Consider the following 144,179-nt stretch of genomic DNA (forward strand, 5'->3'; position numbering starts at 1 on the left):
ACCACTAATGACGGATGTTCATGACAAGATAGAGATCAGGTAAGTAATAATCATTATAGGAGAGTAGTGACCGCACACAATCACCTACGTAAGTCTGGAAATATCAATAACACTGCGGCGATTTCAGGGCTCCTAATTACTTGGGATATAATTCGGTTAATGCATCACTTCTTATGGTTGATGGATTGCCTAAGGGAGTATTAGATAATGCGATGTAAATATTAGTAATCACGAGTGTTCAGATGTATTTGCATAATGTTCAGCTGATATAAAATAACTTGAGTTTAGAAAATATTATAACTAATGTAGAAAAAATGTACCCTTTATATGTTGTTAAAGACTATTCATTGCCCGATAATAATCGTCCCGGCAGGGTAACGCTCTTACAAGTAACTAAAAACATTTTTGGGCCGTATTGAAAGTAACACATAATGCATATAAGAAAATATTTATTATTTTACCACACATTCAACACAATGCTGAATGCTAACACGTGAGTTCAAACATTGTTGAAATGAGACATATTTCGCCTCTTTCTGTGAGAGATATTCAGTCAATATCATAAGCTTATTTTTTACCAGGTACCTGGTTAAAGATTATTCTAAAATGTATTGTAAAATGATGTAGAATAAAATTTGCAGTTCATCATAATATTGTTTCAGAAATAATTAAAACTCTTATACAATGATAAATCCGTGCGTAGTTTCACTTAAAGAAGGAGGTGTCATATTATTAGGAGTAATATGATTGATGGCTTGAAGCCGTAGTCAATGTGTGATACCGAAGGAAAATCACAAGTTAATACATACTACAAAAAGTATAAAATACGTTCAATGCTGAGTATAAAATGGGAAGGAAAATCATTCCAATTACTGAGCCAATGTCATTATTTGACGTTGGCGTGTATTACTCGAAACAGTGATTAGTCAACAGTTCGTAAAGTTCGTTCATATTTTAGCCCAGCGGGATTGCGTTAACGTGCAGTTCAACAGATACTTGTAGTTAGACTAATTCATTGTGAATCAAGCAAGTGAGATTGCCAAAATAATAATGGGCCGTCACTCACTACGTTGGTGGGATTTTGACAAGAAGACGGTGATGATATTCCTTGCTTCAAATTGGACGGTTTGTGATTGAGCTGATATCTTTAAAAAGATTTGTTAAATAGTTATTTTCTTCATCCAAATGACAAATGTTAACGTTGATAGTGAAACTTATGTTGTTGGAGAATAGTGTAGTGATTTGATGGTTTAATTTGGACTGTTAAATTAAGCTGCGATTCTTGTTAGTGGTTCTGAAACGGAGAAATCCAGTAATTAATTTATTTTAATCAGAGTGAAAAAACTAAAGAAGGTTTTGCCTAAGTATTTTTAGTGAAAAGAATGTTGGCACTTACCTTTGGCGTTGTTGGACTGTTGACTTCGGCATATTGTGCGAAAAGTTACTGGGACTAGTGGTCGCTAACGTTTTTAATGCTCGTGTTGCACGTATGTCGTCTATTTGGAGGGGGATGGGCTTGAGGGGGCGGGGTTGTGGGCTTGTGATTGGCGCAAGGGAAGGAGTTGTGTATGGGGGCAGAGGAGGAGGGCGTGATGCGTTATTGGCTTACGGTTGGCGCATAGAGAGAATCGCGTTTGTTGGGAAGGGAATGGGATGTGATGTATTCGCTGACTTGGAATCAGTACTTTTTTTATATTGTTTCAAAAATTTGAAATATTTTTTTGTCTTGAAGCTTTACATTATTGAATAATATTATTATTTGGTCGTATAAAGGGCTTCTATTACCTATTGGATCATTAAATTTTTATTTTCATTATATTTTTGGTCCAAAAATATATATATTCTCGAATTCAGTCATGAGTCTACATTTTTACTCTTTCTAAAATTTGGAGATCCTGTTCGATTGTGGTAAAGCTGTGCCTTGTATCTTTCATGTGATTGCTGAGTGTTTGTTGTGCATACGAAGCTCCTTGTTGTTTGGCCTGTACTCGGCGCATCTTAGTCTACAAATACCGGAACCTTGAGCATATATTTTTGTCTGTATTTATTGTATTGTGGTTGAAGAACATTGTTTGGATTGAATTTCGGGTTTTAAAAGCCAGTTTAATTACTTGCTTTTGTAAAGGTATTGGTTATTTGGTGGATGATCGGAGTGGTGTAGGTAAAGCTTGCATGCTTTGATTTGTTATTATTTTTTGGAGAGAGATTTGTTCTTAGTTTTAATTTTGTTTTATTAACTAGTTTGTTTATGATTGAGGGATTGAAGATGACTATTTATTGTATTCGTTCCTTTTCTAAATTGGCAGTTGAAATGGGAATTTTTAGAGCTGAGTCGTGGTCCTCGTCCTCTTTAGTGAATTTAATGCTATTGTCGAGGTTGTTCAAATAAGTTGGTATGTTTTCACTATTGTTGAGACTTTTGTCAATTATTACTAGCCTGTCGTCAACAGAGACTTAATCCTTTGTTTTTATTATTTTGCTGTTTTCAAGGTTGACCATATATATTTCGGCAAGTATTCCAGAGATGGCCAGGCCTTCCTGTTTATATATCTTAATTGTTGAAAGTGAAATAGTTATTTTGTAAGGCAAAATTTAATAATTTTTGGAATTCTTCTATTTCTGATAAGCTTAAAGTGCTGTGTTCGGAAATATTTTTATTATTTTTATATTTCTTATCCGTGATATTTGAATTTATGTTGATGACATCGAAGGAGCACATTGTTGATTAGGTTGTATATTAAATTTTAAAGGGTTTCTCACAACTCTAGAATGTTTTTTGAGGAATTTTTGGAGGAATTGTGAAGTTTTGTATATCGGGCTATTTCGGCTGTTTATGATATGTCCAATGGGAATGTCTTTGTTTATTTACCTTCGGCAGTGCTCTGGCGGTGGGTAGTTTGGCGTTCGTGTTAATGACTTCGTGGTATTCGTATTCGTTATATAAAAACGAAGAGTTTTTAGAAGTGTTTTTAAGTTGCATTGAATTTTTATAGGGGATCCTTTGAGACTATTCAGTCTATTGTGTAAGTTTTTTTTAGAAAGGAACTCCTCTGTTTTTTGGATGTAATCCTGTTTGTTCATTAAGACTATGGTATTGCCTTTGTCGGATTTGCTTACTATGATGTCATTGGTGTCCACTTTTTCTTAAATCTTGGATCTGTTTTACTGAGTTAGAGTTATTTTTGTTAGAAACGTATTTTATAAGGGCAGGTAAAATGTTGTTAATATCGTATTTTACATTGTTCTGTTTGTCTGATGGGATTTGATTATGTTTGCTTTGGCTTCAGCTATTGTGGTAATTATATATTCTGTTTTATGTGGACTAGGCCAATTATATTTTTGGCCTTGGTTGAAAAAATGCGTTTCTTTACCAGAAAATTTGGGATAAGATTAATCGTAGTTGGAATTTCTCAAGAGACCCTACACATTCAATAGAACTTTGCGAAACCCTTAATACATTTAATTTAAAACCTAATCATGTAATGTGCACCTTCGACGTCACCAACGTGTATTCAATTATCCCCGCTAAAAACTATATAAATAATAAAATTTAATCATAAGCTTTAAGCTTAATAGAAATAGAAGAATTTCTGAAATGATTAAATTTTATCTGACAAAATAACTAATTCACTTTCAACAATAAGATATATAAACAGGAAGGCCTGGCCATGGGAGACCCCATCTCTGAAATACTTGCCGAAATTTATATGGACAACCTTGAAAACAGCAAAATAATAAAAAAAGAAAGGATTAAGTCTCTGGCTACGCTATGTTGACGACAGGCTAGTAATAATTGACAAGTCTCAACAATAGTGAAAACATACCAACTTATTTGAACAACCTCGACAATAACATTAAATTCACTAAAGAGGACGAGGACCACGACTCAATAGGGAACATGCATGATCCGGGGTTTTAATTAAAAATATGCTAATCTGATTCAAAATTTCATGCAGAATTCAAAAATGTGATCAGAATGTACAAATAATAACTCCAAACGTGATAAAAATCTACGAAAATGTCACGTCACGCAAGCACGCGATCTCATTGGTCTGACGTCATCGTACAGGTTGACTGAATTAGCAGACGAAGTAACACATAGTGTGCTGTGAGAAGCAGGATACACTTCGCGTATTTCTACTTTACGTTAGTGTCTAGTATGGTTAAACTCGAGGTCTATACATTGGGTAATAATCTGAGTGGTATATTTTAGACTTAAAATGAATCCTGCGCAGACAGTGAGGCAGAAAACTTATAAATGGTGTAGAGTTCCGATGTGCAATAGCACATCGCATACCGTACCAAACAAATTGTTTATAAATGTTCCAAAGACGCTAAAACGAGGGAGAAATGGATTTTGGCGAGCCGGAGAAATGCTGGTGATATATCGGAAAAATCTACAGTTTATTTTATTTATTTATTTTTGAAGATTTTAACGTAAGATGAATTTGTTTGAATTTTCAAATCACTTTTCCATGTCAGCTGTTCTAGTGGTAAAACTTTAAATTTTAATGTATGATGCTTTATTTAAATGCCTCAATTACATCTTGGAATATGAAAGTAAAAAACAGTGCATTAAATAATGCTGATTATTAAAGTATTCTCCAAACCTAACCTATGTTTTGGGTGATCCATGTCAAGATAATAAATCAAAGGGGTTATGGACCATTTTGACAGCTCTAATTCTACCAATATATCTTGGCATGGGACAGTTATGTATGTCTTTATTGAAGAGCTTAATTGGTAAAGAAATTTAGGCTATATCTAAATACTCTATAATGCAACAAAGAATAGGCGTGTACATCATGAAAGGAAACAACGTGAATTTAACAAATGTATAACTCTACACAAAACCAACGCTTGTCTGTTGGGGTCTTATAAGTTAACAATGCTCAATTATAATAATTATCATAATATTAATGAAATAAATAACATAATTGCACACAGGTGAAAATAGTGATGTAGGTGTTTAAAATATTATCCAACTTAGCCTAAGTTTTAGGTTATACAAGCCAAGTCAATAAACCGAAGGGTAAAAATACCGCGCGAGTTGGCCGTGCGGTTAGGAGCGCGCAGCTATGAGCTCGCATCCGGGAGATAGTGGGTTTTTAACCCCACTGCCGGCAGCCCTGAAGATGGTTTTCCGTGGTTTCCCATTTTCACACCAGGCAAGTGCTGAGGCTGTACCTAAGGCCACGGCCGCTTTGTACCCATTCCTAGGCCTTTCCTGTCCCATCGTCGCCATAAGACCTATATGTGACGGTGTGACGTAAAGCAAAAAAAAAAAAAAAAGTAAAAGTCACAGCACCCAAAGACATTCCTGTATTGAACGACTAAAATGTCACCGGGACACTTTTCTTTCCTGATATGCTCAGCTTGTTAAAAGCCAAATGTAATTAACGTTATTGGCTTCACGCCCCGCTAACTACTTCTGCGATTTTCGGAGACGCCGATGTGCAGGAATTTAGTCCTGCAGGAGTTCTTTTACGTGCCAGTAAATCTACCGACACGAGGTTGACGTATTTGAGCACCTTCAACTACCACCGGACTGAACCAGGATCGAACCTGCCAAGTTGGGGTCAGAAGGCCAGCACCTCAACAGTCTGAACCACTCAGCCCGACTTGTGAAAACTAGATGAAGTCATATTTATCTTTATCATGTTTAACTTTTTCCCTCCACAAAGATATTTAATTCTCTTTCATGGGCCCTGGAAGTGGGTAGGCCAGTTGTCCCAACCATAAATATATATTTTTTTGGGAATGATAGATTATAGCCCTATAGTACTATGATCTTTCTTTCCTTCTTTCTTTCTTTCTTTCTTTCTTTCTTTCTTTCTTTCTTTCTTTCTTTCTTAATCAGTGTATCCTTCAGGGTTGGTTTTCTCTCGGACTCAGCGAGGGATTTCACCTCTACCACTTCAAGGGCAGTGTCCTGGAACGTGAGACTTTGGGTATGGTGATGAAACTGGTGAGGAGGGCCATTACCTCGCCCAGCGGCCTCACCTGTTATTCTCAACAGGGGCCTTGTTGGAGGATGGGAGGATCGGAAGGGATAGACAAGGAAGAGGGAAGGAAACGGCCGTGGCCTTAGGTGCCTGGAGAAGTAGGAAAATATGAAAAACCACTTCGAGGATGGCTGAGGTGGGATTCGAAACCCTTCTACTCAGTTGACCTCCCGAGGCTGAGTAGACCCCGTTCCAGTCCTCGTACTATTTGTTTTCAACTTTCATGGCAGAGCCGGGAATCGAAAGCGGGCCTCCGGGAGTGGCACACATTAACCACTACATCACAGAAGCGGACTAGTACTATAATGCTACCTATATGTTTATGTTAGTGCTGAAATCCGATTTCTTACTTTACTAATGCTGAAAGCCCGAAAATGTAATGTTATTCTTTAATAGGGGAATCAGTCTAGAAGGAAATGTTGAAAGTGATATGATATCTATCCAGGTTCGTTGTTATCCTAATACTATGGGTTACAGTACATTGCACGTATATAAAAGACGCCACTTACAAACTTGCTTGTTATCCGCGAATTTCTGCGGCCACAAAAGTCACATTTTTCAAGAATGATGACATCTACACATGGTAGATTGTCTGACTGTGCTGTTTCGAACCTTTCTTCTGTCATTTCGAAGTTATTCGCAATCGTGAATAATAAACAATCGGCTTTTAGCAACGGCTGATGCACAACGGCTGGTAGAGCTCCATGCGGTACTGGATCGTGACGTCACAGCGCGCCGCTTACGTCAGAGGCCGTTTCACTCGCCTTGCGGAAAGGCACTATTAAATATTTTTTTAATGGTAGAAAACAAGGCAACATACCACAATGTAATACGTTTACGTACTATTTCATTGGTGTACTTTTCAAAAAAAATATTTTTGAAAATGATGCATGTTCCCAATTAACATCCTCGACATCATAATAACAAGAACTTCTACAAGTTTGATTTCCAAATTTATACAGAACCCTCATTCACCCCCACAACCATTAAAACAAAATTCCCTACATCCACAATCACAAAAACAAGCTTCTTTTTACAGTTTGGCATACAGAATTCTAAAAATTCTGCTTTCAACCGCCAATGTAAAAACGAAATAGCCATCTTCAATGGATATAATCCCTCAATCATAAACAAACTAGTTAATAAAATAAATTAAAATTAACCACAAACCTCTCCCCAATAAAAAATAATATATCAAGGCATGCAAACCCTTACCTACACCAATCCAATCATACACCAAATGACCAATACCCTAAAAGACAAGAAATTAAAATAGCTCTTAAAACCCAAAATTCAAACCAATAAATGTTCTTCTACTACAATACAATAAATTCAGACAAAAATGCTTACTCAAGTTCCGGTATTTATAGATTAAATGCGCCGAGTGCCTCAGCTCATACACAGGCCAAACAGGAAGGAGCTTCATAACCATGTATGCAGAACATTTCAATGCTCAGATGCACAACAAACACTCAGCAATCACATGAAATATACAGGGCACAGCTTTACCACAATCGAATATGATCTCCAAATTTTAAAAAGAGTAAAGAATGTAGACTCACAACTGAATTCGAGAATTTATACGTTTTTAGGACCAAAAATACAATGCAAATACAATTTTAAATGATCGAATAGAAAATAGAAGCACTACATCCGAGCAAATAGTAATATTATTCAATAAGATAAAGTTTCAAGACAAAAAATTCTTTAATATTTTTGAAACAATATCAAAATGTACTCCTTCCAAGTGAACAAATATATCACACCCACTTCCCTCCCAACAAACGCGACTCCTCTCCATGCGCCAATAAACGCATCATGCCCCTACCCTCCTCCATCATACACAACTCCCTCTCTTGCGCCAATCACAAGACACAACCCCGCCCTCTATACACAGATGACATACGCTCAACATGGGGAGTAAAAACTTTAGCGACCATCTGTCCCAATAACTTTTCGGACAATAGGCCGAGGTCAACAGTCCAACAACACTAAACGTAAGCACCAACATTCTTTTCACAAACAACACATAGGCAAAACCTTTAATTTTTTCACTCTCATAAAAATAAAGTGATTACAGTTTTTCTCCGTTTCAGAACCACTAAAAAAAATCGCAAGTTAATTTTAACAACTCCGATTCAACCATCAAATCACTACAATATTGTTCCACAACATTAGTTTCCCTATCAATATTAAAATTCGTCATTTGGATGAAGAAAATAACAATTTTACAATATTTATTACGATATAAACTCAATTCACAAAACGTCCAATTTGATCCAACGAATAACATCACCCTCTTCGCGTCAAATTCACACCAACGTAGGGTGTGACCGCCCATAATAATTTCGCCAAACTCACATGCTTTACTCAGAATAAATAAGTCCAACTACAGGTATCTGTTGAACTGCAAGTCAACACAATCTTGCCAGGCGAAATTATAAACAAACTTTATGAACTGTTGTCTAATCAGTGTTTCGAGTAATACACGCCAACGTCAAATAACATTGGCTCAGTAATTGGAATGCTTTTTCTTCCCATTTTATACTCAACATTGAACTTATATTATACTTTTTCTAGTATGTATTAACTTGTCATTTTCCTTCTACATCAAACATTAACTACGGCTTCAAGCCATCAATCATGTAACTTCTAATCAAATAGGCCTCCTTCTTTAAGAAAAGCAATGCACATATTTATCATTTTATTAGAGTTTTAATTATTTTAGAAACATTTCTATGATGAACTGTAAATTTTATTCTACATACATCATTTTACAATATGCTTTAGAATAACCTTCAACTACATACTTGATCAAAATAAGGATTTTATATTGACTGAAGATGCAATACATGTCTCGTTATATTTCAACAGTGTTCTTACTCACATGTTAATATTCTCCATTGCATTGAATATGATAATTCAATAATAATAATAATAATAATTCTATAATAATACAATAATATTTCAAATTCTCATTTACTGCAGTACGAAGGATTTTACTCCTCTTATCTCCTTTCCTGAAATAAAAATTTAAATGAAAATTACCTGCTTGTGTTCCTGAGCTACACCTCATGACATTATCAATCACACTTACAAACAATACAAGAGACTACACATTCAATAGATTTCAGACAAATTCACAATTTGTACCTTATAACATGCAGCACTGCTATAGATCAAATACATGTTCATACTTATATTTTGGAGTGTCACTGAGCTCGAAGGGTGGGACTGTAGGTTTTTCAATGGCAAAAAAATATTTTATTCAAATACAAGAAAGTAAAGATCTACTTCCACTGTTGTCTTCATACAGTTACATTTTAAAGATATTTCCACAAATCGGACATATAATCAGCCATACTTCACGGTATGTGGATAGAAGGGCATTGAGAGGAACGTATTGGGCAAACAAACTTTCCAGCACAGGAAAACCCTACGACACTTCTCCAGATAAGATACAATTGTTATTTAATGGTAACAATAATGTTACTGAGCCACTCAGCCTGACTGTTGTTTAAGGAAGGACCAGTTCAGAAAATCGTGTCACTGTATACATGGGCAATGTGCGGCCTGACACGTTAGTTAGCGGACTGGTAACACCGATGATTGTACCACTGAGGACATTTACTATTTTATGCATCACTTTGCATCACAATAGGGTGAAAGTCATAACAAGGACGGTCGAGCTAGATCTGGTAGACCCAACGTATACACAATTATGTAAAACATTGTAGCAATTAATTTTATACTAAAATATTTTAAAATAAAGCATCAGCATAACGTCAATACCCTGAAGCACTTTAGAATAGAAAACTCAATAAAAACGTCCACTGCAAAATCAGCATAATATTTTGGGTTCAAAACGCACATGGATATGAAAATCTGTGTAAACGATATGTGCTTAAAAGATCTATCTGTAAACAATATTTTCCAAAATCGGACACAATGATTCTCAATATGTCAGGCAAAATGTAACATGTAAATCACAATTATAGAAGTTCCAATTGGGTCACATTCATTAGTTTGTTCTGCCCTTATCAACAAAATAACACCAGCACTTGAATCCTTTGCAATTACCGTAACACTGCAATTAGCTATAGTTGCACCTCTGATTTCTTCTCCTTCAATAAATAAGCTGTCGGATTCAAGATTACTGGTTATCGCAATATCTAGGTCAGAACTTGAATCGTCAAATTCATCACCAAAGAATATAAATGCTATTGTTTATCGAAGATATAAATGTTTTAAGAGCTTGGAACATAAATGACAGGAAATAATCTTGTCACCGCGTTGGACGTCAACAGTCGGGATGGGACTGAGAGATCCCCTGGTACCTTGCACATGTCCGAGAAAAAAACTAACAGATAAAGCTAGTGGACAATAACTGCATCGCATTCTTATCACCATTACAGGAAGGTATACATACGACCGGCCCCCTGAATGCTGAGACCTTGGTGTGATTGCAAAATGTCATTCATACGGCTGGGCCTTAGGGGCCAAGCCCGACAATTCCAGTGTTAACACTCGTCAAACGAGACGAGTCTCGATATAAACATGTCTGTACGTTGAATAGAAGGGTGTAGCCCGTTTATCAAATCCCTTTTAAGATTAAGAATTCCTCAAAATAACATTGAAATAAACCTTATAACAACAGGCATAAAAGATAGTGTCTAAACCTGTTCCTTCAGAGTACACTTACAACAAAGAATAAATGACCAATGATACCCAACATCGGTGTAGATGTTCGCTAAGGTGAGCTACCAGGTCCGTCCAAAATTGGGACTTGTTGGAAAACATTTTTAATTCATTAAAACGGTCTGGTCGCTCTGCAGTGTTAGCAAGTGTGGTCTTCTGAAGACAAGGCTTCTAAGAAAGCCTAATACCGCACTTATTAGAGGGAAGCGGCTATTCACGAGAATGAGTTACAAGGTGTTTAACCCATATATGCCCACCGCCCCATTTTTGGGGCAGCTAGAATTTTATTTTTATATATCAAGGAATTTCTTCTTGAGGTAAGTTTGATATTATATTTCAAGAGGGTTGGCATTGGTGGATAAGACCTGGGTCCCTGCCAACACACAGCTGCTTCAACAGAACAGTTATTCGTTGTTGACTACAGCTCATTGTGAACATGCAACATGATCTCTGAGAACAAGTAAGTATTCTAATTATTATGTTTGTGTGATTCCTTATGGTATATAACTTGCATAATGTTGCGGTAATAGAATATAGGTGGTTATTTGTAATTTGAGTACTGTTTCCAGTCATTTCTTTCAATGCCCCAAAAATGGGGCAGTGGGCATGGGCGGGTACACCATATTTTATGATACAATCTTTACGGCAGCTTACGTTCTACTGACTAAAATACTTTGTGGTATGATATTCAGATATACACGAGTTACAGATTCCCTATCCTGCGCCTTAACTGGTTATAAAACACAATATGCGTCGAGTAATCCAGCAAAAATGTTGTAAAAATAACAGAACAAATGATTGTAGGCTTCCGTCTGCATTATATCAGTACTGTTACCTACTGTAGATATATCGTTAAAATATTTTCACGTGTTTCTTATAATATTTTAGGTCGACCATCAATGAAATCTTGGCGATTCTTGAGAGTGACGACCAACAATTTGCAAGTGCTACAATATACGCTTGTCCCCCGTAAAATCATCTTCATAGTGATGAAGAAAGTGGTGACGAAGATGGAAACATCAATCATCTATCTGGGAACCAACCTCGGGCTGAGGGAGAGCTCCGGGCTACTGTCGTTACTGAGAATGGATTTGAAGAAGAGGTGTTGGGAGTACCTGAGATTCGGGAAGATACAACTAGCTGTGCTGGACAAAGTAGCATCATCAGGTAGTCACAATGAACAGACTGCATCTTCAGCTATTTCTAGTGATAACTACATGTTATCACCTCCCCAAAAGAAGAAAACATTGCCACCAACACGTAAGTGGGAACATGTTGATATACCCACTAAACCTGAACGTGAATGGACAAGGCCAGAATTTTTAAACACAAACAATACAAATACAACAAGAGCTTTTTGAATGATTCTGGGATGACCAAATAATAAATGCCATTGTTAATGAGTCAAAACGATATGCCATGTTCAAAGGTAACCATAAATTTGATGTTGAAGTTAATGACATCAGGTTACTTATTGCCATATTACTTTTGAGTGGACATTGTATTGTTGCTAGGCATCGTCTCTACTGGGCTTCAGGTGCTGATACCTACCATCCCGGGGTCGCAGGTGCTATTTCAAGGAATAGATTTGAATAATTACTTTGCTACATACACATTTCTGATAATAACACTCTAAATCCCAATGATAAATTTGCAAAAGTGCACCCACTTTGGGATCATATGAACTGAAAAATGGTTAAAATTCTTTCCTAAAGATGCATACTTGAGCACTGATGAATCCATGGTCCCATACTTTGGAAAAGATGGGACCAATAAGCACACCCAAATTCGGCTTCAAAGTGTGGTCTATGTGTTCGCGATTAGGGTACCTTGTTCAAGCTCAGCCTTATCAAGGTGCCCCTCCAGGTAACACAAACCCTGACCTGGGTGTAGGAGGATTAGTAGTTGTAGACATGGTGAATAAACTGACTCAAGTTTCGGCATATAGTATATTTACTGATAACTACTTTACATCCCTGCCTCTCTTATCAAAACTAGGAAGAAGTGGTCACGACTGCACTGGCACGATTCATAATAATCGTATTGAAACGGCCCCTCTCCAGGACCCTGCTGTAATAATAAAGCTTCCACAAGGTAGTTATGACCAAGTCACAGATGTAAACTCAGTAACAACTCTCGTAAGTTTCAACGACAATAATATTGTAACTCTGGCATCCAACAGAACGGTGTTTCGCCGATGGGCATATGGAGTTGTTGGAGTTCCAAGGAAAGAAAGAGGATATCCATAAGACAGGTAGAGCTTGCTGCTCAATATTATCTATATATGGGAGGAGTGGGCCAGCTGATCGGCCTGGTATAAGGATGAAAAAATGGTACTGGCAGCTTATTCTGTTCCCGTTGAGCTGCAGTATCAATAATGCATACTAGCTGTATAAAATGACTCCTGCAGGAATGGATAAATGCGCTTGTGATTTTTTGGGCTTCATATGTAATAGTGTCCAATGTTACCTAGGAAAATGCACCAATCGTCCTGCAATTGGTACTCCTCTGAAACCTGTGAAACGGCGCGTGCAGGATGAAGTGCGGTTGGATGGTGTTGGGGGTATAATAATATCAAACCCAACCGAGATTCGATGTGCAGAATGCCATAAGAACACTACCAAGAAATGTGGAAAATGTGATGTGGGCTGCCATGCTAATTGCTTTCAGAAGGTCCATTGTAAAGTGACATAAAGCAAGTGATATCTATCAAACGTTCTTAAGTGTTTACGTGTATAATGGTGACAAATAGAAATAATTTAACAATCTCTTTCACTTGGAACACTATTCTTTGTTTATTTGATAAGTTTTATATTTTGTATTTGTATTTCTTGTAATATAATTGAATGTGTGAACGTAGTAAACTTCTAGTCAAAAGGGAAAGTAATTTGCTTTACATGTACCCTCCCATGCCCATCACCCCATTTATGGGGCGGCACTTTCCTCACGACTGGATTAGGGAACAAATTATTTTTCATTTTTTACAACATCATTGCATCCATTTGACCATTTTGTGTGAAGGTGGAAGATATTCAAAACGAAAAAAAAGTTGGGCATATATGGGTTAATCAAATTTGCCTTTGTAATGAACCTATATACAATACTTTTTACCAAATTCGTTAGAACAGTGTGAGAAATTTTCACCTAATAATTTAGCAGAACGTCCCCGTTCGAAAACACAATTAAGTGTGTGTAGTTTAATTACACATTTGAGAAAATTTACCATCACACTGGTATCAACAGACTGACCGTAGCTTCGGGTGGTTCACCGTATGTTTACCAAAACTAGCCTATTCACTCGTAAGAACAGTGTCACCATTCACTGACATAAGGGACGAGGTGCACCCGAAGGTTAGATTTCGTGAATACTTTACTAAATCATTCTTAACAAATTTGTAGGCGCTAAAAAGTTATGAGTTAGCAGATCTGTTTGAAGATGATATATAGGGAAAAAAGTTCACAAGAATATGAAGGCTCTAAAATAACTTTAAGCAGTGGCTCACTGACCATGATCTTTTCACAAAACCTCTTACAACATTAGTCACGAGAGTCTGGGCGATTTTCAGTAGGAAAAACAGGTGTTTCCGAAAATATATTAACTTCAAACATAATACTACATCGAATTAAGGAGTGTTGCCACTCTACAGTGCGTCTGTACATAAGAAGTTGTATATTCAATTTGCTCCTTTCACGAAACCTCTTATAACAATGTGAACGCTCCCTAAAATGTGTTCTGGATGGTTAGATTTGGTTCAAGTACTATTTCCATACTAAAAATATTCATAAAGACGCTCGCCACTACGTATAAGTGACCAATAAGCGCGGTCTTCTTTTATGCAACCTTTGGTACCCACGATCCGCAAGGTAAGTATGAACAAGTAAACTCACTCTTTCACGAGAGCTTTTACAACATCGTAATCTGCAGTATGTCTTAGCAGGCGTTGTCGAAAGGAATAGATACCAGAAAATTAATCACCGCGTTCCAAACATAAGGATAGACGCAGACCAGTATATGTAAGCAATTGTCGAAGTGTACTTGTCAGAAATCTTAAAACAAATCAAGTGAATGCACACACCCTTCAGTATGTACAAGCATGTGTGCGAGGGTATACTATTCAGGATATCTATCCCCTCGTTGATCACAAGAAAGTCGATGCCTATCTCTATGTGTAAACATGTGTCGTCGAAGAGAAGACTTGTTGGAAAACTTACTACCACATTGTTCACAACCATATGGACGCTCATCGGTATGTGTAAACATGTGTTGTCGAAGGTGTGAAGTCTGTGAAAACCTATCACCACACCGACCGCAAGAATGCGGACGCTGTCCAGTATGTATAAGCAAATGTCGTCGAAGAGCATAATCTGCAGAAAACTTATTGCCACATTGATCGCATGAAAGAGCACGCTCACCACCATGTATAACCATGTGTCGCCGAAGAGAAGACTTGTTAGAAAACTTACTACCACATTGTTCACAGGAAAGTGAACGCTCTCCAGTATGTATAAACATGTGTTGTCGAAGGTGTGAGTTCTGCGAAAACTTATAACAACAAATATTACAGGAATATGGACGTTCTCCTGTATGTATAAGCATATGTTGTCTAAGAGAAAACTTCATAGAAAACTTAGTACCACACTGCTCACAGGAATATGGGCGCTCACCCGAATGTGTAAGCATATGCTGCTTAAGATGAGCTTTCTGAAAAAACTTACACCGACACTGATTGCATCCATGCAGGCGCTCTCCGGTATGGCTACGCATGTGTCGCCGGAGGTGCGACTTCAGTAGAAACTGACAACCGCATTGAACACATAAGTGTGGACGCTCTTGAGGATGCGTAGGCAAGTGGTTTCTACCGACTGGATTTCCGCTCAATACCGAGACATTCTCAACTCTAGAAAACAGATATCACAAAATTATTATGTTCTCTGAGTAAGATAACTGAATCCATTACAGTACATAGAAGCCAAAGCAATATATATATATATACCAATTTGTTTTTCTTCTGATATGGCACTCCAAATTCCCATAAATTTAGATAAATTCTTAATTGCCAAAGCGATTGGATGATACGTATGTACTTAACCTCTGTAGATCATTGTAGAGGGTTTACCTGACAAAATTCTTAAATCTCAGCTATAGAAGGCCAAGATAGTTTCAGTTTACGCAGTCTGCAGTCTATTGGGCCTAGAGGAAAATGGGACGTCGAAATTGACTAGTAGACAGCCAGATGGCATCAAATAGAAATGACTGCACATGGTACTTAACCACAGCACATCCAAAAAATTCAAGGCGGTCCAATATGGTATCGAGGATAGTGAAAATACTTCTCGGTGATTTCCTTACATGCTATCTTCAATCTTATTTGTAAATGAATCTCGCTTATTTAGGATTCCTAACGATACCTAATGTTTTAATAGCTTAATACTTAGTTAGGTTTCATGTTGAGAGGATTTCCCTGTTATCTACAGGGACATTAGCAAGGGCTTCTCGACTATCTGGTATGCTTTTTGAGATACACTATAAAACATGGAAGGAATTTCTGATTGACGCTCATTAGCTTCTACGCCCAGTACCGGTTAACATAAAATTCAGAGGATGCAGTGCAGTGAGATTCTCTGTGTTCATCAGCAAAGTGAACTAGAAATCTCATAGCAAGAATGGGAGGAACTTGTAACAGTAGGAAGATGATAGTCCTTGATCATTTCATCAGAGGATTCATGTCACACAATTTTCTGTAGACTGCTGTGTTCAGCATGTATTACCACACATCTGTACATCTTAGCAATAACAGCTGAGAGAGCAACAAGGTAAGTTTGGAACCTAAAAATAGTATATAGGAATTCAGGCTGAATTTTAGTGCCAACCATTAAAAAAGTGTTCAATGTTGTCCCATTTAAGGAATCACAACTTCAGTCAAACTGAATTCCTGGCTTGGTTGTTATGCCAGAATCCTTGAGCAAACAATGATGGGGTATGTAAAAGCTTAATGAGTTACATGTCTCAAGGGATGCCATTTCCACAGGTAACATCTCACAGTATTTATGCATGAAAAATATTTACTGCTGTTTCAAGCTTGGAAATCTAGCAAACTTATTCTCAGTGTAGTTCAGCCAATTACCTACAATATGCTTAGACTCAGCTATATGCTACACTTCATTATGAATAGTAAATTTACCAACAGGCCAGAATCATACCTTTGATAATTATTCAAAAAAAAAATCCCCACAAACAAATTTTTCAGGAGTAAGGAATGGTTGTGGGCTTGCTCACACTTCCAAATCCGTTGCACGTTTGGTTCAAGGGAATCAAGTTCCACAAGGCTGGCATGCCAAACCTTGGCGTTCTTAATGCACAACTCAGGAATAATGCCTGGCAATACCCAACCATGTAGTGTCATCTAACAAGGTGGGATAACCTTACCTATACAAGGTAATAGGAGATACAGTTTCAGAGTGGACATCAGCTCCTGGCAAGATATCAATAGTAGGAGGCAGATTAAAAATAATAACACTTAAAATGACCTTGACCAATCTAAAAATAGGAACAACCAACTTGTTGTGCAGGAAGTTGGCTTGTGGTTCCATTCACAACTGCATAGTTAAATTCAATGTATAATGTGACACATTAAGTGAACAAAACAAGGTTGCATGTGGAACTTCCAGGCAATACATCAGTGTTGCCTATACCAACTATAGGTAGCTGACAAGTCTTAGTATAAATGCGAAGCTTCATGACAAAACTACAGGACACTAAGCATACATTAATCCCCCAATCCCAATTATGCTTAAACTAGTACAATCTCTCCTGAAATGTTTTTCACTGATACACAAGGCCTGCTTAGCAAAACATTTGAGTGAGAGAAACTATTGCAGAACTTCTAACATTTATATCAATATTGGGATTTGTTTGTTCTTTACAGACTATAAGTTGTGGATTCCATTATACTGGAGGCATATGTGCCGCTCACATGGTTTAGAAACACGAGAAGCAGAAAAACATAGATAACAACAGTTATTTTCCCCTTAAAAACAAGTGGCGATAATCAATGTTTCGTTGTTTGAACTTTCTACAATAAGATTCCGTATGATTATCAAGTTTGCAAAACCTACAATTTAAGGAAGTGCTCTTGTTGGTAATGTGAAGTAAAATCTAAAAGGAATGATGATTATAAAATGACCGTGAATCCAAAACCATCAGTGGATCCTACTAACAATGTCTTATTTCCAGAAATGATGCTTCTTGATCAAAGGGTATAAAAATCCATATCACTGCCCCTTATAATAGTATATATCACTGATAAAGCAGAAAACTGGCCTTCCAACTATAGTGGTAATAATCACAAGTAAGGAACACACATGGCATGTCACATAGAATGACACCACTCACAGGTAACAAAGACCAAATGTGTTCCACACGTAAGGGTACTATTCACCAGCAATGCAGACTGATAGTGCGACTAAACATGGTTCATGATCAATGTTGATGATTATATTTCTTATCTACCAGCTAGGTAATTGGTATGAGGTGCAACAAAATGAATCAAAACTGTATTTACTGACAGGAATCTAAAATGAATGATGATGAAAAATGACCGCATGAATCCTAAACAATCTGTGGATGAAATTGACAGTGCCTTAATGACTTCACTATTCACGGTAAGATTAGTATGATTTTTAGGATAAATCATAGAACTTAGCGTGGAGGCTCGATGCAGCATCAGCCTGTTAACATACCGGAGCGAGTTAGCTACGTGGCTTTTAGGTCCTATAGCTGAGAAGTGGTATAATATTTTCACGCCAAGCTGGTCAACGTAACATCACTGTAGTGTGAAGCTCCTCCTCCTCAAAGACTTAGTAGCATTTGACCTCCTCCTTATGGACAGATTAATGAATGACCTCTTCTTACACAGTACTCATTTCTGGTACAAAGTTGAGTACACCTCAGATATATATCTTCGACCTCCTAACAGACAATCAAACACCTTTTCTCAATAGACATAACAGAATTACTCTTAAAATTTTTACTCCATCCATTCAGATTAAAATAAATGCTTTGCTTGCCAGCAATGTTGAGAAACAAATCCTGACTCTGAATTCTGAGAAGGAGATTTGAACCCCTGAAACCAAAATTCCTTAACAGATAAATTTGATAACACTCATATTCGCTTAACAATCTGGTTTTCATATTATCTTTTGACAGAGAATCGGTTCATCATGAGATTTGACTATTGAGTAGTATGGTGAGGCAACTATGAGCAGTGACACAATAACTTCAACAGAAAACCACCAGAGAGCACCAGCATTAAGAAAACTACCACCTGCGGGAGAACTTCTTCCATGGCATCCGGAAATTCTAAACCACCACCACCAAAACCACCACAGGGTCAAAAAATTGCAATGGAGGAATACGCACAGTAAAGCAGGCTAGGAGCCTGAATGACAGTGATTCTCAAAGCTCAAACATTTGCAAGTACTTCCTATTGCTCCAGAGGAATAAATCCCACTTGCATTGACTAGCAGTACATATACACCACTGTCAGCCAATCAGGTGGCATATCACCTCTCAACATCAGAGAAGGTGATATTCTAGCCCAGTTCCATTTATCAGCTGCAAAGAACTTGTTGGGACTTATGCCATTAAATATTAGAAAATAAGCACAGGCAGGAAAAAACACTGCACTGCCACACAAAGTACAACAATGCAGCGGCACAGCAACAAACAATGGTCTTCCTGCCCCATTGTACATAGTGAAGTTGACAAATATGAACCTGGATATGAATGACAAATATGAACCACCCGATCACAATCACCAATATAATTACCTAGCTTCTGCCCAACGTCACATGTGATTAACACCTAAAACTTCAGTGCAGCAAAGATGTCCACACCACCAAAACTTCTAGAACTTTTTACACAGTCCTAGTCAATATTGACTAGAAAATATTGAATTCCTCTGGACACTGTAGTTGAACAAACACGAATTACTCCCACGGCTTGTCAAGAATGGAGATGCCTACAATTTTGTGATTGAACGGTTTGAGTCCTTTGCATTTAGCTGCATATATCGGTGATATAAAAGCGTGCAAATACAATATTTCAATGGAAGCAGACGTGAATCTCTTAAAACATCACTATACTCCACTTCATCTTGCTGCTTGGGGTCGATGACCTAGATAATAGGCCCTTTAAACAAGCAAAATCATCTTGCCGCGTTTGGAAACTCGTACAAAGTAACGCCACTTCTGCTCAAGAACGGTGGCATAATTAAACATGCAGATAAATGGGACGCTCCTATTCATTCACCGTAGAGGCCAATGCTGTTGAATGTTTATATGTGGTTACAAATGTTGCTCAGGATATAAACAGCACTGAACCTACGGGGATGTAACCTCTACACATTGCAACAGAAATAGGACAGCTTCAGTGTCTGAAAATCTTGTTGACTTGTGAGGTAACAGAGGTCAATATTAAAACCAAAGTGAGGGAATCCGCCCCATTACATTTAGCATCAGAGAACGGTTATAATGAGTGTGTAACCATTTTGTTGGTGAAAAGTGCCCAAACAGACAAGAGAAACCAGTCTGACCACACAGCCTTGCACTTAGCTTCTATGGCTCAGTATGTCGAATGTGTGGGTCTTAACTGGGTTCCAGAGGTTGTGATATGAATGCTAGGAACAAGGTCAACCGTACTCCCCAACAGGCTGCAGTTGGCACGGATTCTCATGCTGTCGACGTTTTTGCTGCCCATCTTCAGCAATATAGACATCAAATATTCCGGGCCATTTGGATCCGGAATATCAATGGACACACCTTGTTCATGCGTAACCTGTCCAAAAATACGGCAACAATGAACCAGCTGCTGAGGGATGGTGTGCTGATCTACGTGAAGTGACATCATGTGGAGGCCTCTAGGTCATCTCGACCACAGTGCAGACAATGCGATCACTGTCAATTCCATAATCATCCTAGCATTGCTTTCTTGAAAACAGATGTGCAATTTGTGATGGTCAGTGTACCTGAAGTGCTTGCATGAAAAAGGGATCACTGAATTGTAACACTTCCTGTGAAGCTCATCCAACTTTCAGATATTACACAAAATCTCATCCAGCCCTTGACTCCCAAAATTCCCTGAATGCTACTAATATGGTGCAAGATATAAAAGAGGTACTACACACTAAAAAGAACACTACCCCTGGACTAGATCAAATTACTTATCGACACACAAGAGAAGTTATATATAATTAATCTCATAATGGAACCATACTGAAGTTGATGTATTAAAATTACAAAATTTTATATATTCACTACATTAAGATGTACTCATTATAGTATAATCATGATGTATCTTAAATAATGGGACATGTTTCGTTCAGCATAGTGAACGTTATCAGCCATTAATACACAAAGACTAAGTCAGGGCCCTCAATTTACAAATGATCAAAATAGTATCCTCATATCAAAAGAGTAACTGTGTCATAATATAAGAGTGATCTTCAATGATCAACACTATAAAAGCAATAGACTTGAGATTGTGACAAAATATGTTCAAAAACAAGTATTTATCATGGAATGTTCTAACAATAAACAATGTGTAAAAGATCATGGGGTTGTTAAAGTATGACAATAGGCCTTGTGGAATTAAAATGTACATCAATGCATGAAGTGTTGATTAGTTAAAATTGTGAGGTTGGAATTTGTTCAAATTGATTAAAAATAGAAGTTAAAATAGGGTTTGTTAAATCATCGTGTGTCCAAGTTGACCAAGTCCGAAGGTTGTTAAATCATCGTGTGTCCAAGATGACCAAGTCCGAAGGAACATAACAGCAATACAGTGTCGTATCCTAGGAATATGGCAGGCTGGGGACTGAAAGGAGTTCTCAATTCACTTAAAGCTTTATAATAACAACACAAGTTAAAGGTGGCTTATCGCTGAATCAACTATATTGAAAAGGTATTGAATTCACTGTACATAAATGTACAATTAAATACAACTTTATACAACTGATGGGTTTTGCCTTGTTTCTATGGAACTTCCTAATCTGTACAATTTAGAACTAGCTACGAAGTCTTTGGTTCCCTATCTGTACTTTCGTTAATACTAGTTGATACTTATCTTCCATGAGAATGATGCCTTCCACGACGTCTTCTCTCCTCAAGTTACACATTCACTCACGCACACTAACACTCACTGGTTTCACTGATTTCTTGCCCTGTTACCCAAGAGGATGCAGTTCTGTTACTTCTACTTCCGATCTGTGTGACTCCCTTAACGCTGGCCTCAATGGATGTACTGATCTATTGCCTCCGTGGTTACCACTTCCCAACTAACTAGTCAATACTCGTACACTTCTTCTCCCTGCTTGAGTCTATGGCAGGGATACTCTTCGCTTCTAAAGCAATGATTTCCCTTGCACTACTTCTGTATTGAGTAGCAAATATCAAGTGGGCTCCTCCAGAGACCTTCACTTGTCGATAAATGAACAGCCAAAAGTCTTTTACAGCTACTTCCTTTAAGTAATGTCTTTAATTGCCGTTAGATGAATATGAGTCTCGGCTCCTTGCCTAATTACTTATCCAGTTCCCTGGTCGCTTGTTGCTACTTGAAGACTTTCCCTATGTGCTCGTGGCTTTACTAGTCTGCTTAAGTGTTTCCTCTACCTAATACTCCATCGTCTAAGTGCAGATGATTTCCCAGCACACTGCCCACGTTATTACCAGTCTCTGGCAGTTCTGACTTCGAGCTCCTACTTGAATACTGTTTGCGTCCTGACCGGCTTACTGTCCCACTGGACTTCCTTACTCCCGACTTCTGTTTCCGACCTGCTGACTACCAGAAACTGACTAATCTTTTCTGTCCCTCCTAAAGTCATCTCGGTGTTCTCGAAACCACCGTGCCCCGATGACTTCAAGCTCCTCGTGATTCTGATTTGTTGTTTTCCTATTGGTCAGTAATATCCCTTCCCTGAGGAAGTTGTATTCATCTCAATTGTTCTAGACGCTTGAAGAGCTGTAATTTTCCTTTCTACGTAAGTTTTCCAAGCTTTGCGCTGTCGCCCTTTTGACCGTGTACACATCGTAAAAAGAGAGTCACAAACATCCTGTGTTCATTGAAATATTTCACCATTGCCTGGTTGCTTTCAACTTTTCAGATCTGCATCATCTTAATATTCCCAATGTGTGTCTTAAATTCATTTCCTTGTACAATTATTTTACCTTGACACATTGGGATTGTAATCCCTTTTCTTGACTCTATAATTCTTATTTCTACCTCACTCCCTGTATGGTGAGGTATCGGTTTGATTTTAGATCTGACGGTTCGCTCACTGAGTACTGATTGCGGGCGGTGCCGTATCAGCGACTCGACAGCTGACTAAGTTTTACGTATGACCTGAACACCAATGTTTATGGATTCCATAGGAGAGACACAATCTTGATACCACAAGAGTTCAAGTTGAGCTAGTCAATATGCACATGCTAGCAATAGGACTAGGAAACTGTATGTGACATTGAACACCAAAATGTGGACTCCTTATAAATTAACGACAATCTTGAACATAGGGGGAGTTCTAGAAATCCTCAGGTTAAAGAGAACAGATTATGGTGCTCATTGGAGTTTGGGATCTGAAAAAGAAAAAGGGGAATGAAAGTTGAGTTGATAGCAAAAGATGAAAAGGAAAAATTGAAAAGGAAGCTTACCCCTGGAGCTGGTATGAGGTGTCCGCTAGCGTTTTCTGCATGAAGCAAACTGGCGAGTAGCCTTATTACTGCTTCTAATATTGTACGTACGTATATGTAGAGGTAGGGATGTTAGGAGGGGGATGCAGCCGATGCCTTCTAAAGATAATCCGCCAAGGAGTCCATTTGTTGGACTGATGGCCTGCTCCTCTATTAGGGAGAAAGGAATAACTATGACATTAAAAATGTCAGTTAATCTCTCTTTGCCTCTCTCTGTCATTAGGAAAATATCTACCATGAAACAACCTACTGTGCGTTATACAGAAAGTGTGGCAGAACTTTCATCCGGGGTACACCTAGTGACATCATGAGGTGTTGTGTTGTACAACTTTTCGGTGCAAACACTGTCGAAGTCTATTCTAGAACCCTCCCAGGAGCAAACTTGTAGTGCAGCTTCACCGAGAAAGAAGTTTAAAGAGCTTAAATATATTCCATCAGATAATAATTTATTTGTGAATAGTACACTTTTCAAAAATTACACACTCTATTTCATTGTCCAGATTTATAATAAGTTCTGTTCCTATGCTCACATTTCAAGAGGAAGAGAAGAAGGATAAACAAGTTCACAGCAGCAGGAGAAGGTACAAAATAAAGACGGCGATGAAAAAGAAGATGACTGAGAAATTCTCAATGCCTTTTTACCAGCAATGCAGGTTAAATACAGTTTTCTACACATCAACTGCCTACATGTAGTCTGAAATGTTATCAACAATATTCTGTTGCCGCATTAGATGTAAGATACTGTAAAGATCCCAAACTATTTACAGAACGCTTGTAACAGCTAAAAGCCATTCTAAGTTGTCGTTACACAAAGTATGAAGCAGAGATTCTAGCAAAAGGGCAAGAATTACATTGTGTGGGTATTATTGAGTAATAGCTCTCAAAGTGAAGATCTGACCATCAATACATTCAGTAGAGTACCTTAATGCATTCATACTCCCATACCTATGTTTTCTTTCTGTAGTATATTGTACAACATAATGTTGCAGACACTTAAATAACCTCCATATCAACAACACCTCTAGCTGTACAGCAGGTCTCAACCCTGGATAAAGCAAGACAGACACCCTAAATAGTAGGCAAGCTGAAATGGTAGTTTAGGGAAAAAAATAAAATTTAATTCTTGTGTGACAGCATTAGTAGCCATTCCATCAAAAATACTACAAAACTAAACATGTAAAAACTAACATTTCTAGCCATTTTTGTCCAAACATGAGTTTTTGTAAGGTTATAATAACACAGAAGTATAAATTGAAAGTTTTAGTGAGTACTAAAAACACCTGCATCGAGTGTAAAAAAACCTGCAATGCATATCACATTAATCCATGCTTATTAGTCGCTGCTCATTAACCTGCACTCATTAGTAATTGCTTATAAAACCTGCTCAATTGCCCCTATATTTTTGCAATTGCTTATTAGACCCTGCTCATTATGTCATGCTTAATTGCCCCTTGCTCATTAGCGACAGTTGATTGCAGATGATCAGGCAATTTTCAAGAGGCTTACCCCTAACCTAGGCAGTCATTCAAACTTAGAAAATGAATGGGTTTTTTGTACCATATTTAGAATTAAATGACATTTTCTCAGCCTAAGTTAGTCTATATAAATTTGATATGCTGCTAAGTTTTATGTTCCCTCCTGACTGTCATTCTTAGATCTGTCTTTTAGGCTGATGGCCATGCAGTTTTTCAGAAATAAAAGAGCCAGTGCTGTGACACCTGAGCTACACAGCATTAAGTCAGTCTACAAAGGCGTTAAACGCTGTTATGTTTCAACACTTTTTTTAGTTCTGAACCTGAAGCTTCAATCTGTAAGTCATATAAACATTATGGTATTCAATTAGAAGTCTTTAAAGTTCAAAACCATAAGCTCAAAAAGTTAAAAATCAACAAGCAAGTGACTCCATGATCGCTCACATCTGAGACTGACCTCCGCTTCATCCAGATAAGCAATTCAAACATGTTAGGACTTACACCAGCTCTCTCTTCTTTACAAGTTGCTTTACGCCGCACCGACACAAATAGGTCTTATAGCGACGATGGGACAGGAAGAGGCTAGAACTGGGAAGGAAGCGGCCATGGCCTGAATTAAGGTAGCATTTGCCTGGTATGAAAATGGGAAACCATGGGAAACCATCTTCAGGGCTGCCGACAGTGCGAATCAAACCCACTATCTCCCGAATACTGGATAATGGCTGCACTTGAGCGACTGCAGCTATCGAGCTCGGTCACACACACCAGCTCTCTAGTCCCATACTAACTATGTATATTCACCATCATCTACAGAACTACAAGTTCAGGTCCGAGTCCCTCAGGTTGCCTTCAATTATGCCCCTAACAGTATGAAACCTTACATCATCTCCCTAGTCACATTAATACAATATATAGCCACCATATTGTCCCGAGGTCAATTCCAAGGTCATCTCCATGGAAGCTAATCATTCTGTACATTGCACTAAAATAATTGGAAGTATGTTGTCTGGGTTGGAAGCAGCAAGTGGTTGAGTATTTTGAAGACTGTTAATTACATTGAACTCTGTGAATTAAAAGTTGGGGAGGGGGAATTGTAAAGACTGAGCTGTGTTTGGGTACATATTTGTAATCTTCCCTGGCTCAACATAGTTCCCTTTAAATTTAAAACTGAATGTTGAGGCAACGTCCTCAGGGGAGGCAACAGTTGTGCAGCTAGAGTAGAATGCACTCGGTCTTAATTTGCTGTGTTTACTATTAAGGTGTTAAGACACTTATTTGCTTTTGTTACTTATGTTGTTTATGGATATTTTGTATGGTTCGTGGATGTTTTTCTTGGTCATATTCCTCACATATTTATATTTGTCCCACATAATATTGCATGTATCCTGTTTCCTGTAAAGCATGTTCCATTTATGTATCATTTTGACTATTTAGTTTGTGATCCATGGAGGTAGACGGCTTCTTAGAAGTTATGATAGCAGTTCATACCCAGCTTCCTTGTAGTTATAGATTTTTCTATTATATTTTTTACTGGTGGATTGTTTTATTTTAGGTTACCTGTAACTGCTAGGCATTCAGAGAAACAGAGGGTTAATCCTGTCTTCAATACTGAGGATGATAGGTTGGTAAGGACAAGAGTTTTGATTATACAGGCTGGTTCAGTAATGAATTGGTCAAGGAACAGGTCATAAAATGCTACAACGAAAGTTGCTGCCCATGGACTGATGGGAATAGGCAGGATGTGATGGCAATCGTGCTGTCTGAACATTTCCAAGATAAAATCACCAGTCTTGTAGATACCTTTGAAGCATCATTATACCTGCAGTCCAAGATCCTGAGTTCCTAACATTACTATTTACAATGCTTGATGTCATGTTCAAAAATGATTCTGAGATTGAGGAAAACTACATTTCCAACATGACATTGTCTCTACCCCCAAATTAATTTTGTACAGTGGACACGTATTAATCTTTGACCATATTATTTCAACATGTGAGTGACCAACTGTATATGTCATGAACAGCTGATTCAAATGACCTTTAGAATTACACACGTTACATTTGAAGGTCCTACGTTCAATTCTGCATCTCCACTAAGACCAACTGAACACATCACAATTTAGAGTAATAATACAGGTGGTTTGGCCACTTTGCTCCCTCCAAAACCCCTCCCCCCACCCAGATGCCCTTTTCCCATTCCTGTGGTGGACTGTAGACCTTCACTTCCACACCTCGCCCGAGAATTAATCTCTCATTTAGAAACTGCTGACAAACACTTATTAATTTCTAAATCTGTATACAATTATCTGTTTGACAAGGAGTACATTGATAAAAATTTTGCAGATGTTATTACACATTTTACCACTGAAAACACTACACAGACTCAGAGAGCTCATATCACCATGGAGCTGCTTGCTGCCATCTTGAACTATTTTCTGTTTAAGATTTCAGCAAAACCAAATATTAGAATCCTTCACTTTCATCCAACACCAGACAAAAGGCACTTCTATCCCAAAATATACTTTCCAGCTGCCTCAACACCGAGGATGCTGAAGCCAATCTGTCACTCTGAATCAACTCCCACTTTCATTTTTCTTTTACTCGCTTAATTTAACCCTATCAGGATTTATTTCCCAAACAGGTTGCTTATCTGTTAATTATGACCATATTTCAGTGTTACGGTTCTCGGAATTTTGTGATGATGAATGAGTGGCATTTTGCAATTCTACCATACATTTTCATGGTCACCAGGCAGAAGAATGCAGAGATGTACAGAGAAATGAAAGGAGACAGAATAGAGTGCCTAATTCACTGGACTGGTCATGTTACAAGAGTGGCCAACAGCAAGGACATGGTCAACCAGACAGCCCAGGAACACCTATTACAATACGGAGAACAGAACTGGGATGGTAATAATAATTACCATTGTACTGGCTCAGATAACAAGTGGTGCCATCTAGGTGGCCTGCTGATCACTAGACAATAAGGGCTGAGTAATTTTAATTTTGTGGAATATTCACAGGAGCAATAATCCAACCAACAAGTTCAGACCATGAGTGAAGTACAGGTGACAGAATTCGAGAATGATCTGAATGGACCTGTGCTCAAGTTGAACTCATGATATTGGGATATTGAGGTGCTCAATTCAACACTTGTCTTCAGAGGGAGCTAGTGAACACATAAATAGCAAATTCCATATTACCAAGTAGCCTACACAGTGGCCTCCATGGTATGCACTAGCCATGCGTCTTGGTGGCTGTGCTGTGTACCAACTGATGAGTCAACTTAGCACATGGGGCAAAATGCTGGCAACAAGTACTGAGTTAGCTGGAAAATGTATAATGTCCAATAACAGACCATGTATACTGGTATTATAAATTTACTCATTTGGGACAAATAGTTCAGGTTTCCTATGGGAATCAACAACATCTATATCAAATTCCATACTGTCGATGGTTAGGGGTGCAAAATCTAATAAAGCTAAACTGTACTTACTTGCCTTCTTCTTTGAAACACGTGACAAGCTGACCAACTGTGTGTTCATCCACACATATTTCATCCTTAATATTGGTAGAAGGCTGTAAGGAACAAAATAATATGCAAAGGAGAGTAAGAAATGTTGAGTAAACAGATAACTAGAGTTAAAGTCTATAAATAGACATAGCTGACAAAATAAATTTCATAGTTGCACAATAAAAACATCATACAGTAAAAAGGAAACAAACAAACAAGTGACAAGACATAAGAATACCGGCAACAACAAAAGGAACTCATAATAGGATAAAGAGGACAACACTGAAAGAGAGAGCAAAAGAAGAAGCAAAACTTGAAAGACAAGAATAATCTCCACATTTCTTGACTTCTCCTCCTACAAAATCCTGCCATCATCTTCTCCCTATTATGTGTTCCTAAATGACTGGTCATTGGTTAGTTTCTTGCATTCTCACAGATCACTCTGATTGTCAGACATACATTGCACCTTAACCTGAGGAAGGTCAAACTCTTACCTACCATGACGAAGTTCAGTCAACAAATAGTCAGTTCTTGGACTTTTCATTGACTCTAGACAATCTGAAGGCTTTATCAATACAGACATCCAACATTTACATTCAGATTTTAAAGGACAATGCTTGCCCTGTTTCCTGGAGTAACGAGTACACCACATTCTCACATGCACCAGAATTGATTCTCGGACATGTCAGGGATTATTACCAGACTCTGACAGCTAGCTGCTGGTCCAGTCAGCCTACATGAGAACAATGAAGGTGTTAATTGATAGAGAGGTAGAGTCCTTAGTCTAAAAAGCCAAGAAAATTGGATGTGCTCACCACATGTTGACTTATAAGCTGCAAGCCACCAGGTTGACCAGAGGTCACTTGGCAGGGTAATGCTCATTAGAGCTGTAATGCCATGGATTTTGGTTAGGCCCTTAAAGGAATCTGTTCAGAGTGTTTAAAACTACCTAATATGTTTCCTAGACATACCCTAACATGTTTTAAAAATTATCATTCAACTGACATTGTCTACACTTGACTTTGTATGCAAGGATAGATTAATGTTATCTCACAGATTTTTTTAAAGAGAGAAACCTTACATTTTGCTTCCTCAGAAGTGACCTTTGAACTGGTCTAACAAAGGTGAAAAGATTCAATGCAGTTAACTGCCATTGAGTATCTCACCAACAAAGCAATGGTCAAGTGAATTCTATAGTCTAAACCTTAGGAATGAAAGATGAAGAAGAATAACTAATGTATATTTTGAAGCATACAACCAGCAAAAGGGAATAAAATCCCAATGTCTTGTGTAGCAAATGATGAAAAAAGAAACCAACGATCCAAAGTACAAGGATAAATCTGTCCTAGAATCTCTGAAGGCTTAATTCTTGTCAGATGATTCTCTTCAGGATCAGTTGTATCTACAGATACACTGCGTAGCTCATGTAGCATTATATTATATTGCATTATACTGATTTTAGTGAAAAATGTAATGCTGGTAGGGTGACCCCATTTGTTCACAACAACAGCTAAAAACAACAATCTATATTAACTTCAAGAGAAAACACATGCTTGAAACGGGAAATTCTCCAGATATATAGATAAAATATTTTCAGTGAACTGTGCGTATGATGATTAAGTAGACCTCATGAGGAAGAAAACTGATATGATGTTTAATTAGCTCTAGAAAATGAAGGCAATGGAAGTATGTGAAGATAGGCTTGTACCTTTGAAGGTGGAGAGGAATGGTGAAGATCCACTATATTATGACAGAGAAAAAAGGGGACTAAGAAGAAGGTGCAGGCTGGAAAGAAATAGTTAGAAGTGGCTCTGGATGTAAAGAGAAATTCAAGGTACTTACTCGGAAAGTGAATCTGGCAAAGAAGTCAGCCAAGGATAACATGATGGCAAGCATAATTGGTGGTCATACAAATTTTAGTGAAAAATGGAAGAGTATGTACAGGTACTTTAAGGCAGAAACAGGTTCCAGGAAGGACATTCCAGGAATCATTAATGGACAAGGAGAGTGTATATGCAAGGATCGTCAAAAGGCTGAAGTATTCAGTCAGCAGTATGTAAAGATTGTTTGTTACAAGGATAATGTCCAGATAGAGGAGGTGACTAATACTAAAGAAGTATTAAAATTTACCTATGACAACAATGACTTTTACAGTAAGATACAAAAGCTGAAAACAAGAAAAGCAGCTGGAATTGATAGGATACACAGTTCATTCATTTAAATTTTATTTCCACAATGTAATTCTGTCCTAGGACTTCGTCAAATCCATAAGTGTATCTTAATTAGGCTGATGATGACCCATACAGGGTTGAAACTAGTCCTTTGATAACATATTTTAAGTATTCATTGACACTGCAATTATTGTAGAGTAGTGAGTAGGTGGAATAAACTTTGTAAATTAAGTGTAATCTTAATTCAATATGGAACCAATAATGAAATTTATAACCTTAAATGAAGGACAGTGGCACAGTGAGTAAAAGCCTTCAACGAGGGACGCTTATATGTGGCAGACGTCCATCAGCCAGGTCATCCCAGTGTCTAGTGAAGGAGAAGTTCATGTTAATAGACACTGGTCCACATTATACGATATGTGAGCTGGCCCAAGACTCCAGATTACCAAAAATGACTGGAGGAACACCTGGGCATGAGAAAAGGTTCATCACAATGTGTTCTGCACAATTCAACATAACTGCAGACATGATTACGATACAATGCTGCTCGTAACTTTCTGGAGTACTATAAGTTTGAAGAACAGGATTTCTTATGCCATATCATTACGCTGGATGAGACATGGGCTAAACTGTATGAGCCACAACTGAAATGCCTATCGGACCAATGGCATCATTACAGGAAACCACAAAGATTGAGAGTTCATGAGAACCCCAGCCATGTGAATGTTATTTTTATTCTTATTTATGACTGTGAGCGGTTTATCCTAACGCACTATGTTCCTCCACAACACACTGTCAATGCGTATTACCCATCATTTTCCACGACAAGTCTCGGCTGCATCCAGCACAAACTGTCGCTGATTTGTTCAGTCAATGGGGTTGAGAATTGCTGTACAATCCACTATTATCCACAGATTTAAGTCATTTTGATATTAAATTGATTCAAAAGACAAAGGAACCACTTCGGGGCCTTTGCTCCAGAACTGTTTCAGTGATTTGTCAATCAGTAAAACACTCAATTCGAACAACAGGTGCTGCAATAGATATCCTATGACTTCCGCATCACTTATAACCAGATGTAGACAATGCTGGTGACTACTCTGAACGACAGTAAATCTAGGTATAACATTCACCTCATTTGTATGAGATGTAATTAAATAATTGCTACTATTATAGTTCCAAGCATCATATACATCCAATAACTTTCTATTTACAACATGCCTCATGGCGCAATGCCACAGATAGCTTTTATGGCAACAGTAGGATCCAAAACTTATAGGAGCAGGAGCAAGCAGCCTTGGCATTAATTAAGGTATAGTTCCAGCATTTACCTAGTTTTAAATTGAGAAACTATGGAAAAATGTCTTTGGAAGAATGGCCAAAAGATAAGTTCAAGGATGTTCAAGGCATTATTGTCCTGGGAAATAAAGAAACTACATACAGGAAAATCAAGGAAGCCTTGGGGGAAGGGAAAACTAGGTAAGAAAGAGAAGTGATGGGTGGTACGATATTGCCGATGGATTGGATATGGAGGAACCTAGTCAACAGCTTGCTGATAATCTTATAAAATTGCAGTTCAAGGATGGAGCTCATTTCATTTGTGCATCCTTCCCACTATATCCAAGGAAATCCCCTCAACAAGAGCTCAGATGGAAAACAACTTGTAGGGAGAGAAGACAAAGCAAAAAGATGACAGGAACATATCCAACATTAGTATCAAGGTAAAGAAGCAGATGATAGGGTTCTGAAACAACAAGAGACTGCTAATGCTGATGAAATGGGAGACCCAATTTTGAGGTCAGAATTCGACAAAGTTTTGAGAGACCTAAGTATGAACAAGGCACCACGAATTGATGACATACCCTCAGAATTACTGAATGCTGTAAGAGAAACCAGCATGGTAAAGTTATTCCGTTTAGAACACAAGGTGGGAATAGGTAAAACATCATTCTTCCAAAAACTGGATGGCACTTCTCCTGTCCTTGTCACCTTCCACTATATCACTATTCCTGTCCTGCACATAAATACGTGTTCTCCACAATTTGCATAAGCTGTTCGCAAGGATTGCGACTTTGTCCTCAACGGAACAAAAGCAATGTATGAAAGAATCCTACACTGCCTCAAATCTTACTGGTGTACAACATACAGGCAGAAAGGTAAAAGAAATGGTATGCATAGGGAGTAACATAGGACCATTCAGTTTAAATCCAATGCATGACAGTGAAAGCAGAGACCATCTTCATTAGCATGTGGAAACTCCCATCCTGAAATGATCTCAGTATAGAGCACAAAAAGAGAATAACAAAGGGTTATGTCCTCTCCATCGTACTAAATACTATAGAGTCCTATACATTTCATTACCCACAGAAAAGAGAATATAACGGCAAATGGTATAAATACTGTGGCTTATTTTTACATCACACAAACAGAGGTAGGTGTTAAGGCGATGACAGAAGGGAAAGAGCTAGGAGTGGAAAGGAAGCAGCCATGGCCTTAATTAAGATACAGCCCCAGCATATTACTTATATGAAAATGGCTAGCCACAAAAACCATATTCATGGCTACCGACAGTGGGATCCAAACTCACTGATATTTTGGTTGTTGCATGATAAAAATAGTGAAGTATCCACACAATAAGCTGTTGACATCAGCTCATCAAGACAATTAAACTCAAGAGGCTCAAATACATGTATCAGATTATGAGGACTCCTAAAAAGAACAGACTGTTACAAGTAATATTTTGAGGAAAAGCTTTAGGCAAAAGAGAACTTAGAAAGATGGACGTCTTGGCTCAATATTTTGAAGAAATGGGTGGAGCTCTTTGACACATGACACATGCTCATAGCCTAAATCCAGTTAGAATAAAGTAGCAGTAACAGTGATGAAACAAGCCACCACATGCCATGCAGTGCTACATATTACCTAGCATATAATTTTGAACTACAAGAAAAATATATGAATATCTTTTCAAAATAATGGAAATCTCATTACAAATCATTCTGTGGACCTTCAAAATGTCTGCTTTTAAATGAAGAGTTGCTCAATGAAATATATTCAGCAGATTGTTACAATTTCCCTTATCAGAAATATGCCATGAAAATATTGGATTACTTCAAATGCATTCACCTGTATTTCTCTTGGATCTGCCAACTCTGATTTGGTTTCTTCTTTCAAATGCATCTCCCCTGATTTAATTCTATAATTGTCCTGTGGAAAAATTAATATATTAAGTAAATTTTTCGGACACATCTGGAAATTTATTTATATATGTGTGGGCTGAACAAATCACAATGTTCTAGTACTTGAGTCAGTTTCAGTTTCAAATCTCCATGTCAAGTATCCTTAAAAACATGACAACTATGAGACCTTCAGGTGTGGAGATATGCCCTGTTTGAATGCTCAGAGATATTTCTGAAGAGTAGAATAATGATGTATTAAACCTTCTAAAATAACACTGAACAATCAAGAAAACGTACAGACATACGTACAAATAATCTTCTCATCATAAACAAACCAATTATGAAATATTAAGAAATTCACAATTTATCACCATTATCTTCCACATCCTATACCGGAAAATACAGCTGGGCATGAAATACAGATCTTCCATTTCTCCTGCTTTCTGTGGCGAGCTCAGCCTGAAGGTACGGAGGACCATCAGCTGCCATAGAGAGCTGGGTGTCACTGAGGAGGCCAACTAAGGAAATGCTGATGCTTGTTGTTTTAAGGGGCCTAACATCAGAGGTCATCGGCCCCTACTAAGGAAATGAAGAGTGATGTAGTTTTCCACTGCTTTCTTCTCCTAGGCAGACAGTGTTGTTACATACCAGTCCCTCATGTTCACAGAAACGTTCACATACGAATGTCAATTTCACACCCTTTCCTACAGGAAGTTGCTGTATTAGGAATGGTGTTACCAGCACCGCTCATATCTCAGTCACTTATATATTGCGAGAGTCAAGGATGCGACTGAGATGCATGGTATAAGGGACAAACATTTTCTGAGTCAATCCAGAAGACATCAGGCATAGAGCACAAAGTATCTCACCAGAGGTGGAATAGGGCAGGCCACGTCATATGAAATTTGGAAAGGAAGTCATCAAGGACATAAGCGTGAAACCTCACGAACCATACAAACAATTATTCCTATATTCTAGAGGTGAAGCTTCCACAGTGTGCAGAATTATTTAGTTCATTTTCCGGGTTGAACCATGTTTTTTTGTATGCACATTACATATAGTTTGCTGACGATTCGAATATATTGCTGTATTCTTTGTCATGGAGACTGAAATACCCCTACTTGATCCGAGGTTATCAGTTTCCCAGGCAGCATGCCTGACCTTAGCCAGAAAGGCTAGGATATAAAAGGCCAAGGTCAGGAACCAGCCTTTTAGTGTGATTGCTGCCTGGGAGGCTGACAACCTCGGATCGAGTACGGGTATTTCACTCTCCTTGACAAAGAATACTGCAATGTATTTGAAACGTCGGAAAACTGTATGTGATGTACAGAAAATAACACAGTTCAACCCGTAAAATAAACTAAGTAATTATTTCTATAGGTCATCTGAACCACAAAGAGTTACTATGTTATAGAGGGGCTGCATGCCTGACGATGGAAAAGGAAAGGGCTAGGAGTAGAAAGGAAATGGCTGTGCCTGGCATGAAAATGGGAACCATGGAAAAACATCTTCATGGCTGCCGACAGTGGGGTTCGAACCCACTATACCCGGAATACAAGCACACAGCTGAGCGACCCTAACCACAGGGCCACTTGCTCAATACAACGATGTTGTACGTGACTGGACTTCATATGTATTCAGAAGCAGAAGGTCAGACTATTGCCTCAAGGATGCCAGCCCCATGTTCAGCACATGACTGCACTAATCAGTGTAACTAATCGAAGGATACATTTTGTTTTAACTAAGTGAATTATAACTGGCAATGCTTTTGTAATTCCTGTTTGTACTTAAACCCATTTTTAATGTTTACACAGAGAAAGTAATGTGAGGCACAGTAATTATTTATTTGACAATGTATCTGATTTCCTTTTTAAATATCCAACCATGGGTTGTGAGGATGAAAGGAAACAAATTTTATCCCACCCAATAGAGTTACATATGCTCTGCGCACTTCAAAGATAAGTATATGTATCAAATGACCAGCGGCGATTACTGCCAAATGCAGTTCTAACCACATTTTACTTTCCCTCATATTTTGAAATAAAGAAAATAGGGTGTTTACTGCGAATAAAACATAACCAAGGAAACCCACCATAGGCAACTGATGAGGAACACCCTGCAAAAAAATTAAAGTATATAAAGTGGGGACTATTAAATAATTTATTCCTACTCCTATTTATATTACAATACGAGAATGTAATGATCTGGATGACATTGTTAAAAAACAATTTTATTTTTAAATCACCAAACCAACAACCAACTATACATTTTGCCCTAGCTCTAAGAAATGAAGGCATGAACTGGTCCGGGCTACCAGGTAGAAAAGCAGCTGAACTCAGGGCAAATCAAACAAAGAGGAAGAGGGGGAAGTATTCCATCAGCACTAAATCATTGATGGTCTTCACAAGAATCTTAATGATTCAGGCCTCAATGTTTAGGGTAGCTATTTCTAAGAGCTGAACTGTGACTTTGTCAGGCTTCAGGTCGAATCATCCGTGCGTCAATATACCCAGCATCCCTATTGTTACCTCACTAAATTTTTTATATCTCCAAGATCTTAGTCACTGGGCAATATCTAATGATGAATGTCCAGGTTTTACATAGGAAGTTTTTCAAAAGAATGAAACAAGTTAGGGCTATTTTACAACCAACCCTCGGAACTTAGATGTTTGGTGAAATGGCTGCTAAGAAGGACTTGGTGTGAGACGATAAACAGTTTTGTGTATATGTGACTTAGGTCAGGGATATTTATATACTGGCGAGTATAAAGTGGCCAAGGAAGCATTAGATTTGATGGCAGCAGCACTGAATAGAATCTCGAAAATACCAGTGGCCCAAAGAAGTGAAGTAAAATTTAGTGAGTGTATTTGAGAAAACTGCGAGAGACAAGTACGAAAAGTTATACAGTCAACAGTTGTGAAGGGATTGCGACTAATAGACTTAGGAAGTTTGTTGTACTGAACTCCCTGTGTTGTTTCCCTAATCCAGCAGAGTCTCAGCAAAAAGTGTTAGCTTTCCTTGATGCTGCTCACGATATAAATCTTGCAACAAATCTGCTAGCCGAAAAGCAGGTTCTCGTACATGGTGGTGCTCAAGACCAAGAAAATAGTACTGATGTGAAATAAATGGAAAAACGTGGTACTATTACAGGAACTGAAAGGCCTGCCCACTGGTTATATATTAAGGAGAAAGAATTTAGAGTGGGTGAGAAGAAGATAAACATTTTGTTACGTGCATTAACCTTCAGTAATTCTGTGGCCAATAAACTTAAATTTTGCAGAGATCTGCGTCTTGAAGTGTTAACTGACTGTGAAAGTAAAATTCAGTTTCCAATGTTCCTAAATCTTGCATTTGATTTAATTAATTCGTGCCATCCTACGGGTAAGCGAACCAAGCCTGCAAACAGATATTCCAAAAAGGCTAAAATCTGTACTGATATTGAAAAATGCATTAATAATATAATAATTAATAATATTAATTATTAATATTAATATTAATATATTATATATTATATATTTATATTTATATTTATTTATATTTATATTATATTATATTAATATTAATATTAATTAATATTAATATTAATATTAATAATATTAATAATATTAGGCTAATTGATGGTTTGTCCCTCTGTAACTCTAAGAAAGTAACTGCAATGTTTAATATCATTTTGTGAGTTACCGACAATCGAACACAAGGATGACGAAAGAAATGACAGCACAACACTACAAACACAGTTTCGAATGCCAGTACTACTACAAGAGAGAGTAGAGGACATCCCAGCGCGAAATCACGCCAAAAGCTTAGGGTAGGCCTCGGTCAAACACAAGACACAGAACAGCTTTCGCTAAACCTAGCTTGTCCTTACTCGAGCATGAAATTTCAGCAGATGGTGTCTCAGTAGACAGTTTAGGCCATCAGAGATTTCTAAACCCCTAGGGATATTAAAGGTGTTTCCCCTTTCATTGGTATGGTGAACTTTTTTAGGAAATTCATCCCCAACTCTTCCAAATTGCTGCCCCGTTGAATTGTCTTAGGTGAAAAAATGTAAAGTTCACTTGGGATAGTGCCCAACAGGTAGCCTTCGATTCATTGAAAGTTGCTTTTACCAATGCCTCGGTGTTGGCGATCCCAGATTTCAATGAACGCTTCATCGTACAAACCGATGCCTTAGACAAAGCTATTGATGGTGTCATCTTGCAAGAATATGAAGATGGGCATAGACCAGTAGCCTATATATCTAGGATTCTTACCAATCTTGAAAGCAAATACTCTACTTATGACTGGAATACCTTGTATTGTTTGCCCTTGCGAAGTTTCGGCCCTTTATTGAACACGTAAATTTTGACTTCGAAACTGAAAATCAAGATCTTTCCTGGGTGCTAAGTCTGCCCAAAGGATCCTGTAGAATCTTCATCCTTTAGTTTCAATGTTCGACATATTAGAGGTTCTGAAAATGCCATTGCCGATAGCTTGAGTAAGATGTTTGAAGGAAATGATGGTACGGATGTGAATCCTGACGTCGAAAAACTTGAAGTTAATGCTGTTGTGTTAGTGTCACCCTTTCGGACCTTCCTTTATTCTACTACGAATTTGGGGATCATTAAAAATCTGACCCAGAATTCAAAGGGATCATCGACAAAATTAATGATGGGACTGAAGTAAAACCTTACTCTTTATCTAAGGGTGTTCTTTGTTTTCAGGACCATAATCTCAAAATTGTTGTCCCTAAGGTTCTTGCACCAGTCATATTAAATTATTACCACTGTTTTCTCATTGACGGTTATTTGGGTATTTTCAAAACCAGGCAGAAAATCAGACAGATCTTCATCTGGAAGAAGATGGGCAGTGACATTAGATCTATGATTAAATCTTGTAAACCTTGTGCCATTAGTAAGCCTAACTTGAATAACCGTGTTGGATTATTGTCATCGTCATAAGACTCTCGTCCTAAGGGAATACTATTCATCAACTACGTGGGCCCTCTCTAGGAAACACTCATATCTTTGTGTGTATAGATGCATACTCTCGGTTTTGTTGGATCCTTCCACCAGATCCACTAATGCCCGTACGTCCATCAACTGCTTAAAATTCTATTTTTGCATCCTTCGGTCCTCCCCAATTTCTAGTTTCTGACAACACCAGTTCCTTCACTAGTAGTTCATTAAAAAGGTATCTGTTCAAGTTGTGTATTTCCCTTGTTACTACCACTCTGTACTCTCCGAACCCTTCATATGCTGAGGGTATGAACCAAAATCTAAGGTCTGCACTGATTGCGTACCATCATGACAATCAATCCAAATGGGATTCTTGCATACACTGGTTGGCCCATGCATTCAACTCCGCTACTCACGAAGCACATTAAAACACCTATGGTTCTCATGTTCAGTTATATCCCATATTCTCCTGTGTCGAATGTGCTGTGTACCGAAGATTTCTACCTGAATTGTCTAAGACTAATGACGTTCAAAAAATTTGGAATGAAGCCAAGAAGAATTTGTCTCTGTCGTATGAGAAGGTCAAGAACAAGTACGATTCAGGTAGAAAGTCATCTAAATTGAAAGTTAGTGATCATGTGTTTGTTAAATTAAATGTTACCCCACCATTTTGCGTAATTATTCTGACTGATAACTTGTAACCTAAGAATTTAGTATAACATTATCAGTCTGGGTGTAATTGTATTATTCCTTTAAATTATTACCATTGTTTATTTCAACCTTGTGCTTGAGTGGTGTGCCACTAAATTAACATTTTAGTATTTACCCCTGTCAATATTTTTAATTGTGCTTTTGGATTGATTTTCCACCTGCTCGTTGTTGTGACTTCCATTAATGGAATGACGTCTTTCCTGTTTCTGCATGGAATATTTAGTGCTGGATCCATATATGATGACGTGACTTGATCATTGCTGAGCTACAGTGTGTTTGTGCTATGGTGTGCAAGACGCTTGGTAGTGATTCAAGCTGCGTTCTGTGTCATTTATTTATTGGGCGATTATGAGTTATGGTGTCGGGCGGTTGGTCAGTGTCGGAGATGGTAGCCTGTTTGGCTAGTGCATGGATTCTACATCTTATTAATGCTTAATTTTCTGTCTACTGATGCCTTGTACTTATCTATTGCTAAATGCTATTGTGCTCTCTTCCTGGTTATCTCTGTCAACTGGCTCTGGTGCTTTATTCTATGTCTGAACTACCTCTTACCTAACTTACCTTGTAAATATTATGACTTGATATTTATTAACCTAACCTATTTGGCTGGCAGTGGTCTCAGAATTCTGTTACTAATTTCTTCCTTGAATGGGAGTTTAGTTTGGGCACTACTGTGAGCATTGTGGTTGAATTTTTGGTCTTGAGCCTTGGTAATATATTAGTCTTTGGATTTCATCCTTTGAGTTATGGACTGTAGGTGGACTAGCATTGTTGGGTTCTACAAAAAGTGAATCTTAACCTGAGGGGTGTACCTCCTTTGAACCTAGATGGTATGGTTTGGTCGAGGATTTATGCTTTATTTCTGTGATGATTTCATTTAGTGTTGGTTTGAGATGGTATTATGACTGGAAGACATGTTATCGAGGATGGTCATCTTTTAATCTCTTGTGAGTTGACTCATGTATTTTGCTACTCTTTCCTGTTATGGCATTATTGTGTTAGGTAGTTATGGCACTTTGGTAAGGCTGTGTATTGCCTTTAATTTACAGCTGTGTTACTGTAGATTTGGCCATTTGTTAGTTTGGGTCTACAACTCCGGTTTAATAACCTTCTTAGTTGGAAAGATTTCTTGATTCTTAGTGGGTCTGGTTTCTTCATCCAATGTTTTCCTGCTTTATCTTTGGACCGATGTCATCATTATATATCTTGTAGTCCAGTAACGTTCATCTAAAGAATCCTACCAGCCTATGGCATTATCCTCAGTGGATGCTGTTACATCTGTTGATATAATGTACTGGTCATCTTACCATTCGGTGGTCCTGTTTATCATGTGCTTCCAGCACACCCCGAACTTAAAGCTGACGTTTGTATAATAATAATAATAATAATAATAATAATAATAATAATAATAATAATAATAATAATAACCTGAACATGAGGATAATCAAGCCCTTCCTATGTTAATTTTAACTGGGCTCTATTTTAAATGTTTATAACTCAATGTGACAACACACTCATGTAAAACCAAATGTTTTAAAAATAATTTCTACACTGATGATGGATCTTAGAGTTAAAAAACTGGTTTTGAAATAAAATTTAGTGTGCTGATACTGCTGTATATGATTAATTATAGCAATTAGTTTAGATGGGCAGTCTGTAAACATGGCAGGGGAGTCAGCCCATTAAAAAGGTCTTAGGAAGAGCACTGTAGTTGAACTTATATTTACTATAATGGTTTTATCATACTAACTTTATGGCCTGCCCTACCACTCCAAAACTCTAAACTTGCCCCCAAACTAAATTGCTGAAATTCTGCAGGACACTCTTTCTAAAAAGATAACAATAATAATGTTATTATAACACTCCTTCAGTTGTTGCAGATTTCATAGAATACCTACAGAATAGAGTACCTACAGTCACACAATCAGATCAGGTGATACCAGTGTTGTAATATCATGGTGGAGCAAGAAGTCAACAATTTTGCAATTAACTGGTTTTTAAATGCAGTATAAGGTGACTCTCCATTTTAACAGAATACTTAACCATCTAACTATCTACATGAACCCTGTAAATTCCTCACCCTAACAGTGTATAAGAACAGTACTCCACAATATTTATCTATCTGTGCAATCTCAAAAGCAAAGGTGCAGGAAGCCTTAGGAGTATTGTGGGAGTTATGCCATAACTTGAAGCATTGCAGTTGTAGTTATTATAATTCTGGTAATCTCAAACTTCGAACAAGTTGTGACTCCATCTCACCGCTGAACAGAAGTTGTATTGCTACCTGGATGAGTAACACTCAGGCCTCTGTATTGGACTCAGTACTGAAAACAACCTGGTGGTGTTTACATATCCTTCTATGTTGCATCACCGTTCACGTTGTGGGGTCATATGTATGGCATTCTTTAAATACCACTACTGAGTATGTACAATTGCAAGGACACTTATTTCACAAACTTTCCCAACTTCTCCATCCAGGAATGCCGTTAGCATTGCCAACAAGCCGTGACCATCCTGAGCAAGCCACAGATTCTTCAAGTATAGGAGTATAAATAATCATCATCCCCCTCCCAAAGCTCTCCCTTAACTTTGTTTTGCAGTAGCTTCCCTGACTGTTGGAAGTTCAGGTTGTATTTCATGCATATAATTCACAAAAACTCAACAGAATAGTTCATTGTAGCTCTGACCTTAGAGACGGCTGTACAGGAAGTAAACAAATTCATAGATAAGTTATTGATACAAATAAAAAAGGAAAATTTAAATTAAGTGGAAGCAGAGGGAACACAGCAAGAGAAATTGTACAAAAACAACAAAAAAAGCTTGAAAAAATCACAACAAAAATTTCCCTCCATTACTCACAGGCCCGCTATATAATGAATTAGAAAATCCAATTATCAAAGTTGATGATCAATGTTATAAAATCTATTCAATCATGAGAAAAGATGAGTAAAAAATCAATAATTAGCAAACTCCCCATACACATCAATATTAATCTGTTGGTGCCAAAGGGGATAATATAGAATTATCCATACCAGCATTTGTAATACTGAACTGGATCCTCTCATGGTTTTAGGTGAAAAGCACCTGACCGTTCATTATCAGTTATTTTGTCATGAATAGTAACCTAAATGTCACTATAGTAGTATTACCAAATGAAGAAAAAGTCCACAGCACTGATAGGATCCCAAATCAGATCTAATTTTCAGGTACTGACATCTCAAACTCACTGGGAATCTTACTGGTGCCCTGTAGGTAAGATGAAGGTGCTTATTCTCTAAAGAATACGGGCTGCTCAGTTAATTTACACTGAAAATAATTAGCATTATGAAACCCATCATTCAGCTATCCATGGTGGAAAATAATGAGTAAAAGGTTCTAATGTCAACAATTTTCCACTATTTCCAATAACAAGGAATGACATCACCACTCAGCTACAACATAACAACACACATATCAGATATGTGATGCTATGAAAGAAGAACACAATGAAACATCTGACAAAATACTTGTAATGCACCAAACATTATTCCAGATGAAATAGTTTTAGCACATGGCTCTTAAGAAGTTCTGAATAGCAATTGCATTTCGATGACCATAATGTAGTCAGGAAAGATATATATGAAGGATGTACTTGCCATGCCTTCAAGCCATACAGGTTCCTCCTTGATTACTATTTCCTGGTCCATCTCACACAGCAAGAGATGACTTTACATGAAAACGAGCCAAAATTTTTGTTACTGAAAATAAAAGATACTTGATATATACATTATTATTATTATCATCATCATTAGGGTCATAGTTTATTGATCAATGAGGTAAGCAGGCAGGCATTTAGCCCTCCATTATTTTCAATGTCTTTACCACTGACACGAGTCTTTCACGGAAATGAAATCAGAGGGAAAAGGCCCTTATTTTTTTTAAACCACATGCACTACATAGGACTGACCGTTAATTTTTGAAAATGGAGTATTCACCAAGCAGTTTGTCTGTCACTGCTAAGCAGAGCCTTCAAGGGGCATGCCAATCCAACTTATGAGTCCAAGTGGCATGTCTTGGAGAAACCCTGCAAACGCACACACTTAACCACACACAACCTGGTTCTATCTCCAAGATTTTACTATCTGCAGCCATGAAGGCCATTTTTGGAAATTCATCTCCATGGTGAGTACATATTTTTGAAATTGGAGAATTCACTTCTCCTTTAGCAGGTTAGCAATCTCTATTTGCTAACATGGTGGGACCGTGCAGTTGGTCTGCCACTGCTAAGCAGAGTCTCGAGGGTCGTGCCAATCAAACTGATGATCCCAAATGGCACATCTGAGTGAAACTCTGCAAACGAACATGGCCTAACCATCATAAAGCTGGTTCTATTCCTGATATTTTAAATTCTCTTCATCTTGACTGGGACTGGCATCACAAACAGGGACCTGTCTTTATATAGAAAGCTCCCCATCTCTATTGTTAATGGCAGCTGGCAAGTGAGTTCGCCGTTATGGTAGAATCTCCCAAAATCTATTTGAATGGTGGTAGAAATGTGACCTACCATTATCACCAAAACTCTGCAATGCACAGATTACTTTGGAAACAGTGGATTGTCTCCTCCGTGTTTGGTATCTTGGATAGCACTAAGAGATATACAATTATATATAACCTTACTCAGTGATTTACGTAGAAATCCATAACAAAGTAGAATATTGTAGTGAAGCACGGGTATATTAGCTAGTTTGTAATATTTCTTCAAGGAATTATGGGGTTATGAAAGCTACATATTTCCATTTCTGGTCATTATTGTCATGGCTTCCTTCCTTTGCCTTATTTTTTTAATGTTTAATGGGTACCTTATTATCAAGACAATCCTTTATTAACCTGGCACCAGTGGGTGGTGAGGGAATCCCTTAATCCTTGAATTTGTCACACTGCACAATTATTTGCACTCATTTCCCTCCTTTTGGGTATTCAAAGTTTATTGTCTTCTGCATCAGTCAGAGACTCTTCCATGTTGGTGAAGGTTTGCTACTTTCGTTTGCAGTGCGTTATGTCATCCTTTCAGTTCAGTGAAATTTTCCCTCACATTACATTAGTATGTCTGGCATTTTAGAATACTGTAAATATATTTACTATATTTGAAAATATTGAAGTATGGATGTCAAGAATGCATGAGAACTGTTACAATGGATAGATCAAGTGGAAAATGTGATGAACAGGAAGAAGAAGGGAACAATTTATATTATATAACTGACAGTTGCTATTATAGTGTTGAACAGATTAAACAAAGTTTTCTGGAATTGAAACGGAACCTGTTCTTACAAATTCTGACCAGGTGATACAAAACAGACCCTATACACAAGGAATGATGGAGGAACCACATGGGAAGCACACTGCAGAAACACGATACATAATATTATGCATAGTGATCTTGAGAAACATCCACCTACTGCCAGGGGAAAAGCCTGAAATTTAAATTCTGCAATGGAAGCATGGCATTTATTTTTCTCTGCAGACACTATAAAGCTAATTGTGCATTATACAAATCTCCAATTGGCAGAAATGCGTAAGAGTCACCCATGAAAGAGATGTTTGTGATACTGATTAAACAATGTAAAATACCCTACATTTGTAACTAAAATAGTGTAAACTATAATAATGATTATGAAAATAAATACAGAAAGTTTTAATTAAACAATCAGATTTAAAACTGTAATACAGTATAAAAATTACTACTCCACTCATATCATGTGTGAGGAAAGTTCTTACCATGTGCCCACTTCTGTCGCTAGTAACCTGTGCCAGGTTAAGTATAGAAATTATATATTAAGTTAATAAACTCCATGTTAGCCCTTTTAGTCATTCTGAATCTCCAAAAAACATTACATTCTTATGATTTTCTTTGCATTCAGCTAATGCTTCTCTTTAGCATGTCTGCCCTACTTCTTTTGGGGGCTGTGTTTAATATGTATCTATCTTTCCACTGTTATTGTCTCCTATCTTCTTGAGTTTAAGTGTGTGGATTGCCTTTTGTTTATTGGAAATAGATTGTTAATTGGGATTAATGTGCCTATGATGGTGGGCATCAATTAATTTCCTTAATTGTGAGAAATGTTGGAAGTTTTCCTGGATTTAGTTTTGTGAGCTTCTCTTGGTGACATCATTATTCAATTATAAATATTTTTCTCCTAAATAACACTATTTATTTATTTATTTATTTATTTATTTATTTACTTATTCATTCATTCATTCATTTATTTATTTATTTATTTATTTATTTATTTATTTATTTATTTATTTATTTATTTATTTATTTATTTATTTATTTATTTATTCATGCCTTATTCTTTGTTTCAATGTCTTGGGACATTATTAAAGATTCTCCACTTTAATATTCATCAGATTCCAAACATGAGTTGTGGATTATGTTTAAATTCAATTGTCTTAAAAGTATTTTTATTAAGAGATACCTAACCATTATTTTAATTTAAAAGAAATTCATTACCTTCATCCTACTTATGAACTTATCATGAATCATGTCATGTTTTACAATTTCAAATGTACTATTCAAGTTAATACAATTTATAAAATATATTGTTAAAAGTAGTAGGTGTTCTCATATCTTCCATCCAGGCAAAGGTACAGAACTGATTGCAATTCATGTTGTGTTCTTGCTCACAATCTCTTTATTGTTCTCCAGGGAATGAGCCTGTTTTCACCATCACTTCATTTGGGTATTTCTGGAGTTCAAAAGGTAGGTATGTTCCTTGACTTGTGATTTTTCTTGCTTTTTACATTTATCTTGTGATGATGAATACTTATGTTTTCATTGGCTCTGTTTTGCCTGTCCTGCCTTACACTGCCTTTAAATATGGTGTTCACATACAGAAGCAGTAAGGGGTAACATAGCCTGTAGTGGTGGAGTGGTGCAAAATAATGGTTCAGTATAAGGGATGACACTGTGAGGAAGAACATGCTAAATCAATTGTAACTTTTACGTTGCTCAACGTCCGTAGGTTTAACCTTAAAGTACCCTACACATGCCCTCTGGATCGTGCTAATACAGCAATAACAGCAATAAGATGCCACCGTACTGCCTTACAGGGCCTCATGGTTATGACAATCGAGAAATCAACTCAAATCAACATATGCTAAATAAATAAATAATAACTGTGAAATAGAAAAATTAAGTATGCTTGTTTCCTTCCTTTACTACCAAGAAAATGTTTTGGTCCTAGATGGTTGCCAGAGATAAATATCTTCAGTGAACAGGTCAATGGATCAAAATGAAAAATGAAAAGATGTAGTAAATCTACCAACATGAGGCTGACACCTTCAAGTACCACTAGACTGAGCCAGAATTAAAAGTGAGTCAATCAGCCTGGCATGAAAAACAATAGTTCACAAGAAAAGTGAAACTGAACTAGAGCTACACAGGTGGAAACAGTTTCACAAAACGTAATAATGTTATTTGCTTTACGTCCCACTAACTACTTTTTAAGGTCTTCGGAGACGCCGAGGTGCCGGAATTTAGTCCCGCAGGAGTTCTTTTACGTGCCAGTAAATCTACCGACACAGGGCTGTCGTATTTGAGCACCTTCAAATACCACCGGACTGAGCCAGGATCGAACCTGCCAAGTTGGGGTCAGAAGGCCAGCGCCTTAACCGTCTGAGCCACTCAGCCCGGCTCACAAAACGTGAGGTGGAGAAAGTAATAAAGGCACTATACAAGTCTGCACCAGGTGGTACTGATACACAACTTCTGGATGACCCTCTTCAACAAATGCTTACTTCTTGAATGCTTTCCTGTATTCCTTATCTTTAGCCTACTATATTTTATCTTTATCTTATGTTTTTTTCCCTTTCCTTGTATTTATCTGTCTTTCTTCTTATCCTGCATTAAGAGTACAGAACTGTGAAGGTGGTCCCTCTATGAATGCTGACACCCGCCTCCCTGATGAAGCTTAAGAAACACAAATCAGCTTGTTGGAGCCTGAAAAGAGAGGGATGTAGAATTGGGATTGGCGAGGAAAAAGCTCTGGGAAGTGTATGAAGATGTAGAGAGTGTCGTCCTTTTGCGTTTTCATATTCATCCTCATCTCCAATTTCTGTGGCTCCCTCTTCCCACATTGAACTACAATTACATTTGTCCTCTTATGTGTTCATTTTCTTGTGACAACTGCTGGTTCTTCTCCAATTATTATTGCACCTTTTGCATTTGTCCATGTTCCTAAGCTTTTTACCTCCTGTATTTTATCATTATTATAATTATATATATTTCTTCCTTAAGACTGAAGATCTGTCAAGATGGGCCCTGAATTAGTGTTAATGCCCAGCTTCGAAATGAACTGTTCAGGGACTGAAAAGGGGTGGATATTGAAGAACTGAGATTGATAAACACTCCTATCATGTGTTCCTCTGCCTTTGTCTTTCTCTGTATGAGCTGATTTTCTTCCTTTCCAATGCTTATTCCTGCATCTTTTGATGTCCATATATCAGAATCAGGACAAACCATCAAGTGACCACTCCTGCTATCCCTGTAGACGCCCAAGCAGCCTTAACTGTCATCTCAAGCAGACACAGAATGCATCTGCTTGCTCTTGCAATCAGAAATAAAACCATTTATGTAAATAACCTCAATAACCATCAATCGCTCAAAGGGCAAAAGGGACTTTGAGGGAATGAAAGAGATACAGCAAAGCTAAAACTGCACCCAGCTATCTACACATCCTTTCCTATAGTTCAATACCAATGACACGATGCAGGAATTTACTGAAACAATGAAATTCCATAGCCTGTTACCGGTCATTCAACCAGGTCACGAATGAAATGAATGAAGTTGCCGTCTAGCGGTGAGGATAGGAACTGTGCCAGCTGCCAAAGACTGTTGCCCTCCTCTGGGGCAATTACTAATGACTGACAGATGAAATGATATTGGAGAGAAAGATCACACAGAATACTGAGAGAAAAGCTAGTCTAGCCTCTACTTCGTCCAGTAAAAATCTTACGTAGATTGAGCGGTATTTGAACCACAGAACCCAGTGGTGAGAGGCCAGCATGCTGCTACTTGAGCCACGGAAGCTTTAACTGAAAAAATATTAACCCAATCACTGCCAAACCCGTATATGTACGTTTTTGAATGCGGTGCCACATCCACCAAACCCGTATATATACGTTTTGGTGCAGTGTGTACTTCACAGATCTCACAAATGAACGCGATATAGTGTCATGCTTTGATATTCCATGGAAATGCTCAAAGAACTTCTGTACTGCAGATATACCACTTTATTTCATGTGTTTTGAAAGCAATCTAGTGTTATTTCATCTTCGTTGGAATGGAACATCTTTCCCGCTTACGTGCAGCAATCATGGCGTCTTGAAGTATACATTCATCTCTTGTTGACAAAGAAATTGAATGTTTCCTCATAAATCGTGTTTCTGGAGAGCTATATTTTGATAATGAAGATGGAGAATATCTAAGTGGCGACAATAAAATACAAGAAAGTGCGAGACAAAGTAGTAATGACGAGTCTCATGCGGAATTGTCACCCCTTCTTCAGATAAATTATTTTTTCCCCAAATGTAAATGATTTTGATATTACCAGTCCTTGGATCAAGAATTTTGTATTGTTTTTCAGTAATAGTATCACTGAGAGGAGTGGCTGCGTGTATTAACCTGCTACGGCTATGGAGTCAAGCTCTCCACTCGGCAGACGAGTGGGTTCGAACCTCTCCGTCAGCTGTCCTGAGAATTTGTTTCCTTTTCTTTGTGGTTTCCCTTTTGTACCCCCAAGCAAATGCCGGGAAAGTTCCTATTCATAGGCCACAGCCGATTTCTTCCACTTCTGTACCCAGTTTCATTCACCATCATTTGTTTCATATTCATTACCTCCTCAACTGAGGTTTGCTTCGGGAAGGGCATCCGGTCATGAAATATGGTGTAAAATATAATCTCACTTCACCCCCGACATCGTATTGGGCTGCAGGACTAAGGGGACGATATGCATTCCATTATTAGTAACAGTAAATATGTATCTGTCAAAGTGCTTCTTCCTTTAAAAAAAAAGAAAAAAAAAACGGCCCACAGGGCTCAGCAGGTCATCAAAACTCGGCAGTGAAAAGGTTAATGCAAAATCTGGATTGAAACATATATCAGCTCACAGAATGCTTTTCAAACTAAACTATTCATTCCGAGTATTTCCCATAGAAGTTCTGTATATTACCTGTCTAATTACTTCCACATGCAATCCAAGGCTGGTTTAGATCACCCCTCCACAGAATGAGCGTAATTACTTCACCATTGTGTGACAGCCCAAAGAAAAAAAAAATAGCTTACTACATCATGAAGGAATATCCTACTGTAACATAGTCTCTTTGACTACCTCAAGAGCAAACATCACATCAAAACTCCCAGCATTTCAAGATTCACCATACCAATCTTCTGTAAGATTAAAAAATAACATGACTGCACTGTAGGGCACAACTCTGTAAATACCACTGGTATATCAACACATCGTATCCTTTTCATCTGATAAATTAAATAGTAAAAATAGACCCAAGTGGATTTCTGGAAAAAATCTCTGCCCTTTGATAGTGATCAATTGTCAATACGGACCATAATGAAATTCACAACATATAATTGTTATCACAGTTGATTCTATGTCATGCCAACTAGCTTTATGGATTTTGAAACAGTAAGATAACGGAAATTGTTCCCACAAGAGGCTGATGTATTTGAGCACCTTTAATAGTGTAAGGTGATACAAGGATTTGACAAGCCAACTTAAAACCCGAAGACAAGCCCTCCAAAACCTGAGCTACTCAGACTGTTTTGTAGCTCTTGTTAGGAAAAATGGCAATGAGAGAAGAAGAGAAACACCCTTCTTCTCGAAAACCTAATGAATGAATTTAACTGCCAGACATGCTATGCAAACTGAAAGTGCATACTCCTAAATTCTGCATTTATGTAATCATAAAAAGTTATTTAGTCAATTTGAGGTCAGTATACAAATATATATATATGTGCCTTAACAATAGACAGCAAGATACTCATATTTTTCCCGAACAACAGATAAAAGTAGAGTTCACCTACGTAACCAGTCAAGGGTTTTATTGTAATCACTATAAAGCTTTCTGGAATGATACTTACAAATGACATATTTGATGTTTCCTCAAAGTAGATTGGTTCCTCTTTGATCTTTACTTCCGAGTCCATTTTAAATAGCGTGTGAAGGTACAGACAGTTTTGGGATGTAGATTACTTCCACAGACCTTGCACTGAAACATGAGCAACCAGCACTATTATTGCTGTTTTGTAGTCGAGGGTGTACTTTTATGTGACTGATGATATTGTGCTCATAGCAACATGACCTCCAGTTTTACCTGGAAACTGAACCTCACAGATAAATAATTTCACTGAAAGAACATCCTACACCAGAGTTTGGGATTATGCAACTTACATATCGTCCACTACACTGGGAGTCTAATGACAGGTTTGATGTCCCTCCCCATACAACCTTATCCTATGCTACACTGTAGATGTACTCTAATCTGTTCATTGCCAGACTGAGTGGCTCAGACTGTTGACACACGGGCTCTCTGACCCCACCTTAGCAGGTCAATCCTGGCTCAGTCCGGTCGTATTTGAAGGTGCTTGTGTACGTCAGCCTTGTGTTGGTAGATTTATTGGCATGTTAAATCATTCCTGTGGGACAAAATTCTGGCACCTTGGCATCTCCAAAAACTGTAAAAGTAGTTAGTGGGACGTAAAACAAATAACATTTTTATTATTATTAATCCGTTCATTACAACAACTGATCATTTTTTACAATTTCTTTCACATCACACCAACACAGACAGGACTTCTGGCATCATGGCCGAGAGTACGAAGGAAGTGACCGTGGCCTTGAGTGAGGTACAGTCCCAGCATTTGCCTGGTGTGAGAATGGGAAAGCACAGAAAACTGTCTTTAGGGCTGCCACGGCCACTTTCCTCCCACTCTTAGCCCTTTCCTATCCCACTGTTACCATAAGTCGTATATGTGTCCCTGCTAAATTCTACAACCAAACCTTCAAAACTATTCATTTTTTGCTCAACATGCTGGGCAAATGATCTGCTTTTAACCACGCCGCCCTGTCCCTCTGTTACCTCTGACTTTACACTAGAGTCAGCAGTGATTCAGTTACAATATAAACTATTGTCAATGTTCTGATACAGTTCATTCATATTGGTTTTCAATCAACAAACATTCAGACAGTACCTATGTCTTATTCATCACACTTACAAATTATGTAAATCATCCTGGATGTTACTGGCAATAGTGTGTAAGCCCTGTGCCTTATGTATTTTAATAAGCCAGTTTTCTTACACAGATATAGGCATAGTTCTTCTCTCAATGCGCAGTCCTCACCTGGGCCAGCAGACCTTCAAGAGCTACCATACAATATGTTGAATTCAATAGCAGTTTATCCAGATTCCTCGTTGGTCAAACAAATTAACTGGCACAGGATAACCAGAAACTCATTGTCAACTTTATGCAAAACGTTAAAACCATTAATGATCATGTTACAATGTATATTGTATGACTGTTACAACAAAAAGTTCTGAACTGGCTATGAACACCTTCAAAATTATCTTCGTGAGCATACACGAATCAGAATGCTTCCAGAACAGATTGTTAATAATGGTTTGTTGGAATTAGTAAATGGCAGTTGTGAACTGTATCAACGCCATCTACGAATTGTTACAAAACATTCAATGATGGATGATGGAAGATCTCACTATTCCAATAAGAAGTACTATGTTATTTGCTTTACGTCCCATTAACTACTTTTACTGTTTTCGGAGACGCGGAGGTGCCGAAATTTGGCGCCAGAGGAGTTCTTTTACGAGCCAGTAAATTTACAGAAAACAGGGCTGACGTATCTGAGCACCTTTAAGTACCTTCGGACTGAGCCAGTAGGTGTGCTAGGTACCAACTGATGAGCCCGGCCTAGCACACGTGGGCGAAACGCTGGCAACCGGGAATGAGTTAGCTGGAAAATTTATAATGTCCAATAATGGACCATTTATATTGGTATTAGTACTGTACATAGTCGCACCAGTTACTGGTCAAATTAAATGTGGCATGTTTAGACTGCACAGTCCCAGGTACTGAATAAGCACTGCTGGCATTGGCTCCGAAATGGTTCTGAATGTAGTTAGAAAAGCATGAATTGAGACCTCACAGTTTTGAATCCCTGCTGGAACAGCGTGTATACTACTGTGCATGAGCAGGCTATTCAGAATCAATTTGGTACCACGTTAGAAAATACTTGCATGTCTTATCACTAAGAATTGTAGCTGGGTAATATTTAATGTAGGCAACCTACAATCGGCTGAAAAACAGAATTATCTGTCGCTGTATTTTGTGTTTGGGGCTGCCTGGCCGAGGCGGTAAAGGCGTGCTCGGTTCGTCCGGAAGGACGTGGGTTCGAATCCCCGTCAGGAAATCGTAAAATTTAAGAAACGAGATTTCCTTTTCCGGAGGTGCATATGGCCCTGAGGTTCACTCAGCCTACACCAAAAATGAGTACCAGGTTAATTCCTGGGAGCAAAGGCGGCCGGGCGTAGAGCTAACAACTATACCCAATCACGTGCCGAGGTTAACAATGGTGGAAGCCTTTACCTTCCACACCTCCAAGGGCCTTCATGGCCTGTACGGAGGTAACTGCTTTTTTTTTTTTTGTTTTTTTGTTTTTTGTGTTTAAATACAAACTGATCAATAAACCTTACCTCAGTTCCTATCACGTACCGTTTGATATTCCGTTCCGTTCCTTATGGAGATGTAGAAGACATTCTTAGCAATATGTTCAAAGCTTTGGACAGAGCCCAAAATTGCAATTACTTGCTGAAGAAAATCTTACGAGAAACATCAAAATCCACAGAACAAACCTGCAGAAGCTGCCGCTGTTATTATGTCCGAGAAGCAGAATACGAACATTGACCAACAACAAGCTAACCACTTCGAAAGTAAACACGAGATCACAAACTTATAACAAGTGCGTTGTTCCTCGACACACCCGGTATAATTCGCTAGTCTCCAGCATGAATAGAAGTTATCTGGGACACTTGGACCACATGGCGTGCGTAGCCTACCTAGCGAGAGACGGGAAGCGTACACCGCCGCTCATAAGCTGCCTTATTGTTGTAAATCTTGTGTTTGCAGCTTCGATATGCAGATATTATGATTGCTTGTCTTTGAACGACGTACTGTAATTCTTTGAAAGTAGGAAAGATCACAATATGAAAATAAAGTTGGAATTCAAGAGGACAAATTGGGGCAAATATTATTTTATAGGAAGGGGAGTTAGGGATTGGAATAACTTACCAAGGGAAATGTTCAATAATTTTCCAATGTCTTTGCGATCATTTAAGAAAAGGCTACGAAAACAGGTAGGGAATCTGCCACCTGGGCGACTGCCCTAAATGCAGATCAGTAGGATTGATTGATTGATTGAGTGAATGAACCGTATCTTTTTTTTCATCTACGTAGTTGCAAATATCGGCAGCCTATGTGTTACACTTCTCAATTCGTGTCCTTTGTTTCGCCCAGAGATGTGATGGCATCATTCATCTTTCACTTCACGAAAGCAGTACACCTCGAAATTACTCTGTCTCGAATACTGTTTCGTCCGTCTCTGTGGTGTAATTAGCTGCCACACCTCGAGGCCCGGCTCTTCCACGAAATGTGAAAACTGGAACGAGATCAACTCAGGCTCGGAAAGTCTTTTGAGTAAAGAGGGAGAGGAGTCGATTCCCATCTCAACCATCATCGCACTCGTCTGAAGACCACGGCCGCTTCCAGTAGCATCTAGGGATGTGCCACTCGATCGCCTGTTCGAGCAGGCTCGAGTGCTGACGTCACGAACTGGTGTGTCGAGCTTGGTCGAGCCAGATCAAGCAGCACAGAATTCCCTCATAACGTAGGCCTGCATGTGCTCTAAGCAGAGCGTGTGTGTTGTGACTCGAGACACACTTCCGTCTTCAATCACTCTCTTCGTTCTTCACATTAAGGTACTACATTGTAGCAGAGTACCTAATTAGCGATCATTGTACAGACGTACCATACGTCGTGGTGGACGCATCAGTTTAATAAACCCATATATGCCCAGAATAACTTGTTATAAAACTGAACTGACTGCTCGACATGAAGATGAGCTCTCCATAGTGATAATATTTCTGTGGTTTTCCTGTCGTTACTTGGTCGCTACTTCCATTTCTGGTCCTTCTGATCATTGGATGTATCATTTTAATAACATAGATATTCTTTTCAGTTTTATTATAGTACTATGATACTATATCTCCTACACGAAAACGCGTTTATATACAATACACCATTGGTATGACGTAGGGTGATCAGATGTCCTACTTTTCGCAGGATCCTCCTTTTTTTTAACACCCTATCCTGCGGTCCGCGAAGAGGCTCGAAAATTGTATAAATATCCTGCGAAATATTTTTGCATTATAAAGGTTTCGTTTCTTTTGCAGAACATGGTATATCTAATTATTATTTAAACGATTGAAAGGGGACGGAAAATAACGAATATTTAATTTAAGATAGCTACAGCTTCAAATATAAACACTCCTGTTTCGGTTAGCGTTGCGGTTGTTACTTTCACGACGGGAAGAGCAGTTTGGAGCAGTGTAGTTGTGTACTGAGGAGCTGCTGACTGGTACTGGCGTTGTGACAACTCTTTCACGGCTTTGAGTATAACGTAGGCAACGGTACTGGTGATTATCCAGATGAACAGGTAGTGTGGTTTAAGCTAGCCGTGGTAATCGTGCTGAAAGTTCAAAAGTCTTGGGAAGGTATCCTTTGGAAGGACTGATTGTCGTAAACCTTCTGATGTCTCTTTCCAATTTGTTAATAGTCTCCTCCATGCTACCTTACTAGGATGGAAGAAGACCACATCAAGAGGTTGTGTCATATGCGTGCTGGGAAGTAGGCACACAAAATAAATATTCTCTTCAAGGCATCGTTGCAAAACACTGAGAGAAATATGAGGGTTTAAGTTGCCTCCGATAAGCACTTTTTTGCCACTATGTTGCTTTAGTTAAGGTAGCACTAAAGAAAAGAACCAATCCTCAAATGTAGCTGAATCAAACCATCCTGAGTTGGTATGATTGTAACGACAGTCTTTCGGACCGTTTTCTGTCCATGTTGACCACATATGTTGAGACCTATAGACCACATACGGCGGAATGAGTTCTCCAGCAGAATTACCACACATCATGATGGAAGTAGAACTCTTTGAAGAGTTACAGATATTCTCAGGATACTTTGCCCCACGATGCACAATTACTTCCTTCTTACCCGGATCATTCGTTAAGTTTGTTTATCATAATTGTACACATTTTCTGGTTTCTAATCCTCAAAATAATTAACAATTGTATCTCTATCCAATGCTGCTCTTTTTCTTTTAATATCAGCTGCAAATCTAAGATTTAACTACGGGTTTCTCTTCAAAAAACCGTTTATCCAGTCGTTCTCTGGCATTTTCCCTTTGAACTTTTTTCACCTTCCTTCCAGTACGCTCAAGGTAGGTCTGGATAATAAATCTCAAGTCAGTTACAGTCAACGGGAAATCGAAAGCACTCGTAGACTCCACATAGGCTGAAAATGAGTCTTCTTCCGTTTTTGTAAATATCGGTGGAGGCCCAGGTGACTGAGAGTGAACATTTTAAAGTTTATTTATTCTAGTCCTGCGTGCGATTCCGTAATGTAATGAAGCCTTTCTTTGTGACATGGTTTCATTTCTTATTGCTGTCAGACATTCTTGTAGTGTTTCAGCCGAATAGTCAGCATATCCTCTTGCCCCCAACTTCCTTCGGTACACTCGAGGCATCTTTAAAAAAAGAAAAAAGTTGTTACATTCATTGAAGGTCTTGAAGTACCGCTGGGGATACTTTGCTCCACTTCTGTTGTGGTGCGAAGTAAACCCTCATGGCGGCAAAATATACATGTCGTGATAAAAATTAGGTTATGATGGATCGTATGTTCGTAAATATAATTATAAAAACATTTACGGCATTAGAAAAGCTTTCTGTATTATTTATGACAGTACTTACCACAGTATTCCTATTGGGAATGTCCCTATAAACAGATTTTTCACACGGATATTTCGTTCACAACCGAACTCCCGCAGAAACGACAACAGACAGGTTAGCCAACCTTAAAATATGATGATAATTTACTGTCCTGTGAACGCTGCTGATGTACTCTATTGACTGAGAGTGCAACTATCATGCTGTGATCCATTCCATTCCAACAGATGGCATCGGAACATTTTCCCGAAATGGTGCAAAGTTAACCCCAGTTGACGGTACCAGATAAATCGAAAAGCGATGTTCGCTGCCCCAAATGTTCAGCTTTATTTTCAATAGCAAACGGCGGGAAAAGCGAGCTTGTCCGACATTTGGATACTGAGAAGCACAAACTCGGTGTCAATGCTGCTGCATCCAGCTCATTTCTCACTACTTTCTTTCGAGAAGCTGAACTGGGGTCAGCTGAGCAGAAATTTGCAGCTTCTGAAGGCAGTTTTGCATTCCATACTGTTAAACATAACCAAACATTTCGCTCAGCAGACTGCACGTCTAAACTGCTTCAGAAGTGTTTCGAACCAAAATATTCGTGTGCTAAGACAAAGTATGAAGCTATTGTCACTAATGTGATTAGTCCATTTGCGATATCAGAAGTGAAAAAGGACTTGGAAAATGTGAATTATGTCTCGGTCTGCACAGACTCTTCAAAACATAAATCCACCAGACTTTACCCCTTCTTGTTCGCTATTTTAATTACAACAAGGGGGTAGAGGTAAAATTGTTAGATTTTGAAGAACAGGTAGGGGAAACTGCTGATATTATTTCGTCATTCGTCCTGAAAACGCTAAATGATTTTCACCTTGAAGGTAAAGTAGTTGGACTTTGTGCAGACAACACTAATACTAACTTCGGTGGCTCATCTCGGAAAGGTTCTAAAAATGTTTATTCCATCGTGCAGAAGTCTCTTGAGAAATCGATTGTTGGTGTTGGTTGCAGTGCTCACATAGTCAACAATGCAGTACAAACTGCTGTAGATTGTCTTCCAGTTTGTGTTCAAAGTGTAGTGCAAAAGTCCACTCATATTTTCACATTTACACTGTACGTGAGGCCTCCTTGATTGAGTTTTGTGATTTTGTTGAAATAGAGTATTCCAAAGTTCTTGGTTTCAGTAGAACAAGGTGGCTTTCCTTGTTACCTTCCATTGAACGAGTACTGAAGTTGTATCCGGCCCTGAAATCATATTTTGAATCACAAAGCAGGTGTCCAACTGTGATCAAACAGTTCTTTGACGATCCCTTGTCTGAGGTGTGGTTGAATTTTATGCATACTCAAGCAGCAATTTTTCACAGTTTTATTCACTTATTAGAGGGGCAACATGTTGTTATGTTGGATGCTTGTAAAATACTTGAGGATCTCAGGAAAAAGCTCTCAAATAGGCTAGACAGTGTGTTTGTACCCTCAGTTGTTCAATCTAAACTAAAGAACCTTGAAAATAATGGCTTAGTTAAAGTTTCACATTTCAAGAAAAATGTTGAAATATTTTACTCCTTGGAATACTTAGACCAGTGGACTTTTCATTTTTCTGAATTCAGTGTGTTAATTTGGGCAGATCCTAATTCTCTGTTCGAATGGAGTGATGTGCATAGGTCATTAAATTTTATACTTAAGTACACTGGGAAAGACATATGTGATACAATGATTTTGATGAGATTATTAATGTCAGGGAATATGTCACAGTCACTAAAGTAAAGGAATGGAATTCGTCTCGTACACCAACTCATTTGAGGTAGGTGGAAATATTCACTAATTTTGAAAACAGGAATATTGGCTTCAGGAATATAGGTGATATTGCAGAATTTGTGTTATGCTTGCCTGCAACAAATGCTCCTACAGAACGGGTATTTTCATTAATGAACAATCTTTGGACAGATGAAAAATCCAGGCTAAAGCCTGAAAATTTAAAACACATGGTAATCACTAGGTGCAACATGGATTATAACTGCGTAGATTTTTATGACATACTGCGTGGAAACTTAAACGTGAAAAGTATAAGAGCCTGTCACACTGACTTCACACTGCAACGTGTTAATATAACACTGAACACTGTGTGTTGTAATGTAAATAAATATAATAGCATAATAGGTTAGTAGGTTAATAAAATTTCGTAATTTTTTTATTGGAACATATTACTTGCTTTTTATAGCATCTAAAAATCACATTAAAAAAAACAGTTTTATCATGCTGTAGTGAGTAATAATGTACGATTCGTTGGATGCTTTTTACGCTTGGTATAGTTTAACAGGAACGAGAAAAATGGCGATCAAGTTCGCTGCTAGATCATATTTACGATCAGGTCCTGCTTTTTGTCTCTGGATATCTGGTCACCCTAGTATGACGGGACCTTCGATATTTAATTTGTATCCATTCAATTTATAATTATTTTGCTGCCGTATATGCTAATTAGGAAAAGGGAAAGGAGGGAGAATAGTAATAATAAGAAGAAAACTTGAACAGAACTGAAGTCCCGAGTCCGATAGGACCCATAGATATTGCATGTTGCAAAAATGCATCACTGGACACACAGGGCTGGTATTATGTTCTTGTATTAGTCATTAATAATTCAACACATTTCGATATAAACTTATTCTATTAGCACAAACATGCGATATTTGACATTGCCACGCAACTGATTTAGTATAAGGATGTCACTCATAGCAGGGTTATAGGGAGATACGTTCAGGGAAACAGGGTGGCCTAGGGAGCGGTGTTAAGGGAACAGGGAACTGGAAATCAAGTAGGGATAACATAAAACTGTTAGTGCTCAACTGTCGAAGTACTCTAAAGAAAGGAATAGAATTAAGTAATTTAATAGATATATACTTACCAGATAGTGTAATAGGAGTTGAATCATGGCTGAGAAATGATATAATGGATACAGAAATGTTCTCACGGAACTGGAGGGTGTATCGCAGAGATAGGATAAGAATGGAAGGAGAGGGGGCATTCATTCTGCTGAAAAAAATATTTGTAAGCTACGAAAAAGTTAAAGATGGCAAACATGAAATTCTAGGGGTAAGGCTCATCTCTAACGATAATAGGCAACTTGATGTCTTTGGACTGTTCAGACCAGAATTATTTGATAAGATAATCAGCTATGTGGGAAACGATAAGGAAAGGAATGTGATAGTAGCAGGTGATCTCAATTTACCAAATGTCAATTGGGAAGGTAATGCGAACGACAGGAAGCATGATCAACCAAAGGCGAATAAGTCAATATGGGAAGGGCACCTGATTCAGAAAGTGATGGAACCAACTAGAGGGAAGAATATTCTGCATGTGGTGCTGTTAAAACCAGATGAGCTCTATAGGGAAACCGAAGTAATAGACGCTATTATTGATCATGAAGCTGTTTTTGTGGTAATAAAAAATATAAGTGAAAGAAAGGAAGATATTAAAATTAGGAGTATTAGGCAGTACCATATGGCTGATAAAACAGGCATGAGGGAGCTTTTAGTAAGTAACACTGATCGGTGGAAAACGGTAAATAAAAATGAAACACTCTGGGATCGTTTTAAAGCAATTGCTGAGGAAAGTGAAAATAGGTTTGTACCTTTAAAAGTGGTAAGGAATGGTAAAGACCCACTATATAATAACAGAGAAGTAAAGAGACTAAGGAGGTGCAGATTGGAAAGAAATAGAGTTAGAAATGGCTGTGGAAATAAGGAGAAATTGAAGGACCTTACCAGAAAATTGAATCTAGCAAAGAAGTCAGCTAAGGATAACAGGATGGTAAGAATAATTGGTGGCAACACAATTATTAGTGAAAAATTGAATACCTAGTATATATAGGTACTTTAAGGCAGAAATAGTTTCCAAGAAGGACATTCCAGGAATCATTAACTAATCCAGGAATCATTAACCCCTTAAGCGGGGAGCTCGATTCACTCTAGCTCACTCCCAGGTGGGGAGCGATTTCCCTGATTGAAGAAAATACTTAATTACTTGATTAAAACAATCCTAGACTAAAATGAACTATTGAAGGGCCAAAAGAGAAATGTTTACTTGAATATAATGTATTTAATTGTTGAAAAATTCGGTTATTTTAATTTTTCAATACTCTGTGCAAAAACGTACTAAGTGCTTTCACACTGTGATATCGAGATTGCTTCTTCCTAACAGCAAAGCTCTGGTTTTTGTTTATACAGTAACTTTCACCTGAATATTTTAGGCAGTTAACTATCAATCTCTGCCTGTAAATAAATGTTTATGTAAATGTAAATTGTAGATTTACAAAGTTTACATGTACTTAAAAGATTTACAATGGAATAAATTATAATACTCACGAAATTTTCTGATATGTTGATTAGCGCTTTCGAGGGACCAAGTTTATATAGCCTCCCTACAATTCATAAGTGACATACACGGACTACATTACACTACAATACAGGTACAACTTACAGTGTTACGTCTCTCACAGCTGTTCATTATGATACACACGGAAGCAGGTCATGTTATATAACCTGTCTCGCCTTCGCATAATTTATATAATTCCATTCCGAAACGCAATGTTTTCTTGTTATGTAAACTTTCCACCCCAGCCACCCTTTCCATAGCAAGAGGTTGTCATCAATTGACATTTTGCCATCAGGGGTATAAGCTTCCGCAAATGTTGTTAACAGGTGGTCAAATATTGGATTCATCTCGTATATTTTGGGAGGAAGTTGTGCATTATTCACCTCATTGTCAGAGATATGTAAAAAGCTGTGGAGGAAAATCTAATAATAATAATAATAATAATAATAATAATAATAATAATAATAATAATAATAATAATAATAATAATCGCTTCACGTCCCACTAACTACTTTTACGGTTTTCGGAGACACTGAGGTGTCGGAATTTAGTCCCGCAGTTCTTTTGCATGCCAGGAAATCTACTGACAAGAGGCCGACGTATTTGTGCATCTTCAAATACCACCGGTCTGAACCAGAATCGAACCTGCTAAGTTGGGGTCAGGAGGCCGGCCAGGCCACTCAATCTGGCGAGGAAAACATTTCTTCTGTGTCATCAGCTCATAGAAAGTAGGCGTAGTGAACAAGCGATTGAGAGAAATAGCGTCCTAATTTAGGATTCTCTACAATCCCCTGAGCAACAGTAGGGCCATAAGAAGCTTTATTTCGTCCTTATTTGTCCGGACACCCCTCTGTGGGTGGGGGTGGTAGAATAACACCCTCGGTATCCCCTGCCTGTCGTAAGAGGCGACTAAAAGTGGCCTCAGGGGCTCTGAACTTTGGAGCGTGGGTTGGCGACCACTGGGCCTCAGCTGAGTCCTGGCATTGCTTCCACACTTGTGCCAGGCTCCTCACTTTCATCTCTCCTATCCGACCTCTCTTGGTCAACTCTTGTTCTTTTCCGACCCCGACCCTATTAGGTTTGCGAGGGCTAGGGAGTCTTTCATTTTCACGCCCTTCGTGGCCCTTGTCTTCCTTTGGCCGATATCTTCATTTTTCGAAGTGTCGGATCCTTTCCATTTTTCCTTCTGATTAGTGTTATGTAAAGTATGGTTGCCTAGTTGTACTTCCTCTTAAAACAATAATCACCACCACCATTTGTCCGGACACGGTCTTGATCTCGATTCCTTCCTTTTGTCTTACTAAACTAGGATTTATTTGTCTGTTAACTATGTTCTTGCATATCTCGTCATAAGAAAGTAATTAAAATATATCGCTCAGTTTTGTTTTCCCTAAAAACACTCTTTTTACATCACGATGGAAATTTGGATCAAAGCGGGAATTTCTTTGTCCGTTTACAGTATAAGTTGACGAAGAACTTGCACTGGTTGGATTGTAATCAGTATTATCGTCACAACTGTCACTGTCATGATCGCTACTTGAACTGGAATCGAACACGTGTTGTCTCTTTTGCGACTACTGAACATTCGCATCAGCTACGCCCAAACCCTGTATATTCGAGCTTGCAGTACTTTTTCCATGTAAATTCCTGTCACTTACGAATTCCCCTTCGGCAGAACTTACTTCATAATATCACAATTCTCCGCACTAAATTCCAACATTTCGTTTATCATGACACGTAAATCGTCTTCCTCTAACAGTGGGGGCCGGTAATTCGTTATAGATATGTAAGAATAAGGATCGAATAGAACCCTGGTCTCAGCAGTTTGGACGGAAATCATGAAATAGGACTGTGTTACGGACGCGTACGATAATAAATGTTGTGTAACTCACGATAAACACACGCTCCAGTCGTGCAGGTCACAGTTCTAAAATATCATCAGAGAGGTCTGTTCAGTGTCATAATCTCTATAAATCCCTTCTACAGCGATATTATTACATCCAAGGGACGATTAGGCGATGAGCTAAAGCTTCAGCGCGGAGCTATTAGGCCTTAGGTCGTTCTTGCTCGGACTCAGCTGCGTTCTTTATGTTGAAACTCGTGGACGACACATTGGTATTGGGAGAACATAGTTGAAAAAATTCACATTAGAGGTCAGACTCATCCAGAATACGCTGCTAAAAACGAAATAAACCTCTGCAGGCAGGCAACTGAGAAAAAATTTAATTCGAATCGGCGGATATATCCGCGTTCCCCACCGAGCAAGAGACTTGTAGCCGTGGATCTCGCCGCATCGCCCACCGAAGGGGTTAATGAACAAGGGGAGTGTGTATGCGAGAATCTTCAAACGACAGAAGTATTCAGTCAGCAGTATGTAAAGATTGTTGGTTACAAGGATAATGTTCAGATAGGGGAGGTGACTAATACTAAAGAAGTATTAAAATTTACATATGACAGCAGTGACATTATATTGGGTTTTTTGTTCTGCTTGCTTCGCTCTCATTTTGTTTTATTGTAGCTAAACCTTTTACGATAATCACTGTGAAGTGATTTACAAATATTATTTTCACTACTCCCAGGTGTTTACTAAATGTCGACGCGATGATGTCGTTTTAAGGGTTTATGACTCCAAGCGTGTTTACCTGGCATATATATCTCCGCCCGAGGTGATGTTGGTGTTAATTTATTTTTACCAGTGATTCCTTAATGGATATTCTACCGACAGTTTCGTGATACGTACCTTAGCCAGTTTCTTCATACTTTTCTTTGCTCTTCTGTCTTGTACCAAATCACCATATCGTAAATTAATTACGATTGTTCACGGTTTCTAACATATCCTCAATTAACTCTTGCTTTAATGAAGGGCCCAGAGAGGTCTGTCACGTTCGCCACAGTAGAGCACCACCAAGTTATAAACGAAAAGCGTCACCAGGCATTTTGAATAATTTTAACGTACAGAAAGCAAGCTTAATAGAACTGAAAGCTTATAAGTAAGCATTACCTATGGTGACCTAGAAACCGGAATTCATGACAAACTAACAATGAATAAACAACAGTCACCAGGGTCCATCACTACACAAAAGACGGTCATAATTAAATCCGACAGTTCTTTTACTAAAGCTCCATGGCTGCCAACAGAGAGTGGGGAGTAAAGTAAATGACCAAGCACAAGAAATCTCAACCAATTAACCACATTTGTTATGGTGTGCTCTATATTCTTATTTTGTAGAGTTTTTTTAAAGGGAAGAGCAATGAGTATGTGCAGAAATATACAAAACGGGAAGAAAATGGATAGAACAGTGTAAAGCACATAAGTTTCTCTGAGTGTTTTATATGTATATATATTATTTATTTGTTATCCATGAAAAAGCTCTACTTTGTCTAGCATGTTAGGGCTATAAGTTATAACTAGTTACCTTAAATAGCACAAACGTATAATACAAAATTTTTGAAGTGAGTGATTACACACATAAATTAACTAATTTTTTCTAAATAAACTGCATAGACTTAAAAATTACTTCAAACAATAGATCTTGTGAAATATCCTAAAAGTAGGTTTTACTAACATTACTGTACAACAAATTACGTGTTGTTTTATATATTGTTCATTGTCATAAACATAAATGCATAATAAATGTTACCTTTTGAAAGCGGAAACTAATCCTTAGCAATTTTAGAAGCTTATTCGACAATGGCAGACTTAAGAGAAAACTTTGGCACCAGATCAAAATTTAGCTTTACATCAGTGGAGTTACGTCTACCTTGAATTATATTAATCAATGGGAAGAGCAATGATTTGCACCAGAAACAAGTCAAGAGGATCAGATTACCTAGCATTATTGAAATAATTACTATGACATATAGCATCTTTCAAAGGTAAACAAAAAATCCATTATTAAAAGCTAAAAGCTGCTGTCAAGGAAATGGAGATTGAGACAGCTAACTTTACATTAGCACCGGCTGGTGGTCATACACTTAGCCACGAAAATTACAGGACAATGCAAATATAAATGAAATACGCTAATCCAAGATAACTAGGCTAAACAACAGATTTAGAGAACGTGTAATTAGAAAAGAAAGTGAAGCTCAACAAATAAAATAATTCAGTGCATAAAAGCAAAAGGAGAAAAATCGTAAGAAACAACTAGTGAACTACAAACTGAAAAATATAACCAATGTGTGAAGACAGCACAACCGATATTAAAGTAACGGAGAAAGCAAGTATAGGAATAAACATAAATGTTCAAGAGCTGAAAGCTAAATATTATGTAACGTATATTTACACTGTAATGATAAAAATAATAACCCATTATTAATTATAAGAAAAGATAATGGCTTTTAGTTGTACAGTAAAAACGTTGTTACTAGCCTGCATATCGCCATCATACAGCACCAATCACATGATATATTCAGCAGGTAATCTCTGCACGCAGTCCTAAATTTTGATATATTGTCCTAAGAGTTCCGACAACAGCTGGGAGCCCTGCTACAACGAAGTATATGATATACATTGAAGAGTGGTGCACGGGAATAGCGAGGGAAATCACAGCTCTATTGTTACAATTATGGTATGCGGATAATAAATAGAATTTTGAACAATGTGTATTTGGGTAGATTTTCTTTCAGGGTTCGACGTATCAACGTAAGTATATGAAATTTCCGTCGCCTGTCGGGTTTTAGCCAGGAATGATATATGTAGGTGGGGTTTATATGAGCATCATAACTCACGTTTCCGTTCAAGGGTCGCATCAACGGGGCAATCTCGCAATATTCAAATACTGATAATACCAGAGTTTGGAGAAGGTTTATTATTACGTCATGTGGCAAAATGTCCCTGCGTCGTTTCAGAGGGTGTAGAGTCACGTACATCTTCCTACATGTTGCCTACTTCTTACGTGTGCAGACCAGTAGAGAGTTTTGTTTTGTTTATGAATTTGCTTTACGTCGCATCGACACAGAGAGGTCTCATGGCGACGATGGGAGAGGGAAGGAATCAGCTATGGCCTTATATAAGTTGCAGCCCCTGCATTCGCATGGTATGAGAATGGGAAAACACGCAAAACCATCTTCAGGGCTGCCGACAGTGGGGTTTTAATCCACTATCTCTCGGATGCAAGCTGACAGCTGCATACTCTACCTAGGTTCTCCACTTCCTTACTGAACTATATTACGGTCCTCTTACTCACGATATGATTGCTGTACTACGATGCGACAGGCACTGTACTTAATGCTATTTGCACAGTGATCAAGAGGAATGAAAATAAGAGAAGGGTTTCCTGCCACAGCCAAAGGATATGTAAATAACGGTTTCTCTCTTGCGTGTTTTATTATCTACATAGTACATTGCAGTAGGCCTACTCTGTACTGTACTACTTCAGAATGTGCACAATTCGTACAGCAAAGTTACTGTAACGAAATTCTCTTATTTTCATCCCTCTTGATAGCAGTGCAAATAACATTAAGTATAGCGCCTGTCGCATCGTAGTACGGCAATCATATCGCGAGTAAGAGAACTGTGAAGTTCGCGCTGCAATCTCGGGATGTGCAACTGCTGCGCGTTTCATTTATCTCAAGCGTCAACTTCATGTTGCAACATCTCAGGATGTAACTGACCTATTGCGATGAAACAAACGCCATTACTTATGTGATTTTTCATGTTAATGATTGCTTACGAAATAATGTCCATTTAAAAAACGTAACTTGATGTTGAAAATACTATTTTCCTACGTTTTTGAGTAGCTCATAGTATTTACTTTAATTAGCTCCTTCCCTGCCTCCATTCCCGTGAAAGTCATTTTTCAGTATCTCTTGTTCCAGATATATCTGCGGTGAAACGTTTAAGTGGGCCACCCTGTATATGTTAAGGTAACAGTACTTAAAGATCATACATATTATACGTTTTAGAGGAGATATCGTTAATATAATGGACAAAAAGGAGCGGGCCAAAGACAGAACATTGTGGAGTTCTTGCCTTCCTGACCCGCCTCTGTTAAGTAATATCGCGAGCTATGACACGTTCATTATATATAAGGTAAGAGCGGACAAATCGTAAGCTTCAGTACCGAAAAATGATTCCAGTTTTCTTAAAAATGTCTGTGCATTTAGCATGTCAAAGGCGCTGCTGAAGTAGAGGAGTGTAAGTATAATCACTTGCATTTTGTCCACTTCTTATATGAAGTCCACAGTCAGAGACACTTGCTGTTGATGAAACTGTTGAAGTTTTAATTAATTTTGAATATCAGTACAATGTTTTAATAGCCTGTCTTCAATTCAAATTTCGGTGAATATATTTCAAGATGTTATTCTCAACAAATCCACAATTTAGGATCAAATACAATGTCTGAAGTATTATTTACGCTTAGTATGTATTCTTTTTGTGCCCAATCTGCGGACTGGGAAGATCAATATAGTTAGGGCATACATACATATTTTAGAGTAGGGGTTGGCAACACGCGGCCTTGAGTGATATACTGAACTTTACACTGAATAAAGCTTGTTCTACACTTCAGATGACATGCGATGTTAGAGAATCAAAGAATAGGTCTCAACCTCCACCAAAGTGAGATAAATAACCTGGATGGTGTCTGTATCCACACACGGTGTAGCAACAGAGAATTTCACCCGCAATTTTATAATTTATCTAGGTAGAAGTAATAGATTAGCAATGAGAAAGGAAACTGCCGAATACTCTGGTGTTTATTTCCTTCTTGCTCCTAAGGGCATGCATGACAGTTCTCAAAACTGTGGAATGGGTGCCAATGTCGCAGTCATTTGACTGCAGCAAATCAATTTCCACATATTTCCTGTAGTAAGACCCGAGAGGAACAGCCAATAGCTTCAGGTTGTATGATAGTAGGAAGTAATACGATGCCATTCCTGATACGAGTAAGTAATCTTCCCTGGGAGCCGTGATCCTTAAGGCATCAAGCCTGTACGAGAGGTGGTGTGAGCCTATCCTTAAGGCATCAAGCCTGTACGAGAGGTGGTGTGAGCCTAAACACTGAATTCCGTTCCCATGGAGTGAGGGCATACGACGCTGTTGATGGCAGGTGAGGAACACTGCTCTGTCGTCAGACATGGGAACGGCAAGGAGACACATGGTTGAGAGTTGCTTATTTCACATCATGGCTTGGGAACGCTGATCATGCAATGCTCACTAACAAGCCAGTCTGAATAATCGCTGTCTGTGCAGCTGTTGATCTTGCAACTCCCTCTCTGTTGTGACTCGTACTGGCCGTGTCCTTCGATATATATCTCTGTGGTTGTGGCAACCATTCGTTTCAAGTTCTGAAAATTACTTATGTCTTTATGCAAGTTACAATTGGTCCTTTCGTTTATCTTAAGAGGAATATATCTGGTAAAGCCTTACAAGAAGACGAGGGTAGGGACTTAACAAAGATTAAAATAGAGTGGACGCCGCGTATTATAATCACTCTCGGACGAAGACGATTTGATAACAGTAGCCGAAAAATAAAAACTGATACGTAGCCTACTGTATTTATTCATAACCTATATGCATTACAACGAAACAGATACCACTACACAGCAATGCAATACAGTCTCTAATTGTTGTTTCCTTCTGGTTGTCTCTCAAAAGTCTATTAATGAATCTTTCATATCCATAATGCTTTTGGAAGTCCACTGACCTACGATGAACAAGAAGTCTAGCGACTGTCGCATTTCAGCATTCGTTGGTTTTCGGCAACATCAACATCTTCTGCTCCGTGCTCGAAACCTCTCACATCTAATTCTGCGGAAGTAACTGCTCCACATATTTCGTCTTCTGCCTGTTTCGCATCAGTAATGATGCCCGCATCAATGTTCATCCATTCCTGAAATTCATCTTCCGTTAAGCCTATTGGACAACGTTCAACATTCTCCTCTCCTTCTTGTGTGCACTCTACTCGCATACTTGAGAACCAAACCCTAGAAAGGAACTGTGATAACATAAATCGAATTCATGATCACAACAAACGGAGGATTTTCAATGTTTCGGTATTTCTCGGTACGGGACTTAATAAAAGTGATTATATAATACGGCTGATAACATTATCCGTGATTACAATAAACGGCGTCTACTGAACATTTTATAGCACACAGGGACAAGCCGATTGTGCCAGCTTTTGAAGAATACAATTTTAAGAGACATAACAAGTATTGTCCTGTTAGAGGCGAAGCTCGTACCACTAAAACAAATCTGACGTCACAAGAAAACACTTTTAAAAGTAAGCAAATCAAAATGTTGCTGCTCTGTAAGCCACAGAAGATGTGCCCAGAAAAGTTGGCAACAGGTAAAACTATCTTCCTGGATGTCGACAGTGGGTTTGAGACCACTATCTCCCGAAATCAAGATGATAGCTCTGTAACGAAAGCTCCGCGGTCACCTGGTCGACAGAAATCTTATTCTGTCTGTCAAAACAGTGATGCGAAGTATACAAGATGTAGGTGAGGGAAGCACTAAAATGTATGCTTACAGAAAGTGCTTATACGATCACATTCTTTCCACTTGCTACGGATGAGGCTAATGCTGTTTGAGATACTGCGCAGTTTATCATCTTTATAAGAGGTAGGGCCACGGAAAGTATGTTCGTGATAAATTTCAGAATAAGTATGTGTCCGTTACAGCGCAATCAAGACCAATGGAAGTAGGTAGACATCTGGGTGACAACCAACAAAACAGTAGCCTTAAAAATGTTGCAAAATTTGGTCTGGGAGTCTTGGGAGAAAGGAAACAAGCTGCTCGACTAAGTGGTCTGTTCCGAGCTGTCAGTGGAGAGATGGCGTGGAATGACATCAGTAGACGACTAAGTCCGAGTGGTGTCTTTATAAGGAGGAAAGATCACAATATGACAGTAAAGCTGGAATTTAAGAGGGAAAATCGGGTCATATATTCGTGTATAGGAAGGGGGATAGGGATTGGAATAACTTACCACGAGAGATGTTCAATAAATTTCAATTTAATTGATATCATTTAAGAAAAGGCTAGGAAACAACAGATAGGGAATTTGTCGGATGGGCAACTAAATGCTGATCAGTAATGACTGATCCGTTCAGAACAGAGGGATCTCGTGGAAAAATTGAAAATTTTTGTCTGCAATAGGGAAATTCATTATACTTATTGAAATTTTCACAAATATACCTCTCATTACATTGTAGATTACAACGTCGTTATAACTGGAGAGTTGGCAGCCCTACGGACTTTGAAAATGTGTGTGAAACTGTCAAGGAACCAAAACTGGACTAAAGGAAAAGCTGGTGGAATTTGAAGTATGGTAGGAATCAATTGGTCTTGTTACTAAAATATCTGAACTGTTCTTCAGGTCCTCCAAAGTCCATCCACTCCATTAACCACCAACCATCGCTCTGTAGCACAATGTTTCAGAGGGATCATAGGATGAGTTTAGCTGTAAAATCTTTAAACATTATGAAGAAGTCATGGAATTTTCAAGAGGTTTGGCAGAGCTAGACAGCTAGTATTGAGTTATTACTTATCATGTGCGCTGGCTCAGACATGGCACTGTCCTTGAAAGATTTACAACATGCGTTTGGAAATTAAATATCCTTTACTGAAAAATGTAAGACTTTGGAAGATCTCTTGGACTTTATGCGACTTTGATCCTTTCAGCCATTTTGACTAGTCACTTCTTTTTCAGCATTATCAGTCCCGCATGGTCAATGATGCGGATCCGTCCCCTCTATTCATTTCGACTGTATACTACATCCTGCTCCAACTCCGCGGTGACAGTCCTTCCACCTCCTATTCTCCTGTTCTTCACTTCCTCGCCTGAATTGTGTCCTTAACGCCGGTCACATTCATTATACTTCCTTGACAAGCCGCAAGCTCATCGAAACATTTTCATTCCTGCCACCTCCAGCTTTTTCACGAAGGCCTTTGTCACTGATACTGTTTTAAACCATGAAGTCCCACACCCATATCAACAACACCTTTGCCATCTGGTAGTATCCCTTCGTCACGCAGGATTTTCGTAGTTTTCACAATTTATACCAGCCAGAATTGACTCTTCTGCTGATCTCAAATCCTATTTGACTACCTTTCTAAAAGTCTGAACCCATTCCGTCAATGACAGAGACTTTCATTGGAGATGAAACAAGCCAGTAACTCCTACTCATCTCATGGCCTTGCTCTCGACTGCAGACCTCAATTTTTCCAAAGAAATATCCGTGACTTGTCGCTTTACAGAACTAAATTTAAAAAACATGGAAATCGTGAATGATACAATGAATGAATCGTTTAAGGATAACAGCATTTTTACGTTTTATGCCAGGCTTTTAGATGGCTTTCCGGTAATAAGAAAGTTTGTGGCTGGCGTGACTGTACTTTGGATCACCTAAAATTGTGATAAAAGGTCTCTTCACAGGAGGAGGATTAAATCTGCACCATGATCGAGATTTTCGTCACTCATAGGAAGGTGCATAATATTGATACTGCGAAATTCGCGTCTAGAATGCAAGCAGAAGTATCGCACTAACTACCCTTTTCAAATTGAACTGTTCTCATTTGTTTATCTGTAAGCATACCTGATCTGTTTTGCTTCACAAATGTAGCCGTGAATTCAATGTGTCTACGTGCGTGGTTTTCGTTTTCCTTTAAATAAAGTAATACATAACTGTAAATTAGTATGATTTATTTGGCTTAGTTATAAACGTCTATCTACTGGGTATCTGTAAACAACATGAACTGGATATATCGCCGTTAGAGGCTTGGTCACGCAGGTAAATAATTGGAAAATATAATTTTGCGCGGTTGTCAATTTATGAGCCGCTGAATGTAGAAGATCGGATCGCTTTCTCAGCTACTTCAGGTGGGCTTTGCGAGGCGGCATTGCTAAATCTGCACATAGCGTATGACAGGCTATGGAGCGCCAATAGAAGAAATAAACTTCTCCAGGTAAGGGATTTGAAGAAGGACCTCCCATAGCAAGCACGCCACGGCGGCACTGGCTGCAACCCACGGTACTTTGGGGTTTGGTGATCGATTCTCGTTATTGTTCTCAAGTCCGACCAAGCCACGTGCAGATTTTAAAAAACCACCTCGTAAAGCCCATTTGAATTCACCTGCGAGGCGATCTGATTGGCTAAATTCAACAGCTGATAACATGACAACGGCTGAAGTTATCGACGTCAAATTACGTAAAATTATGACCAACGCTCCAACGATGCATAAACACTTATCTTGCTTCAGGTATAATAATTAAAAAAGAACGTCTGACGCTTTTCTAGCAGTATGCGGAATGATATAATAAACATATTGAACTGTAATTACAATTTAACTAAAGATCTCCAAGACCCCGAGGTATTGAAGGTTATCTATGTGGAAAACGAGTGTGAATATGTTCCTGAACTCTGCTTTAGAGTGAGGATTACATATCAGATATTATCAGAATACGGAGCCAAGAATTATCCGTGATACGTACTAAAATTATGTGAAAATAATTCGCTGAAACGAAATGAAGCAAATGCATCTTCCTTTCAGTTTCAATAATTTTCGAGTAAAAAAGAGAATTATGCAAATTGTATTGCGGTACTCCTGCAAACACGAGCTGTTATGTAACTGAGAGCATCGTCGTCTTCCAATTCATGGTACTCTGAGAGCGACGTTCTGAATGAAAATGATCTTGGAAATCTTACCGCAGGTATTAAATAAAAAAAGAGTGTAAGTTCCACAGGCACTAAATCACATATTCATAAATGACTACATGTCTCATCTGTAAATCCATTCTTCACACTGCGCAGGTAAAACATTTCTCTGCTACACCCGATAAGGAGTCCTTGTGAAAGCTGCATTTTATTGTAAAAGTTATCAAGATAATGAGTCAGCTTGTGGCTTTTCAGCCCTACTCTTCACAAAACGTATTGTTGTATATTTATTATGGACGGTGACTTTACTTAAGAGTGGGTTAACGTATGGCTTCGCAGACGATCCGGCCGGGTGAAAGTCATATTGCACTGCTTACATTGGTACGGCCTTTCTCCAGTATGTGTTAGCATGTGAAACCGAAGTGACGTTCGCTGAGTAAATGTACTATTGCACTCCTTACAGGAGTACGGCCTTTCTCCAGTGTGAATAATCATGTGGGCTTTGAGATTACTCCGTTGAGGAAAGGACAGGTTACATTCTTTACACTGGAAGGGCCTTTCTCCGGTGTGAGTTACCAAGTGGCCTTTGAGATTCCAACGATGGCGGAACGTAAGATTGCAATGTTGACAGGCAAATGGCCTTTCTTTACTGTGAGTTGCCTTGTGGTGGCGAAGTGACGCTCGCTGAGCAAACGCACTACTGCATTCGTTACAACGGTAGGGCCGTTCCTTGGTATGAGTTAAGACGTGCGATCTTAAATGCTCCCTGCGTGAAAACGAAGCATTACATTCCTTACAACTGAAGAGCCTTACTTTACTATGAGTAATCATGTGGGAGTTAAGATTGCTGATCTGAGTAAACGTAAGACCACATTCTTCGCAACAGTAAGGCTTTTCTCCAGTATGTATCAGCATGTGTGTTTTTAGGTATTCACGCCTGGAGAAGGTTTTATTACATTCTTGACAACGGGGCGGACTTCTTCCAGGGCGACTTATGTCGTCTCGAAACGAACTATTCTCAGGAAAAATATTACTGCCTCCAGTAAAGTGGTGCGACTCCTCACCTGGGTTATTGCCAATGTGGTTCGTGAGGTTGGATATTTGTGGGGACATTATACCGCACACTGTAAAAAGATGTGCCTTTAATCCATTGTGTATGGTTGATGCGCGAACATTCTCCACACTGAAACAAAAACAAAACTATCAACAATTTCAGAGGAACTTTACACATTAACAATTCTGGAAGGATGATTCATATACATCAAAATGCTTATCAGATACTTGAATGCAAGTGCATTTAACGCCATCCACTAAAATCAATTACTGTTGTTTTTGACTGAGAATTTAAAAATGTAGGTATTTGTCCAACAATGCAGATTATCTTGCCATGTGACAAAAGGTTAGCCATAGTGAACAAGCTTTCCATGCTTATTACACAGGATGTTTTCGCTAGTGTTATGAAGTGTGCTTATTTTAGAAACTTTAAAAATGACCTCCATTTTTTCCATTTTATAGGATTTTGTAAGACTGATATTGATATGTTTACTAAAATCCAGAGTAAAAATAGGCCATTGAGTTTAAGAATTTTACATCAAATTATGGTCCATTTTCTAGAAGAAAATCGCCAATATACTACTATAATTTGTTTTTATATAGGTGACTTACATAAAATATAACTGTTGTTGAGCGCAAACGTGAAAACTAGATAACAATGGAGCTCACTTCGTACTACACCTCCTTAAGTTACTACTGTGCTCATGATGTCTATCAGTTTTTCCACGATGTTTCATTGGCTTATGACCTTTGTGTTGCAGAATTTGCCACTACACATTAGTTAACCTGCTGAGTCCTTGCAACATGTGGTATGTTTCTTTGTTGTACACCGTGTTTAATTATATTTACTTCATACTAGTTGAAGGCAAAGTTTGTAAGCTGCGTACAATGAGCTGATTATGTTTATTCACAAGCCAATGGGAGATGTTACCGATGTGTGTTAAAACCACATGGTAATAAAATATTACTGATGAATTCTCACACGTTTCTGTAATGATAAGTTTGTGCAGGACATGCGAAATTCTGTAGTAATATTACATGTAATCCTTCCATGATCATCAAAAGATGTTATAGACTGGTCAGAGTAAGAACGTACATTCGGTGTTAGTCCTTGTAACAAAAATCCGAGGAACTATCCAATAGAATCAAGCTGATTTAAAGTCAATTCGTTGGCAAAAGTTCTAAGCTTGTAGCCCATGTAGCAAGAAACTGAGCATTAACAGCTCTGCCTTAAGAAAAGCATAGGAACTATTTCGGCACCTAGGAATGAAACATATTACTGGAAAAGCATAAAAGTGAATAAGGTGGATCTGAAACATACCATTTGAATCTGTTAGCATAAGAAATAAGCTTGTAGCACATGCAGAGATGAAGAAGCAGTGTTAGTTCTGCCACAAGAAATGCATAGGCTAGATTTTAGGCTCCTAGCAACAAAAAGCTTATTGGACAAACATCAAAGTAAATAAACTGAATCAAAAACATACCATTTGATTCTGTTGGTATAAATAAACAAGCTTACAGCTCATGCATGAAAGAAACAAAAGCAGTGTCAATTCTGCCATAAAAATACATACGCTGCTTTTAAGCCCTAGCAACAATACAAACTGCCAGCTATTTAAGATTATCTTCAAACTTATAGTTAAAAAAATAGCCTAGGAGAAGACAAGCAATATGTGGGATATCACCCTTCTGCCTCAAGGCATTAGAGGAGATTGGGTGTGGCCACCACCTTGCGCATATGCCCTGCATCAGCCTCGACCATTTTACCCTTCTGACCTAGTGTTACAACTCCTATCTTGTTCCGTTACAACTATGCATAGTCACTGTAGAACACTGTTTCCCTCCAGAATTCGATGTATCATCACCGGGCCATCGGGATGCGGCAAGGCAAATCTTTTACTCACACACATTACCTCTTTAAATGGAGTAGGCTTTCACAATATTCACATTTTAGCAACGTCACTCTATCAACCACTGTACACTATTCTAGAACTTATCGTGCAAGACCTAGTTATAGTTGACTTGAGATATTTACAATTGAATGCGCATGAGCAAGTACTGTCTCCAGATGATGTGCTTCCCAATTCTCTCATTATATCTAAGGATGTTGCTAAAGAACAACAAGGCATTACTCGTGCATATTTTAGGATAGTACATAATAAATAAGTAGATTATTTTCATTTAATTGAGACCTAAGCAGGCAATAAGCAAAAATGAAAACATTATTGTGCTGTGAAGTAAAGATCAATGACTTTAAACATCTGAATGCTGCAAGTTGGTTATCACAACGTTACAGCTTCTTAGTTATTGGTAAAGAAAGCGATGTTCATTGAGGACGGTATCGCATGGGTTTTGATCACTTTATAAGCCTCAACACAACAGTTACAGACTGCATTTTATCTGTAACTGACATCACTTCAGCATCAAGCGAAGATGTTATGCCAAGCATCAACCGTGCAGGAACAATATTCGACGTAAATTTACAGACCTTAAACATGTTCAAGCAGATAATTACTTAAATGTAAATGTAAAAGTATTTAAAAGAGATTTTTAACGGTACATCATCGCATAAGCATACTACAACAACATCTCAAAATAAGAATGATGAAGAGAAGCAGGATGATGAGGACGAAGAAGAGAAGCTCAACACCTCTTTACCATGAATGCAAATTAGGTTTTAACTACAGATGTCATCACTACTACTTCAAAACAAGATTTACCAACCTCGTCTGAGGATAGGATCACACCAGAGTATTATAATCGATTAAGGCAATTTATTAAAAAAAATGTTCACTCTTTGCCTGTTACAAGAAAAACTCTTTACAGGACAAACCGCAAGAACCTACAATACAGGCTATGAAGACAACTGTTTTTGTATAGGTAATGCTGGTGTTATGGTTAATGCCAACAGTCCTAACATAAAATGTGTGACCTATGAACCTACCAAAGGTACCTTAGAACTGGGTATCTGAGAAGATAATACTTTCCTAAGAAGATACAAATCGATTAATTTAGCTACTTGTGCTACTGAACGAAATTACAAGAGGACAGAAGCTGTAAATGCTAAGAAATGCCGTAAGTTTCAAGGTTACTGTCTGCACGTGGTCTCAATGTCATCTACAAGCTACTTACCCTATGTAGACGTATGGTAGTGGAATGATCCAACCAATACCTACAACATTTGCAATTCCTTGGAGAATTTCAAAATGCTGGTCACACAGGACATGTATATGAGATAGAGAAGGAATCACATCATGCTGGTATTATTGAGTTAATGCTCCACAAATCAAGAGATCATATATAAAGATAAGAATTGCACATTAACCAGCTCGTTGCACCTACCACCGCAGACTTGTCCACATACGCGGTAAGTATTATCTACGGCAGGCTGGTTCTTTATGCTTCTGGCAATGAGGGATGTAAGTATGTATTCACTGTCATCGATGTGTACTCTAGGTTCGCTTTTGCAGGACCCGTGTATTCAACGACAGACGCTCAAGCCGAAGAGGCTTTCGAAAGAATTGTTCAAAAATCAAACACTGTCAATGTCTTCTTCAAACCGATCAAGATAACATTTCATCAACGGTTTTTCTTTTTCCTGAAGTCACTCGGCATTAATCATTATTCTACGTTAAGCAATTTCAAAACAAGTGTTGCAGAATGCTTGAAGTGCATGTTCAAAACAATAACGTGGCGAGAAATTACAGCTGTTATCACTGGAATGAACTCCTACCTAGACTTATGTCTACTTCATCAGCTGATCCAGGTGTTTCGTATCAGCAAAGACAAGTTTCTATTCGCAAAATGATACACCCCTATCTGATGCATACATTGTTTTCAAATCAACAGAACTGAGCTTCACATTCTTGCCCAACAACTTTTCGAAGGAAGATTCTACATCGAAGAGTTGCAGAAACCAAAATAGTCTTATCACTACTTAATTAAACGTGTTTTCCATTGTCGTGGTGATAACCTGTAAGACAAATTACTTGGTTTCTATATCACCTTCATTCATGGATTAAAATAGAGTATGTACTTCAATATATTCAGTGCATTTTATTCTTACAGAGAAATAAGAAACTCTAACTTTCATCTCTACTACTGCCTACACTTTTCAGTATATATAATCACTACTAGTAGGAATAATGTAGCAACTGCAATACGTCACACAAATTAAACTTGTATACATTCATGAGAATCGAATCTGTTCTTGTACATAGCTATTTTGCTGTCTCCCTTCTCAATACCTCAATCTACCAACAATGCACTTTTCATTGTACCAACAACGACAAGTGCAGCCACCTTCTCTGCAACTGTATATTTAGATGACGTCACGCACTGTATAGCCTTACATACATCAGTTCAGGTTTGTTTTCACAATGATCAACGTCATGCTCTTTGCATCCACCATCCAACATATTAATACCATGCGCCATCTGAATGTCAAGATGAGTTCCAGTCCACAGAATAGATAACCAGGACGATTAAGCTCAAAAGAGAGGATCAATCACTTGATAAATGATACCATGCCGAGCATGCTTCCTCATCTATTTCCTAGCACGTCTCTGCATCCTTCTCTGCGCCTGCTTATTCACTTTCTTTGCAGCCATGGTAAGAGTTTACGATTGAATACAACTTGCTATTATTAGATCGATTATACTATTTAATGACTTGGTATGTAGAACACAGTTTCTTAGCTCGTAGGGTCTCTTAGCTAAACTCAGTTGTTGATGATATAGACTACACGTTTGAAGCTCTGACAGAACAGGATCTTGCGTACACTCAAAAGACACCTCCCACATCTTCTTTACTGCATTCGTGGCTACATTCAATTCAAATGCCTTTGTTAGTGTGTACAACACTTCTTCAGTGACGAGGTAAGTGGCTGAGATGGTTAAGGGGATGTCCTTCAGACCCCAACTTGGCAGGTTCGATCCTGGCTCAGTCTAGTGTTATTTGAAGGTGCTCAAATATGCCAGCCTCGTGTCGATAGAATTACTGGCGCGTAAAAGAACTCCTGCGAGACAAAATTCCGGCACCTTGGTGTCTCCAAAGACTATCAACAGTAATTACTAGGGAGTAAACATAATAGCATTATAATTTCTTCAGTAAAATGTTTAGTCTCTTTTTTGAAAACCTAATATCGCCTTTCCAACAGCGTTACACTTAATACCACACAGAAATGATACGATGTCCATACTCTACGAATGTTTCATTCTCACTGACGGAAACGAGATTTGATCACTATAACTACAAAGTCTCTCCCCTCCCAGCATGCACTGATACACAATCAAAGAGCGTACACACATGGCACAGAGCTTTGTAATCATTTCTAAATTATGCTCTCTAAAAAGATTATGTAATGATGGACATCCTAACTTATGTAGATCAATAATGTCACATACTGATATTGGATATTCACATGGCCATTTCTCCTTTTCACAATCCAAGTTTCAAATGTTTTATGAACACTGGGGACTCCCGGGTCATGTAAAACCTACTGTAGTTTCAGGTTTCAAATGTGTTCTGAACACAAGCCATCGGTCCCCAGAGCATGTAGAAACTACAGAAGGCTACTAGAAAGTGTGTGGAGATGAAATATGTAAGCTTAAAAGATAAGATCCGAAACTTGAGTATTGCAATTACTAAAAAAATACTGAAATGTGTAAAGATCAGCTCGGAATCTAGATGAAGCCTACAAGACTAGCTACGTGGTCTTAGCGAGAGTTCGACAAACTGTATCTCACCATCTTGAGTAACATGTGCAGTCTAACCTAGTCAGCGATAGGGGACAGACGTGCTGAGTCGAGGTGCCGGTAGAGCCGGTGTGGAGTGTGACCGGTGAGTGGAAAAGTAAGATGGGAGGGAAGAAGAAGTTGATTGGTGTGGATCAATATCGGGTAGCTATTGGAAGATGGTAGGGGAGATGAAAGAAGGAAACAGCCAGGAATGAAGGAGATAAAGTGGAAACAAGAATGATGGGCGAGATGATACTGGTGGCAGCGCTGATTATGGTACCGCTAGCTATAGGGGGTGTGGAAGTAAACTCCGGACCGACTTCCAGTGGCAACATGAACTGGGAAGACGTGGGGGTCATAAGAAGAGTGGTTAAAGAAGTTGTGGAAGAAGTATGTCCGTTTGAGCAAATTAAGAATATGATGAAGGAACAAGTGAAAGAATTTGAACATATGAGGCGTTGGATACAGGGAAAAAGAGACGAGACAATGAACAAAGTGGAAATCAACGAGAGAGAAATTATATCACTCAAGGTAAGAATAAGGGAAATGGAGGAAAAGGTGGTAAAACTGAAGGCAGAAATAGAAGACAGTAGCCAAGAACGCAGGAAGAAATGCTTATTTATACATGGAGTGCCGGAGGAAGAAGTGAGGACAAAGTGCTGACAACCTACAAAGTTGTGGAAGTCATCCAGAAAATGATGAAAATTAACTTCAGTGAAGTAGACATTGATGATGTGGAAAGGATAGGTAAAAAATGGGGTAATAGGCCGATAAAAGTGAAGCTGTTTTCCACCCTGATGGTGGAAGTAGTGATGACAGGCGCAGACAATATACAGAACACAAACATTTGGATTAAAAGAGATATGGGAAGAGAAGGGGTAAAGAATATAAACACTCTGAAGAAACATTTGGTCAGGGCTAAAATGCAAGGGTTAAGAGCCTAAATTAAGGGTCAACAAGTAGTGGTAACCAATCGACAATGGACTAGGTTTTTGGACAGTGATGAAATTAGGAGAAATGGAAGGGAATTTGAAAAACGAAGTGGTTATGGGGAAGAGAGTGGAAAAAAAGGCAAGTTAGAGACAGTAAAGGTAGTGAAGACCGGCATGGGGACAAAGAAGAAACCAAAGGAAATAAGGCATTGGAACAGAGCTTGCAGCAAAAATAAATTAGCAGGACAGAGGAAGGAGTGAATGCTATTTTGAAATCCATCGTAGAAGGAGCTAGGGAAGCAGCAACTGAGATGAGGAGGGAGATAATGGAGGAGACCAGGGCATTAGTTAAGGAGCTGATGAAGGAGGCCAGTGTGAGAGAAGAAAGGAAGATACAGGGAGTGAATGTGGGGGCGGAAACACAAGATGTGACAAGTGCTCATAAACGAAGTGAAAATATGGCTAGGAGGCAGGAAGAAGAAGCAAGAGGTGCCTTGGCGAAAGGGAGCAGCTTGAGCCTAAGAGATATATGGGGTAAGAAGAACAAATTGGACAAATGCATAATGACAAGAAGCAAAAAAATTAATCAGTAGTAGGAAGTAAATTGTGCAACACATGAGTATAGTGGAGTGTGTGTGTTATTTGTAACTGTGATAAGAGTGATTAAGTAGTTAAATAGTAGGCGGTAAAGTGTGTATATTAAGTTCTGGCACTATATGGTATTGGAAGGCTGTAATCAGGATGAGGCGGGTATTTGGGTAGTGAATAAGGAAGAGAGTGATTGATTGTAAATTGGAAAGGTGATAAGAGTAAAGGACCAAATATTCAAAATAATTTTTAATATAGTGATAAACATTAAATACTACTTTGGCAGAGAAGTGTATAATTGTGAGGTTGCATGATAAAGTTAATATGTGGAGGTGGATGGTATATGAGCTGATGGTCTAAGTTAACTGTGTGTGAATATGGTTTCATTTAATGTGGAGAGTTGTCGGGAATTATAAAAGATAATAAGTGTAGCGAGATAATAGAGTTTAACAGTGGTCAATAGCAATGAAACGTAAGGAGAAAAATTGCACACTGGCACTACAGTGGATGTAACACAAAGTCAGGTTTGCAACTCAAGTAGAGAAACAGGGAGGCCAGTGTGCAGGAAAGATTGTGCTGAGTTGCGAACCCCGCCGGAAGTGATATACACTTTGTTTAAAGTGCAGATGCCATCTGCCTATACTATTGCACTCTACACAGTAAGATGTTATTATTTTAGTTTCTTATTATTATACTGCCATAATGCCTTATGCCATGGCCAACAGACCACCAATAAGGGTTGATCTTGTGCCAAGCGACAGTGTTTATCCTGCCGCATTGCCATTTTATTGTTAATATTATTATTTATATAGTTACTGCCAACGGCCGTAGCCATGTTGAAACACCGGATCCCATGAGATCTCCGAAGTTAAGCAACATTGGGCGTGGTCAAGATTTGGATGGGTTGCCAGGCGCTGTTGGTGGGGGTAAGGAAATGGAGGAGTGGAAAGGAACTGGCCACCTTACCATACGTAAACTCCGGCTCAGGCACACCCCTGCGGAGGTTCGGACCTGCCTTCGGGCAGAATACAACCTTACCCTACCTGATATAATTATTATCTTTTTCCCTTGTTTTCATTTATTGCTGTAGTATCATGGCTATCGGCTCTCCATGAGGGAGATGTCCGTGCGCCCATTATGTCAGCTCTATTGATTTTACGAGAATCATTCCATGTGTATGTCAACTTAAGCTGCCTAGGTTGGGCATTATTATTTTTCCCCTTTAATAGATCAATAAGGTATCAATACTGTAGACCTGGAGGAAAATATGAGTAACATGTGCTTGCCATGTGCTTTGTCAACACTCAATAACACACAATCCTATTTTAACACATAAATCAACAACTGACATAGGGAAATGCGGCAGGCTACAAAACCTTGACTTCACCCATGAATGCAAGCAGAAAAAAGAATCCAGTTGTAAAAACTAAAACTTCATCTATGAATTCAAACAGGAAAAATAATTCAGACTTAGAACTACATCACTTCCAAAACAGAGAAGAGCATCCCACTGTAAAACTAGACATTTAAGTCATGAAATCCAACAGAAAAGGCCACGTCTGTAAAAACCCCAACTCAGATACAGAAAGGCAGCTGCCTTAAAATAGGTCTGTCATCTAGAATGGGAAACCTACATCACATCCACAGCCTAGTACACACAGTCGTGAAGCTCCTTGGTGATGAAATGTCATGCTGCTGACGGGCGGAAAGACGCCAGCGCTCGCAGTGGCCAGTAAACAACAAGTGTCAGGAACAGTTCTCTACCCTACAGCTGATTGCACCTTTCCACGTAAATTATAAATTGTAACCACCTCCACAACTATATTAATCGTAAATTTTAAGAAAACACATTGATGCACTAGACTACAGCGTGGTAACAATACGAAGGAAAACAACAACAGTTTATTTTCACCACACCGCTCTAGTTAAATCCTATTAATATACTGAATTTGTTTATTTCACATAAATAACAAAAAGAGTAATGAAATAAACAAACCAAAGATCTCAGCAAACTAAAAGACTGAATTTTAAGCATTTTGAATTTCGTTTCTTGAATGGCACTCAATACATTCATTGCAAAATTTCACAATGTAATCTAATTTTAGCTTCACTTAGTACCTTCACAGCATTAATGTGGAGAATCAGGTATTTACAGTATACCACATCCAAACTCAAAAGCATTATCCTTAAGCATACGCGAAATTCCTAACAACAGTCCCTGTTCTCTCAATTTTCTCGACTTCCTTCAAGATAATTCCTGATCCTCTGACAACCGAGCAAGTGGCCACATGATTTAGGTCATGTAGCAATCCGGTTACATTCAGGAGATAGTGATTTCGAACCCCGCCGTCGGCAGACCTGTAGATGGTTTTCTGTGGTTACCCATTGTCACACCAGGCTGAAATTTAAGGCCATGGTCGTTTCCTACACACTCGAATTCCTCTGCAATCCCACCATTACAAAAGACTTATCTGTGTCATTGCAATGCATACTTGACACAGGCTGATCATCTCTTATCAAAAACTTTTGTCTGAAGAAATCTGGAGAGGTTTATTTGGAATGGAACTAAATTCCATACCAATTTCTTATCTGTCGACATAAACTGGCTGTCTTCAAAATTATTTGAAGGTAGCCTTTATGTTATTGTATAAATAGTATAAATAGTTCCTACCATTTAAATGCAATTTTCCTTTCTTTATTTCATTCTTTATCTGCTTGATCTCCAGGGTCCGTTTTTCCTTTGGACTCAGTGAGGGTTCCCACCTCCACCGCATTAGGGACAGTGTCATGGAGAGTGACACTTTGGGTCCTAGGATACAACTAGGGAGGGGGACGAGTACCTCACCCTCGCAGCCTCACCTGCTATGCTGAACAGGGGCTAGTCAGAGGATTGGAAGGGACAGATAAGGCAGAGGGAAGGTAGCAGCCATGGCCTTAAGTTAGGTACCATCCTGGTATTTGCCTGGATAAGTGGGTGCCATGGAAAACCACTTCCAGGATAGCTGAATTGTGAATCAAACCCCTCCTCTACTAAGTTGATCTCAAAATGCTTATAATTAAAACCGGGCCTCTGGGAGTAGCAGCTAACCACACAAACCACTACACCACAGAGGCAGACCAAAAAATTCTACACATTCAAAATTAAAACACTGCTACATGTAAAAGGATACGATTGCGTTGAAACGTTATTTTATTTCATAATTGGATGGATTGTCTTTTGAGTTCCATTCCTGGATCATTGATAAACAGAATACGTACTTATGTAATATTACATTTCTGAATCTTCATGATACTGTTCTATTATCCAAATATGTAAACAGTATTTAAGCTTTACTGTACAGGATTCTTACATAAACCTACTGAATGATAGCTCTGGTGTAGTCTTGTAATTGAGCAGTTTATTGTGCCACACAATCTCCTTTTTAAATACCTTGTTAATGTAATGGAAAACCAATCATCTATTATGGAATTAGCACACACTTATCTCGCAAAACGTACACCAACTTACACATCCCAGTAGACCAGCACCTTGCTGGCGAGACGGAGCATTGCAGTCACATGGATGAAAAAATGAGCCATGTCTTGTGACTTTGTATATTAGACTGTGTTCACACCCATGAACAGAAACAGAGAAGGGAATGTAGTCATAAATCTTGGAACTTTATCTATGATTTCAAACAGAAAAAGGCAGCCGACTGTAAAACTGTACCTCCTTTATAAAACCCTCAAAACAAAAGGGCAATCAATCAATAAAGTAACAAAATATACACAGTAAATAAATAGAGAAGGGCAGCTGACTGTAAAACTTAATCTCATTCTACAACTCAAGTTAGGAAGCGCAGTTGACGTTAAAACCTAGTCTTACCTATGAACACAAGCAGAGAAGAATATGAAGCCATAAAACTGAGAAATACATCTATGATTCCAAACAGAGAAAGATAGCCAGCCATGAAACCAAATCTTCTTTACTAAACCTTAAAAGGGAAGTAAATCCTACGTCAAATCTCGTGGATTAATTAATGGAATCTTGAAGAAAACAGCATGATCCACAACTCTAGACCTTATATTGAACCATTAGGGAGGTCACTGCAAGTGCCGCTTTATTGTTTGGGGAGTGGGCTTGCCTCACCCCTCTAAACTACTTCCAATTGCCCACCAAGGAGCATTCGATGGTTTTCTCGGGCAGTTCCTGTTTTCTCTACACACATGGGAGTGGAACCATTATAAAGCCCAGCAATTGACAGTATGCAACTGTGAATTGTTGACAGTGTGCAGAAGCTTAAATGTGGTAGCAGAGAGCTAATAGCACCGTCTTCAAATCTCCCTTCTATGCACAGGGTGGCAGTGCCCAGAACTGACTACATATGGCTGCTGCCATCAGTCACCAAACTAATTAACTCTATCCCCCTCCCACCACCTTCTCATGTTGAAGTGCCATCTACAACACCTCCATTCCACCATCCTCTCAACACACTGTCCATGAATGTCCGGCTGTCATTTCTCCAGGTGCAGCCAAAGGGGACTCCAGTGGTCGACTGCGCCTCGGGCTACAACGAGCATGCGAGGTGAGGTTATGATGTCAAGCTGACTCAGCATATGACAAACACCAAACTTGTAATTTAGCACTCGGCCACACTTGCTGCTTTACACATGATGTAAACAAGCAACTCAGTTCCCAAGCAGTATCAAACAAACATCATTGGTCAGAGTTCTAGAATACAGCTTGAACCTAACTTACGTTGTTTACTACACTAACTTCTTGCTAAAATTAGTCTGAGTTGAATATTAAATATGCAAGGATAAATGACAATTCCTGTCTTATTAGCCACAACTTGACTATGGAACAAAGTACACAGGGATATTTAAATAATGGAGAATGATATTCTTGCTATATCAAACACCTTCAGCCAAAGGAGAAGGGTCAACAGTTACAACTAACAAATGCCTTAGCTGCATAACTCAACACTGAGAAAGCCTAGGTCTGATCTATGAGCGCTACCAAACTGTCATAGCAGCCCCAAACGTATTGCTGTGAAGGATTTCCAGTTTTCAAACAGATTTCTTATTTGTTATTAATGTCTTGTTAGTTTGGTGGTTCCTGAGAAATGAAGGAGTGAGTAATAGTTTTTTTTTTTAATCAAAGATTGTGAAAGAACTGGAGAAGACAAACTTATCCATTAGAGAGCTGTGAATACTTGACATCCAGACAACTCCATATAAAGTAACTGAAATGCACCTTCGAAGATGAGGAAGAATTAACACAATACAAATGGAGGACTATATAAATAACTAAAAGTGATACGGGGGCACAACTGCCACCATGGACAAAAACGAATACTTAAACAAAACTCAACAACTTTTTTGGAGAGCACATTCCAAATTATCCCCATAAGATCAAACCATCAAAGTTCAAAAATCCTTAAAACAATGCTGAAAAACATTAATGTTTTTTTCAATGAACAGGAAACGTCTAACTTAATCACAATAAATCCTTGACTCCCAACAGCTGAAGCATATCCCGTCATTCACAAGGGGGACATTCCCATGAGACTCAGTCTCACTTACAAAATCTCAGAGTTCATTCAAACATTAAAGAAAACCACTATGCATTGCTTTCCAAAAGAACAGAAAAGACTACCATAGAATTTGGTAATATCAATAAGGACTAAATCATTCAACCTTACCATTTATTAATTTCATACAAAATTATGAATAGGTATTCAAGCATTCCATATGAAAAACTGTAACTCTAATAGAAATTAATATGAAGCAACACAGCAAACTGAGTGTCGTAGAGACTGAGGAATTTCTAAATATATTATAATATGCCCTTAATTACAAGTACTTTTGCTCAACTACAGTATTTACCAACAAAATGGGCTTTCTGCTGGATTGCGGGACTCAGGGATCTTTAGACCATTTAGTAACCTCCAAAATGGGTGAAATCAATAATTTTTGGTCCAGATTTGTAAATGATGTCTTTGCCACAGTACACGAAAGTTTCACCAATGGCAATTCCGTCTTAGGACAACTGAATAGTTTATATCAACAAGTTAATTATGATAGAAACAGGATGTAACTGCATATTAAATTACCTTGACATAAGAGTCACCAGATATAATGATCATTTACCATAAAACATCTACACGAAACCTCTTATATTTAAGATATTATAAAATGAGATTCCACTCATGCCAATGCAAAAAAAGCCACATAACAGAGCATGGTTTATAGAGCTTTTAACATTCCATTAACTCCTGAAAACCTCAACAAAGAAATAAATGTCATTTCTCACAACAGCCAGGAATAACGGTAACAACAAGGAATTTGTAAACAAAATTATTTCCAAAGTAAAATAAAACCCAAGTCCTGCCTAGTTAATAAGGATAAATCCAGACTTGAATACACTTCTTTTAATTTTAATAATATCGGTATCCATCCCATTACCAACTTATTCAAAAAGCATAATGTCAAAATAGCATTTAGAACATCTATTACCTTTTTCATAATTCTAAATCAGTTAATATGTCCAATAAATACCATTCAGGTATTTATAGATTGAAGTGCATTGACTGTGAAGCTAGTTATGCAAGCTATAGAGGCAGAAGTTTAACACCATCTATCCTAAACAAATGAATACTATAAAACACAAACATATATCTGCAATAGGTCAGCACATGGCTAATTTTAAACACAAGTTCTGTAACATTGAACACGATCTAAAAATTGTAAAAATTACCCCAAAAGGTATCATCAGTATCATCAAAGAATGTTTCAAATATTTGGATCAATATACCAATCCTAACTGCAACCTAAATAAAATAACAGAAAACACACAATTTTCAAGGAAAATCACTTTTTTTGTTTCTTCACAATAATTGGCTATCGGCTTCTACACACTTCGCCCATCTTTCAGGTAAGTTGCCAGAAAACTGCTTGTCTTTTGCAGCAAATCATTTGTGGAGCCAATTTCCTACTTCCTTGAAATTGCTGAAGTGCTGCTCTGCGAGCGTGCCCCAATGATGCAAAGAAGTGATAGTCAGATAGCGCCAGGTCGAGGCAGTACGGCGGGTTGGGAATGATGTCCCATCCAAGCAATTTTAAGGTGTCTTTCACTGGTTTTGCTGTATGCGATGGCACATTGTTGTGTAACAAAATCACTTTACCATGTCTTCTGGCCCATTCTGGTCATCTTTCGATCAATGCATGATTGAAATGAGTAATTTCTTGGCAATAGCGTTGTGCATTAACGGTGATATCAACTATTTTCTCCACTTCAGGTTTTCAAAATAAATCAATTTTTTTGTCACACATCACAATTCGGTACACAAATGATTTTCTTTTGTGGTGTTGAGGACCATTTCACAAGTGACTTTGTGATATTTCTTTTGCCATTCATTCAAATGAGTAACTTTGTGATATATTTTTTCTTTTACCATTCATTTAAATTATGTGGGACCCATTTACCGAGTTTACTGATCTTCCCCATTGCTCATGTAAGTTCACTGGTTGTGTGCTGTGACACATTCAGTGCTGTCGAGTTTGAGTTGGGTCATCATCCAGTAACACCTGCAACTACTCGTCGGTGCACTTTTATGGTCTACTGGAGCACGCACTATCTCTCACATTGAAATCATCACTTCAAATTGTTGAAACCATGTCTCACATGTTCTCATCGATGGAGTGTGCTCACCATATGTTTTTACCAGCAAAGGATGACTTTCCACAGTTTTTTCTTTTGATTAAATATGTATCGAATTGGCAGATACTATTAATTATTTCCTTCGTAAAGTAAATAAGAAAAGCAATGCGTGTTCTTTCTCAGACACAAATGTCGACATGATCCCTAACGATACAACATGGACACTAGTGTTTGGCAACTTAACTTGTGTGTGTTGGTAGGTTAATGTCAAACGAACAAAGTGACGTATGTGTCAAATTCATACGCTGCGTACTGTTCACTGGCACCACCAGACAGTGAAACCAGAAAAGACTTATGCATTCACAGGGTATAAAATACCGCCATACCTTTAATTGGCAATTTTAATTAAAATAAGTTTCTTAATGAACACCACACACATGCTTTAAAGTCTCTTCAGCCCACAGCCTCTCCTCCTTTCCCCAACTCTCCCCACCACCTCCCGCACTCCAAGCAATAGCTCGTCCCAAACGACAAAGAGCACTCGGTGTTCATCTAATCAAACTGCTGTAATAAGGCCCACAAGGAATCAAAAGAGTAAGTTTAAAACATAACATTCACAATATTTCAATTTACATTCGACCTGGCATTCAATCATTTCTTTTTACAGACATCCACGCCTTCAACTGAAACCAAATTCGCAATAGATACAGTTTTGGCAACCCTCTAATATATAATTCCACTAATCTCATCACCAGCCACCACAAGGACCAAGAATGCTCCCTCATAATCAAACTTTATAACACTATAGTAATACCCAGGGAGTGGGTTTATCAAACATAATGTTATCGAAGATAACATGCTTATAATTTATATGTAAATAATTTGTGCACAGCAAGCCTTATAAAGCCAATTTTTACCATGAAGAAATAATTTGAAAACAATGATAGTGAGATTCACAAACAAGTGACCTGTGACTTGAAATATAACTGTATATTTTTTATATATATAGTATACTGATTAGGTATCCGAATTGGAAGACCCAAAGACAATTTAAGTTTAAATTGCCTAGGTTTTGCCGATGACCTTGCTCTTTTGTTCAACAATATTCAGGAAACCAGACAACAAGTCATATCACTACAGGAAATAGCACAGAAAATTGGTCTTGGAATATCTTTTGAAAAGACAGTAATCATATTTACTGACCTACCACTCATAAACAAAATTGCCATAGGAAACCAAGAAATCTAAATTGTAGATAAATTTAAATATCTGGAAGAAATCATAACATATAACCTCAATGAAAAGCCAGCATGGCATAACATGATAAATAAACTGACAAGAGCACAATATGTCACCAAGAATCCCTACAACAAAAAGGGCCTGTCAATAGCAACAAAATTAAAACATTACAAAACAGTCACTCAACCAGAAATAACATACGCAAGCGAAACCATCTTCAAAACAACTAACACTGCACAAATAGACAAAATACTCAAGATAGAGAGAACGTGCATCAACAAATCATACCAAAAAGATGGACACTGGAGAGTAGCTTCTAATGAAACAGTCTACAAGGAAATAGAACCAGTAATGAGCTCAATCAGGAAGAAACATATTTCATTTTTTGGACATCTAATCAGGACACCAGAGAACAGGATCATCAGGAGAATAACAGAAAAATTATGGAATAGTAAGTGCAACATTAAGTGGGTTACATAAATCAAGGAAGATATTGATGAACTACAAATTACAGTGGAAGACCTAAGAAACAAAACTGACAAAATCAAGAAACTCACAGACAAACAAACCAGATTGCAAATCAGAATCAACAAACAGACAATAGGAAGGGTGATTTCTGATTATGAAAGAAGGATAAGATCAGAGAGAATGAAGAAGTACTGGGCTGACAGGAAACTGAAAAATTATTTGTATAAAGTTGGCTAGAGTGTTCCAATGAAGGCAATAAAATGTAAATAATAATAGTACTGATTAGGTGGAAACATCCCCTTCTTACATTTTATGAATTGAGGATTCATCAATATGGGAGAAAATGAAACTAATATCATATGTGATATCATGACTCTCTCGGGATGATTACCTCAAGTGTCTTACTAGTCACCAATGATATTTGACTAATTCACTCAAGCACTGAATTCAAATATTTGACCAAAAGGTATTCAAATGTTCTTATTATCATAAGAGGAGCTCGGACAATGCATAGCTCTATCTCAAAGTTCGTGATATGACCCTCTCTGTTCTGATTTGGAGTAGTGGGTTATACAACCTGTCCAAGTGTCATGACCTGGATTGGGGTGGGAGAATTATGCTCTGTTGATAGACCTTGGGGGATAAGACAAAAAAATATCTTCGGACAGCCTACTCTTTATTGTGTGAGTAATATATGATCACAGAGTTTCTGACAATTAACTGGTATACAATAGTGTAATCCAACTCCCATCCAGTTCACTGAGCTATCTATTTTTCAAGTGCCTCAGTGGGAAATTCTCATTCAGATAATGATCAGCATACTCAAGCTAGAAGTAATGACAGTTTAGTATGAATTAATCCTTATAAATTATACTCTTATGATTAATTGGTTTTACCACGATGGTACGCCTCTGTTCATTAACACATTCCGGAGTTTACTAGTGCTTGGCTGGCCGAGCATTCTGGAAGACGAGTTTACTCGTACTTGGCTGGCGAGCATTATGTAAGACGAGTTTACTCGTGCTTGGCTGGCCGAGCATTCTGGAAGACGAGTTTACTCGTGCTTGGCTGGCCGAGCATTCTGGAAAACAAGTTTACTCGTGCTTGGCTGGCCGAGCATTCTGGAAGACGAGTATTTTGATGCATTAATATGTTCACTGTATCTTATGTTAAAATTGTGGCCTGTCTGTCCAATATATCTGGCGGAATACTGCTAGCGCTTTAATTTGTAAACTATGGTTTCTGAAATTTGCTATTGCAGTTAATGATAGTGTACTGATTATAGAAGAGATGGGCATTATTATTGGTCATCTGGAAAGAAATTTTCATATTAAGTTCCTTGAAAATATACGTAATTTCATACATTTTACTGTGTCTGTAGGTGAAAAGGGTGTAACTCTCTTCTTTCTTTTGAGTATTGTTGGTTAATGTGGACAATGCTTTCTTCTCAATTTTGCTAATAATTTTATCCACAAATTGCCTGTTGAACCCATTGCTTTTAGCTATAAAATAAATAGTATCCAACTCATTTTTACGATTTACTTCAGACATGGGTATATTATAAGCTCTGTAAATCATACTATAAAAGAAGGCCCTCTTATGGGCAGGTGGGTGTATGGAATTTTGTCTAATTACATTCACCATTTAAATAGGTTTCCTGAATATTTTATACATAAGTTTATTAAATTGTAATGTCAGAAAAAAGTAATGCTTTATTATTTTCACTTTTGAAAGATGATTTAACCTGTGAATCCATATTGTTTAATTGTTCTAATACCTCCCGTCCATTAGTAATGCTGTGATCAATTATTGTAAATGTATCATCTACGTATCTCAACCTCACCTTATTTCCAATGTTTGTACATGTGAGTGAAGAGGATGAAACATGTATCACAGGGATAGTCTAATGTAGTCTTTTCAATAAAGACAATTACAGTATTGTAAAGATGAAATTATAATTCAAATTTTCACTAGTTGATTCCAAAGAGCTAAAATGATCTTCCTCCTTCTCATCACTGCTGTCCTTGAAATTAACTATACCTTTTTTCATGCTCCATTCTAATACATATAAGTCTCACACAGACAAAATTTCTTCATTCCACCACCTGGAAATACTACCTATTGAATGTTCATTGCACATCAGACATTTCCACTTCACTTCACGACTTCTAAACTGTAGTCTATAAGATGAGCACACATCCCATGAAGAAAGCAAGCACTTTCACTTCATTCAACTCAACTGATATTCTTATTGACATGTTTCTTACAAACCCCATATTTTGTCATAGTCACTTTAATGTGATGAGTAGAACTTGACTGTGATGTACTCTTTGACAGCAAGAAGTTGCGAAGGTAAAAAGCAATTGGTAGGTGTAGTACTTTTCCATTCATATTGCCATGATTGCCATTAAGTGCTTAATATCAGTACTGCCAAGAAACAAAACACACCTTATATAACTGAACTGATTTGATTCCATCCAAAATAATTTGTTATCACCACATTACACAAATTTTATGGATTATGAAGAGAATCAATCTTACTCTTCAGCCAGGTAAACACCAAATATGTCAGGAGATATATTTTGTATGCCGACATCACATGACATTAAATCTGGGTCAGATATTTTCTTTGTACCCCACAAAAAACCAACTACCACTGCTATGCTAAAAAACCAAGAGGATGACACACTACTACTGGTCCATAGAGGGAGCTAATGAACAGGTAAACAACACATTCCATGTTATACAGCATTAACAGTGCACGTACCTGTTTTCTTCTTTGAAGCATGGGAGCTGTTCATTAATTGTATGTCCTTCTACGATAATTTCATCCTTAAAGTCTGCAACTGACTATAAATAAGGAACACAGAAAGTAATTTTAAGATAAACAGGGTCAGGGCACGGCAAGAAAAAATACATTGACAAGAAACAGCTGAATATTAACTTAAAAGAAGGTATGTGATGATTCAACCATTCAATATTATTAAAATATGAAATGTAAGTTTACATTCCCATTTAATTTAAATTGGTACCGGTTTTGACCAGTATTCATGGTCTTCATCAGCCAATTACAAATAAGTTTAAAACCACGCATAGACAAATAAATTGCAAAGTTAAAATAACTCTGTTTGGTTTCTGTTAGTGAAGCACTAACATCTTTTAAGAGCACTGTGCATTGAAATGTAGCCAAAAAACACAAATAAGACGCACAGGTACAAATGAAGTTTAGATGATGCTGTCAGATGCAGTTTTGGAGAACTATAACACATAAGAGAGCACTGTGTGTTGAGATTTCAAAGTAATGTAGAAGTCTAAAGTCAAAAACATATTATTAGTTGTAGTTTATGAGGCAATGTGTAATTTTAGGTATCAGTAATGCGTGTGCATCAAGAAATTGGTACGAGCCACTCCAGGTAGAGCAACAGAGGATAGATGAGGGACAGGGAACTGTTGCTCGGATGCGTGGAAGTAGAAAGAAGGGAAAAGGCAAGAAAGGGAAATGTAGAGTAGGGGAGAGGAAAAGACAGGTGGAACAGGATCATGGGAAGGACAAAAGGGAGGAGGAAGTAGCTTCTGCAGCTATCGGGAAAGATAGGGCTGACCAGGAGGGGAGGGGATCAAATGAGGTGGGTAGGGTTGAGGCTCTGGTCATGGGGAATTCCACCGTTAGACATTTGTGAAAAGTGTGCGGAGGAAAGGGAACCAGGATAGAATGTTATACAGGAATTAGGTTGAGGCAGATGTTGAGGAAAGTAGAAGAGAGGGAGGAGGGGAAGGGGAAGGTGGTAGTGATTCACATTGGTACCAACAACGTAAGGCAAGCAAGTATAAGTACCAACATAGTTGGCGATGTGTGGGATCTGGTAAATGCAGCACTGGTGAGTCTTTAAGGAAGCGGAGATTGTTATCAGTGGAATACTGTGTAGGAGGGATACTGACTGGAAGGTGATTAGGGATTTAAAGGACTATGGAGTGGGTTTGTGGGAAACTGGGAGTGAAATTTTTAGATAATAATAGGCAGGTAGGAGATAGGGATCTGCGTTCAGATGGCCTTCACTTAAACTGCAGTGGTACGTATAAATTAGGAAATTTGTTTGGAAGGGTAATACGGAGGTACATTCGAGGAAACGGGGTTGTCTAGGGAGCAGTGATAAGGGTACAGAGATTTGGAAGTCAAGTAGGGATGACATAAAAATGTTAGTGTTGAACTGTAGAAGTATTGTAAAGAAAGGAATAGATATATATTTACCAGATACTGTAATAGGAGAAATGGCTGAGAAATGATATCATGGATGCAGAAATTTTCTCATGGAACTGGAGAGTGTATCGTAGAGGTAGGATAGGAATGGTGGGAGGGGGAGTATATATTCTGGTGAAAGAAGAATTTGTAAGCTAAGGAAAAGTTGAAGATGAGAAACATGAAATTCTAGGTGAAAGGCTCATTTCTAAAGATAATAGGCAACTTGATGTCTTAGGAGTGTGCAGACCAGGAAAGGGTAGCGCTGACATGGATTCAGAATTATTTGATAACATAATCAGCTATGTGGGAAACGTCATGGAAAGGAATGTGATTGTAGCGGGAGATCTGAATTTAACAAATGTCAATTGGGAAGGAAATGCGAACGACAGGAAGCATGACCAACAAATGGCAAATAAGCTAATATGGGAAGAACAGCTGATTCAGAAAGTGATGGAATCAACTGGAGGGAAAAATATCCTGGATGTGGTGATGATAAAAAGCAGATGAGTTCTGTAGGGAAACTGAAGTAATAGATGGTATTAGTGACCATGAAGCTGTTTTTGTCGTAGTTAAAAATAAATGTGTTAGAAAGGAAGGTCTTAACAGCAGGACTTATAGGCAGTACCATATGGCTGATAAAGCAGACATGAGGCAGTCTTTAAAAAGTAACTATGATCGGTGGAAAACGGTAAATAAAAATGTAAACAGACACTGGGATGGGTTAAAAGCAATTGTTGAGGAATGTGAAAATAGGTTTGTACATTTAAGGGTGGTAAGAAATGGTAAAGCTTATTATAATAGAGAAATGAAGAGACTAAGAAGGAGGTGCAGACTGGAAAGAAATACATTTAAAAATGGCTGTGGAGGTAAGGAGAAATTGAGGGAACTTTTAGGAAATAGAATCTAGCAAAGACGGCAGCTAAGGATAACATGATGGCAGTCATACAAATTTTAGTGATAAATGGAACGGTATGTATAGGTATTTTAAGGCAGAAACAGGTTCCAGCAAGGACATTCCAGGAATAATTAATGAACAAGCGGAGTGTCTATATGAGGATCTTCAAAAGGCAGAAGTATTCAGTCAGCAGTATGTAAAGATTGTTGGTTACGAGGATAATCTCTAGATAGAGGAGGAGACTAATGCTAAAGAAGTATTAAAATTTACGTATGATAAAAATGACATTTACAGTAACTTATAAACGGAAACTACAAAAGCGGCTTGAATTGATAAGATTTCTGTGGATATACTAAAGACTATGGGTTGGGATATTGTACCATATCTGAAGTACTTATTTGATTATTCTTTGCTTGAAGGAGCTATCCCAAATGAATGGCAATTTGCTATAGTAGCCCCTGTATATAAAGGAAAGGGTGATAGACATTAAGCTGAAAATTACAGGCCAGTAAGTTTGACATCATTGCATGTAAGCTTTGAGAAGGCATACTTTCTGATTATATTAGACATGTTTGTGAAATTAATAACTGATTCAATAGTAGGCAGTTCGGTTTTAGGATAGGTTACTCCACTGAAGCTTAAATTGTAGGAATAGGTGGAATAAATAAATGTTAATATTTATTTGACTTCATTGTACATTTCAATACAGACCAAAACATGAGAATTATAACATGTAACATACCACTTAGTTGAGCAGCTCGTCTCCTTTCTCCCAATTCTTCCCAGCACAAACTTTGCAACATTTTTGTAATGCTAGTCATTTGTTGGAAATCACCCAGAACAAATCGAGCTGCTTTTCTTTGGATTTTTTCCAGTTCTTGAATCAGAGTAAGTGAAGCTTTATCTGACCCTGCAATAATTAAGAGGGGAATTCCTCAAGGCAGTATTATCGGATCTTTTTGTTTTCTTATATTTATATAAATGATATGAGTAACGTACTGGAATCAGAGGTAAGGTTTTTTGCAGATGATGTTATTCTGTACAGAGTAATAAATATGTTACAAGATTGTGAATAGGTGGAATAAATTAATTTTAATATTTATTTGACTTCATTAAGTGGTATGTTCCGAGCTGTCAGCGGAGAGATGGCATGGAATGACATTAGTGGATGAATAAGTTTTAGTGGCGTCTTTAAAAGTAGGAAAGATAAGAATATGAAGATATAGTTGGAATTCAAGAGGACAAATTGGGGCAAATATTCATTTACAGGAAGGGGATTTAGGGATTGGAATAACTTACCAAGGCAGATGTTCAATAAATTTCCAATTTCTTTGAAATGATTTAAGAAAAGGCTGGGAAAACAACAGATAGGGAATCTGCCAACTGGGTGACTGCCCTAAATGCAGATCAGTATTGATTGATTGAGTGATTTGAAGTCATAGATCAAATACGTTATTAAGAAGAAGAATCAAATACGCACTTAAATGTAAAAGTACTTGGGTCTATTGATACACAGTGCTAAGCTCTAAAATTATACAGTGCCTCATGAACTGCAACTGAACACTTCATGTACTTACTCCATATTACATTCTTTTTTCAGCTCTTCCTGGGAAAGAGATGTACTGAATGCTCTGTGTACCATACAGAAAATAACAGCCTGACCAGCAATTTCAAACGTAGAAAATCTGACCTTATCAAGGCAGAGATGCGTGTCCTTTCTTGAAGACAAGGATACAATAATAAGGAAAAGCATGAGGACATTCAAACTGTTTCTTAAAATTAGGGGTCTCTCACTGATATCTGTAACGTAGTTTTCTCACAATTACCACCATCAGACAAAGGCATATGAGATAAATAGATTAATTCAAATGTGTTTACCTGTGACGGTCCTGGCTCTGTCAACTCTGGACTGGTTTCTCCTTTCAAATGTGTCTTTGACGACTCAAGGTCAAAACTTTCCTGCAGAAAGGTTAAGCACAATGTTCAGACACAACTGGCAGGGAAGTGTTCCATCTGGACATAATGGCTCAAAAAAATATTCTAGGCTTCTGAGTATGGTCAGACATTATCGATCCAAACACAGACAACAGTACATATAGGTTGATACAGAAGAGAGGATGCTCTAAGAGCCCTGCTTTCATGACTTACGAACTGGTAAGTTATTGGTATGTAGCATGTTGCAATCACAACAATCACAAATTTCTATGTTAATACTTTCAAACGGTTTCAACTTTGTATGAATATTCTGCAGGATATGTTGACTGCAATTTTGATGCATGCCATCCAAATTGTACAAAATCATCCGTATAACTTAAAGTAATTGCCAATGAAATAAACAGAATAAATCAGGGGGCAGCTGCCCGAAAATACTGAATACTGTAATCACAATTTTCTTAATTCCAATGAAAAATAAATAAATTAATGTATTTCCAAAATAAGAAGTCCACTACATGTACTATAAATGCATCTTAGTAGGTGTGCCAGTTACCCACTGATGATACCTAATTGGCCAATGCATGACCACAGTTTATAGAAGAGACATCTATGGAGAAAAGTCCAAACTTCTTGATGTACATCAGAACAAAACAAAATAAACTCAATCAATTTAGGAAACTTAGACTTGACGAACTTCTCAATTATTCAGTAGTGACATCTTTTGATTAATGTCCCAACTACATGAAAAAGCAGTTTCATGTTTTGTTGGATAGATAGAGTTCATTAAGGCGCTTCCTTTGAATGCACGGAGTTAAGGTGTACCTCCCGGTACAATTATTATTATTATTATTATTATTATTATTATTATTATACATACATACATTATCATTATAGACTGTTATGCCTTTCAGCATTCAGTCTGCAAGCCTCTGTGAATTTACTAAACGTCGCCACAATCCTCGATTTGCAACTAGTGTTGTGGCCTCATTTAGTTGTACACCTCTTATCTTTAAATCGTTAGAAACCAAGTCTAATCATCGTCGTCTTGGTCTACCTCTACTTCTCTTACCCTCCATAGCAGAGTCCATTATTCTCCTAGGTAACCTATCCTCCTCCATTCGCCTCACATGAACCCACCACCGAAGACGGTTTATGCATACAGCTTCATCCATCGAGTTCATTCCTAAATTAGCCTTTATCTCCTCATTCTGAGTACCCTCCTGCCATTGTTCCCACCTGTTTGTACCAGCAGTCATTCTTGCTACTTTCATGTCTGTTAATTCTAACTAATGAATAAAATGTCCTGAGTCCACAAAGCTTTCGCTCCCGTAAAGCAAAGTTGGTCTGAAAACAGACCGATGTAAAGATAGTTTCGTCTGGGAGCTGACTTCCTTCTTACAGAATACTGTTGATCGCAGCTGCGAGCTCACTGCATTAGCTTTACGACACCTTGATTCAATCTCACTTACTATATTACCATCCTGGGAGAACACACAATCTAAATACTTGAAATTATCGACCTGTTCTAGCTTTGTATCACCAATCTGACATTCAATTCTGTTGAATTTCTTACCTACTGACATCAATTTAGTCTTCACGAGGCTAATTTTCATACCATACTCATTGCACCTATTTTCAAGTTCCAAGAAATTAGACTGTAAGCTTTCGGCACAATCTGCCATTAAGACCAAGTCGTCAGCATAGGCCAGACTGCTTACTACATTTCCACCTAACTGAATCCCTCCCTACCATTTTATACCTTTCAGCAGATGATCCATGTAAACTACAAACAGCAAAGGTGAAAGATTACAGCCTTGTCTAACCCCTGTAAGTACCCTGAACCGAGAACTCATTCTACCATCAATTCTCACTGAAGCCCAATTGTCAACATAAATGCCTTTGATTGCTTTTAATAATCTGCCTTTAATTCCATAGTCCCCTAGTATGGCGAACATCTTTTCTCTCGGTACCCTGTCATATGCTTTCTCTAGATCTACGAAACATAAACACAACGGCCTATTCCTCTCGAAGCATTTTTCAGTTACCTGGTGCATACTGAAAATCTGATCCTGGCAGCCTCTCTGTGGTCTGAAACCACACTGGTTTTCATCCAACTTCCTCTCAACGACTGATTGCACCCTCCCTTCCAAGATGCCAGTGAATACTTTGCCTGGTATACTAATCAATGAGATACTTCGATAGTTGTTGCAATCCTTCCTGTTCCCATGCAATTACTGCTTTTGCCCAATCTGAAGGTACATTACCAACACTCCATGCTAATTTTACTACTCTATGAAACCATTTCATCCCTGCCTTCCCACTATACTCCACCATTTCAGATCTAATTTCATCTATTCCTGCTGCCTTATGACAATGGAGTTTATTTACCATCCTTTCCACTTCCTCAAGCATAATTTCACCATCATTATTTTCCTCCTCCCCATGAGCTTGGCTGTTCACAACACCACCAGGATGATTTCCTTTTACATTGAGAAGATGTTCAAAATATTCCCTCCACCTCTCCAGTGATTCCCTGGGATCTGTTATGAGTTCACCTCAATTACTCAAAACACTGTTCATTTCCTTCTTCCCTCCCTTCCTAAGATTCTTTATTACTGTCCAGAAAGGTTTCCCTGCTGCTTGACCTAGCCTTTCAAGGTTGTTACCAAAATCTTCCCATGACTTCTTTTTGGATTCAACAACTACTTGCTTCGCTCTGTTTCCTTCATCTACATACAACTCCCTGTCTGCCTCGGCCCTTGTTTGGAGCCATTTCTGATAAGCCCTCTTTTTACGTTTACAAGCTGCTCTCACTTCATCATTCCACCAAGATGTTCGCCTTTTCCCATCTTTACACACAGCTGTTCCTAGGCATTCCCTTGCTGTTTCTACTACAGCATCCCTGTATGCCACCCATTCACTTTCTATATTCTGAACCTCCTTACTGTCTACTGTTCGAATCTTCTCACTAATTATATCCATGTACTTCCGCCTAATTTCCTCGTCCTGGAGATTTTCTACCCTTATTTGATTGCAGACAGACTTTACTTTCTTCCCCCCTAGGCCTAGAGATACTTAGTTCACTACAGATCAGATAGTGGTCTGTATCATCGAAAAATCCCCAGAAAACTCGTACCATCCTAACAGATTTCCTGAATTCAAAGTCTGTTAAGATATAGTCTATTATGGATCTGGTACCCCTAGCCTCCCATGTGTAGCAGTGAATAGCCTTATGCTTGAAGAATGAATTCGTAACAGCTAAACACATACTAGCACAGAAGTCCAGCAAACGCTTCTCATTCCCATTAGCTTCCTTATCTCCCCAACATTTACCAATCACCCTTTCGTATCCTCCAGTTCTATTCCCAACTCTCGCATTGAAATCGCCCATTAGCACTATTCTATCCTTGCTGTTTACCCTGACCACGATGTCACTCAATGCTTCATAAAACTTGTCAACTTCATTCTCATCTGCACCCTCACATGGTGAATACACGGACACAATTCTTGTCCTAATTCCTCCCACTGACAAATCCACCCACATCATTCCCTCATTTACATGCCTAACAGAAACTATGTTGCGTGCAATGGTATTTCTGATAAAGAGCCCTACTCCAGACTCTGCCCTTCCCTTTCTAACACCCGTCAAGTACACTTTATAATCTCCTATCTCTTCCTCGTTATCTCCCCTTGCCCAAATGTCACTTACTCCTAGCACATCCAGATGCATCCTCTTTGCTGACTCAGCCAGTTCTACTTTCTTTCTTGCATAAGCCCCATTAACATTGATAGCTCCCCATCGAATTCCATTTCGTTCGCCAAGTTGTTTCCAAGGAGTCCCTCGCCTGTCAAATGGGAGTGGGACTCCGTTACTCCCATAGGTCCAAGGCTTGCTTAAAATGTTCTGAGCTCGGTCGATTCATGAAGCAGGATGTTACCCTACTTGCACATTGTCCACGTGAGGATCTCTCCTTTAACGGGTTATGGACCACCGGTGAATTGTATAGCCCTAGCCGCCTGAGCACAAGGAGGGCCGGGACTCAGAATATGTCCGAGATGCCCACTCCCATTCCATAGCAACTGGTATCCCGACTCTCAGGACCACTTACTAGGCCACTCAGCCGTTGCCCATGGTTCACGAACTAGGACGTGACTACAGTAACCCATAAACATGAACCATTTATTATTATTATTATTATTATTATTATTATTATTATTATTATTATTATTATTATTATTAAAGAAATTTTCTTAAGGTAAATGGGTACGATATTTCAGTAACTTTCAGAATTTTAGACATGATCTTTGTCTATGTGGTAATTTCTCAGTTTCTAGTTTTGCAGTATTACAAAGTTGGCCAGTTTATTTAAGGTTTTACTTTACAAGCACGAGTGTTCTAGTATGTGACCAGCGTGGTATTGTGCTTTATTTTCTTACGTGAGAAAGTAAGACCGTGTCATCTATATTTATATCAGTTTTGGCAGCTTTAGGACATGTGGTATTTTTGTGTGATGATGAGAAAGGGGATGCATTCCTCACTCTAAAAGGCCTGCATTTTCATGATTGAGTAACTTGCCTCGGGTAGACTTGTGAGCAGCGTGTCTTAAGGTTTGGACCCAGGATGTTTTTGGTATTTGCTGCAAAGTTTGGGAGACTGAATCTCCGTGTGGTAGGAAAGGATGATGTGTGTTTCTACCGAGGAGTGTTGTATTTTAGTGGCCTATTTGTGTTGATCTTATTGGTGTTTGTCCATGTCTCTACAGTGGACACTGTAGACGAGACTTTTATACTGCAATGCTTAGTTCTGACTTCCCTTTTATGATATGACCACAATGAGGATTATTTGTGTCATGCAATCTTTTTCAGAGACAAATGTTGACTTATGTGTTGAAGGTAAAAGCTTATTGTGGTTATTTTGTTAAATTTTGTGTCACATAATTTATTTCAGGAAACCTTGTCGATTTATGTGTGACTTTGTAAGGTCCACCAGATGACTGGTTTTGTGTCATGAAATCTATTTCAGGTACCTATGTTGAATAGGAAGTGATTGTTCAAAGTGTAAAATTTATCTCATTAATATTTTCCATCGAGACTGTGTGAGAGATTTGCATAAATGCAGCATGCTTTTTCTCGGTGGTGCCTGGAAAATAGGACATGATTGTGTTCTTTGATATCTGTATATTGTGCCATTAATGTGATTTCATTGTTGTGTGGTTCCGATCCACAGTTTTTCTTTTTGTGTTCATGATTATACCCATTACTGAGGTGTATATATTGGTAGGGTGTTTTACCACCCAGTGTTGTTTTATTGTGTACAGTTATATTAGATATTTTCACCCCAACTGGATAAAACACACCTTTTCCTTTAAGGTTATGGACTTCCCACTGCAATGTATAATCTGTAGAAATGGGGAAATACTCATCTAAAGTGGAAGGAATTAACAAACGAGCCAGAAGTGTGCACGCCACAGTGTTAAAGTGCTTAAGATTCAGAATTTTTCTTACTAAATATTAAGTATGTGTGTCGGCATACACTTCTTAAAATGTAATATTATTTGATCCACAAGATGAACTATATAAGCATTGTGAAAGTTCTGATTTTTTGTCACATTTGATGATTTTGCTAAATTGTTTATATTTTCTTCCTTATTGTAATAAATATGTTTCCCTCTAAACTGACATCATGCATTACCTTGTATCATTTATAGCTATTAGTTGACCTCGTCTTGTCCATATTAGATATATACGTTCCCCATCATATCCAGGGTATAAGTTTTAAGTTATTTTTCATAGTTCGAACTGAGCAAGCCTGGGAGCGCCTGACTAGTCTGGGGCAAATTACCTTCATGATAGAAACCGGGAACATCAGTTCACTGTACAAGTGATCACTCAGTCCAACTGTCCTTTGACTTCATACAATCTGAGGTCTTGTTCAATATCGACTTAAGAAATTCACAATATTTATACTCCTATTCAAAGGTACTCTGTTTGAGTAATTTGGTATAGAATCACTGTAAGACATTGACAGAATTGCCAACAAACTTTATAATGTTAATTCAACACACAATGGCTTTGAAAAAAATATGAACTACAGAAAAAAAATTCCCCTTCTCAGAACTAAATCATGACTGAGATAATTGGACAGGTCTGAATGTAATTAACTGTCACTAACAGATCAGTGTTCAGCTGAATTCATCAATTCGAAACTCATTAAGGAAAGTTACAAGATCAAAACCTATCTTGTGTATCTTGAAGCTAATACTCAGGAAAAGGTACGGAAAGAAGAATGGCTTTAGTAGTAAATAATGAAAGAATAGTTTCTAAGGTACATGGGCCAAAATGGCAATTCTCCTGATCTATCCCTAGTAACAACAACATACACACTATGCAGTGGAGGGCTATAGATAGCACATAATACCTAGCAGAAAAACTTCAAGAAAATTTGAAAACTGAGTAGGAAAAGTAGCAAATTACTATTTCTCCAAAGGACCTTCAAACTATGTCTTCCAATGTGGGGCCATACACCAATAACTGTAAAGTAATTGCCACTATTGAGCAATGGCATATCAGATAAATAGACTAACTCAAATTTGTTTACCTGTGTTGGTCCTGGCTCTGTCAACTCTGGATAGGTTTCTTCTTTCAAGAGTGTCATTGATGACTCAAGTTGAAAATTTTCCTGCAGAAAATTCAATATGTTAAATGCAATCTTCAGACACAATTGGCAGCCTTTCACAAATGAGGTTGTGATCCATCTGGATACAATGGCTCAAGAAGGTTCTCTCGTGTGGATGAGAAATTTGAGGCTGCCGTTACAAAATAACAATAAAGGGGCCTAATATCTAGGTCATCAGCCCCTAATAGTACATCAAGAAGGGCAATGATATGGTTATCAAAATTCTAAAATCCATCCATTAGGTAGAATTCAAAACGATGAGGGCAAATAATAATGGTCAACTTAAAACAATCAATGGATCTGAACTGCAACGCCACACCTCCCCACTAAATAACTTAAAATAATGGTATAACCTGAACAAGGGACTGCTTCCACAGCAAAATCATATTTCAATGCTTATTGTCCAAAGTGGTCCACTCCAAGTCACCAGCCCCTTATAACGGTACTACTAATCCCTGGTACAGTGGAGTCATGTTGTTCCTCCTGTAGAGGTACTAATCACAGGTAATGTAGACTTATGGTTTGTCACAAATAATGGTACTCCTCAAAAGTAACACAGACCCATGGTGTTCCTCACACAGTGGTACTACTCACAAGCAATGCAGACCTATGATATTCCTCACATAGTGGTATTAGTCATAGGTAATGCAGACCCGTTCTGAATACAGGGGAACCAACAAAATTTATTGCAGCGCACGGCATGTTCTCCCACATGGACATAAGTCTGTGCAGCCGCACACCTGCTCCCCCACCTTGGTGGGATGCACATGACGGTACTCATCGCAGACAATGCCCAGACCAATGGTGTTCCTCACATAATAATATTAATTGCAAGTAATATCCACCCATGGTGTTCCCTACGCAATGACATTAATTACAAATAATATGGTTCCAATTCCATCATCCCTCAGTTGCCCCTTTTAGTTGCCTCTTACAGCAGGCAGGGGATACCATGGATGTATTTTTTATCTGCATCACCCACCCACAGGGCCCTAACAATACATATTGCAGGCCTCCCTGTATAGGTAGCCTTCTTTACACAATAAAAAGATCATATAACAAGACTAAAACCAGTTTTACAGCCATAAAACTGCAACTAATGAAAAAAAAATGACAGTGATTACCTTTATAACAACCCTGTGATGCACACTGTCACTTTACATTCGAAGGACTTAAAGGTGGCCATTATATTTATTGTATTGTATTGCATTTTATTTCATCCAACTGATCATACAGTGATATGGGACATGTCAGTAATCATATTTACAGTAACAAAGAATGAAACAGTAATATACATGCCATGAGAAATAAAGAGGAATATACAATGTGGTAAAGAGACACAGATTTTAAAAAAAAGGTGATACATAAGTTAACTTTCAAGAGCTAAGTGTTCTTCAATAGAATAAAAACAATGGTTAGAAACAAATTGGAATAATTCTTTCTTAAATTTTGAACATGGTTCTATATGCTTAATGTAGCTTGGCAAGTTTTTAAATAAATGTACTGCTGCATAACTCGAACTTGAGTCATAAAGCTTAGTTTTGTGTGGTGCTATGTGCAGACTGCCTATTTTTAGTATTATACCTATGTACATCGGAGTTTATGGTGAAACTGGTTACTTTCTCCTTCGTATATACAAGTGTATGGAAGATATAAAAGCTATTCAATGGTAAAATAATATAAAGTTTAAAGTATTTCTTGCAGCTTGTCCTCCTGCCGACACCGGCCATTCCTCTAATTATTTTATTTTTTAACTTAAAGATGACTTTGCTATATCGTGAATTCCCCCAGTAAATGATTCCATAGGTCAGTATGGGATGGACATATGCAAAATACATTATTCGGCAAGCCTCTAAATTAAAGCTATTTTTCAAAGATATTATCATGAAATGAATTCTACTGAGACTTTTCCCTATAAACTCTGTATGTTCTCCCAGGTTAATGATTCATCCATCCACAAGCCAAGAAACTTTGTTGATGATGAGTACTCAACTATGGTGTCTAAAAGCAAGTTGCAGTCAATTATATCAAAAGGTTTTATTTCAGTAGTGATTGATATAATACCTAAACATGCACACTTCCATCTAGTTCATATATCCATTCAATAAAGTTAATGAATGCTGTGGTAGTTGATCTATTTTAATGAAAGCAATTTTGGCAACCAGCTAATATATTATGCCTCTCTAAGAATGATAACAGTCTATTGTACATAATTCTTTCCAGTATCTCTCATATTTCTATATTACTAATATTCGACTAAAATTGGACTATAATTCTACACTGATGAACAACCTAGCTAGTTGTAACAACGCCGTTCACCTTGATGGCAACAAAGTGGCATGAGAGGGACTCTACAATATACTGGGAGCTAGGGAAGTCATACTGTTCCATGTCCACTGCACACCACCTTGATGCAGATGGATTGATTGGAGCAGGGACTACAGCACGCAGAAGTGCTCAGTATGACTGAGGCTAGGTGACGTTAGGAACCAGACAAGCATCCTCATATCCGCGGAGTGTTCATCAAACCAATCGACCACAATCATGAAGCAACTGGTTGGTCCAATGTCGTACAGGTCTCCTGTAGTTTACTGGAGGGGAACAAATGAGTGCACATGGTCTGGAAGCAGGGTTCTGTATCATTCCTAAGTGATGGACATTGTCAGACCTATGACAGATCTCATTTCATCCCATGTGACCAGTCACCATACGCTGATACCACCATCTGTGGCCTGAACTGTATCCCACTGACAACATTCCCTCCAGTGGTTAGTGATGTACTTGTACCCTACCATGGGGTGTGTGTTAATTTACGACTAATTTGTCCAGGTGTTCTTTCTCTATGCTTTGAGAGCTCAATAGCAGTGTTTCTGAGACCATGTTATTCTTTGTGCCTCGTCATATGCGAAAAACAGTGGTACCAAAGAGAGACACTGGCTTCAGAACGTCATTAAAAGAAGATTGTCTCGGATGCTATAGCTGTTCACATCTACTTTTTCTCCAGCACTGCAATGGAACCTAACCAGTTGCATAGTGCCATCGAACTATTCTTACCATCAAAAAGTAATTGGTGGCAACACCTGTTAACAGCAGATGGTAGTTTTGCTCGACATGTCCAGAGTGAACACGTCAGCCAATGAAAGGTCCAGTGCCTGTACAATTGTCCTTACTCATGGCACCGTAAATCCTGACCACGATCACACATGAAAAGATGCCGTGCCTTACAATTCCAGTGCTCACCTGTTACTCATACCCCAGTATGAGGTTCGACGACTCTTGCACTCACGTACCACACAGAATTATTTCAACGACCTGACCAATGTTGTTTTGACAGAAATGCAGCTATCTACAATTCCATTGCTCACCAGAGTATATTCTTGCATTTGATCACTCCTTTTAGAGAAACTAGTATTTCAATTCAAAAATATAAACATCCCATTCGCGGTAATAACATACAGATCCACACAGACTTTGAAAAGGTCTTTTGGCAATGATGGGATAGGAAAGGGCTAGAACTGGGAAGGATGCAACTATGGCCTTAATTAAGGTTCAGATGCAACAATTGTCTGGTGTGAAATTGGGAAACCATGGAAACACATCTTCACAGCTTCAGTTGGAACCCACTATCTCTCAAATACAAGCTCACAACAGCTACATGACCCAAAGAGCATAGCCAAGTGACTCAGTAAGATATAAATGATTTTCATTTAATAGAATGTAATTTGTTACAGTAGTTACCATACCATGACCATATATTTTCTTTAAGCCACAATGTAGCATTCTGAAATGTAATTTAGCTGAAATCCTCCAATACTTTTCCTTTCTGAGGATTCATACATAAATAATGCTACTGATAATGTAGGTAGTATGAGAAATTATTGACTTCAAAATAATTTATCATTAATCTTCCTACATGTTCTTAGTCATCATGTTTCTTTCACACTATTATTCACATAATATTTTCAGTGAAGTCCATAATAGGATTTTGACAGTTTTGAATTTCACCATTTCCCATCCACATTTTCACTCAGCTTATCCCCAGGTTTCACCCTATTATTTAGGAACCATTTAAGCAGAGCACATTTTTTCAGAAAAAGTTAAATATAATAAGAACTACTGATCACAATGTATTAAAATTTTCAATAATATTAGAAAACATATCATGAGATTCATTTCTGTATTCATTGAGTCATAAGGTTGTTGGTTGAAACATCAACCCACCACCTCCTGGTGATACTCGACAGAGAAATATTTGTCATATTCTCATGTTGTCTGAATCCTGCTAAACTTATAATCACCTGATTCTGGAATTGGAAAGGTGCCCAAGTATATCAGCTTTTATTTCCTCTGAACAAGTGTCTTTCCATTCTGTATCTATTTTACTGGAATGCGCCTGTTTGAATGATACATTGATATATATATATATATCCAATTGACTATGTTACTGAATAGTCTGTGTCCTTTTAACATATGTAAAAAGTAATCTATTTCCTGTAATAATCTTATTGACAGGTTCAACACCATCCGTACAATCATTTGGAGTAGAAAAATGTTTTCTGCTAACCTGAACTGCGTGCCATCACTATCAGGTCCAATTTCTCAATATCTGTTGTCACTTATATCACTGTTATCACTAAAATTATACGGCAGCCGCGATTTCCAGCAGACAAGGCACTGGGAATAGATGGACTTTGCGCAGAACATCTAAAAGCTACATTACCCTACCTAGAACCAGTGTGGACAATGCTAATGAACACATGCGTGGAATCTGGTAACATACCTAATGCATGGTGGAAGGCAGTCATAAAAATGCTATATAAAGGACAAAGGGACACGAGCAAACCAGAATCTTACAGAGGGATAGCCCTGGAGTCGGTGGCATTTAAAATACTCACCAAACTATTAGCACAGAAAATAAGTAACCTGATGGAACCACTCTTACCTGATGAACAATTTGGATTCCGGAGAGCGAGATCCACCCTGATAGTGGCGAGCTGTCTGCTAAAGGACATACAAGAAAGAATACAAGCCCACAGGAAGAAATATGTAATCTTCATTGATTACACCAAAGCCTTTGACACTGTCAATAGAACTAAATTAATCGAGAAACTGGAAAGCCTCGTCGGACGATCGGATATGACGAATTTAATAACTAACATACTAGCGGCAAACCAAGTGCAAATCAGTGACGGGGTATCCCAATCAGACTGGATAGATCAGACCATCGGAGTGCTACAAGGGGACCCCTTGAGCCCTTTATTGTTCAATGCGCTAACCCAGGATCTCCCTACAAAAATCAAAGAGGGAGCACAAAATGTAAGCATATACATATATGCGGATGATATGGCACTAGCCGCTGATAACATAAAAGAGTTGCAAAACGGAATGCAGCTTGTCACACAATGGGCGGATGACAACGAGCTAAGGATGAATCTAAAGAAGAGTGAGTTAATGGTATTCAGGAGAGGAGGACGCTTATCGAAAGGTGACTACATTGTATGTGGAGGACACATATTAACACCGAAAAACCAGTTCACGTATCTAGGGATCACACTACAAGTCTCCGGGACGACCTTCTCAGTACACATAAAGAAGAGACTAGCTGCAGCACTTGGAAGCATAAGTGAAATCAAACGTCTGCAAAGAATGTCACTGGAGACGGCCATGAAACTTTCCAAGTCAAAGTGCTACCAACGCTCACATATGGATTGGAAGTAATATGGGAGTACCTATCATGTAAACAGCTACGAGAACTGGAAAGCATGAAACCGAGATACCTTAAGAGAGACCTAGGGGTATCTAAATTCACCCGATCTCCGTACGTATATGTTTTAGCATGGGAAACCTTCTTGATAGAGGATTTGAGACTACAAATGCCTCTACAGCAAACTCCGGCATACGAGGAGCTGTTACGAGAACTACGAGAGAAAAGGGACTCGATCGAGGAAAGCTTTTACAGAACAGACGCACTGATAAATAAAGATTGGATGAAAGAGGAATGTGAGTTGAGACATTTGGTGACACGCTTTGCAATACACGGCTTTCATCACCGTATCTGTGCCAGCCAGGGGTGAGTATGTGTATTGTGCAATGAACAGTGTGCAAGAAGAGAACAGTCTCTCTGAATCAATTTTGCTCTGAACATACTTCTCCTTGAGTGAATTGTAATTTACTTGATGTAATATGTAAATATTGCACCTTGTGCGCAATAAAATTTATTATCACTAAAATTATCTTCACTGATATGTTATTTACTCACTGAAACCTCACCTCCACCCCTACTCTAACAATTCTGTGTCACTTTCTTCGCCTATATTCAGCTCAGTTTCCAATGTCCGCAGTGTTCATTCCCGCCATATTTACGAATGAAACAGCTGATTTGCGCTCACAGAAATTCAAGACTGTTGCCTAGGTGACGTCAAGAGAGATTATTGCTCTTCTTTTATTTCCTAAGCCTTGTAGATTGTACTGCATGTTCGTAAATGCCTTATAAACACTTCACTGCTGAAAAATGCAAAATTATAGCATAAATCGCAGACATGTGCAGGTAATAAACCGAGGCAATTTTCGGTGCTAAGGACCGGAAGGCAAAATCAACAGTCGGGTGCTAAAGGTGAGAAAGAATTAAGAAGTGTACTCAATTTAGTCGACAACAGTTCGGGATACATTTGAGCTTCGTGCAGTTAACCGAAGTCTTTTAGTTTATAATAAATAATATATTAATTATAATAATTTAACAGCCTGAGAAACTATTAGCACTGCATATTAATATGATACATGAATTAGCTATGTGGCTTGAGTCACGTAACTGTTAGCTTGTATTTGTGATATGGTAAGCTCGAACCCCACTTCTGGCAATCCAAAAAATTGATACCCATGGTTTCTATTTTTCATATCACACAAATGCAGGGGATGTGTCCAGGTCCATGGCTAAATGGTTAGCATGGTGGCCTTTGCCCACGGGGGTCCCAGGTTCGATTCCCGGCAGGGTCAGGAATTTTAAACACCATTGGTTAATTTCTCTGGCACGGGGGCTGGGTGTATATGCCGTCTCCATTATCATTTCATCCTCGTCACGATGCGCAGGTCGCCTACGAGCATCAAATCGAAAGACGTGCACCTGGCGGGCCGAACATGTCCTCGGACACTTCCGGCACTAAAAGCCGTCTACCATTTCAGTTTTGCTGGGGATGTACCTTCCTCAGGGACATGGTCCATGGAATACTAATCCTAGCCCTCTCCTATATGCATCATCATGTAAGATAAATCTGTGCCAGTGCAACGTGAAGGGAAGTAAAAATCAGAATATAATTACTCCAAAAACTATCAAAAATGTAGTTAGTGGGATGTAAAAACAATAACTTTTTATCAGAATATAACTGCTGATGTAAATCAATGGTAACAGAAGCACAGCTGTGACTCTGACAGATGTTAGTAATTGTGACTGTGCCAGTTTTCATCTAAATGAATGTGCCACTGAGGTACCTGCTATTGTAGGGAAGTGATTAACAGAGACCATGCGTTTTATTATGCGATATCATCCAATTGAAAATGTTTCCAGGAATGATATTTTAATGTAATAATCTTGATATTTTGGAGAAGTGGATAATTCAAGTGCTCGTGATAAGAATCTGTCCTCGAGCCTCCTGTTAATTCTTGACTTTTACTCAAGATATATGCAGTGTATAATTTCTGCAGGGAAATGACATTCACATCATAGTGCTGCCCTGACACACTTCGCCCCAACTTCAGCCACTAGTTCGGACATTAGGCTCACTGAAGACTGAATTTATCAGAAAATGTGGGTTCTTTCTGAAAACAACAACCTACTATGGACTAGAAAGTGTTTGGAGAATAATTTTCCTGTGCTTTTCTGTTTTTATGTTCGTCCTTGCCTCATCTGGGCCATTACGTATGCCCTTCTACCTCTCTCTGTAGATATGACTTGTTGTTATTTGCTCCTCTTAAACTAGTGGTGTGGTAATTTTCACACTTGTCATCACATGCTTTCATGGAAATACATACAACATGACACATCTTACACACTGCGCTGTTCCCGCGTCCAGGTCGAGTCGCAAAAAGATCCAGACTAGCTTAAAATTACCTTTAATGTTCAATTCAGTGTTGATTTTGGGTCACGAGTTCTGATAGAGGGTCGACGAATGAAATAAATGGATGAACTTGCATTACATCTATGCGTTGGGCATCTACATCTTGTGATTTGATTCATTTCATCATAAATTCCTACGATTCTTAGCCTATGATTACTTATAAGAACATACTTAACCTATGTAGCCATTGACAGAATAAATAAATTTATCTAATATGTTTTTATTAAATTGAAAGATCTTGAAAATGATTTGAAAACAGAATATCGTGAAAAGAACCTAATTATTTCATCATCTAACTAACCTACTTATTATTAATATACATGCTTTCTGTGGAATATAGAAAATATAGATATAACTTGTATATGGCATTACATTACCTCCATGTTGCAGTATAATATCCTAATATGATCATAACACTAACCACAATGTCATATCATATCAACAGCTGAAGTAAGTTAACCTCTTTACTCAATATTGATAGCATTACGAACGCATGGTTTACTTATCATTGGTTAAACATATTCCAATTCAAAGAACTTGTCATTTTGGTCAGATGACTCAGGTGCTCATTTCTCATTATATATCATCAAATATAAAATCACGTTTTATATTCTTTCTTTTGTCTTTACACAACCTAATTTCTTAAATTTTCCCTTTAATTTATATATAGAATACATTGCAAATCAATTCACAAGATTTCAGTTAGTTTTGTCTGCATCTATCTGTTAATATTTCATCACGGTTGTTAAAGAAAAACACTGATCTCCTCATTCATGTAAACTGAGTATCTCTAATATTCAAGAAAAGATAAGACAATTCATAAATCATCATTTTGCTCTAAAAATAATCAAAGTTACCATTAGTGATAATTATTTAAGTCATTCACCAAAAGATAAAATATAAATTTCTAAAATTAATTAAAGTGCCAATGTATTTATCATATGTGATCTGTCATTACGTTATCAGTTACACCTGACATCTATTTAATGTTATTCTTTTCAAAATTCTGTAGTCTGACATCTAAGAAGACTCTACTAATCAATGTCATCATCCTTCAGTTAGAGAGAATCTTCCCAGTGATATCATTTTATGATCAAACAAGCCTCCTAACTCTATTTATTTGAATAAAGAGATTTGTGGTTAGAAACTCAGGATAATATGGGCTAAGTTCACATTAACTTCCCTATGTGGATTTGTTTTTGATGATCTACAGGTATTTAACCAACATATGCATGTTACATGGATAGTATTTTGTGTTATATATGGAATACTGAAGGATTAATATACGTTATGGAATAAGATACATTTACTCCTAACCTTAGATCGCATCCAGTAACTTAACATCATCAATAAAATATCCATCTCTTCAATCTTGATGAGGAACTAATCATCACCATCATTCTTATTATTATTACTTGACCATTCTTCACATGTATATCATCTGCTTCACATTTCTCATATTATATTTCACTCTTCATTACAATAACCATAATAATAAATCTTAAATTGATGCATATGACTTCATAATTATTATCATCCACTTATATATTCGATTTCGTTCTCAATTTTCTTCATATGTCTTCCTATAACCTCGATATAACTTGTATATGGCATTACATTACCTTCATTTTGCAGTATAATATCCTAATATGATCATAACACTAACCACAATGTCATATCATATCAACAGCTGAAGTAAGTTAACCTCTTTACTCAATATTGATAGCATTATGAACGCATAGTTTACTTATCACTGGTTAAACATTTCCTAACTCAAAGAACTTGTCATTTTGGTCAGATGACTATGTAATAACATCCTATGTTATTAAATCGATTGCTTTTCCACATGTAACATCACGACAGCACTTCTTAAAACATGTTATTTAAATTACCTACAGAATCAATATTTTAATAAAATCTTTTCTTCCTGTTTTCCCTCATTGCTCTGTGTATGCCAAAATGCTTAGGACATGCCGTCAGTACGATTGTGACATCGTATTAGTCTGCGGGAAACATCTGGGTAGGTCTCTCCTTCTTCTCTGTCATCAGGGAATAGGTTTGTCGGCTTCAAGTTCCCATCTCCAGACAGCCTTGCCTTGGTCTTCATAGCATATGACGTTGGTCATTTCTTGTGCAGTTGGAACAGAAATATACATTAACATGGTCAGATCCATCATCTTAATGTACAAAGCCTTCTGTGATTTAGAAATATATTAATACTAATGCTTCTTTTAATCAAATAGTACTGAAGTCTCACAGATAACTAATATGGCTATAAAAGTTTCAATTAGTTTGTGATTTCATTTCCTATCATTTCTTTCTGAACTACTGTTGTATTTGATATCTTCTTGAGAGCAAATTATGATTCCGGGTCTTTCTTTCACTTGGTGTCTCGTGATGTAACTGATTACATAACGATTCTGTACAGCTGTTCTGTTCAATTTATTAATTTGCAGATGTGCGGAATTCTCCTTATCTTACACGATTTCTCCGCTATATTTCTATCTGCTCTTTAATTAAAACCTTCTTTCATGGGTGTAGTCTTCTTTCTGTATTATTCTGCCATAGCGAATTCCTTGCGTTGGTTTCTTCTCGAATGATTATTTTAATCATAATAAATTTTAACAATATTCCATCTTTCATTCTTTTTCACCGCCTTCTATACGTTATTCCTCAGCTTGTACCTGATAAAAGTATTGTCTTCTCAACATTTACGGTTATATTAGAGTGTTATTTTTAATGTTCTCGCAACATAGCATCCATTTTTGTTCCAGAATATTAACTGCTAACAGTGAAATGGTACAACACTAAGTGGAATAACTTCATCATGCTGGTTCCTCTAAAAGACAGTGAGTAATTCTGAGGGTCAACTCCAGGATCTTGTACCTTGATACTCTATCAAATTCTGACTTCAAACCTGGGTCTTCCATTTTATCAACATCAACAGCCTCTTCTCATTTCAGAATCTTGGCATCTAATTCTTTTCCTTGAATACATTTTTGCCAACTTTTTTCCTTGTCTTCTTTCCCCAGATGTCGTTTTCCATTTCAGCCCTTCATATTCAAACAGCTATTCTTCTACTCTAGAAGGTTTCCTTGATTTTCCTCTATGGAGCGTCTACCTTTCCTACAACCATTCAACTTTCAATATCCTTGCACTTCTCCTTCAGTCATTCTTCCTTTCCTGTCCTGCACTTTCCATCTACTTCATCCTACAATCACCAGTAATTCCTTCCTCCCCTCCACATTTTCTTGCATTCTTATATTTCTGCCATTCATCAATCAGGTCTAATATCTCCCAAGTTATTCACTGATTTTTACTTGATCCTACTTTTATTCCTCCCCATCCTGTGCTGTCCCCACCTGGAGATCAGAATGGGGAACTATTTTATTACATGTAATAAATCTCATTGTAGACCGTATTGGACATCAGAATATGAACATTAAAATAAGAATGATAGTTAAACCACCTTTCCAATACTTATCTTTCCTTATATTTAGGAAGTAAGCATTACAACAGGCGTTGTAAGACGGGACATGTTTTGCTTACAGTCGGAAGCATCATCAGCCGAAACATCTTAGCCTAAAGTCAGGTCAGGGCCCCGGCCCTGTATTGTATTTTCTGTTCTTATCCTCTGTCTCAACATGATTGTATTTTTATATTTTTCTCTTAGCCATGGTTTTTCACACTAATTTTTAAGCATATTTTGATTTTCTAATTGTAAATGTTGACTCTTAGGGTACCATATAGGTTCGGGGCCCTGACCTAACTTCAGGCTAAGATGTTTCGGCTGATGATGCTTACGACTGTTAAGCGAAACATGTCCCATCTTACAACGCCTGTTGTAATGTTCACTTCCTAAATATAAGGAAAGATAAGTATTGGAAATGTGGTTTAACTATCATTCTTATTTTAATGAACTATTTTATATCATGTATTAAGCCATCATAAGTACATCACTGATTCATATGAATGTCCTTGGAAATTATTTAATGCTGTAATTTCCCACTGCTTACAGCCGTGTAGCAGAATGAACACAGCTAAACCAAAGCCAAATCAGTCAATCATCCAAACTAACACCCTTGCAACTTCAGAAATGCTGTTACACCATATTTGATGAACCATTCCTTATTCTGCTCTCTTGACAGATACCCATCCGATATGATTGCACATACAGCTCGGCTAACTGCTTATTTGGGATGTGCTAGCCTCCCCACCATGGCAAGGTCACATGGTTCACAGGGGATGGTACCAAATAGATGGTTATGCAATTCCTTACAAACCAAGACTGCATTAGATCATACCTCCAAACAATAAATATAATTACTCCACCACTTTATAACTCCCCACAGAAATGAAAACAAATGGCTCCCGGTATCATAACAAGGGAATGTCCTACAGTGCTGAAGACTCTCCCTCATGTCCACACAGTCAGTATTTCACGCTTAAGCACAGAGATTTCCATCAACTTCAAGAATAACATGACTGCAATATAATGCATAAACTGTAACAATACTCCACAATATATTGAACGGTGACATACGTGTTGTATTTTTTGTATCAAAAGTTATATTTTTTAAAAGATCTGAGTGACTTTTACTCTCTCGACAAATATAATAATAAATATAACAAACATAAGGGTTTAGCAAATCTTTGGTATTACCGATCGATCAATCAATCAATCAATCAATCAATCAATCAATCAATCAATCAATCAATCAATCAATCAATCAATCAATCAATCAATCAATCAATCAATCAATCACTACTGATCTGCATTTAGGGCAGATTCCCTATCTGATGTTTTCCTAGCCTTTTCTTAAATGATCGCCAAGAAATTGGAAATTTATTGAACATCTCCCTTGTTAAGTTATTCTGATCCCTAACTCCCCTACCTACAAACGAACATTTGCCCCAAGTTGTCCTCTTGAATTCCAACTTTATCTTCATATTGTGATCTTTTCTACTTTTGAAGACACCAATTGGACATATTCGTCTACTGATGTCATTCCATCCCATCTCCCCACTGACAGCTCGGAACATAGCTCGTCTATTTCACCCCAGTCTTCCCAGCCCAAACACTGCAACATTTTTGTAAAGTTACTCTTTTGTCGGAAATCACCCAGAACAAATCGAGCTGCTTTTCTCTGCAATTTTTCCAGTTCTTGAATCAAGTACTCCTGCTGAGGGTCCCATACACAGGAGGCATACCCTAGTTGGGGTCTTACCAGAGGCTTATATGCCCTCTCCTTTTCATCCTTACTACAACCCCTAAATACTGTCATAACCATGTGCAGAAACCTGTACTGTTTATTTACAATCATATTTATGTGATTACCCCAATGAAGATCTTTCTTTATATTAACACCTAGGTACTTACATGTACCCAAAAGGAACTTTCATCCCATCAATGCAATAATTAAAACTGAGAGGACTTTTTCTGTTTGTGAAACTCACAACCTGACTTTTAGACCTGTTTATCATCATACCATTGCCTACTGTCCATCTCATAACATGATTGAAGTCATTTTATTATTCTGTACAGAATAACTTCATTTTCAAAAAGGCCTATCTTGGAATCCACTTCTTTACACATATCATTGATATATATAAGAAAATATAAAGGTCCAATAATACTGCCTTGAGGAATTACCCCCTTAAGTATTAAGGGGACAGATAAAGCTTCGCGTACTCTAATTCTCTGAGTTCTATTTTCTAGAAACAGAGCCACCCATTCAGTCACTCTTTTGTCAAGTCCAATTACAGTCATTTTTGCCAGTATTCTCCCATGATTTACCTTCTCAAATGCCTTAGATACGTCAATCGCAATACAGTCCATTTGACCTCCTGAATCCAGGATATCTGCTATATCTTGCTGGAATCCTACAAGTTGAGTTCAGTGGAAAAGTTTCCTATACCCATACTGCCTTCTATCAAGCCAGTTATTAATTATCCAAACATGTATAATACAATCAAGAAATAATGCTTTCCCAAGCTTAGATGCAGTGCATGACAAACTGACTGGCCTGCAGTATTCAGCTTTATGCCTATCACCCCTTTCTTTATAAACAAGGGCTACTATAGCAACTCTCCATTCATTTGGTATAGATCCTTCATGCAAACAATAATCAAATAAGTACCTCAGATATGGTATTATATCCCAACCCATTGTCTTTAGTATATCCCCTGAAACTTTATCAATACCAGCTGCTTCTTTTCTTTTCAACTTTTGTAGCTTACTATAAATGGCATTATTATCATAGGTCATCTACACACAAGCAGGTCATAGTTCTTGAAATATCCTCTGTTTGTCAAGCTGTTCTTACTGATTTTACGATACACAAACTATTTTTTATGGCTATTCAGAACATGAATATGCCAGAATTTTGTCTGTCAAGAGGTCTTTTTTGCATGCCAATAAAAGTAGCAATATGAGGCCTGAGTACTTGAGCGACTTTTAATACGATCAGGCTGATCAGAGATTTGATGCAGCATTCTGAAATAGAAGGCACGACCGCCATCACCTGAGCTACTCGGACAGAATTAGAGGCTGCATACTCAGGAGATACAAGGGACTGTGCTGAAAGCAGTAATAGAGCAAAGGGAGCTGAAGAGAAACCCACTTCTACTTCATAACATTACCACTCACTTTAGCTTACACATGTGCTATGCAGAATAAGAGATGCATAGGAACAAATTCTGCATTTCCACCATTAAAGTATAATCGTATAAATAATTTTTAGTAAATATGATGTTAGTGTAAAAATATAGAGGCTTCAGAATAGACATAGACATAGTCTGCATGACAGATACATACATTTATATAACCAGTCAAACTCAGTCGACTGCTAAGTGATAGATTCTCATCACAATAAAATTACCTGGAATAATACTTACACATGAAGATTTTGCCGCTTCCTCAAGCCATACTAGTTCCTCTTTGATCTCCACTTCTACATCCATTTTTCACAGAATGAGAAGTTCTAGATGGTGCTGGAGATGTATGGCACTTCCACTGAAACATGATGCAGAAACGATTATTTTTTTAATATTACCATTATTGTTCTTTGGGTCTTCCATCCATAGTCAAGGCTGTAGTTGTAGGTGACTGTTGACCTCCAGTTTTAAAGTTTTACCTGGAAACCAAACCTCATTATTTATATTTTCAATGAATAACACAACAGAGCAGAGAAGCCAGTGACTATATAACTTAATTAATGCCCACCACACCAGAGTCTAATCACCAGTTTGATCCACCTACCTGCACAACCTGAATCTGTGCTACACTGTACATATAGTCTAATATATATATTATATATACATTATGGGTGTAGACCCAAAATGTTCTCACCACCCTACACTTCACTTCAGTATCAGCCAAGCAAATTCTGCATGTATTTAAATTCTTATGGTGAGATTTCCCCGAATCGTTATCCTCTCGTCAACTATAGATTCATCAAAACTTTATTTCTGACCAGGATTTATCCATTTGTCATTCAACATCAACACTACAGAGAATGGGAAGTGTTTCTGGACTTCTGCGCTAGTATGGAATAAGCAGCGTTGAATACATTCTTCAAGCGTAAAGTAATTCACTTGTACACAAGTCATGGTCAAGAGATCCATAGTAAGACTGTATTATAACAGACTGAATTTAGGAAATCCATTACAAATGTGCAGGTATTCCACAAGTTTTTGAAGATATACACCACTGTGTGACCTTAACTGAACTATATACCTCTAGGCCAAGAATTGAGAAAGTGAAATCTGTATGCAGACAACTATGGTTAGAGAATCTGCAGGATCAGAAGTATATGGATACAATCAGCGAAATGTTTCAAACAATATACAAAAAAAGCATGTTAAGGGAAATTAGTTGCATACAGGGAAGCTGTAGGAGAGGGCAGCTAAAGGCACACCACAAATGGCACCAAACAAGAAGTACTGCAGACCTAGATGAAGTAAGCAAAACAAAACATTTTTGAATGGAAGAGGTTATGGGAAAATTTCAGTAATAATCACGAGAGGGTTAGTCAAGGTGCAGAGAAACCTTGTCGACCTCAATTCCAACTTTATCTTCATATTGTGATCTTTCTTACTTTTAAAGACACCAATCAAACTTATTCGTCTACTGATGTCATTCCGTGTCACCTCTCACTGACAGCTCGGAACATGCCACTTAATGATATAGATGTAGATTCCCATAGGGAACCTAAAATCTTTGTCCTGAATGAGTAAATTTATAACACCAATATAATGGTCCGTTATTGGACATTACAAATTTTCCACCTAACTCATTCTTGGTTGCCTGTGTTTCGCCCTCATGTGCTAAGTTAGGCTCATCAGTTGGGACTTGGGTGGTGTGCTAAGTCTTACCAGCCAAAACTTTGCAAATTTTTCGTAACGCTACACTTTTGTCAGAAATCACCCAGAACAAATCGCGCTTTTCTTTGGATTTTTTCCAGTTCTTGATTCAAGTAATCCTGGTGAGGGTCCCATACACTGGAACCGTACTCCAGTTGGGGTCTTACCAGAGACTTATATGCCCTCTCATTACACTTTTACTACAACCCCTAAACACCCTCATAAACATGAGCAGAGATCTGTACACTTTGCTTACAATCATTTTTAGGTCATTACGCCAATTTGGCTTATATTAAGACCTAACTACTTACAATGATCACCAAAGGGACCTTTCACCCCATCAAAATTGCAAAAATTAAAACTGAGAGGACTTTTCCTATTTGTGAAACTCACAACATGACTTTTAACCCCATTTTATCATCGTACAATTGCCTGCTGCCCCCCTCACAACATTATCAAGGTAAATTTGCAGTTCCTCACAATCTTGTAACTTATTTATTACTCTGTACAGAGTAACATCATTTGCAAAAAGCTTTATTCGATTCCACTCCTATACACATATCACTGATATATAAGAAAACATAAAGGTCCAATAATACTGCCTTGAGCAATTCCCCTCTTAATTATTACAGGGTCAGATAAAGCTTCCCCTACTCTAATTCTCTGAGTTCTATTTTCTAGAAACATATCCACCCATTTAGTCACTCTTTTGCCAAGTCCAATTGCACTCATTTTTGCTAGTAGTCTCCCATGATCTACCCTATCAAATCTTTTTTTTTTTTTTTTTTTGCTATTGGCTTTACGTCGCACCGAAACAGACAGGTCTTATGGCGACGATGGGACAGGAAAGGGCTAGGATTAGGAAGGAAGCAGCCAGGCCTTAATTAAGGTACAGCACCAGCATTTGCATTGTGTGAAAATGGGAAACCACAGAAAACCATCTTCAGAGCTGCCGACAAGAGCCTCGAACCCTCGATCTCCCGAATACTGGATACTGGCCGCACTTAAGCGACTGCAGCTATCAAGCTTGGTATCAAATCCCTTAGGTAGGTCAATTGTGATGTAGTTAAATCAAGCTCCTGAATCCAGGATATCTGCTATAAGTTGCTGGAATCCTAGAAGTTCAGCTTCAGTGAAATAACCTTTCCTAAACCCAAACTGCCTTCTATCAAACCAGTAATTAATTTTGCAAACATGTCTAATATAATCACAAAGAATGCCTTCCCAAAGCTTACATGCAATCATGTCAAACTGACTGGCCTGAAATTTTCAGCTTTATGTCTATCACCCTTTCCTTTATACACAGGGGCAACTATAGCAACTCTCCATCCATTCTCCTTTCATGCAAACAATAATAAAAAAGTTCTTCACATATGGTACTTTATCCCAAACCACTGTCTTTAGTATATCCCCAGAAACCTTATCAATTCCAGCTGCTTTTCTAGTTTTCAACTTTTGTATCTTACTGTAAATATCATTCTTGCCGTAGGTAAATTTTAATACTTCTTTAACATTAGTCACATCATCTATCTGGACATTATCCTTGTAACCAACAATATTTGCATACTGCTGACTGAATACTTCTGCATTTTGAAGATCCTCACATACACACTCCCCTTGTTCATTAATTATTCCTGGAATATCCTTCTTGGAATATGTCTCTGCCTTAAAGTACCTGTAAAAACTGTTCCATTTTTCACTAAAATTTGTATGACCAACATTTATGCTTGCCATCATGTTATCCTTAGCTGACTTCATTGCTAGATTCCATTTCCTAGTAAGTTCCTTCAATTTCTCCTTACTTTCACAGCCATTCCTAACTCTATTTCTTTCCAATCTGTACCTCCTTCTTGGTCTTATTACTTCTGTGTTATAATACATTGGATCTGTACCATTCCTTACCATCTTTAAAGGTACAAACCTATTTTCACATTCCTCAACACTTGCATTAAACCCATCCCAGAGTTTTTGTACATTTTTATTTACCGTTTTCCACCGATTATAGTTACTTTCTAAAAACTCGCTCATGCCTGTTTTATTAGCCATATGGTACTGCCTAATAGTCCTAATTTTAATCTCTTTCTTTCTTTCTTTCACATTCATTTTTCAATACCACAAAAACAGCTTTGTGATCACTAATTCCACCTATTACTTTGGTTTCCTTATAGAGCTCATCTGGTTTTACCAACACCACATCCAGAATATTCTTCCCTCTAGTTAGTTCCATCATTTTCCAAATCAGTTACCCTTCCCATATTAACTTATTTGTCATTTGCTGGTCATGCTTCCTCTTGTTTGCATTACCTTCCCAACTGACATTTGGTAAATTGAGATCACCTGCAACAATCATGTTCCTTTCCTTATTGTTTCCCACATAGCTGATTATCTTATCAAATAATTCTGAATCAGCGTCTGTGCTACCCTTCCCAGGTCTGTACACACCAAAGACATCAAGTTGCCTATTATCCTTACAGATGAGTCTTACACCTAGATTTTCATCTTTGTCATCTTTAACATTTTCATAGCTTACAAATTCTTCTTTCACCATAATGAATTCTCCCCCTCTTACCATTCCTACCCTATCTCTACAATACACGCTCCAGTTGCATGAGAAAATTTCTGCATACCATTTCTCAGCCATGATTCAACTCCTATTACAATATCTGGTAAGTATATATCTACAATTCTATTCCTTTCTTTACATTACTTCTACAGTTGAGCACTAACATGTTTTTGTCATCCCAAGTTGATTTCCAGTTCCCTGTTCCCTTATCATCACTGCCTAGGCCACCACATTTCCCTGAATGAACCTCGCTATAACCCTTCCAAACAAATTTCCTAACTCATATGCAACACTGCAGTTTAAGTGAAGGCCATCTGAGCACAGATCCCTATCTTCCACCAATCCATTAGGATCTAGAAATCTCACTCCCTGTTTCTAACATACCCACTCCACAGTCTTGTTTAAATTGCCAATCACCTTCCAGTCAGTATCTCTCCTACACAGTATTCCACTGATAACAATCTCCGCTTCCTTAAACTTGACCTGTGCTGCATTTACCAGATCCCACACATCCCCAACTATGTTGGTACTTATATCAGCTTGCCTTACGTTGTTGGTGCCAACGTGAAACACTACCACCTTCCGTTTTCCATCCTCCTTCTCTTCTACCTTCCACAACATCTGCCTTAACCTAATTCCTGGATAATGCTCTACTCTGGTACCCTTTCTTCCACACACTTTCCTAACATGTCTAACAAAGGAATCTCCTATGACCAGAGCCTCAACCCTACCCACCTCATTTGATCCCCTCCCCTCCTGGTCAGTCCTGTCTTTCTTGACAGCAGCAGAAGCTACTTCCTCCCCCCTTTTCTCCCCTCCATGACCATGCTCCACCTGTCTTTTCCTATCCAGTACTCTAGATTTCACTTTCCTACCTTTTCCCTTTCTCCTACTTCCACACTTCTTAGCAACAGTTCACTGTTCCTCATCTTTCCCTCGGTTGCTCTACCTGCAGTGACTCGTACTGACTTCTTACAAACACCTGTCCTGAATTCTGATCCTGAATGGAGCCCTTAGCCTGCAATATCCTTCCCCTTAAAACATTAGACCAGTTGTCTTCTACAACTCCCCTCTTACCTTTCTGGGAAGGAAGAAAATCTTAGAATTGGAGGGAAAAAGGAGATTTATGATTTCTTGGTAAATTAGGCAAACTCGTAGCAGATCCCAGGGGGTCATAGAACAGGTGGAAAGAATATTTTGAAAATATTCTCAACACAGAAGGAAATTGTTTTCTTGATATTGCAGACAACCAAGGTCACAGGCTGGACACTGGCATTATGCTCAAGGAAGGGGAAAGAAATGTAAACAAACTCTAATATCATAAAGCAGCTGGAAAACATGGAACTAGACCTGAAATGGTACAATCTAGTGGGAATACAAGGAGGTAATGAGTTTAGCATGGATTGTTAATAGGATATGGTACATTTTGATTAGATGAAGGTGACAGATAATGCCTTTCTTGGTAATGAAGTTAGGGCTCAAGACCCCCTCTTGCGATTAACCACGAGAAGAGTATACACCTACATAGACATGATAATGTACAGGCTTTCAGGCTTATGCTGTGTCAAGAAAATAAGGTAAAATTCTTTATCTTTTACAGAGAATTGTGCTGTTCATCATCAGAAGAAAATCCATATCATCAGTATCATAACAGACTTTGAATTCAGGAAATTCATTACAAATGAGCAGGTATTGCAAGTGATAAAAATCATTGTTATCCGTATTGAAGATACTGAATGTAGGATGCTAAAAGGTTTGTTTTTTCACCTATTCAATACATACAAATTTTATCACATTTTATCACATCACATTCGATGCTACAGAAGTCAACTAAAAGAATAAGCGAAAGTTTCAACCAGCAACATTTTCCTAATTAGCAATTACCCACTAATAACTGTCACCATTGTTGCCATTCAAACACACGGAATACCCATGAATCTCCATCCACACTGACCAGTCTTCGTACCGATCTCGGTGCTGCAACCGGACAACTTTCAACTTGAAGCCTATAAAACCTCATATGGCTATGAAATATTTCCCTACCCCCGGTGATTTTAACTAAAATAAACTAATCTACATATTTCTGAAATGTCAATGCTAATTCCTTCTTCCAACCTCTAAAACATCAGGATGCACTTGGTACTAAAATTTTTTTATCCTTGCACACCAAGCTGCTCTTGTGTAATTATGTATATATTTGTAAATTCTCAACTGTTCAATTAGATAATGTAATTACTATATAGTTACCAACCATTGACATTAGTTTTTATTACAAGCATTTACGCTGAATGTTATAATGTAATTATTTTTAAAACTTTATCTCAACTGTTCAATTGAACAATGTAAATACTGTATAGTTACCAACCTTTGACATTAAGTTTTGGTTACAAACATTGACGCCGAACACTACACCTTTCCTCCCTTAATTGTATAATGTAAATATTTTTAAACTTTTTATTTTCCTATGATTGCGTCAACTGTTTCTCCAGAGCACCACTGCCGAACTCTACTATGTTAATTTTACGCATTGGTGCTGACTTTTCATCTATAAACCTATATGTTCAACCATCACTTTTTTACAACTATTTCCCATACTTAATTTTTGTATGTGTATTAATAATATGTATTTATTTGTGCATGTCAACTACTAACCAGGTACCTGATTTTTTACCTTGAGGTGATAATTTGACTGATGATGCCCTCAATGAAGGGCGAAACATGTCTCAAGTGGAATCAATAATAAATTCCTAATTTATAAAATTTGTATGTATTGAATAGGTGAAAAAACAAACCTTTTAGCATCCTACATTAAATGAGCAGGTATTCCAGAAGTGTTTGAAGATATACACCACTATGCGACCTGAAGTGAACTAAATATCTCTAGGCCAAGAATTGAGATGATGCAGAGCAGAGTTCTCTGTGAAATGTAAAGAATTTCACTTTATTTACTTGACATGGCATAAGCCCAAAAGCCTATACAGTGTCATGTCTATGAGTATGTGCTGTGAAAGCATCAATGGCAACATACACCTACATAACTTATAATTACAAATACAAATAACATAAGTAAATATTAATAGCAATAATAATAATAATAATAATAATAATAATAATAATAATAATAATAATAATAATAATAATAATAATAATAATAATAATTGCATCATTGATTTTAAAATACACGAAATAAAGTACACTTAAATGATGTAACTACAGTAATCCATCCATTCACTCAACATTTATCCAGCAAGTCAGTGGGATCCCCTCAGCAAATGCTCATGGCAAGCTGCTATGAGAGGGATCGTCCCTAATGTTCGCAGGTAGCGAATTCCATGACCTGGGCGCAGATATTATGAAGGAGCAGTTGCAAACATCAGTGCGGTTTACAGGTATGGCCAGACAGGAGCCAGATCTTATACTGAGGCCATGATAGGACGAGAGGTAAGAAAAAGTTGAAGAAGGATAGTTGGGAGTATTAGTGCAAAATGCAGAAGTGATAACGTGTGAATTTCACGGTGCTGGTGCACTCAAATCCATAATAGCTCTTTATATTATGGTGATATATGAGCATCATATCACATAATAAAGATATATCTTACGCAGGTGTTCAGGCTCCGGTCCATTTTCTTGTTATTGCTGCAGGTAATTTCAGTCAACACAGTATCACAATAGTCGCATTTAGGTAGTATCAGAGAGTTAATTAGTTGCACTTTAAGTCAAACAGAAAATACATTACAGAACTGTGTCAATGGATATAAGCATTCATGTAATTTATTACATGTGCTTATCACCTGTTGAGTCCAATTTAGTTTCTCAGTCATAATAATTCCTAAGTTAGTCACGGAAGTAGAGATGTCCCGTTGCTTGAGGGAATATGTGTGTTTACTGGTGCCCATGATGAGTTTTATTCGGGTTTATTACTAAACTGTTTTTATTTTCATAGTTGAAGGTCTGAATTTATTTTAGTAATTGCAGTATCGATTTGACTTACTTGTGAATGATAGTACATATGTACATCATGTGCATACAATTGGAATTTGCAGAATTTAAGTGCTTTTGTTATATCGTTAATTTGGATGATACCTAAGTGGTCCAAACACCAGACCCTGAGGGACACTGAGGGTCTCACCTTGCCATCCTGAATGCACATTACCAACTTTCACATGTTGCCGGCGATTTTCAAGGTATGAAGAAAAAACCCGAAGTGACACACTATTAAAATTTAGCTCTCAAAATTTCTGCAGTAGTAACTGAGGGTGGAAAGGCACTACTGAGATCTAATAATGTCAGTACAGTCATGTCCCGCTGGTCCATTACACATCTGATTTCATCTGTTACTCATAGTAAAGCTGTCTCAGGGCTATGTCCTTTCTGAAGCCAAATTGAAAGGGGTTGCAGAGGGAATGCTTGGTAAGGTTTTCAGTAATTTATGTATGAACTAGATATTCAAGCACATTCGATAAGGGTGGTAGGATGGATACTGAATGATTATCTGAAGGAAAATCTAACTTGCAGCTCTTTGGGATGGGACTAATTAGTGCATCTTTTCAAACATATGGGAACACTCCTTCAGGCAGTAGTTAAATATATGAGTTGGTATTGACAGAACTACTCCTAAGATATCCCTAATGAGTGATATAGGAATGTCATCATCACCTATGGCATTAGATGTAATAGAGTTTATCACACCTTTAAATTTCTTTTTTTACTATTTACTTTACATCGCACCAACACAGATCGGTCTTATGGTGATAATGGATAGGAACAGCCTAGGTATGGGAAAGAAGGGGCCGAGGCCTTAATTAAGATACAGCCCCAGCATTTGCCTGGTGTGAAAATGGAAAACCACGGGAAGCCAACTTCAGGGCTGCCGACAGCGAGCTCTAAACTCACTATCTCCCAGATGTAAGCTCACAGCTGTGCGCCACTGACCACATGGCCAACTCACCCGGTCCTTTAACTTCATTTGAGCTGACATTTCTAAGAGCGAATTGACTGCTGATGAGAACAGGGTAGTGAATATTTAGGGAAGGAGGTAGAGGCTATTCTTGGTCATGCAAAATGATCATTTAAAACCTTTAGTGATATGCCTGGTACATGCTGCTCTAGGACTTTACCTATACTTAACTTATGTAATTTATTCCATTTTTGTCTCGGGCTGTTATTGTTTATCAGTTCCTGAAGAATATTACGTTGAAAATACAAAACTGGAATAGGTGGATCATTTTGAGAATTTAAGATGTGTTTTCTCCCAGGACTGCAGTACAGTAAGTGAGATTGAATCAAGGAGCAGCAAAGCTAATGCAATTGTACATAAGAGAAAGCTTGGCAGACTCAGGATATATTATTCATAAGTTAGAAGTAACTGACAGGAAAGTAGCAAGAATTATTGCTGGTACAACAGATGGGAACAATGGCAGAAGGGTACACATAATGAGATAAGGGCTACGATGGGAATAAACTCAATGGATGACATGGTACGCATAAACCAGCTGTGGTAAAGGGCTAATGTGTGGCAAGTGAAGGAGGATGATGGACCCAAGTCAAGTTGATAAAGCAATAATCTTCTTTAAATCAAATTCGAAGTTAGCTCCTAAACCTGCCATAAATATAGTAAGACCAGCCATAAGTAATAAAAACTTAGATAATCAAGTATCCACAAATGCTCTAGGGTAAGTGCAGTAGAGGGAAACCAAGAAGTCAAAGATTAGACTCACTGTCTCATGATTCAAACATATGGATGTAAGAACGAACTTAGAGTTCAATAGAGGATTGTGGAGGTATTTAATGGAGTCTTAAAGACTGAATGCTGAAAGGTGCAACTTTCTAAAATTAAGACATATGTACAGTATGTATGTATTTATTTATGTATAGTTTGCGCACCTTTTAGCGATATTTCTTTTTACGGTGATGAGATGTAAGGAGGGAGCTCTCCTGGTTCCGGTAATACTGCCAACTGAATGGAAATAAAATCTGAACTGAATCGATAATATGATCCATCAATATGAATTTTCTAAACCTTTATTATCTTAAGCCATCAACTGTGTCATACACACATTATATAACATTTCTCGATGCGAATCTTGTTCCTAGGATTAATTTTATAGTATGGATTTGCTGTGTAAACAACAACAGTACTAGTACGTAAAGTGTACGCCAGACGTCACACAGATATGCATAAGCGATTTATAGTTTGTGTTTCAAAGGTTGCCAATACGAATCTCGGAAATACCCGAGGTCGAATGATTCAACTCTAGCGTATCCATGTATCTCTAAAAGGTGCGCGTAATATATGTATGTATGTATGTATGCATGTATGAGGTGTGTACTCCTGTCATGGAACTTATAGTGAGATTCCGACCTCAAATACCTCTAAATAGACCTCCAAGTTCAAAGAATGTGGTACATAAATAACACTAAAATACCAGACCTTTACATGAATCAGCAATTTTAGAATCAAACTTTCAAAACCCTTCAATATGTACTCCAATTTCAGGGCAAATGATACACATTTGACCAATGTGAAGCCACCACCTCGCAAATCCAACATTCTCCTAGCTCTATCAGCTTTGTATATTCAGTACTGCTCATTATAAACTCACTATCAATACACTAGAATCCAGAGATGATTCAATTTCAATAAAAATGTTACGGTCACTATTCTTAACATTCTTGTTTATAAGCTGCATTCTGATTTAGTTCATCCAGTTTAGTTTTCAATGCAGAAAAGATCTGTTAGTAAATGGATATTTTCATCACAATTACAAATTATGTAAATATTCCTGACAATTAATGACAATTGTGTCTAAAGTCTGTGCCATATACATTTCAATAACCAAAATGTGTGCATAGTTCTCCTCTCCTCACAGTCCTCAACGGGGCCAGCAGACATTTTATGATATACCAAATAATATACTGAACTCAGAAGCAGTTTAACCATATTTTTACTGTAAGCATACTATTTGACAGAGGAATACCTGTAAAGTAAGGTTTTACACCATCTAGCTAGGTACCTATTTGCAACTTTATCCAAAACTAGCTGATGTACCTTTGCCTCGCTACGGGATTATCAGAAAGCCTGACTTTGTGTATTTCCCAACTAAAGTCAAACTAGGTCATTACAAAAACATCAGTAGGAATGTAGCAATTAAAAGCAATGTCGTCATACAAAATACTAGATCAAATGAAAAATCACACATTTTCTCACTTTTAATGAACAGTACTCCGGTGCCGATCTAACAGTCCAATGTAACGCCATGAACAGTCCTCTCCTATTATTCCCTTTAATATGCACACTGCTCATTCGAATAAGTGCCTCAGAGTAGGGATTGAATAGCTATTACGAACCAGTGTGTTATGTACCAGTAGTATCAGAAAATTTATGATCCAGAGGAATGGCATGCTAGAGAAGAAAGTTGTCTAACTCCCCATCTACTTCAGGCCAATATTCAGGCAGGCTCTTACGCTCGGTACGACCGGGCGAGTTGGCCATGTGCTAAGGGGTGCGCAGCTGTGAGCTTGCATCCTGGAGATAGTCGATTCGAACCTCACTGTCGGTAGCCCTGAAGATGGTATTCATCGGTTTCCCATTTTCACACCAGGCAAATGCTGGAGCTGTATCTTAATTATGGCCATGGCTGATTCCTTCACTCTCCTAGCCCTTTCCTATACCATCGTCCCCATAGGACGTATGTGTCGGTGCAACGTAAAGCAAATTTAAAAAAATACTCGGTACACAGCAGTAATCCTATCGATCGGAGATGAGTGGTAACAGAAGACACAAAGCACATCACAACAAACAATGGTCAATATAATGATATTGTTCACCGATTTTATGAGCTTTTTATATTGTACGCCTTCACATTTAGTTTTCTTTCGACTGTGATATTGGGTAGTCTTCTAAAATTATTTATAATGTAGACCATAGTTCCTTATTCTTTGACTTTGCATACCGATTTTTAATAAATTCTGCTTACCCATTTTCTCGTGACTCGGTGCTGATATGGACTTAGTATAGTATGCGCACTTTTTAGTGATAGATTTTTGTACTTGGTTGAGGAGTATGGAGGGAACACTGCCGGTTCCGGTGGTACTGCCAACTGAATGGAAATGAAATCTGAATTGAATCGATAATATGATCAATTGATATGAATTTTCCAAACCTTTATTATCTTACGCCAACAACTGTGTCACACACACAATATATAATACTATGTAACATTTCCCAATGCAAAGAGTGTTCCTAGCATGAATTCTATAGTTTGGCCTTGCTGTGTAGAAAACAACAGTATGAGTACTTAAAGTGTACACCAGATGTCGCACAGCGATGATAAGCGATTCTTAATTTGTGTTTCATAGGTTGCCAATACGAATCTCGAAGATAACCAAAGTCGACTGATTCAGCACTAGGGTGTAAATAGGGTTATCCTATGAAAACTTTTGCCGCTAGATGGCATGAGTGTACTACTCGGACTAGAATGAGATTGTTTTTCAATACATGTAGTACATGATTAGGCCTAGGTTATGCATAGTAAAGTTATGAATGAGAATATGGATGATGCCAATAGTGCCATATTTAATATTTATCCGAACATAGATAAAGTGAATATGATCACTTTAAAAGAAGAGTTGAGGAAGCGAGAAGGGAGAGTTGGTGGTAATAAACAAGAGCTTTGTCAAAGGTACCATAGATATGTTTTACACACTGTCTGCGCAAAAGTATTTTAAATAATAAATACAGGGATATAATCAGTACCGTACACACTGGTACTATAATTATCTATGAATGTTTGTTCTTTTTAGATTGCAGGCTTATATGAAAATGGGAATACATCGGACAACGGAGACGCCAACAGAAAATAGGGTTACCAGTAGGCCTATATTTCCAAGTGACATGAACTTTAAAGATTTATCAATCTCCTTTCTGCCTCATGTGAAATTATCACATATTCACTTGATGGACTACTTCGTTTTCAGAAAATCCTAGATCGATGGAGCTCCAGTGAAGAATTATAAGTCGTTATGTGATGCCGGATATAATTTATTTAATGAAAAGTTCATTAAAATCATTAAGTGTGTGTGTGAGAGTGATAGGGTATTTGTACCGTCCTCTGTGAGATCACAAATCACCAAAAACAAAGAGTACACTGTTAAGTTGATACTAGATCGCTGTGGTTCTGGCATTCTAGCAGCAAGTTGTGAGTGTGTAGCAGGTATTGGACCCAAAGCCTGTTGTAAGCATACTGCTGCCCTTTGTTATGCCCTTGAATACTTCGGCAAAACTGGTTTTATAAAATGTTCAGAAACACCAACTGACGTTTTACAAACATTTCACCAGCCTGCACGAAAAAGGAAAGTACATGGAAGTCCCGTAAAATTGTCAGATCTGCCCATAGCAACAGGTTCACGGTTATGTTTTGATCCAAGACCAGGCTCACTCAGAAATGACGAAGGTTATGAATCATATGTGAGACATTTAATTGAAAATTCAGGAATGAAACTGTCTTATCTGTCATCACTTCCCTAATCAAATGTTAACATCTTGTCTGTTGCATATGATCATCTTTATGGAACAGACAAACTCAAATTATTTATCTGAGTTAGTGTCTGTCTCTGAGGATTCCATAAAAGATATAGAAAGGGAAACAAGAGGACAATCCAGATGTGCACTATGGTACAAGGAAAGGAAGTACAGGCTAACTGCAAGTTATTTTGGTAGAATATGCCACACTAAAGATGCCAAAACTTTGACCCATACAATAATTGCAGGTATTCAATACCAAAATAAATTTATGAAGTGGGGTTTGGATAAGGAATGTCTGACAAGGAAGAGGTATGAAGAAATTACAGTTCATAGTGTATCCAAATGTGGGTTGATTATTCATCGCACCAAAAACTATCAAGAAGCAAGTTGTGATGGACTCATTGGGAATGACAGAGTGCTGGAACTGAAAGGTGTGCCAAGCCATGAATATGACAAAGTATCTGCCAGTATTGGACCTTATTTAATTGAGGACAAAGATGGCACACATTTGAAGCAGTCACACAACTATTATTTTCAAGTGCAAGGACAGCTGTTTATCACTGATAGACAGTTCTGTAGTTTTGCTGTCTACATAGCTGTTGATATGATATGAGAGGAATGAGAAGTTTATTCAAGAAATGCTACAACAGCTTGAGAAATTTTACTATGAGTACTTTATTCCAGCTTTAATGGAGAACTAGCTTCATGAGCCTTTGGTATAAATGAACAATAACGATTGTTTTTATATCATGCTTCCAGCAACTGCTCACTTGTAACATAATATAGTCTACCTACCATGTTTTGCTTTAGTAGGCTTCATTTTGTTGTAAATATATAAATACTACCTATCACATGATTGATCTCCTGAAACTGCACAACATGTAACATACAAAAATAATCCTACCTGACACAGGAACTTTGCTTATGTGAAGCTTTGTTTGTAGAAGTTTGTATGTTTTCCCTAAGCCTATAGCCCTTTCAATGTGTATTCTTTTAAAAGAAATTCTCCTTGTCATGATATTTTCCATGGTGGAGAATTGCCTTTTCCCTTTCTAGAAGGGCGGAATATTTACACTTACTCCCTTTGAGCAAAGTAGGTCTTGAATTTGAAATCCTCGGTCAACAGTTACTGACTCGCCCTCTTTCAACAAGTCAATAATATTAGATTTTATGAGCAACTGCCTGTCTGAAACCGATCCTCCGTATGCATCTGATATAAAACACACAAATCCTGATGGATTTATCCCAATCAGTACCTTCACAGTGTTACTGTTTTTGTATGTAGAAAATGTTTCCTGTTGAGCACTAGAACTCTTAGACTCCATTATTGGAATTTCAGTACAGTCTAAAATTACTCTTATGTTAGGATATTGCTTCTTAAATTCCATAGGGGAGTTTTCCCTCACAGTCTTCTGATCAACCCAAATATTTAATTCTTTGAACTGGCAATATATAAAACTTATCTATGCAGAAAAAATTAGCCCTACTGTTGTTACATTTAAACCAAAATCATATGCAAATTCCTTATCTGCTTTGGCCATTCTCAATTTCATCATTGTTAAAAAGAAAACAGTATTCTGGTGAAATTGGAAATACCTGCAGACCCAGGGCTTGAAACACTAAATTAAAACGATCTCTGTTGACAAAACCTGTGAAGAGTTGAACTGCACCAGAAATTGTTAGAAGTCTTTCAATATCAAGTACACCCTCACTGTCTTTGGTTTGGCATGCAACATCCCTAAATAAGTTACCGGTACAGTACCGCTTGATAATGGAAGGTTCATATTTTCATTAACACTAGATGACTGACACTCTTCAAATGCTGCTATAGGTAAGTCATTGGTGTCCAGAAGCACAGCTGTGTCTTGCCTTGCCATCAGATCATCCTCCTTCTTTCCTCTGTTACGTGCCCTAACCTTTCTCATCTTTACATCTGAGCCGGTGTCAGAATTCCAGGGAAATACAGATGGCACTGCATATAATTTCAACCGCGACCTTTCACCTACAAAATTAAATTATTCATAGTCATCCGAACGATAATATAATTGCAAGTGGCATGTACCTCTCTGCTGTACCTCTACACACACTTTAACACATTTAATGTTAAATAGCCCATAGGCGTACTAGTAATCATTTATATACTTCTCTACGTACCTAATAACGTCGGTCTATAATCATCGCTCCTAAAATGTGCTGAACAGACTCTATCATTCTTTGTAATCTGGCTCAGTTTAAGATTCTTCCTCCTGATTGAATGTATCTACTATTTTCTAAGTTTCACATCTTTCGGAAACGGATGGAACGAAAATGGCATGCCTCGGTTTTTGCACAATGGCACACAACAGTAAGCCGGCATTTTGCTGAACTCAGGACACCACAATAGTATTTATGAGTCAATTAAATGACAGCGATATTCTAACCTTCAAGCACTTCGAGCATAGAAATAGATAGAGAGGGCGCTCCGTATGTTTCTACCGGCCAAGCATGGCACCAACATCAAGCTCTGAGCGATCAGCTGATGTAGGGCAAAACAAGGCGGTCTTCCATAAGAAGAGCATTGCGGAGTGTTTTTAAATCCCGATTTAAGCGTGCTCCTTATGATTAAATGATTTAAACTATTGAAGATGGTGATAAATGCAATCCCCTAGGAATATTTCCATTCCTTTTTTGTATGAAAAATGTTAAGTATCATTTAATATGTGTGATATTCTGATGTGTTTACAGTATGTATCAGTTAAGCGATACGGTGACGCGAATAGGTCTCACGTTGTTAACCTATTTTAGTTCTCCTAATTTCACAAGTTTAATTTTTCTCCGTAATATTCATCTGAAATAGTTATTTTTTAAATATTTTCACAGTGCTGCAAATAATAAACTCAACAACCATACCAATAACCTGTATTTCTAATAATGCCGATTTAATGCTGGCTAAGCCTTATAAATCAAGAAACGTGACCGATAATAACGCAATCGTTCCCACTGCACCTATAATAATTAGGATCAAAGAAAGTTTGAAATTACCAATAATGCAGGTGTTAACCTCTAGGTTCTGTTATTAAAAAAGCAGCTATCACCACCTCACTTATTCACAGACATTCACATTTAGTTTATAGATGTACATTTATTAGGCATGACGATAATTATTGTTTTACAGGGCCTAACATCTAGGTTATCAGCCGCTATCATGCATGAATGCACATAGAACAACCTATCATCTAGGTTATCAGCCACTATCAGACATGAAAAAGCACACACACACACACACCAAATGTTGTTCAGCTGTTCTAAATACTCAGGCTATATCAAACTATATCTGAGTTAGTTAAGCCTAATGAGATGTAACATTCACAAAATTATCCTTAAAATGTACAATATGATGGAAGACAGGAAGTCATGTAGGCTACAAGTCACCAAAACAGCTGCAGACAGTTAATACCCAAATGGATGATAGAACGCAGGAAACAAATATTTACATATAAGTTATTCACCATTCTTCTCCAGGCTGCTGATCAGGAATGTTTTGAAAACCACAGAACTGCATGTCTTCACAATACTGTCCTAAATCACTGATGATTGAACAATATCTATTTGTTCAATACACTTCTTACTTTTTTTTGGTCTCTTTTATCTTCTTCCTAAGCACATTCATGCCGCATTCTGGAATTGACATAACACTTCACAATTAACTTAATCAAGTCAATTTCATGGCTCTTTGCAAGTTCTTGCTCAAGTATATGGTCCTTTATACAATAAAACAAGGTTCCATTCACTGACCTCAACAAACTTCTTTGCTCCTTAGTACATGGATATTTCTGACTGCCTTGATTAAAGCGTAGTCTGTGTAGTTCTCTCTGGCACTCCTCAGAGCACTCAAGCACAGTGCATTCCACCTTCCTCACCACAAATCCAGCAATATACCGGTATGTCACATTACTCACATATGGGGACAACTGTTCAAATGCTGGATGAGTACAGTAGTCATGATCAAAACCTGGAATTAGTGGGATATCTGCAGCCCTATCTTGTGATACTGCGAGAATTGCATGACACTGTAAATCTGAACTGGACTCGGAGCTAGATGCACTCAATACATTAATTTGATCCAAGGCAATGCAGTTGCTTGAATCTGCTCCTTTTACCTCTTGTCAAACCAGCATTCTTTGGTACGCAGCTTTAAACTGAGCAGCAGTAGGGTTATTGATATCACCACCTCTCCTTCTAATGGCAGAGAACAATACCTCCAAGTGGCCCTGACTGAATTTGTACAATAACAGGTATTTCAATTTATGCTGTTCACTGAGGACTAAATACTTATAGAGGCCAAGGCAACTTCTAATGCACACCAAAAATCCAAGAAATCCAGTCTTCTTCCTTGAGTGAAGAACAGAAGAGTCTAACGAACTTGATGTTAATAGCTGCATGATGTATGATTCTGCCCTGCTGAGGAAATCCTTTATAAAAACCTCTATTTTAGGAGGGAATGCACACTTAAATCCCTTTTGTAATATATTCCTGCTGTTCAAACTGCCAAATATGTTATTAAAATGTCTACAAATTCAGCTGTAGCTTCACAGTCTTCAAATAAATCATACCCTGAATTTTTCAAATACCTGAGTAACTGAGCCACACTGTTACTCAAAGTTTGGGCTGCTAATTTGACTGTCTTCTTTTCCGATCCCCAATTAATATGGCCCTTACGAATCTTAGTAGCAAGTGTTAATCCCTCTTCTAGTTGTATTTCCACTAGTTTTTCTACATATGTCCAATTTATGGCATTACCTTCACTGTTAAAAATTGTGCCCAAAGAATTCCTCACCAATTTTAGCATGTGGCACACATCTGGAAAAATAAACAAATGTAGTGAGTATAAAAGAGTTTTACTGACTTTTAATATTGCTGCAGCATTTTCATTTATCATTAGTTCCTTCTGTAAATGAGCCACCAATGAATTTAAATAATTATTTATTTTCTTAATTCTTGTTTTTAGTTTCAGTAGGTTTTGAGAACAAATTGTGCTGTGTGCATTGAAGAGACATCTCTTTGCCTTTTTGGGGGAATTCATGTCACTTTCTTCAAAATCACCAATGTAATGCTTTCTTTTTTTAGACTTGCCAGGAATGTTAGAACTAGTATTGGGAATGTTTTTAGTGGATGGAGCATGCTGCTCAGTTATCATTACTTTCAATTACTGGAAGTGAAAGGGGTGTTTCGACTTTTAGGTGGCTTATGATGCCTGGAATGTTTGTTCGGGTGTTCTGGAAATTCAAAAACAGTTGGAACTAACCCTTTCAGAGGAAATGGATGGCCAAACCTCTCTTTGTCGAAGCAGCTAGGTTCAAATTGCTTTGAACAAAATTTACTAAATTTTGATGGCTGAAAACCCTCTATCTTCATATTCATGACCCATTTCTTCAGCAATTTGGGGTCTGAAGGGAAACTGAAATAAGATAATAACATAATCAGTTATGCTTAGAGGGTGATATCCAGCAATGTATCCCACAATAACCCACTGTTATTCCCCCCTCCCCTGACATTTATAGCTTGCATTAAATAAATTATGATTTTACTTCATTTGAGTGGCTTGGGACATATTGGCCATCCCCTTATCCTCAGGTGTTTGTTGAATTTGTCTGATAACCTAGTGTGTGTAACTAGTTTTTAAGGTCTAGGATTCAGGTATGTTGGGGGGGGGGGGCTTAAACAAGGTACCATCCTGGTATTTTCCTGGAAGGAGTATTGGAAAACCACTACTCTAAGGATGGCCAGTCAGCACCGGGATTCGAACTTTCTATCTCTGGACATCCGGCTCAGCCGCGTAGTCATGGTGCGCGACTTATGGCTGTGCTGTGAGGTCCAGAAAAGTTCAAGGTAAGATATGTCCACGATGTAGTTATAAGTCATAACTAAATTATATATACCAAGGCCTAATATTTCATTTGGTCCCAACAGTACAAGTAACCATGTTAATATCTATGCATGGGAGAAGAGTAGAAGTCATTTTCTAACTTATACTCGTTTTCTCTGGCAGCCTAGATACTGTACGAAATCAAGACAGTGTCTTTTCAGTTACAGATTTTAATCTTTACCCGTGAAAAGATATCTTACTCTCCTTTTCAAATCTCTGACTGCAATTGTAAGCAGAGCAAGAAGTGACTATTTTTGTTCTTTCAGACTGGTGTAATTCACTTATCACATAAACGAAAATGCGTATTTTTTTATGTTTTTAACACATCAAAATTGCATAGAAAAGGTCTGGTTTGTCGACAATTAATCCTTGAAATCTCCCCGCTTACGCCGATGGCCCGCGCAATTTACGATAGGTGCCCAACATCAGCTGATTTGTATCTTGGCGCCACGTTATGCTGGCAGCGCCCCCTCTATCTATTTGTATGCTCGAAGTTCAAGCAAATACAGTAGAGACAATACACGACACTGAGCGAGATATGGAGGGACAGCTATTGGAGCTCACTCTAGCGGATAGACCTGAACGGTACTGATTCTGTCATAAGAGCACGTGTATTTTTGTGTGAAGTTTTTGGTGTTATTTATGCGTTTTCAGGGAGTTGACATAATTGAATAGTAGCGTGTGTCATTCCTTGATATCTCCTCTCAACATGAGGGGAAAGGTATTTGCTGTATTTGGCTGCAGTAATTACAAAGTAGAGAAAAATGCGCGCTCGTTCTTCAGGTTCCCTCGTGACAAGAACATGTAAGTAATATTGTGTTTGCATATATATTCTTCCAGTGACAGAGATTTTTATAGTACTTCATAATCTTCTGACCTGCTCGACCCATGTTTTAACGGGGTTAAAATATAATACGCATATTTTATTGTATAGTGCAGCAGTTAACCTTCAATACCGATGTGTTGTAGGTGTGATCTGTGGGTTTTGAAATGTCACAGAAGCGATTTGGATAAAGTGTACAAGAAAGAAGGGACGTTACGCTTGTATAAGAATTATAAGATCTGTTCAGATCATTTCCAGGCCAGCGACTTTAAAAATCCTCGACTATACAGCCAAGGGTATGTTACATTTTTACTCTAATTGTACGTAAATATTCCTCAAAGCATCACTATCGACAACATTTTCAAACTTTTCTTTCTTTTATCCCTCTTCTCAGATTAAAGCCGGGATTGTATAGATTTTCTTTCTGTTAGTAGGCTTCATGTTAAGAGGAAAATTGTCCAGCTATTAAATGTTAATTCATTGCATCATATGTGTAAGGAATGTGCCGATATTTTTATTGACAAATGTCTTAATGTGATGATACATTGTTTTTAGATGAGGAAAAAAGACAAATCCAACCGTAAGATTTCAGGCAGGTATGCTAAAGCTAAAAAAGTAATGCATAAATGAAAGATCAAGCCATTTCACAGCAGTCCATTTCACACCTTGTTTATATGTCTAATTTCAGTCTTTGAATAATAACCTTTTAAATAATTCTTCATTCATTTATCCAGAATTGCTTTAGCAACTTCGAAGTTAATATCTCAATAACACTTTCTTTCTAGACGTAATTTATTTATCCATTTCCGTATATACATTTCCATTGATATTTGAATTTAGCGCGATTTGTTCAGGTCAAGTCACTAGGAGCGCCACCGTCGAATTGTCTCCCATTTTAGCAAGGCGAAATCCCTAAGTGTCGTGTATTGTCTCTACTGTATTTGGTTCAAGCACTGAAACAAATGAAGATGGAATGGCGTAGTCCAAGTAGTACACGCGCGCTACCTATTGGTACTAGTTCAGGATAACCGTATCTATCGCTAGTGAGCAGATAATAACAAAAATCCAAATTCATGAATATCTCTGTGATTATAGCCGGTACGGTAACAATGTAAGAGACGTAAGTGATCGTAAATTTAATACTATATAACTTTAGTTATGTAGTATTTATCGAAACGACGACTAATAACATAAATATTTGGGAATTACATTTTTGGCCTTCCCCTAAACTACCATTTTACTCGGCGTGAATAAAATTATTTATGACCTAGATTGTAGTGACTTATTCCCCGATTTTCTTTAATTATCTTCGGCCGTTTTATCTTGATGCGTGTATATATATATATACATATATACCGACAGACAGAGAGAAATTACGGAAAATTAAAAAGTGCATTTCCTTGTTACTGTGGTCAGACTTATACAGAAATACCATCCTTTTTAAATTCTGAGCAATGTACAGACAAAACGCTCATTTTATATATACAGATGTTACAACTACCTATTTACAGATCATATCTGTTGATTACGTTACAAAGTGAATATAAACAGTATATATCAGCGCCTTCAGAACTCACCATTCAGAAACCAGCTCTGGATTTCTGTTGAAAGAGCATGTACGCTACTGCGCATGGGCAGGCAATTCAGAAATCAATTCGGTACGATGTTGTACCATGTATTACCTTTAAGAATGGTTTAATGTCGACAAGCTACCATCGGCTGGAAAACAGAAATATCTGCTGAAGTTCTTGTGTAGATATGTACTGAACAATAGAGCTTACCTTATTTCATATCAGGTACCGTACGATACTATGTTCTTTATTCAGATTTAGAAGACGGGCAAAGATAAATTGCTGAAAAACTTCACTCGCAATATGTTAAGGGCGATGGACACGGCGTAAAACATAACATTTGCATTCACTTATAAAGAAAATTTTAGAGAAATTGCAGAATCCACGGAGCAAAACTGCGCAAAACAATTGACATTAACATTACATAACAAGCCAACCACTTAGAAAGCGAACCCACAATAATGAAGAGGGATTCTCGCAGATTTAAAAGCAGTGCCTTCTTCCTCGTCTGTAGAAATAATATAGTCCCAGTATAATTCAGTTATATCCAGCTAAATACTTTAATTCAGGAGAAGTCTGATTAACACAGCTAACAGGTTTCCATGCGCTCTGAACAAAGAGTTCTACCGTGCCAGAGCAATTTCACGAACTATCGAGCTGGAGATAGCCACTGAATTCTACCGGACACTAAATTAAGCAGCTCATTTCATACCTAAAAGAACAATTCATACATAGTAGCCTCCTTACAACTTTCGCTGTCTGTTTCCATATCTGAACTTCCAGGCGTAGGATACAATGGAAAATTACTCAAGTTTTTGTTAAAGATGTAGAGTTATAATATTTCCCAAACAAGAAGTTCCAGCTTCAAAAGAAAAAAAAATGCGATGGTACCCGGTATACATTACGCAAACAATCAAATTATTTTCCTTCTTTTATGCCACAAATAAAATAACCCCTTCAGTCCCAGGAGAAAAAAAATGGAATCTAACAGTTATATTCACTAGAGTGGATAATAGGGAATCAGAGATGTTGAGTAAAATTCCAGAAAAAAATATTCTACTGATAGGATGTCCAAAATTTGTGGTGCACCTCAGGTTTTTATTACATAAAAATATTTAACAAAATTATATATATATATACCTTATTAAAGTTGAAAAGTATGGTACACTTACACCCAGATTAATCACAAAATTACATAAATGCCTTAAACTAAAAATAGAAGGTATAAATCTGACATGAGAACTTTATGTAATAAGAAGTAAGACGTTCCTCAACAACCATGATGTCAGTGTCCACACCAAGCTATGACTTTAAAAATATCAGAAAAATGCAAGCATAGCTGTACATATTACATTGTAATTACATGCTCAGACATGGTATTTTATGAAACAGCTGTTCTGGAAGACACACTAGTACATATTGCATTTTGCACACATGATTCTTGAGTTGGACTTGCTTCCTGGGAACTACACTTGGATGGAAAGCTGTCATTTGAATACTTGGGGGAAAATGCCCGTACATATCAAATTTGATCTCTGGAATAGGCTGTGATATCACTTTACAGTATTTAGAGGCTGACTCTTGTTCTTCCTGTTCCCTGTGTGCATCATCCTCAATGCCAACAGTGTGCAGTCTTCTCAGTGAGTGTCTGACTGACTGTGAAATTGTTTCAAATCTAATCAGGGCATAGAGACAGTATTGTAGGAGGCTCATTTGTTTTCTCTTAGGGATATCTGATTTCCAGCAGGCCCTTCTGTACATTAACCAGCCGTTGACAAGGACCAGGTCTACAAAATGGTTGAAGACTCGTACTATCCATCGTTTTGTTCGTACAGTACATCTATGGGATGCTAACAATCTGTTGCAGAGGTCAGTTCCCCCGTGTTTGGATTATAACTCCTTCTAACTGCTGGCTGTGGTACCTCAGTTCTTTTTTTTCCCTGTTTGGACCAACACATGCATCTGGCCTGTGGCTCACTTCCAACACAAGTTGACAAAAATGTACCACATTTGTTGTCTTTCCATTTTAGAACACAAAATTTTCCATCTTCCCTAACATTCTCATCCCACTTCCCTCTTTGCAACTGTTTGTCATCTTTCAACTTACTCACCACAGGACCAATTCTGTTTTTCAAGACAATTCCTGTTTGAACAGGAACTCTGCACACTTCATGCTGGTAAAGAAACGGTCAGTGTAAATGACATGATGTCCATCCATTGGCACTGTCACACTTAACTGTTTCACAATGCTGCCACCCAAACCAAGCTCTTTCATGTCATTTTCACAAGTAGTTCCTCTCTCCTGATATATACAAAAGTCTAATATTAATCCACCTCTAGTTGCCAAGACAAAATTTTAAAGCCAAATCTATACCTTCCTGAAAAGGGTATCATCTGATCATCAATCGACAGGTGTGCAGGCCATGACAATGTCAGACACTTATTCCTAACAATATTTATCATTGGCCTGATTTTCTACAGTTTATCAGACAGTTCATGCTCAGCTAGGTTGTCTGTAAAATGCAGGTAATTCTTGAGTTCAAAATACTAATCTCGAGGCATACATTCTGAAATTAAAGGCATTTTAAATTCCGTGCTACAGTACAGTTTCCCCTGTGGGAGCTTCTGAGTACCCATCAAAATCTGAATCCCTGTAAACTGTTGTAATTCTGCAGTTGTGGTCTGAACAGAGTGCAAGTCATGTTTCTGCACTGAATACAGGTCTGTTTGCTCAGCCAACAATTCCCAAAATGCAGATATTCATGAAAGGCCACTTTGTATTCCTTTAGGACCATTTTCGTGGACCTCCAGTTCCTCTACAAATTCAGGCTCCTTTCACTCCATTCTGCAAAGCATTCCAAATTAGTGTGAATTTACATCCATTTATGAAACACAAATTAGACCTAGACTCATTTTGTATTTACAAGTACTTGCACATGCTTTACGTGATGGGAAGGAAGTTCCTTCAATATAGATAATATAGAATATTTTGAACATACCTTGTTGTTTTCCACTTAATGAAATGGGTGTTTACTTGCAGTGGTGTAATAGCAGCTTCATTTTCTGATTCAGATTCTGTGGATGAGTTTTCTGTAATTGCTGTCTCATATAACTCATCATCTGTGTCCGACAGTTTGGCGTCACTGTTATTCAGTAAATCTACTAATGCATCTGTAGTAATGATGCCTGTAAATGTAAAACAATAGTTAATGATGCAGGGAAAATAGGAAAAAATCATAACCTCAAAGAGGGAGAATATTGTTGTAGAGACCCGAGGTACACAAATTTACACCTCATTTAAAATGGATAAAAACATAATGAAATATTAATTACAACGCATTAAATACTATGTGTTTTCAATTATTAAATACAACTGAAAGTATTCCAATAGTTATTTCACTTATATGTCGTTAAATATAATATTTACCAGAAGTTGCTTCTCTTGCTGTGCTCTCTAGCAGCCATT

At 37.9% G+C, this 144,179-nt stretch overlaps 1 protein-coding gene across 1 annotated transcript; it reads right to left on the minus strand.

The window, feature by feature from the left end:
* Window positions 1-72,537: 72,537 nt before the first annotated feature.
* LOC136875101 (zinc finger protein 782) lies at window positions 72,538-118,981 on the minus strand. The gene is made up of 5 exons (XM_067148831.2): window positions 118,862-118,981; window positions 103,776-103,856; window positions 97,121-97,201; window positions 92,875-92,957; window positions 72,538-73,630 (listed from the first exon to the last, which is right to left on the minus strand). The coding sequence occupies exons 1-5, from the start codon at window positions 118,925-118,927 to the stop codon at window positions 72,757-72,759; spliced, it is 1,185 nt and encodes a 394-aa protein (XP_067004932.2). The 5' UTR covers window positions 118,928-118,981; the 3' UTR covers window positions 72,538-72,756.
* Window positions 118,982-144,179: the final 25,198 nt, after the last annotated feature.

Source organism: Anabrus simplex, chromosome 5, assembly GCF_040414725.1.
Source record: "Anabrus simplex isolate iqAnaSimp1 chromosome 5, ASM4041472v1, whole genome shotgun sequence".
Classification (NCBI taxonomy): Eukaryota; Metazoa; Arthropoda; class Insecta; order Orthoptera; family Tettigoniidae; genus Anabrus; species Anabrus simplex.

Coding starts and splice junctions, on each gene's coding strand:
- LOC136875101 (XM_067148831.2), bottom strand. CDS start 118,927: ATGGATGTAGAAGTGGAGATCAAAGAGGAACTAGTATGGCTTGAGGAA. Junction 103,857..118,861: donor AAGCGGCAAAATCTTCATGT/GTAAGTATTATT, acceptor AATTTTCTGCAG/GAAAATTTTCAACTTGAGTC. Junction 97,202..103,775: donor CAGAGCCAGGACCAACACAG/GTAAACAAATTT, acceptor ACCTTTCTGCAG/GAAAGTTTTGACCTTGAGTC.